This window comes from Histoplasma capsulatum, assembly GCF_000150115.1.
Source record: "Histoplasma capsulatum G186AR genomic scaffold supercont2.5, whole genome shotgun sequence".
In the NCBI taxonomy this organism is placed as follows: domain Eukaryota; kingdom Fungi; phylum Ascomycota; class Eurotiomycetes; order Onygenales; family Ajellomycetaceae; genus Histoplasma; species Histoplasma capsulatum.
The window spans coordinates 1,424,496-1,546,391 of NW_025544805.1; the positions used below are offsets into that span (position 1 = coordinate 1,424,496).

The following is a 121,896-nucleotide window of genomic DNA, read 5'->3' on the forward strand; positions in this document are numbered from 1 at the left end:
ATGAGGACAGAAGAATACGGATAGAAAAAGCGAAAGGACCAAAGAAACAAAATGTAGCCAGTATTTTGCCCTCGGATGGCTCTTCCGTGTTGAAAGGGATGAACGACACTCGAATCAATCAAGTAGTTACGCTCGCTATTGGCATGCTCGGCCAATTGTTCTCCGCTTGGTACTCTTCGAGACATTCTGCCCAGAGATATCAGTGCGGCGATAACGGAATGAAAATGTAAGAGAAAAGAAAATATTCTGCAATTTTTGAATTCGTCATGACTCGTGATTTTTGTACTGATCGGGGGGGATGTATTATAGCTCTCTTCAAATCATGCAATAGCTGTACGATATAGATCCGGTTTGGTTCCTACCAGGCATTCCGGTCCCAGTTAGGATCTAGGACGCGCGAAATTCGGTTAGCGGGATCCAGGAAATGAGTAGAACAATTTCTTTCCCTACCTTGCACAAAGCTGGCAAGCACCTTACTCCCTGTTTGCAGTAAGGGGTGCCCTACGACTATTTGCAAAAACCGCTGTAAACCCTCGCGTCGATGCTCAATTACATCATCGCTGAATCGGTTGGTGAATACTTTCCCGGGAAGAGGTGGAATTGTTACGCGCGCGCTCTCGCGCTCCAGTATATCTCGAAAATATTCGAAATCTGAATAGCGGCGGCGCACGACGGAGTGTTTAAGTTTGAAAGCGGGGATGTTGGTGCGGCACACGATTTCATAGGAGGTATACATGTTGCGCGATGTGCCGTGAGTTTGAGGATTTCTTACCTGTTATAAATAAGAACAGCGGAGGTCAGTCTGGAGCTTCATAGAGATAAGTGTTTGGGTAGGTGAATAAAACCGGCAACCACGCAGGACACAAGGTGCGGGTAGTGTGTCGGTGGAAATGAGGGGTAACAAAAACAGTTGCAACGCAGTTGTGAAAGCCACAGGAGGGGTGTCTTGGAGATATGTACCTCAATTTCGAGGAAGTTTTCTGGAGGCCCATATATCTCCTCAAAGGTTTGCTGGCGCGCATCTGGTATAGCTTGCATCTTCGTATGGCTTCGGTTTCAAAACCAAAAGATCTCCCAGGAGCGATACCAGGGTGGTCTTGGTTGGCTATCTTGGATAGAGCGAGTTCTTGGATCGTTAGTAGAATATTGGATTGGTATTCACTAAAGGGATTTGTCCAGGTTATAGGCGAGTAACCATACGTGGATCAAGTGAGCAGCTTGTCGATATTTTCGTGGATTTCATGGATTGCAACGCGAGGATCGAGTCAACCACAAGAGCTTCCGCTGATTCAGCGTGTGGCTAAGTTGCTTGGCATACCTTCCTCGGCAAACTGCACCTACCCGACACTCCTATGATGTTTTTTTTTAGATCGATAATGTACAGCGTAGTAAGCCTACGGCCTGGGACAGCAGTGCAGTGTAGAATTTGCATATACAGCGTACGTTTTCTCTAGTTGGATCTTGGGGTCATTCAATTTCATGCTGCTCGGATATAATGCTATCACGGTGAGATAACTTGGTCAACTCCTGTCTAGCTGCCTTTATAGTTCACTAGATAGTCTACTAGTTGTGCATCATGCTGACTAAAACCTTATCCCCAGCTCCCCGCGGCACCCGGAGTCAAAAGTTCCTCTATCCTTTTATTCTCGAAGAAGGACTCTCGAAATATATCAGTTTAAGCTCAATTAAGCTTTTTCCCCCGCCATGAGTTCGTCAAGTCCACCCTCGCAACCAGGCTCCGGCAGCCAACCTGGCCCACGACAGACTTTGCAAGATGCTCCCCAATGGTTTATTGATGCCGTCGGTGATGACGATATGATGGGTTTTGCACCTCCGGAAGACTACTTTGATATTGAAAGGGGTGATGAAGAAGACTGGGAGGATTATGAAGAACCTGCTACTCTGGGTAAGTCTTTCTGAGATGCCGTCGAGCCAGATGCTCAAGCTTCTGTGGTGATGACCTGACCATGAAATAGATGCCCAAGCTGGCGGAGCAGGCGGGCAAGGGGCGCATGACGCAGAGGACAACAATTCCCCATGTAACGAGCTCCCTTTTCGTCCGAAGCAAAGGCTGCCGGTTTTCTGATAGTGATTTCCAGTGTCCGCGGCCGAATTGTTTCGCTTTCTTGGATCAGAGGGTCTACGTCGCATTCTACCCACGCAGAGAATATCAGGGTTACGATTTTACTTAGATGAAAACGGCAATGATGCATACAGAAGGCCTACATATCGTATGAGCGGATCACGTACTGGTGAACACCTGCTACCCAAAATACCAAGCGATGTCGGGCGGGAGCTAATGTATTCCGGGGATTATGGAAGTAATTTGCACTATGTGGATAAGGTAAAACGAAGGAAGGAAAGACTGTCTACAAGGTTGATGTGGAGGGAGTTAGCTTATGGCCCGCAGCTTCTTCCGCCTGCTATATCCCAGGTATGTATCCCCAGCAGCTCACTTTTCAGATCTTGGCTTGTCCTTGCTTCCAACGCTGACTAATTAATGAACAGAACCTTGTTCCCAGTTCGAAGGCCGATAAAATCATTCATTATAATTCTAGGTGTTACTCTGGATCTTTCTCCGACGACGGAAATTTCTTTTTTTCCTGCGCCCAGGATTTTAAAGTGCGAATGTACGATACATCAAATCCCCTCGAATGGAAGTGGTATAAGACAGTTGAATACCCATTTGGGCAATGGACTCTCACAGACGCAAGCTTGAGCCCGGACAACAGATATTTGGCATATAGCTCGATTCGAAGTATTGTGTGCCTGGCAGGAACAGACCCGTCTTCGGATTCGGAACCTACTCTGCTAGATTTTGCCCAGCGGTCCGGCTCGCCCACTAGTGGACCAGGATTTGGGGTATATATTCCCTAATTTATGTATGTAATTGTGTAAATAAACTGACGCTCTTTTTTTGTAGATATGGAGTATTCGCTTTAGTGGTGACGGTCGCGAGTTGATTGCTGGTACTTCCAATCAAAGCGTGGTTGTTTATGACATCGAAAGCCGGACGCCAATATTAAAACTGGAAAACCACGATGATGATGTCAACGCCGTTTGTTTTGGAGATAAGTCTTCACCACATATTCTTTACTCAGGGTCTGATGATACGACAATAAAGGTTTGGGACCGGAGATCAATGGGGGATGGCCGTGCTGCGGGTTGTTTCCTAGGCCACAGTGAAGGGATCAGTGAGTGGAAAAGATCATCCCACCCATACACTATAAAAAGTACCATGGCCACCTAGACTTACGTGTGTGAAATAAATATATAGCATATGTCGACAGTAAGGGAGACGGACGTTATGTATTAAGCAACGGAAAGGATCAAAGCATGAAGCTCTGGGACCTACGCAAGATGATGACGAGTGCGAAGCTAGATACAATCGACTTGAGCAGCTATTCTACGGGCTTTGATTACAGATATATGTCTATCTCGGATGCAGATTACACTCCCCATCCATACGATTGTTCTGTTGTCACCTTCCGTGGACATCGTGTATTGAAAACACTTATACGCTGTCATTTCTCTCCCGATATAAGTGCCAACTCCAGATATGTGTATTCAGGAAGTTCAGACGGCCGAGTTTTTATTTACAATCTCGACGCCACAGTTGCCCGTATTATCGATGTTGGGGAGGCTTCGTTCCATTCTCGGCAGCACGATTCTGACATGTACCATCCTGCGTATCGGATGGGGAGGAGCGAGATCGAATGGGGAACATGCGTAAGAGACGCAAGTTGGCACCCAAATGCCCCCATTATAGCAGGTAGGTTACTTTTTTTTCCCGTTCATATTCAAAACTCGAAGATTATTAGCGGGTCTGGAGTCCTTTGGAGGTTGCGAGTGCTCCATTGCAGGAGAAGAGCCTAGCTAATCATGTATGTTATCAATTAATTCAGCAACCTCGTGGAACGGCTGGGGCATGTCCACCGGCACCTGCAGTGTGCATGTCTGGAATGATGGTGCTGACGTCGACGAAGGCGAATGCCCAGTCGGACAAAGCTACAACAGCAAGCTGGAACCTTTGCAGCCTAGCAGCAACCGCTCTGCGGAAGAGGGCAGACGACTCACAGGCCATATCATAAGGAATGGAGGAATCGCATCATTTATCGCACTAGATGATGACGATCCTTTCGACATGAACCCGTGGTAGGCATGCTCGCCGATTCCAGCGTGGCTGGCTTGTCCGATGGCCCATCGAATGACACGAGCTGCGAAGGCCTTTTACGTAGGGCCGGATAGTTTCGTCGGTCAATGCCTCATTTATCTTTTTATAATCTATGTTCCTGTATTAGGTTTATACTTTCGTAAATATTTATGTCGTGACGAACATGTGCTTCTGCCAACCTTCTCGATATAGACTTTGCATACCCCCCACCAGACGATCGGTTTGGCATGGTAGGTATGCTTTTATCGACATGATGCCTATGACGATTTCACTATTCTATCCTCCATTTTCATTGAATATGGGTGGCATATTTCCAAGATATCTCCTTCTTTGTTCGGCCGTGGCTATGTATTGATCGCTTTATGTTTTGACATGCGATATTTTCTTGAACGAATAGCACATTGCCACCTCCTATTCCACGATATATGCCATTAGAGTGAAGCAAACTATTCCCAATACGTTAATACCATCTTCTGAACTCAACGATATATGGGCTTAATTAACCCCTCAATCATGTAAAAAAATAGGAAAAAGGAATTATTTGCAACGAATTAACAAACAAAACAACAACGTAGGAAACGAAGCCCAACGTAAATAACAACTGAATATTGTACACATGCAAAACGTAAAGGGGACTCGACAAAAGCAAAAGAAAAAAAGAGTGCGAAGAAATATCAACAAGAAAACTAGGGAACGCAAGGAGGGATCTATTAAAACCCAGCATCCTCCACCATTGCCTCCCATTGTGTTTTGCTTAAATATAAAAACAAAAATGGTCCTTTTTCGCTCACAAAAAAATGCTCTGTCCGGTCTCGCACCATTAATGACACATATCAATCGACCTTTAAAGGAGATGACGACACGGCTCTCCAGAATAAATAGAGGTAACCGCGATAGAAATGGAGTTGATCGGATATTTGCACGCAATAGATTTATATCCTTGTATCATTTTTACCCACTCGCATCAATCCCAGAATATTTGATTATCTGGGGCCCTCTTAGATTTCGTTCGCCCAATTGCTCACATCATGCACCTCCGACGAGAATATTGTTGACTGGAATGTGTACTACAGTGTGATCAGGATCATGTCTAGATAAATCGGAGGGCAATAGAAAAGAAGGAGGCTACTCACTCAGTTTGATGAAGTAACCTATAGCTCCCATGATCAAGAAACCGAAGCCAACTGCCTGGCTGATCTTGAGGAATTCACGCTTGTCGGCTGATTGATTGTGCGTGTCAGTAATTGGATATGACGCGAATGCATTTATTTTGTGAACAAGAACAAAGTAGAAAGAAAAAGGGAGGGATTGGAGCGGCAGTACACACGCTTTGTACATCGGTTCATGAAGAGCATGCCATCTTTGACGAAATCCTTAGGGATATCGGCGAGTTCCTGGAAGGTGTCTGACATTGTGGGAGGAAATGGTGCGGGAGGAACGGGAAAATGATGGTTACGGGTAGGAAAGTAGATATATCGACTTTTACTGCTGGTAGGAATCGGGATAAAAGGTTGTTCGCGAGGTGCAACGCTTCAACGGTTCTCCCAACCTTCCTGGTCACAATCTGGCTGAGGTGGCCTTCCAAATGTCCGAATCGGACCTAGCATCGGCGACTAGTTATTCCGATTTATCCTTGGTGTGATCTATGGCTTACTCAGCACACCTAACTCGAGCTCCCCAACTTGGAACGGCGACTTCAGCATCTTCAACGTCTCTTCCAAACACACGCGCCTTGTCCCTATCCAAATCTGGTCACATCGTCATATTGTTTTATATCTCACTATTATTGTCCCCCATTTCCAAATTGATAGACTTACATTTACATCCCAGGGCTATCTGTCCCTGGCGGCACGGCTGGAGTTTCACTTGGTTGCGCATTTTGGGCTTCGAATCCCATCTCTCCCACCTTTGGCCTTTTACCACTTGATTGACTCGTCCTAGCTGCCTTTACTCCCTTTTCCCTATTTCCTGTACTTTGCAAAAAAAAGAGAAATCGATTGGCGGTGTCAACTGTTGTCTAGCTAGATTACTTTAGGCCCAGCCAGGTTAACTGCTTCTTTTCAGGGCGAGGGATCCCCGAGACATTGTCCTGTACCAGACATCTTTTGCCTTCAAAACACACTCTCAAAAGACTTCCATATCACCTGCACTTGCCATCGAAGGCAGTCAGGTAACTTATCTCATTCGTGAGGGACCAAATCCAATCCCGCTTTGGCGAATAAAAACTGTGTTCTCTTTTCGACAGCTCTGTACGGTCGGGATTTGTACGTATCTTCTTCCTGCCACTCTCTCTCTCCCTCTGTGCGTGTGTCTGTCTGTCTGTCCGTCCTCTCTTTTTGAATATCCTGGCTTTGCGGCTTTCTTTTTCTTCTCTTTCGCCTTATGTCGCTTTCTAGACCTAGAAGCGATTTTCAGCGATACGTCTCGATTGCTAAGATATCACATCACACTACGCAATCTACATCTGATGAATTTTTTTTCCCTATTCATGTTTCTCTGTTACTAATACGAATTGTCCGACCGGCAGACATGTACTCTCCTTAAAGCTCATCGAGCCAGAAGCTTGTGCATAACGAAAATCAAGATCAATCATTTACGTCACTATTCAGGTTCCCCATCCAGGAGATTCACGACATGGCTAATACTGAGGATGATAATTTTGACATTGACATTTACGGGGATGGCGGGGGTTACAACGGAAATGAACAGGAAGGTGATTTCAAAGGCGAAGAAACAGATATCATTCTGGATGCCTCTGAGCAACCACAAAATGGTGAGGTAAATAATGAAGGGGCGAGCGAGAGATACAGTAATGGTAATGGCCATGCCGAGAATGGAAATCACAAGATATTTAAAACTGGGGAGTCAACTGCAGCAACACCCCAGCCGTCAAATCCGCCTCAACCTCAGGCTCAGCCTCAAGCGCCACCGCAGCAAGGAGTGAAGCGAAAAGAAAGTCACGACAATCAAGCTGCGGATCCCTCTGCGACCACTGCACTATTCGTTTCAGATCTTTACTGGTGGACAACAGACGATGATATTAGAGGCTGGGTCAACCAAGCAGGGGTTGAGGATGAGCTTAAAGACGTCACGTTCAGCGAGCACAAAGTGAATGGTAAAAGTAAAGGGTATGCCCAAAATCACCATCAAATTTTGAGTCTTAGATGGCTTTGATAGCTAACTATTTATCCCCACATCTAGACAAGCTTTTGTTGAATTCAGGTCATCCCAAGCTGCAACTGCGACTAAACACAAAATCGAATCTTTCAACACTCAACAAAGTTCAAGAAAATACACTGTCACATATACACATCCTAACACTAATCCGTTCCGTACACTACCAAAGGATAATCCTATGCGCGGTAAAGATGATCGACAAGCACGTTCAGGATCGTCTGGTAATTTCAGTTCTCCAACCCAAAGCTCCAATTTTGGCATGAATAGTAGCAGTGGTTATCGGGGTGGTCGTGGCGGCGGTTACAATCGCAGCGGTATGTCTGGAGGTTTTAACGCCAATCGTAACTTCTCGCAACCAATGGGAGCTGGTAACTTTCAAGGCGTTGCCATGGGCGGCGGCTTCCAAAGCGCGCCAGTTGGAGGTATGCAATCTTACGGCGGATTTAATAACCGCGGCGGAATTATGGGTAATATGCGCGGTGGGCCTGGTGGTATGCGAGGGGGTCGCGGCGGTATGGGTGGCCCCGCTACGAATCCCATGATGCCCGTTGGCGGTGTTCCTAACGTGGGTGGAATGGGTGCGATTGGCATGGGCGGCATGCAGATGGGAGGAATGCCCAATCAGATGGGCGGAATGATGGGTGGTATGGCAGGAAACATGGGAATGCAAGGTATGGCATCACATTTTTGAGGGCAACTTGTTTCCATATCGGGCGTAAATGATTAGATACTGACATAGTGCAAGGCGGTTTCCAAAACCAAAATGCTCACTTCAATCCTGCATTCTTTGGGCAGCCTCATGGAGGCAATGACGGTGCTTGGAACCCGCATGGCGTAAAACGGACGCGCCAGGAGTGAAACTCAGAGTGACCTCTCCTTTCTCTTTCACTCGGGTTTTTCTCAGCAGGTGGTTTCTTTTGTCTTTGCCTCGGATAGCAAATTTCATTCTACTGGAGTCTTCTACTTCTCGTCTCTGAACCAGCCAAAATTGTTCTCCCTTCAAATCTGCTTTTGTCTCTTTCAATTCGCCATTTCCACTCGGTTGGCTTCCTACTGTTTCTATTCTAGGTTGTATTAAGGAAAATCCAGATGACCTTGTTCTTTTGCCTTTTTTTCTTTTCACGTCACGATTAATGCTCTATTTTGCTTTGGTCCACAGATGGTCTTTGTATATTGACCAGGTTCATTTGAAGTGTCCATGTCCCATTTCTCCATTCTTCCACGTGTTTTCTATCTTTTATATTTTTTTACCTTGCCCTAACTACGACGGCCCTTTTTATGCTTGCTGTAACTCTAAGTCGTCCATCTCTATACGTGGTATGGCTGCACTCTATTTTATCTCAGCAAAATTTATTCGATTGCGATGTGAAAATGTATTCAAGCTTGTGGTAGGCTTGTCTGTTTCTATGTTTTTTTTTTTTTTTGATTACTTTTTCTTGGGTTCTTTCTGTGTCTTTGGCGTTTCGTAGCTGGCAAATATTCTTCAAGGTAGGATTGGGGACCTTTAGCCTTAATTATATTTTGGGATGTTTTTATTTTATTTTATTTTATTTTTGAAGTCCTTTGTGCATATTCTTGATTAGACTCCGCGATACCATTTTCTGCTTTTATTCTACTTGCTTTTTTGTCTTGGAATATTGATTACCACTGTATAAATACCAATGGGAATGGATCATCCCCACCAGCCCTCGCCGTTTTGCAGTTAGTTGATGGCAGTATTGTGATATCTCATTGTTCCGCATAGAGAAATTGCCATCTTGAGGAGACCTTGGTTAAACACTACCCTCCGCCTGGGAGGGATATTGTAATTGAGTCAGGATACAATTTAACCGTTTAGCTATGACCCTCACCCCCTGTTACTGGAGCGACAAAACAACTTACACTTTATCTGGGAAGGTCTACGATTTCTGATTCTTTCCTCTTTCATCGATTGCAATCCGTAAGGCAAAATCCACTACAACTAGATCTGCTCACTTCTCGCAAAACGGTACCATGTGTAAGACTTTACAATTCACTTTGCTGCAAATCTGATATCTGATATATATGAAGTGGAACGGAAGAAATGGGTGTTGCGACTCGTGCAATGCCTCCAGGGCTGTATTGACCCTGGGCGCCATACAAGCGAATTACAATATGGTGTAAGGATCGTGGATAGTGTCATATCCCCCTTCCCGCCAGACCTGCCCTCCGGCCTCGTTGAAATTTCCCCAGGCCCTAGCTTCGCAGTCAATCCACACATGCTCATCCCATGGATCTGTTTCAATACCGGGAATCACTGCATGCTGCTCCAATATTGAATACCTCGGGTAAGGGGCCCTGCCCTGGCAGAAAAAAAGAGTGTGGTGAAGTTTTTGCTCTTCTAGCATGTAGGTATAATCGAGTTTCGAAATCAAAGGAAATTAAGAACCGCTGAATTTATGCAAAGCAATTTTCCAGCTTTCATTGTCGTTTCAGAAAAACCTGTCTCCAATTCTTGGGAATCGGCTCATTTGGATGTTTCGTTTCCATATGCCTCTTCAGGTTTTCTCCTCGACCGGTCTCGTAATCTCCCTTGGGACATTGATAGGTTTTTGCTAGCTCCGGAAATGATTCCGGGTGGATAGCTCCCAGGTGTCTCTTGAGGTCCCTTTCGCGAGAGAATTGCTTGGTGCAATTCCGGACCTTACATGGCCAACTTTTTATATGATACTTCTCATGTTTCCTTCAACCAGAGAGAGGAAAGCAAAAACTCGTAGCTATTAGCGAAATGCTTCTTGGAAAAGGCAGAGAGGGAAAAGGGTAGGAAGGAATGTGTACCTCAAGTGACATGGAAGTTCAAACACTTTCCCACAACCCGAGCAGGAAAGTTTCACAGAGTGATTTTTTCCTAATGAGTGGGCCGGATTTTGTCCGGATGTTGAAAGGTCGTGCTCTTGTACGGGAGAAGCTGTCTGCGCTTTATCTGCCGTACTAAGCAAGAAATCCTCAATTATGGAACCTGCCAAAGGAGAAGAGGAATGATCTAACGACGATCCTGAAAGGGAGTAGGAGTCGTCTTGTGTTATATCTTGCAGCCCGTTTGATATCTGAGAGTTGTAATAAACTCCTGTTTCAGCCTCGGGTGACGGGGTGAGTATTAGTAGCTGAGGGTCGATCGTGATTTCCTCTGTGAAATCGTCCTTTGGGTCAGGATCGAATTGGAATATTGTAGGATTTCCTTGGAGGTATTCTATCGTTTTTGGAGCTTTTGCTCGCGAAACTAAGGAATGGAAGGGGTAGATAATAGTAAAAAGAGAATGTACGACCAAGCCAGTTGCAAGCAACACAGAACTGCTTTGAGCAGTAACAGAATGGTATAATGCACTATTGAAGAAAAAGAAGAAGAAGAGAAGAAGAAGAAGAAGAAGAAGAAGAAGGAAAACTGGTTTCTTCAAGAGGAAGTAGAGTGAATAAAGGCCTTTTATACTGTTTCCACTCAGCCTCGCAAACTGGCCTAGCAAGGCGAACTGAGGCCTCCAACGACTCCTGCGAGGCCTGGTGAGCTGTGCCACCTAGCAATGATCGCTGCCTGCCGAGATCCAAGAAGAACGCCCAATCGGGGTTAACTGTATTCCCTGTAAGTGCATTGTTCATGCAAAGGTGAAAACACCCCAGTTAGCGAATTGGGCTTGGAGGCCTCATAAGCACGTCAATCAAGAATTCCGTGAACGGTTTTTATCCCAACAGAGCCAGGACCCGGCGCCCAGCATCAAGAGTTCAGGAGAAGGGAAAGGTCTTGACATCACAGAAATGCTCCACGTTTGTCAGAGCTTCCTCTCCAATCGATTGTTTTGTTCATGGAGACTGGCGGGTCTCTCGCTGTTTGCGCTTTCTCGCTCCGTAGCCCATAGCTTGGGGATTTGGAGGTGTCAGAAGTGATATATCATATCTCAGATTCTACTGATTACATTAGCAAGGATCTTCTATTGTGACAATATCGGAAAATGGATGGATGTTCCGATGGATATCAGCACTGCCCCTATCATATGTTCAAGCATCTTCTTTCTTATAAATACTGCCTGATTATCATGTAAATACTGGAGTTAGAATGAGCAATTCAATTATTCTTTTGATATTCAGTATTTGGGTCAATATTCGGACTTTATCTAGTTCCGACAGGAGGCAAAGCTCAAAAGTCAACGGGCCCCAGAAAGATAATGAAACTTACAATTTCTGGACCAACTACATCCGAACTCGGTGCTGCCAGGAAAAGAGCGAGCAGACGAATGTGTGCATTGCGGCTCTTTCCAGGGAAGATGATTGCGAGCATTTCATGATTCTATGAGTCGTGACTGGTCTTGTTCAAACCCCGCTCCTTATTTTATAACTTACCGAAACCTTATTGGAGTTAGCTTGAGAGTTTATTTTTCCACATGAGAAGAGTTCGTCTTCCTAGACAAACACTTCTCTGCAGAAGTGCGATCAGTTTTCTCATCCACACTTGAATCTATCAGAGTGCCAATGGGTAAAATTGCTCCTGTTTCACTCTCGTATATCACGTCCTTGAGAAGTTCCAATTTTCTTTTCAACCACCCTTTTTTTGAAGCGAGCGGGATGGATACTATTGCGATTGGCACGTATCATCTGATTGGTGCTAAATGGCGATTTTACGACCTATTCCTTTGATAAAGAAAGAGAGGCTTCCTCTTGTGTCCTCGAACAAGGATAACGATCTCTAAAAGTTTGAGTCGCGGAGCGGATTGAGTTTAAGTTGGGAGCTAAGATGCTTGCTATTGTCCTTAGCTATGACAATATGCTCGCATATGCCCAACAAAGAAACTTATATAGCCCCGTATAATAACGTGCAAACTTTATCATGCCATCCAACATAAGAGGGCTTTAAAACATGGCATGGCTAAAATCCCAGGATAATATTTATTGCTGCCATGGGCCCAGTTTCAATTTTCATTTCTCTTCAGAACCCCACTCTCATTTACACGGCCAACTCATTGCAAAATGGCCCCTGACGCCGGCACTCGTGGGGTGATTGAAACCCTCCCCGGATCCTTACCCATGTCTGTTGTGCCGGATGATGTGAACCCTGAGTTCGTCGCGGTTTCGTGCATCTCAGGTCTGCATTCGCTCACCGATGCTGACTTCATAGGTGATGCGCTGTGGAAGGACCTATACGCTCTAACAGGACTTCCAAGAACATTTTCGACCGCGAAAGCAATAGAAACAGCTTGGAACGACGTTTCCAGCATCCGTAAACCTTTTGACTTCACGTTCACTCCAGGGACAGCGGAGGTTGTGCGGAAAACTCCCAAATTATCCTGGGTGGAAGGTAGATTTACGTTCAGCACAAAAAGTTGCCCAGCGTCTTTCTGTTCCGGAATGGTCTCGCTCGTACCCGACGGAGGAGACACATGGAAAATATGGATATTGAGGACCATTCTCGAGCGGCTTGAAGGGCATCCTGATGTCGATGTACCAAATCCACAGACACCGATCATCAACTGGGAAGCCAACGAGTTTGACTGTCTGGTTGTGGGTGCTGGCCAGTGTGGATTATCCACTGCGGGACGGTTGCAGTCATTGGGGGTTAACTACCTTCTGATTGATAAAAACGATAACATCGGGGACAACTGGCTTTTGAGATACGACTCAATGAAGTTACACACTGTCAGAGCGTATGGTTAGCAATAAGGCTTGAACACAGTGCAAAGGTTGACAGTTAACTTACGATATTGTAGCGCACCTCCCATTTGAGCGGACGTTTCCTGGCGACTCCTATCCAGAGCTCCTGTCCAAGTACGATCTTGCCAAGTGCTATAAATTATGGGCCGACAAGCTCGGCATTGTGAGTCCAAGGTCATTCCTTTAATCTTCGCCAAATTCATCAATTAGGCTAACTAAGTTGGGAAAATGATAGAATGTCTGGCTCTCGTCACAGCTAGTGTCTGGTTCCTGGGACAAAGATCAAAAGAAATGGAATCTGGTGCTACGTCGTAGGGACGGAGAAACACGCATTTTGGTCCGCCATCTCGTCCTAGCGACGGGAGCCGGGGGTCAAACTCCAGTTGTCCCTACTTTTCCTGGAAGGGTATGATTATATCAACACCTTCCTTTTCCTTGAATTCTTGACACACCAATCAGGGTAATGATCCATCTTCTGAAAATTTAGCTAGGAAAATTTTAGAGGCTTGGTCCTCCATTCCGTTGACTACAAATCTGCATCTCAATGGAAGGGCAAATCAGCAGTGGTATGTCTCCCCGAGTTTCACGTGCTTTGAGTGGGCCGATGCTGATCTACTCTAGGTTGTGGGGTCTGCAAACACAGGTGGGATGCTACCCAGGTTAAAAATTCGAAGCAATTATCTAACCCTGCCTCTATAGCTCATGATGTATGTGACGACATGGTCGAAGCCGGTCTCTCCTCCGTCACAATGGTACAGAGGGGGCAGACATGTTAGTTATTATTTTCTTTGTTCTCTGAGAGGAGAGCCTCGTATCTAGGAAATCCCTGCTGATATATTTTCGTTCGCATTATTAGTCATCCTGCCTTTTGAATACTACCAGCAAGGTAAGAGTGTTCGGCTCATCCACCGGTCATGCAATTTCAAATACCGTGTGTATTAATTGAGTGCAACGTGTTGCATATAGGAGCCATGAGTAAGTTAACGGATGCAGTACATGAGATGTTGATGTCAAACAGTCCTAACAAACAACAAGCGAGATACAACGATACCTTTCCCACGAACCTAGCCGACAGGATTGAATATACGACTCCGCTTTCAATAGTCAACAAAATGGTCACGTCCCGTTTTAATGACATGATGAGTCAAGATACCGAACGACTCGACGCTCTAGAGCGTGTGGGGTTCAGAGTGAAAAGATGCGGCAATCCGTTATCTACATTATACGAGGAGGGCGGCCGGTAATATATTCATAGCCTTCAATATTTATACCGTTCAAACCGAACGTGCTCCTTCGTGAGGTTTGCTATTTTACGTGTTGGCTGACGACGAAAAAAGGCATTATATTGATGTAGGCACATCTGCGAAGGTTGCCCAGGGTTTGGTACGTTCCATTTCCCGTATATACCCAGCCATTCATTATTCACTTCTCCACCGAAATGTGGAGCGCAAATCCCTCCTGCGACCTAACTTCTACTGACGAGTTCAGATTAAAGTGAAGTCAGATGCCGTGATAACCGGATACAGTAAAGATGGCCTCATATTTAATGATGGCTCCGAACTTAAAGCCGATATCATCCTCCTGGCGACAGGTTTTGAAATGTCCTTTGGTCCCACCATTGCTAGAATCCTGGGTGCTGACGTCGCGGCGCAGCTTGAGGAGTTTTGGGGGCTTGACGAAGAAGGTGAAGTTCGAGGGGCGTGGAAACCACTTGGCCGTAAGTTGTGATATTGCGACTCACTACATATCCCTTTCGAGCTAAATTTGATTAACAGAACTCTTAGATCCAGGATTATGGTATATGGGTGGTCCCTTCGGACATAGTCGTTTCTTCTCTCGATTCGTGTCCTTGCAAATCAAAGCGGAGCTGGCTGGAACGCCGCTGGTCGTTTACCGCCGCACACCAAATAATGAGGGTAGTGTCAAAGAAAACAGTACTGTTAAAAATTAATCGTACTAGTATGTTTAGGCCACTCCATGTTTTGTTGTGCATCCTAGTTAGTTGTCCTTCGTTTTTCGGAGGTCAGATAAGAAAGATAAGAAAGATAAGAAAGATAAGACAGAAAGCGTGCAGACAGCTTCAGATTGACGAACAGGAGATCGCTTCGTAGAGTTATATTTTTATTTCTGCTTTTGGATTGCACATGAGATATGTAGATTATATCAAGAAAGCGATGAAGCAGCGTTTGACGCGTCTAATCGCGTAATCTGCGCTTAACACCTGCTAGACACCTGTCATACAAGGCATCTCAATGCACTGCATGGTTTCAAAAATTTGACTCTTAATGATTTACAGTCAAGCTCGAAATTGGCTTCCATATCTGGGTTGCAAACCCTAATTCAGTAAAGTGCCTAGTCATATACAGATAGACCCATGTTACGGCTTGAACAGGTAAATGTATTTGATATAGAGACTACTGACTGCGCTTTTCTAAACAACATCACTACAGCACATCAACAAACAACAGCTACATGTACTATCGGACCAGCAGAGTAGCGGACATTCTTTTATTGATAGCCCGTCATGGCGGAAAGGAATTCATTCGATCGTGCGGAGAAGGTTGGCTGGCTCATGGCGAGCCTTCTTAATCTTTACCTCACATACTACTCGCGAGATTCTTTCCCCTTTGAGTGGTTGCAGAAGACAGAGGACCTCGAGGTGTGTTGTAAGGAAACTTCCAGCGAGAAGGTGGCTTTTCCAATATCTCCAGAGCTCCTAAAGGCCATCAACAAGTGCGAGAGAGTTACTGCGCCGGGGAAAGGCCAACAGGGCCTCCCTGGTAATTGGGGTTTTGCTGGCTTCATGAAGACCGCTGCCCACCAGGTTGTAGACGAAATTCCCTTTAAGGCTACGGAGTAAGATGATATTCTCTTGATGCTCCTCTATTTATTTTTGCTTTTTTTATCTGATATTTTATCAGTTTTTCTGGCCCACTCTTCGACGAGCTAGGCGTCGGCATAATAATCGATTCCTACATCCGCATTAAGGGTGTTCAGATCTTCCAGCTTCGGCATAATCACTGGAGCTGCATAGTTCGAGATCACTCAAGGGCATTTGATGCAACACAGCAAGGAAATTCCAGAGATTATCTCCTGAGAAGTGAACTGCTGGCAGTCACTTCAATCTTCTTCCGTCAGATGAATGAGATGGTTTGGCTTCCTGAGGAGGACCGGTACATGGCTAAGCCAATATACAAGGAAGGACTTTTGACAGCATGTTCATCTTTGCACTTCCTCCCCATTATTTGTATCCATGGATCAGTGCCAATGCTGACAATGCCCGTCAAGGCCACTGTTGTGACATTCATCTATGGGAAAGTACGCATAGTCCAAGCAACCTGCAATCCATCAGAAACATACCCAACACTCAGCTTGACGCTGAGGGCTATATGCAGCCTAGGCAAGGACAACTACAACAAGAAGGTAGCCTTCAATGTTCTGAAATGGATTTTCTGTCCTTCGGAGCCGGCCAAGGAGCTCGCAATGAGAGGAAAGAGCCGATCTAGTTACAGGCAGGCGTGAAATGTGTGAGGTAATATTTTCCTGGGCTTTGCTGGTACAAGGCTGGGGTGTATACCCAGAGATGGTTCGCGTATTTGGCTTTTTTTCTTTTTAGATATCCAGGATATGAGTGTTACTGCTACGGATTTGTATTTCGACGGAGCGTATGTATTACAGCAGTAACCATATATCGTAGTAGCTTAGTACCTAGGTGGGGAATAAATTGAAGACTGTTGAAGCATGGAGTGAGCTTTGCAGAGCACTCTGGAGTTATATTAGCAGTGATACGAACACTGATACATTGCTGTATCCCAGCTCTTTTCATAGGACAAGAGGATGAACGTATTCTATTCAAAACAACATGTCTCGATTGATACACCAGCACTTCGAAAGTGGCCTTCCGCACTCTCTATTCTCGCGCCGACGACATCAACACATTGTTGAAGGAAAACACCAAAACCCTGTCTAGGATCCTCGTCATATAATGACCGGTTCTTCCTGATGTAAGCCTTCAATTCAGCAAAGAATTCCTCTGCTGGGCTCAGATCAGGTGAATACAGTTGCAAATATAGTAGTTTCACACCAGCATCGAAGCATATCTGTTTTATCCTGGTTGAGTGATGGAATGATGTGTTATGCATCACTAGGACAGATTTGCGTTCTGGCCACCGCCCACAGTGCTGGAGCAGCTGGCCCAATGAAATCTTCGAAGAAAGCAGCATCAGTTGAACCAGTAAAGGCATGAGAAAGGAGGATGCCATCTTGGGTATAGGCAGGAAGTATCTGATAATATTGGCCTTGGTGTCACGTCCAGTGGAGACCAACCACTCCGTCTAAATCATATCCGTTTATCACACCCAGATTCATCGACATAGACCAGATGATATGAACTAAATTCGGACAGTCTATGCAGGTAGTCTGGTACCAAGCTCCGGGTTCTGCTCTTTTTTGCTCTCTGTTGAGCTTTCATTTTGGTCCAACCCGCGCAACAAAGGGCCCGTTTGACGCTGGCTGTCGATGTTAGTATATCAAATTCGTCCTGAAGAAAGACGACCATCTCATCAACGTATAGGCCGGGTTTCTCGGTGAGGTGGTCACAAAGGGCGTCAAGCATCGGAGGCGTAATACTTCTGGGCCGGCTTAGCACGGATTGGAGGCGGACTAACACTGCCAAACAACCGTAGGTTTTGCGGATATGCGTGATAGTACGCTCGCTACATCCAGCAGCCTTGGCCATCTGTGATGTAGTTGATGATTTATTAAGAATCATATGGCAAATAAATTCGCGCTTCCATGGCTGAAGATTCATTTTGCTGCTGCTCAAGGGTGCTGTGGAGTGGCTTACAATATAACTCGGTAACGTTTGGGTTACGTGCCGTACCATCCAACCTTAAATGATCACACTTTACCCAATTTTGGATTGGCCCCGCACTAATGGTTTTGGCACCCAGGGTTCGATTGTTATGGAAGCCGATTTCGAGCGCGACTGTGGGCATGTAACCCGGACTTGTGCTGTACCTTTCAGGGTTCTTTCGAGGCTGAAAGTTCCTGTGGCTTGCTCACTGCCGGCTGAGATATCGGAGCCAGACGCCCTGCAATAGTTTATTCTGACAAGAAGCGCAAGGCTCTGACAGACCCAAACCCGGGAGAGTGGTGGGCCCCGTTTGGAAGATCAACTGTCATTTGTAGGGTGATTTCTTTTTCTTTTTTATTTTCTTTTCTTTTTTTTTTTTTTTTTCATGTGAGCTGCCAATCAATCGTCATCCCATGTTGGCTGCGCTGGATCGCTACGAGGATGATGTCGGAAGTAATGCCCTCTGCGACCCTTATGGTTTATACTCTCTGTTTCTACACTTGTTCGCTGTAAATTTTCTTACATGGAAAGAACTTGAATACAATAGTCGATCTATAAGAGCTATCAGACTGGAGCGAAGAGGGAAAAAATACCGTCTTCTGGAGAAAGGCACCCGCCCTGGATGTAATGTACGCTGTGTATGGAGTAGAGAGAAAAAAAAAACAAAAACAAAAACAAGCTCACCTGAGACAACAGATCTGTTCCCGCACACCAGCTTACTGCTATCCCATCGCGTGGGCGCAAGGGAAAAAATTAAACTCCCTGAAAAGTCAGTGCAGCGAACTGTCCCACTTCGCTCCAGCAGCGAAACCAAGCTCGAGGATACGATGCTGGCAGGAAGGTCCGCGTCTCTGTCCGGCCTGTTGCAAAACAGGGGTTCAGCTGTGAGGAACCGGAATGATGATGAACGACCACGTAGTCGACAAGGATGCTGCTGTGACCTGCAGCTCGGAGGATATCTGGCGTATTTGTATCGTATTGAATACTGCTCCTGCCTATGCTGTTACTATACCACAGGAAATCAGAGTGTTATGACCCCGCCGAGTGTGCCTATCTCAAGCACCCGCATGATGTGTCACCTCAGGGTGATTTCCTGGACTTTTGGCGAGCGCTTATTCGTTTGGCGCCCATTGCATCGGCAGGCAAATAAATCGCTGCCCGATGTGAGAGTGTTCAGATACCCTTTCTCCAAGCCTGATCTGTTGTTGCTTCTTACCACCCACCCACTCGAGGGGAAGACTGCTGTTTATTCTACAGCTAGCCACGAAATAGCGAGGGGGTCGGTCAGTCAGTGATTGTCATAACAGCCTGAATTCCAAGAAAGTCAGTGTAGTTGTATACACTTGACCACCCTCCTCAATCAATCTGTTTGCAGCGCAGCGCCTCGCCCCTTTACTACTATCTGCTTCACCGCCTCTGATGTGGTCCATGCCCTGGCTTATGTGCTCTGTATGTTGAGACAAGGAAAGTAGTAGCTAGTCGCTAATGGATCGAATGTCATTTACTCCGTACATTCGAGATGAACCCTTAGCGCATTATTTCCTGATAAACATATTGAATAGTAGCCCGGCCTCATTTTTAAGACAGAGAAGTAAGAGAAGTGTGTTCAAGATACCAAGGGACAAGTAGCAAATGAAGTTGATGTGTGCAAGGTGCGGAGTAGGAGTTTTTTTCTGATGGTACATCCCAAAGATTTGCCTGACATCGCCGATGTAGGAGTGATGTTTTTGGTGGTGCATGGCCCCGCCACTTTTGTCAGTAAAATTAAGCTGTCAGTCTAAGCAGCAATACGGTTTCAAAAATTTTGATTCACGCTAATAATTTAATTTGAAATATTATTACTAGTGTGAGGATCTCGTGCTTGGAGCTGTGGGCAATGTTTAGTGAGCTAGTGATCAAGCTGACCCACAAGAGCGACGGCGATGTGGCATACGGGGGGACCCCTGCAAAGCACAATAGCATTTTCTATTAGGCCGGCCACTAGGGCAAAAGAGCTCAATCACCACCAGTGCTATGGTGGTATAGAGGGTACAAATCATCCAATCCAATCCCTCCAACATTTTCTTGTTCACCTTACTCATTGCATCCTAAGTAAGGCCGCCCCTGCACAAAATGTAGATCCCTGCAGTGAGCTTGTGGGCGCCCCGCGTTCCCCCCCAGCAGCGATGAGAAGTGAAAAGAGAAATGGGGCTTTTATATTCTAATATTCTAGCGGGTGAGTATAAGAGGTGAATGCAACAACAACAACACATGGATAAAATGGTATCGAAGATATCGAGATTGTGACAGGATTGCCAAACTAGGGAATGGAAAAATACATTTTCTAAGGGGCTCTTTGAGAACCAATAAGCCCCCTCAAACTTACGATGAGAGGGACTTCAGTGGTATGCGTATTGTATTAGGGTTACTTATGGTTATGTAGCAGGACAATCTCGAGGGGTGGAAAGTTAATATGGTATTCTGCTGTTACATTCCACTGCAAGTGTCAAACCCAGAGACATTGTCAGTGATCTGCCACAGCTTCTCTGAGACTCAAAGGGTCCCTAAAATACCTCTATGGCTTTACTTGTGCATGATCTTGTCCCATTTTAGGAATCATATTGCGAAGAGGGATTTCACTGTACATATATTTTTGGACGTGGTTATCTCAATATCAATATATAATAATCGACAGGCGAATAAGTAGAGGAATACTCATAGTGGTAGAAGGCTGTGGATAATTGTATTGCTATTTGAGTAAAGCGGAGGTTCTGACAATAGACTCGTTAAATATCTCGTTGATGTTGAAGTCCCGTTCTCCCGATACAATGGTACAGAAATGAAGGAATGTGTTTTGTGATAGAGTGTTTAAAGAAAAAGAAAAAGAAAAAGAAAAGAATGTGGGGCAGGGGTCATCACAGCCTTCTTGAAGGGTTGGAATCTGGTTGAAAAAAAAAGGGAGGGGGGGATGATAGGATAATAAAAGGGAAAGCTGGGAAGAAGGGAGACGAAAGGGTGCGATGCGGGGACAATAGAATGGGAGCGGTCAGGGGAACAAGGAGCACTACCTAGTCATGGGTTGGCAAGGATGACACAAGTAGTAAATATGTCATCGCTTCTTGGGGTTGGAAAAAGAAAGGGGAAGCGAACCGAAATAAAAGCAGAAGGGATTCAACAAAAAGGGGTTTGGGAACCACAACGCAGAACTTTTGAAAGGTTGTGTCCTTGGCTTCATGATTGTCCTCCCCAAAACCCGACACTAACGACACAACAACACATCTAGACCACTAACGAAATAATGGCCCTCAGCCCTATGCGTTCCCGTTGCTGGCCAACGCCAAGTTCAAGCCGTGATCCCACCAACCAGAAATCAGAATTGCCCCTCCGCCACATACCAGATGGGGATAGCCAAATTTGGAGTGAGTTCACCGACATGGAAACAAATAACCCCTTTCACCCACCCCCCACCTATCCCTCAGACAGGGCAGCCAATATGTATTCAGGTATCGTTGTGAGAATGGTCTTGTCGCTTCGTCAGATCAATGAGGTGTTGTTGAAGCTTGGTGACGAATCAATAGTAGTAGAACTAACTATCAAAGAATACATGCTGATAACGCCCGGCAGGTTGGTCTCCGGGTTTCCCAACCGGTGCACTCCCGATGGATAGAGACTCCTTGGTGAGGATAGAGAGCTCCGTGATCATATCCCCGAGCGGCTTTTGATCAAGGAACTGTTGCAGTGGACTATATGGCTCCGGGTTTGCCTTCAAATGGAGCTTCAAAGCCGCCTCTGTAAGCGCAACTTTCGCAGGTTGTCTGATACATATAAATATGTTAGTTGCAAAGGGTCTCATTCAAGTTATTATTGACACAGATATTAGAGTATTTCCGGGAGTTGGCTCCTGACATGGATCTTTATGCAGGTCTTCATGCAAAATAAACGAACCACGGGCTGATAGGACAAAAAGAGGGATGATATATGTTGGCGATAAGAAGAGCGTGTCAGAACTTACTCCTCGAGTTTAGGGGCATCCCCCGACTTTTCTTGACCGTTGCTCAACGCTACCATAGTTGAATGATCTGAAACTAAAAATAAATATATGTATAAATAAAAAAATTAATACTTTGAAGGGTGGGGCGGTGTGTAGACATCAAAAATTCAATCAGGAATGTGCGCTGCTGCTACTCACTAGGTATGATAGATTGGTTTGAGAGTATAAGAGTATTGAAGCGAATCCCAAAATTTCTAAGTATTTGATATATCTGATAACCGGCATGGGAAGAAGAAAACAATATACTAGGTATAATACCCAAGAAGAAAGAAAAGAAAAAAAAATCTCAGTTGCAGGAGAAAATATGCCCTCTTTTTATAACCATAGCCTCCCACACTTGGTGCCTGAGGATTCGTACGGAAATGAACCGTCTTGTATGGATTGTACAGACTGTGGTTAGCTGATGGCCGGAGGCAGAGCAGACCCCTTGCAGGGCCTGCCGTAGTTGCCCAGTTATCTTCAGTCCTTCAATACTCCCGACAACTGACCGCTTCCCATATGGACTCCCGAGCGTTACCACGACACAGTAATATGCAGAATTCCTTGCGCTTCATTCGTCAGGAAACCCAAAACTCTTCGGCTGGCGAAACGCATGTCTCTGCTGATGGAAATGACGGTGCCTCCAGGTTGTTGAGTCTTGAAGAGGAGGTCGGAGCTGGAAATGGAAACGAGCCAAAGGAAAATGATCCACAAATCGGCGGTATATACATGACGGAGCTTTTAGAGCAGACTCGAAGGAAGCCTTAAAATAGTCCTGCAAAGGGAGGGGGGAGGATGAGGAATTAGTGAACATGTTCTCGAAGCAATTACAAGGACCATACATCATAAATAACGTGGATCTGGTGAAATTCCCAGTATGTGCAGCTCTACACTATACTAAGGGAAAGAGTGTCCTCCCCCTCCCCCTCCTCCAATCCACACCAATCCTTAGGCTAGGTTAGGAAGCCAACTGGCTTCATTAATACGGTTTGCTCGTCATTAAAAATTACCCTTCCGGGTAAAAGCGGAAGCGTTCTTGGAATTTCCATTTGGCAATTGCACTGCGTCAATGCTCTTGAAAAGTCCAAACATGACGCGGGGAGAGCGCAAAACGGAAAGCAAAGCGGCCGGAATCTTAGGCTCGATGCGCCACGATGGAACGTCATATGCACCATTGTAAACAGTGTTAAGAAGCAACCCCGCCCCGGTATTTTGGATCAATCGTTTCAGGATCTTCGTGTGGTGACCCTCCTCAGAATGGCATTAGCGTTCCGGCTCCCTGCAGGCAATGGCTTCCGCAGACTCCCAGACTGGTAGTTAAATTATTTGGTTTCTCTCTGACAAAAGGGGAAAAAAGAGAGGAGGTTAACCCATTGGTCGCCTCGGGATATTTCAAAAGTAAACCATGTAAAAATATGGTTTCTTCTGGGCTCTGGTTTGAATGAGAGATAAATGAGTGCCCCGTAGCTGCTTGAGAAGTCCACACGTTTTGGTAAAAAACGTCGACTCCGAAAGGTTATGCAAGGCAGCATCAGTATCAACAACTCGTCCTCGCAGATTTTTTTTTCTTTTTTTTTTTTTGTTCTTTTCCGGCCAGTGTAGACCACTTCTCACACGCTTGTTGTATTTCCTTGAAGCGCCTCCAGCTTTGAGAACGGAAACATAAAAAATACGCCTTGGTTGATCACCACGCGTAAAGTCCTGCGGAATAGTTAGCAGAACTCACCGGAAGACAAAAAATTCATTTTTTTTTTTTTTGTTATGGAAAATCATCGTCTTCCTGCTTTCAATGTTACCGCACCATGCAATGCATGTTTCGAGCGGCTGGCGCTTACTCACTGGCTGTTCGAACAAAAAGAAAAAGAAGAAAAATTTTTCCCCCTTCATGAGGAGATTAACCGACCATCTATCGTCTGCATTGAGTGCTGTGACACGCGAGTTGCTCTTCTTTTCGGCCACAATTGGTTGGCTACTTGCTACGTCACCACTGCAAAAAGAAAAAAAAACTTTCATTTTTTCTTCCTTTTCGCTTATGGACGCACCATGGTTGACTTGTGGGTATTATTATTGGAAGAAGGCGAGATGGGCGGATATTGCATGCATGAAGATCTCCGTGCCTGGAAATAAATCTTGTAAGGCGCATGAACGAAAAGTGGAATGAAAGAACCTATGGGATCTCAATCACCATCATGTAGTGATGAAAGGACGCTATCTGAAGGCCTTGGGAGAGAAAAGATTCGAAAACGAATCTACGCAGCGTTAGATGGAGAACAATACAGGGTATACATCCGGCCCATAGTTAAATATTCAATATTTCAATAGGATCAACCCATGACGCTAACCTTGATAGGCATTACTATGGCTACCCTAGGCACGTGCCACTCAACCTGTTATTGTGCTGCTCTCGTTTAGCCAGGTAATAACAACACAACAACGTTATCCTCCTACAATTTTTCTGACCGAAAATTCGAACCCTGTTCGGCTTTTTTGAACACTCAGTTCAAGTATATGCCCCATAAGGACCAGGTCATTTCACCTCGACAAGTGTGGTCAGTTGAACTGGTGGAGCTGGATTGGCGTTGGAAAGACACTGCGTAAGATGGATAATTTTGACAAGACCTTTGTAGAGAATGGAATTACAGAAAACCTTACAAGCAAGACTGTTTATGTGTATAATCCGATGAGTTGCGATTTCGCCATGAACCATCACACGGTAAAACACAAGGAAAGAACAGCAACCCAGAATCACATTGGCAGGGCGCACACTTGCATCCCTAGCTGCCATACTAAGGGCGCTCAAGGCCCGACTGCATATCATCGAATAGTTTTTCCACGGCTTCTTTGTCGGGTGTCGCGCCTATTTCCAGGTCCGCCTGGGCCCAAACCCGGTGGCTGTCTTGGTTTGCAAATTATCTCAGAGTTGGATTATCGGCGTTTTTATTATCTGGAATTTATATCGCTTTTATCGCTTTCCATCCTTCTCGTAGGTCTCTCCATGGTCAAGACGGCCGCCGATGCTGGTGTCATTATTGCCGCTTTGCGTAGGGGCCGCTCGGGTGCCGGCAATGCCCTCTCCTGTCGCAATCTTGGTCACCCGGGAAGGGGCGGCAAACACCCAGTTCCGGATCCGTTTAAGGGAGTTAGCTACTTGAGGGCTCATACTGTCGGACGGCAATGATTTAATAGGTTTGATATTCTCTGCTGGTGTACTGTGAGGCAATCACGACGGTTCTTAGCACGCGAAGTATATCGGGAGCACCGTCTCACTTACCAAGAATGGGGTTTCATAGGTGGATGGATGATGAATGGACAACCAGGACTGACGTCTGGAGAGCACCCCTTCAATGTACCTCACAGCGCAACCCCTCACGATGGTCAAAGTGCATTCACTGCATGCCCTCACTTCCCACCTATCATCCCGACTGCTCCATTGACACTTCAAGGCCTGGCCAGCCCAACCAATCGCATCTTACGCCTTGCCACCAAAAACAGGCATTCACCATTCAGATAGTATCCTGGCAGCACCAAACATGAGAGATCTCGATCCCAGTAAAACGGGAATGAACCAAGAGTTAACGAGCCTCTACATCAGCAGCTTAGAGATCACATTTGTCCGCTCATCCAACCAACTATCTTGATCCCAAAGAGATATAATCTTCGCATCAACTGCTGAATGGCCACTCTTCCTCCCATGCCTTCTCTTCATTTTTGTTTCGGGCGAATTCTCGTATGATGAATTCCTTGGCCTGACATAGAGCATCCTTGGCCTCCTCATACTGCTCTGGCCTCACAATGCCTTGCTCCGGAAACAAATCTCCAAGGCTGTCCTTGATGCACTGCATTGCTTGCATACCAAGTAATGATCCATTCATATCTCTTTTAATCTCTGCTTTTTCTTCATCAGAAAAGTAGAACGGGTACGGACAATCTTTGCGTTCTGAGGTCACAACGCCAGGAGGGTCAGCCCATGTGCCCTCTAATTCAACAATCCGAGCAAGGTAGATCGCTTCGCCATCGATCAGTAAATTTCGAGCAAGGAGTAGGAGGTCAAAGTTAGGACTTTCTCTGTATTCTAGCACGCGGTGTAGCCGTGGGTTTCTTTTATAGACAAATGTTCTGTATAATGAAGATAAGGCTTGCTTGTTATATAGAGCTTTGGCTTCCTTTTGAGCTTCAATGTTCAGCTTGAGTAAATCCTCGGGCAACTTAGGCCTTTCGAGACCATGAAGTTGGGGGCCGTCGTAATCCAGAAGGTGAGGCTGGCGTGCATGATGAAATAACGGAGCTAACTCAGTGGATTGCCAGTCAATGATTCCGACGATTTCTGTAGGGGATTTAGGGTCCACAAAGATGTTTTCGCCGTGAAGATCATCGTGCCAGAGACATGATGATGTTATAGATCGGTCAACTGGACAGAGATATTTGATCATGGTGAGATAGAGCTCTAGAGCTTTGAGTTTCCTTGCCCTTGTGGGCCGGTACGTCCCTGGACCATACAACGCAATTGGTGATTTGGGTAAATTCGGGAGCGCTTTCACACAGGTGATCTCTTGACGGCCTATTGCTGTAAGGTACTCTACCACTGTCGACCCTATGTTCTCTTAGTCTGAGGGTGTCACAACTCATAATGGAGGGACTTACATGGTCCACGGTCAAATTGAACAGTACTCCTCCCATGATCAACTCTCTCCCTGCCCGTGGATGGCCCAATGGCAAATCTCTCATCCAATAGTGTGACCCCTCCTTTTTCGTAAGACATATTTTGATGCCTAATTCCATCAAGGTCTTGCGTAAAGTACAGGCCACCAAAGTGATCAAATGAAATAGACATCCACTCTTCTTGGTACCGAGCAATAGTTTTTACTACTTCAAGGCGGTCTCCGATTTCCATGCGAGGCCAGACTGAATCTAGCGGCACGCCGGGAACCTTCTCCATAATGATATATTCCGCGCCTACAGAATTTGGCCTCGAGTTCCATGAATATACTTGGGGAACAGGAGTTTTGCATACGCTGCGCACCTATCAACAATAAATCAACAGGGACTCAATAGTTGGTGTGAAGCATAGGTACATACAAATTCCATTGTCGCTACTTCACTGGCAGTAGTAAGGTGAGGAAGGCCAGCATTAGGATTAGGAATCTTTGCCACGGCTTGCATGCCATTGTCCAGAGTAAGTAGGAAAGCTTTATTGTACATGCCATCAAGGTACTTCTCGATGTTGAGGCAAGATTTGGCACCAACAGCCGCCGCCCCAACATGGGCTAACTCTTTAACGTCAAAGTGGATGTATCGCTGCGCCATTTCATGAGCTTCATTTTGAATGAATCGGTCACGCGTATAACGAAAAAACTCATGGTCCGGACTCAGTGCTGTATCAGATTAACACCGCTGAACTGCATGTTTTCAGTAGTAGCAAACTCACACGATAAGGGGGAGTAGCAGGCCAGCGAGCGACCCGCAGACATAGTGCGGAATGTAGTCTGGCAGACTCGGAAACGAGGTACATAGTGTCGACTGATAATGTGAAAAGTTTCAAGGATTTCTTTGACCATCAGTGACAGATTCTGGCATCAAGATCGATTTTTGCTCTGATCGCAATGTTAGGTGGCTCGGCTATCTGAAGTAAGGTGGACTGTAACTGATAAATGTTCAAAATTTACAAGATGGGAAGCAGGAGAAAACATATGCTGGCGGTGTTGATGGAAGGGAAAATTATTGACCCATGCTGTATATATTGATTCCGTTAGGCCACTGGGAGCTCTCTCACACCAGCGCCATGCAGGTAGTAGAGGGCAACAGATTCTTTGTGTATCACGTGTTTGATCAGATGCAGGAAAACGGCGACAGAAAAGATTTACCGCCCTCTCTAAATTTTCATTTCTTTTCTGAGCCGAACAGAGGGATGAAACATCCCCTTCCAAGATAATCAACGCGAGATCTGGCTGTGACTCTGGGAGCAATTTGCTAGTGCCTGCACTGACAATATAGCTATCTGCGCATTTTAGAAATTGCAGACGGGTGTAGATCCAGTAACTAGACGACGTTAAAGGCACTTGCGTCAAGCTGGAAACAATGTCGAGCTGAACCGTGTACTCGATCTTGACAGAACGGTTTTCAAACTCGTCAGTGATAGATGGATAAACCCGAAAAGATGATAGCTCACTGTTGGCCAGACTAGTACTGTCCTGTGATAGTGTATTTTTTGTGTCAAGAGCCTCCACTTATCCCATGCAAAGCAAACGCAGCGCTAGCAATTTCATTCCTCCGATCCAGGAGTGGTTGGCGCCATAATGTGGCGCTTGCCTTGACAGCTGGCACAGTAGCCTGACCATTGGACGAATAAAAAAGGGATGATGGAAAGGCGCAGATCATGCTCGGCCCTTCGAGGGAGGGGAATGTTCGCATAGGTATCGAGGCGGGCCTTCTGAGGGATTTAATTAAGGTACTGTGCGTTGAATGCGATGTGAATGAAATAAATGCGTGGCTACATAGCTACAAGTGTCATGTATCGTACATCAGGTTGGAGCGGTTGGGCCCTCGCGGCTTGAAATAGAGGGGACAAGTTGTACAGGAGAAAAAAAGAAAGAGAAGCAACAAGAAAGAAAACACCAATAACTATAGGATAAACCACCCAATTCCCAAAAGAACGCCCCAACAACCCTTCCCATAAATAATACAAAAGATTGCATCTAGAATGAGTATTTAAACCCCATCCGGCCCCGTTGCTTTCAAGCGAAAATGATAACACAAAAATACAGAACAAAAATACACACTTTATCCAAGTAGGACGAAAAAAAGGGAAGATTCCCCAAAGGTAAAAAAAAGCATAAAAGATCAGGATCCACGGGCTATGGTTCCCTTGAAAATCTAGCCTCTCAGCACAGTAAACCATTACTTACTGGAGGATTCTTTATATGTCTATTATAAACCCTAAGCGCCTTGGAGAAATGCAAACACACTAAGTGGGGATTTGGATGGCGGTGAAAAATGATTAAAGAGGAGGTATTGACATGCTGCCCGTTTGGATGAGGTATTATCGAAGCAGTTTTGCGAGAGAAAGACTGCAGATCTGACGACGAGTGGGTGGGTATTGAATTGGAGAGTATTCATGCTGTGGCACCAAAGAGCCGCAGGAGCACTTCATACCTAAGGTTTGGGTGAGAATGTTAGCAGAAAATGAAACAGATGGGCTTGGGACTTGGAAGAACAAAAAGAGCAAACTGCAATGCAGCGAAAGTGGGTGGTTGCCCAAAACTCACATTCCAAACATGATAGCAGCGCTCGGTACAACTCGTAGTAGGTGAGGCGTTAAACCCCCATACAGGCCTGCAATGCCCTCCTCTTTGAAGATCAGCCGGAAGCACTGGACCAACCCGGTATACTTCATCTGCGCCTTGCCCCCCGAAACTGATACCGTGGGAGCCAACCGCAGCCTGGTGCGTACAACTTCGTGAGGATACGTGGCGGCAGCAGCGAAGAACTTAGCGAAACCCGCGGCAAACAGTTTCCCTACCCAGACCTCAACATCATCGACCAAACTCGGTACATGCGTCGGATCAGCAAGCAAGCGCGCCTCCCTTGCAGCGAGTATCCTTTTCATCTGCTCATACATCACCCACTGGACCGTGCTCTCGGTGACTCCGAGATACGATGCGGAAAGTCCACGATAGAGCCCTCGAATTCCTTCGTGGCGCACAGTCTGTTTGATGCAGTCCCAGCTGTTTTTGTACTGGCGCCCTCTGCCAGGTACGTTGGAAGCATTGGCCTTGTCGAGTTGCAGCCGCGTCTTAACTAGCCAGATTGGATTTGTGGCTGTTCCTGTCGCAATACCAGCCATCGCCGCGGCTGTCAAGTGAATACCCACCGGCGAAGTGGCCGGGTCATACTCGAAATACTCGTTTAATAGACGTTTGCCATTTCCGTAGGCATAGAAGCTGATCGCCCTCGCTGGGACTACGCCTACTAAGTTGGGTCCTAGGCCTTTGAACAAGCCTCGCCATCCCTCATGGACATGAATCGACCTAAGCATTTGAAGAGTTTCCGTGAAATGTAGTAGAGCGCTCCGGGGGAGGGTTAGGATGGATGTTGATTGAGGTAGGGGGTGTGCGTGGCGTAGCGCACGGAGTTGGGCTTGGTAGAAGTCTGATTGAAGACGCGTTCTTAGGACATCGAGTGGACTGGTAACAGTAGCCGCAGTCATCCCGCCGATCCTATTTAGGGTTGGGTTAACAACTTCCATTTTCGATATTGACATTAAAATAATCTGAGTATTTACTAAAACGGAGTCTGATATTCACATACCCTCCGGCCACGAAGTGAGCCCAAGATCTCGCATCCGGCTTTTCCGTTGGTCGAGGAGAAACTCCCACATCATCAGTTTCCCCCTGCTGTATCATTATAGACTGTCGCGAACCTTGCTTCTCATTTTCAATGCGAGCGCGCCTCGTAGGATCCTGGGAATGTGAGGAGTACATGGTGAGGGGAGGTTCGGAATTATCGCTCACAAATCAAATGATTTGCATCGAGGACACCGTGAAGAAAACAGAAAAGGACACAAGAAATAAAAAAGAAATTAGAAATACGAAAACTCCTGCGTTATCATGGTAGGGAGAATGTTCTCTCAATATCAGTGAAATGCTTCCATTGATCATCGTTATCGACCTGAGTTTTTTTATTACACTCGTTCTCTATTGGGCCGCTCTATTGGTTACGCCGCCCCGATCAGGTTCCTTGCACGTGACTATTCCAGTTATGTTGTAAATTTCCTATCACGGACTAGTGTACCGCACATACCGTTATGTTGCACTCTATATCGGAATTTCATTATTCCGAGAAGCTCAAGTGAGAAATAAGATCCTTGTCATCTGGTGTCAGATTCCGATGGGAGACAGCGGGGAAGTGTGGAAAACCCGGTTGCTATACAACGTATCTTGTGGAATTATCATCTAAACATGTTGGCCTGTAGGGTTTCATGACTCGAGGCTATAGGAGATCCACTTTACTTGTTTGTGGATTGGATGAACGTGAGTGAAGTCACCCCTGAATGCTACTAGTATCAGTCGCGAATGAACGGAATCGCAAAATCCAGATACCAAAGTTGGCCACGGCACATCATGGTAAGATAACGAAATGCCCCTCCCTGCCGAAGAAGTGAAATCTGAGGAAGTACGAATAGCTCCATTGATTGACAAAAAAAAAAGAAAAATTAATTTCCTAATATGCCCGGCATCTATTGTTGCGCTGATTGATATCGTCGTATATCGTATGTAGAGCCCGCGCTCCTCCACGCCGCCCAGTGCAATGCGCTATTTCACTGTGACATGTAGTAGGAAAAGTAGTCATAAAAGGGCAAAAAACAGGATCCCAAACCCATACAACACGGATAATTGATTTTTGTTTTTTTTTTAGATAGTCGTCTCGTATGCAACAGGTGTAATTGTCTCTGGCATATTCCCCTCAGTGCTTACTGTTCTTGCCTCCCGGGGTCCGATTGGTTGTCTCTTTAGATGGATGTGGATACCCTCCTCCTTGGCCTTCCGTCTTTTGACAGCGTTCTCCTTGACTCGCCGGAGGAACTCTTCTCTGGATCGGGAGTGGGAAACATGCTCGATGCGGACGTTGACGCGCTTCTCCATATATCTGTTTCCGACGCGCTTGTAGATGATGACGCCAACGGCGGACTTTGTCACGTTGTAGACAACACCGGTCTTGCCGTGGTAGACCTTGAATGGCATACTATAAGATGTACCACCAAATGTATCAGCGCCGAGAGTTTTATGAGTAGACAAAGGGCCTCTTCATAACAGCGATCGACTACGCAGCAATCGGCCACGATTCGAGGTTTAGGACGTAATTGGTACTGACCCCTGTTGAACTGCTCCGTTGACTTTGATATCCACGATGTCACCAACCCTATACCTGGAGTCAGATCCAAATCTCTCAAATCTAAACCCGACAAGAGTATATCATTCCATACCGGTAAACTCTCATATAAGTGGAAAGAGGGATAACGCCGTGCTTCTTGTAGTCGCGGGAGAAGGCATACTACAAAATATCAAATTCTCATGTCAGAAACGCATCGATTGCGAATGGAGCAATGGAAAAGAACACAACATACCCGAGTGCCAGATCTCAGACCGTGAGAGTGACCCATCTTGACGGATATGAGGTAGTCAGATGGCGATGGCGATTGTCGATGTCGAGATTGCTTCCTACTGACCGACTGAAGTGAAGCTTGTCGTCGTTGGGGGGGTGGTTGGTTTTTTCGCTTAGCCGGACCGTGTGCGGGTTCAACCCTAATTCTGACCAAAACAAGTAATCGCCCACGCAATGTCTAAGCGAGCTCCATTCAGCATCAAATATTCAAGCATCATTCTTTTGCTCCTCTCGTTTTCAACTCGACAACGACAACGACAATCCCCTCTCTACTAACCTCGACAAACCGGATCGTGCAGCCGTATCGTCAATCATGGCTCCGTGAGTTTTGGAATACTTAACTCGTGCGGGATAAAATGGGCGATTCTCTAATTGTTAAAATGTTTTTAGGCGCTCCTACTCCAAGACCTACAAGGTCCCTCGTCGTCGTATGTACTGGCTAACTATCCTTGAAGATATATCAGTATACTGACTATTGTGTTTTCTTTCTGTGTAGCATACGAGTCGGCACGTCTGTTAGTATCCTCAGGCCACTGAGCAGTAGCTTGTCTCTGCTTATGTCGTTGTGTCAGATATCCTAACATGATTCCCTCGCTAGTGACTCCGAATTGGAAATTATTGGCAAATATGGCCTCCGCAACAAGCGCGAAGTCTGGCGTGTTCAGCTTACCTTGTCCAAGATTCGACGTGCTGCTCGGTATGGAGAACCTCACTCAGACACTTCAGCAAAGATTATTATATCGCATTAGGAACCACTGCTAATACGGGTTTGCCTGGTATATAGTGAGCTCCTCACTCTTGACGAGAAAGATCCTAAGCGCCTGTTCGAGGGTAACGCCTTGATTCGCCGTCTTGTCCGTGTTGGTGTGCTCGACGAGTCCCGCATGAAGCTCGATTACGTCTTGGCTCTCAAGGTCGAGGATTTCTTGGAGCGCCGTCTCCAGACCCAGGTGTACCAGCTCGGTTTGGCAAAGTCTATCCATCACGCTCGTGTCCTCATCAAGCAGCGCCACATCCGGTATGTGTAGAATCATGGAGTCTACTCCATTCAACCCCATCCATGGTATTGTGGTTCGCGCTCTGACCGACGCTTTTTAACGTTTTACAGTGTTGGAAAGCAAATTGTCAATGTCCCTTCTTTTGTCGTCCGTCTCGACTCTCAGAAGCACATTGATTTTGCTCTTACCTCGCCGTTCGGTGGCGGACGCCATGGCCGTGTCCGCAGAAAGAAGAACAAGGCTGGTGAGAAGGGAGATGAAGAAGAGGAGGAAGAGGACGAGGAGTAGATGTGTGCGCGAAGTTGATTATGAAAGGGAGGAGCTTTTTGCTATCTGGCATACCCTGATGTATGATCTTAGACGAGTTGCAAAATTATTTGACGGCAATACAAAAAAGCTAGCCTTTCAACCATTTAACGTGAAATATGAATTCAATGACTCCTGATTTAATAAATTTAGCAGTTGCTCTGCTCAAATTAACAGCCCATAACGCCATTCAAACTTTGTGAGAATAACCACCCAAAAATAAAATAAATTCTGCTTCACACTTATCCCTCAACTCCCACTAAATCTTTCAAGCCCTTCTCCGCGCCTCTATACCACCTTCCCATTTCTTCCAGCCCATCACTCTCACCTTCCTGCTTCTTTCTCTGAGCTTCCTTAGCCTGTGCCACACTCTCAATCTTCTTCTTTTCCAGTCTCGCCAATTCTCTCTCCATCGCGTCAGCTTCCCTTGTACTCCGTGGCAGTGACGAGTTGACCGAGGCCAGTTGACGGTCTAGGGCAGCTAATTCCACTTCCCGCTCCGCAATGAGTTCAAGAGTGGCTGGTAACGATAGTGTCTGAGAAGAAGACAGAGCAGAGCCAGACTGGTACGCGTGTGGGCCATGGGATGCCGCTTCGCGTAGCGTAGATATCGTGGTTTCGAGGGCTTCTATTGAGGCGGGGAGATCTGATAACTGTGTCATCTGGAGCTGGACTTTCTTATATCCTAAAATCGGGAGAAAGGAGGCGTCAATAAAAGAGCTTTACGAAACAATCAATGCTGACGAAGGAAAGTGTTGCTTTACGCGTAGCCAGCGCCCTCCCCATTTTCTCCATCTCCTCAATCATTAGTCTAACTTCTTCCTTCCGCCGTTGTAGCTCTTCCTTCACTTTCGCCAACTCCGCCTCGAGCTCAATATTTTCATGATGGCCAACAACGAGAGGCGGGTCACCGACAATAGAGCGCAGAAATTTTTCCTTCGTGACTTGCTCGATGTATGAGAAGCGGAGTTTCGAGAAAAGTTCCTAAATTCCACGGTATATAATATACTCAGTCAGATTGTGGGGTTACTTTGGCTTCAATTGCACATGCCAAAATGCCGAGTGGGGGTACCCACGCACCTTGTAATGGGTTAGATCCTCTTCTAATGACGAGGGCGTGGGATTGTAAAACGCATCTGTTGATACGTCCGAACGCCGATTGGATGGCGACTGTGTTGAACTGGCTGTGTCTGTTGTAGTAGAGATGGGTTCGCTGATTTTGACAATTGAGAGGTGAGTGTCGGGCGCTATTTGCTTGAGCGCGGCCAGCGCTTCCGAGGGAGAGGCGGAAGCCATGCTATCTCGAGTCGTTTCCGAAAACAAATAAGTAATATATAGAGCGAAGCGATTTTTACCTCATCAATGCCGTGAAGGATCAGGCAATGGGAGGTTCCTGCGGGCGAAAGTAACAACTCGCAATCAAATTATTCCGCGGCAGCTCCCGTTATCAGCAAGTGCCCCTCGACTCGGAGGCATTTAAACATAGATGTTTGTCCTGTTTGCATCCGCCCGTCGGCATGAACCAACTCCGCATACATGACTGAAGGCAAGGCTCTGTCTGACTCGATTTCTCCCTACATCCCTCATGGGACGGCACAGGCGATATATATCTTCGCACTCGAGCTTCTTCTCTCATACATGGCGTGCCCGTTGACATAATGTCTAAATCGAAGGAGGCGGGCTCCGTGAAAGCCCCGGACCTCAACGATGACGAATATGTGGCCCAACTCCTTGCGAAGGATGCGCGTGATAGTTCCCTACGATATTCTGCTATAGGAATGAGTGCTTTTGCCCCACTAAAAAGGTATGTGTGTTTTTTGTTTTAAACTACTTTATACAGATCTGTGTCATTGTCTGACTGGCGTGGAATGTCCGTTGACTCTAGGCCGTCCGCGCGAGTCCCAAAACCAAATACTCGATTTTTGAAGAATATACTTCGAGAAACGGACATCCATAATGCGAGTCTTAAAAAAAAGGAGGAGGAAGAGGCCCGTGGGAGAATGAGGGCATTGCGACATGAGAATGGGCGTTCGTCTGGCTCGAAGCAGGAGCGCGATCTGCATAACGTGAATGCGGCGAAGCGACGAAGGGTTGAAGCTACCTTAGACCAAAAATATGAACGTGAAGATTGCTCTAAAAGACAAAATGGAAAAGATGAGGGGAATCGACATACTTCGCGTGACCGGGAGAGAGAACGAGGGAGGGAAAAGAGAAGCGATCAGAGAATGAGGGGAAGGCGATACGATGAGAACAGCGATGATGATGATAAGCCCGGGAGACGCACGTCGTCGAAATCGAGACACCATAAGAGGGAGGATAACCGGCCCCACCGAATTCCACCAGTAGCCGGCGGCATGCAGAACATGCTCATTCCCCAGAAAAGCACAGGGCAAGTGATAATTCTCGTGAACGTCGCTCTCACGGTAGAAGGCGCCGTCACTGTGAGTCAGGCTCTCCACCACGACCTCGACGTTACTCACTTGAACACTCCAATTCCCGAAAAGGGAGGCTCAAAGATCTAAATGAATCACATGATGAACATCCCCGAACCGGCACAGACTGTACAGCTACTCCATTGCGAGACAAACTACCTGCTGCAAATGGGGGAAAGTCTCCAACACATCGTCAAACTTCAACGCACCACGGCGGTCCCGACTCCGTATCTCCGTCGCGAAAGCTTGATACCATAGACCCATCAGATTCAGATCCAGGTTCAGATTCAGATCCTCTAGAAAGCCTCATTGGCCCACTTCCACCCCCTGCTGAAAACGAAGCTCCACCGCTCCGGTCTCGTGGTAGAGGTGCGTATAAGAACAAAAGCAACATCGATGCCCACTTCGCATCTGGTTACGACCCGCTCCTCGATGTCCAACCAGATGACGACGATGGGGATGGCTATGGTAACACGACCAACCCCAAAAATCACATCCGACGAAGGCCGGTGGCTGGCCTGGCGAGGGCAGAGGACGATGACTGGGACATGGCTCTTGAGGCGTTGCGGGATCGTGCTTTGTGGAGGCGGAAGGGTGCAGATCGGCTTCGTGAAGCTGGGTTTGATGAAGGGATTATTGAGAAATGGGCTAGTAATAGGGCGTTTGTGGGGTTGGATGGTGGTGCCAATGGCGTGGGGCACAGAGATATTGGCCGCGATAGGGATAGGGATGTGGAGGATGTGAGGTGGGTGAAACAGGGAGAAAAGAGGGAGTGGGATCGTGGGAAAGTTTTGACGGATGACGGGCGCGTTGATGTTAGGCCTGAGTGGTAGTTTTTGCAATTCTGCGAAACGACTATCGGGCGTTTTAACTGGTGGAAGAGCGGATTTGGCCATAGCCATAACTTTGGCATATTGTTGTTTTTTATTTCTTTTTGGATGTTGTCATCATATTGCTAGCTTTGTCCACCCTGTCTTCGTATATCATCCTCATTATTGCACTTGCAGCCGTGGTTACATGAATTGCTGATAGATGCTATTCGCATGAGTTATATACGGCACAGACTTACCTGGATACCTGGATATATCATCCCCAGGTTGTTTCGGTCGTACGAGATGTATGTCCGACCTTTAGTCTCCATGCATCTCGTTCGTTTGACTCAATAAACCACTCCACCCACCGTGTGTCCCCTTCCCCAGGGCTGGCGCACTTTTGTCCCGTCACCTCTACCATCCCTCATGGGCTCCCTCCATATCTTATCGCATGAATTCACTATAATAGACCACATAACTCACCTCTCACATAATCATCAATCATCCCAAATGGGGCGTCTTCTCCACTTTCTCCATTTTGACAACAAACCACCAAAGCTGTCCATGACATCAGTCCCTCGCAAGTAGATTAGGCCATCTGTCGTATGTGGCTGCAGCTGTTATTCTAACGTTGTGTAAAACAACTTCAGACGGACCAAACAAGAATAACAAACGAATGCCACCCTGATCAAGGCCATGTATATCATGTTTTATATTTCTGGCCGTTGCTATGCGCTCTTTAGGTGCCGCATTTCGTACATGTACGTAGTCGCAAGCACTATCGCTCACCCCCAAGCCCCATAGTACCATCTTTCCGCTTTTTACCCATATTAATGCACAGAGTGTAGCTGGACTCGGCTGGAGGGATGTATATGCAAAGAGCTGATTCTGGCAGTATAGCTAGAATGGGAGAGCGCACAAGGGATTGGAGATGAGTGTGACAAATGGGAGGGAAACGTTGATGATGGGTGCGCTCCTCCTCTGGATGTAAGAGATTGATGGATTAAGTTGGCTCAATCACGTTTGTATTATTAAAAGTTAATGTATTAGGCTATGTATGTATGTGGATATGGATGTGGATGGGTGCGTGTGCGGGTGTGTATATGCAGATAATTGTATATGCGGTACTATTTGTGCGTTTAACTTCTTGGTGTTCATTTTCGTGGATATCTCTCTAGAAATTGAGGGGATGGGATTGGGAGTGGGAAAAGACACAAAATACATGTAATATATTCTTTTTTCATTGTTGTATACGGGGTAGAAAGGTGAAACCGGGTAAAACTTGATAAGGAAAATATAATGGAAATTAAATTTTGGGACACAAACAGGAAATGCTGCTGGAAAGGGGGTTTAGTGGGAGGTACGCAGGATTGCGCAGGATTGCGCTGGGGTATAAAAAGTATTAAACATAACTTGGGGCGAAAGGGAACAGGAGAGAAAGGAAAGGCCAGGCAATGGAGCAGAAACAAAAATGTCAAGACATGGTGATTATAGAGAGAAAAAAAGCATAAAGACACCAACACACACCCTAGGGAACAGGAAAATCATCTAGTTCTTGAAGCGCATTCTATCCGTTCGGTGGCAGAGGCCAACGATTTTTTTTATCACCATCCTTATCCTGATAAATACCCGCGTACCCGAGATATATATTCTCTCCGTCTCCGGGAGTTTAATTTCGTGCGTTCCATCGGTCCCTCTTGTAAGGTCATTGCATTTTTCAGTCTGTTGCTTAGAGCAAGAGAGGGATATAAAAATAGACAGATTTCGAAAGGAGGGCGGGGAAATCATCGGATGTAACTTCGTAAACTGTTCCAAATACCCAACCAGTGCAATCTTCAATCGAATAGTGGACGTCTAGGTAGGTATGGACTCAAGGAATTTATCATTTACGATCCACCAGTTGGATACCATGTGTTCGAAAGTAAGGTTCAAACAACGGGGTGAGGGCGTAGAGTTCTTCCAACGTTTACGATAGTTGGAAAAAAAAATCTTAGGTGAGAGTTTAGAGATTCAATGTCCAAATTCGAGTTGTTCGCCCATTCATCGTGATTATTTAAGTCATGACTCATGAGGAAGGATTGACAATCCTTCCGTATGTCATCTCTCAAAATTTTAGCTAATATCCTCCTGTGATCCGTCTCCTGTCAGATGACCGCTGCGATAATTCATAGAGGATGTCATTAGATAACAACAATAAACGCCGGGTTTTCACGCTCTCGTCCTCCGTCGGTACCAGAAGCGTGCGGTGTCGGAATCCAACGGAATTTGTGCTTGTTCCATAGCTGTAAAGAGGCGCAATAACGATCCTAGAGGTTGAGGAGAGGCAAATTCTGGTGGCCTTGTACCTATTACCGTGCCTCCTTGGTTGCCAATAGTCTCAGCATCCGGGACAGTAACTCCTAGGGTTTCGTTCAGTGTATCAAGGTGTACTTCGCTCGCAAATTCCACCAGGCTCCCGAGTAATCTAACCCAATGTATTAATATCTCAGGATCTACCACCAAGTTGCTTGGAAGGCGGAATTGGATCGTTTTTTGTTTCGACTGTGCTGGCTGTGGAGGAGCAGGATACCCATTGGGCTGATTTGTGGCTGAGCTTGGCTCTTCCGTAGGATCTAGGAGCGAAGAGAAATCGTATTTGAAGTAAAAGTGGCTGTTCGGTTGACGAAATTCAGGAAGACTTGGGTTCATTGCATTAACGAGCGACCGCATATCGGGGCATGTGTTCAGGAGATGAGAAGCTAACATGTCAGAAGGACATGAATGGGGGAGATTTGGAGGGAGAAAGTGTGGGCTTTTAAGGGGCGTTAACCATCGCTTCTATCATCTTGTGTTAATCTATAAAGTATGAAAAATGGTCATCGATGAGGGAGGAAATTATGACTTACGGGGTTGTTTTGATGAGCAGGGAAGGTATGCAGGCGGAGCATTCTGTCCACTTCAGGCTCGTATACCAGTAAAATCATGGCAAGGTTGCGGATGGTGTGAAAAGGAAAACCCGCGTTGGGATTTGTGCCGTTTCCTATGTGTACATTGAGACTCGTACTAGGATTGTACTCAGTGTACATGATTCCGTACCGCACGATAGGGTTATAGTGCTCTGATCTTTGTGAGAATACCCGTTGGAAATCAGCTTCCCACCCTGGCCCGTGAATGAAGTATGTCGGGGAGATGATTTTAATGGATTGAGTTACGTCTGGGTATGTGTCAGCAAAAAACGTATTTCGACCATGAACGTCATGAAAACATGTCAACCGCGTCGTCTTCCCCTCCACGGAAGGAGTAAACAAAGCAAATGCGGAAAAACGGCACTGCTCACATTCGTCAAACCATTCTGGGTTATTGGGATATATTGTATGATCTGTAGTTAAGGTCCAGCATTGATGATCGCCGCTCTGGTCGGGTTCATCATCGGAATCAGAAATGACCCTAACAGGGGACCATTGTCCTTTGGGGCCCTGAGGTTGAACTCGATCAAGACGTGCTGCCAAAACGTGTGCCAAAGTGTCCCCGGGATACGTGCTAAAAGAGGTGGCCTTCATCGCAGTAAACAAATTGGCCTCCACCATGACCGATAGAGCCATATTGTCCCGATCTTTTCGTGCCATATTCTGAAGGATTAAGGTGAAAATTCGGCGAACAGTGTCAGGGTTCGACAAATAGTCATTATAAAGGAGCCAGAAATATATTTTATTGAAGGCAAGTTGCTTCTAAGTGAAAACCCATAGAACGTTGTTGATTATAAGCATTGACGTGTTTATCGTACCAATGCTTCCGGAGGGTGCGAGAACGGAATATGCAAGAAACTGATTTAGGTCGGGAGAAGAAAGGTATATGAATTGTGCATCGCGAGGCAGCGAGTTTTCAGGCAACTAGCTGTATTATTGTTTTATTTCGGACAGTGGGCTGATTCAAAACCCAAGGAGCCTAGATTTTTCGCACTGTTATTCAACGTTTTTTCATTCAGCTAAACTGCGGTCGCGATATCAACCAAACACCAAGCCTGGATACTGCCCACGATGCCGTTCGCAGAGAACAAAAGACTATGAAGATGGATAGTTTTTTTTTTCTTTCTTTTTCGCTTCCTTCCTTCTTTTCTTTTTCCTTCTTTATTTCCCCCTCGTTCAGAAATGGAGAAGGGAGGGGAAATCAAAAGGAAGAAGATATAGTGGAACAAGTGGGAGGAAACGGGTTTAGGAATATAGAACGAAAAAAAAAATAATAATAATAATAATAATACCAAAGAAAAGGGAGAGGGAGAGATCATCGCAAGTAAGCCCACCTTGTCGATGAAGATGCGCACGTACAGGCAGAGAGTATTCTTTCACACAGTGAGCTTCTGGAATACAAGACGGGATCTCGCAGGGTCTAGCCTTCCATCACGTTTGGTCGCTGAATTGCAGCCCGATGGCCATTGGGAAAACCGCTCTCGCTTCAAAGGAATTGATTGAAGTCAGGTCGGGTCGGGTAGGGATGTAGCATGGACAAGTCAGAGAAAAAACAGACCCAACCCTCAGCCAGGTCTCCGAAATGCGCGGCAAAGGGCAGATTTTGTGCTGGCAAATTGCTGTTGACGGGATTGATCGCGCGACCTTTGGAGAGGACGGAGTTCACCTTCTTTATTTTTCTGCTTTTTTGTTCCCTTATTTACTTTTTTCTTTTTCTTTTCTTTTTTTCTTACTTTTTCATTATTTTTCCTTCAAATTTCTTTTTTCTGCCCTTCGTAACACAAGGCTACCCAGCACTGAAAAACTGCAGCACGGAGCAGGGCTGTGGATGTGATTAATCGAATTGTGCGAGGATATAACAGCACTAATATACTGACAACTGACCTAAGGGAAGGGTTCCGAGTCTCATCTGCCAGATGCGGACCCAAGAGGAAATAGAGCGGGCCTGTAAAAGACAAGACAGAGGAGTTGCATCGAGAATAACGAACGCGGACGGAGAAGGGTGTGTATGATGTGGAAGAACTAAAAACTGGGACTCTGTTGGACATTGAGGATGTCAAGCCGTAACAAGTGATTCCCACGTCGGAAAAGCGGGGAGACGGTCTAGAACAGAAATGTTCAAGTTGATTTCTTCTGATTTGACTGGCCAGCGAAACCTCCTGCATATCATTCTTATTGCATGGAACTCGACCAGCCCAGTCAAGGGCCCCAAGGGAGCAGCGAGCCCTTGTAAGGCACGCACAGAGGTGCCGGGTTGCCAAGGGAGCCGTGGCAGGCTTTGGGGGCATTGGGGCCCTTGAGATCATGGCGTGGTGCTTTTGCTGTTCTTCTTTCCTTTTTTTTTTTTCCCTTGTACTTGTCTTGGGGAGCTTGCTTGGAAGCCACTAAGCAGTTTAGCTTCGTGTTGGATGAATCCGGACCACCCACATTGCGCTAATCTTCGTCTTTGCATAATATTATTATCGCCTTCCACGGCCCACAGGTGCCCAGGAGGCTTTTTGGCCTCCTAGGCAATGGCTAAACAAATGATAACAGACTGTTCAGATCTTCCTATGGAGAAAGAAAAGACCTTGACAGGTGCAGACGAGGACAATGACGAGAATCAATTCATACTCCTAGAGCCACTTTCATAGCGCAGACATCCACTGACTCACTTTCTCGCAAGACCCACAATCCTCCACTTACTCGTATTATGAGAGGCAATCATACATCCTCAAATATTTCACAGTAGTAAAGGCACAGGGAGTAATGGTTGCGGATTCAAAACGGTGCTTGAGCCTCGATTTGATCTGGCTGTGATCGGGTCCCTCGGTTTCGGATTGGTCAGCCTGAGCCTCAGCGGATGCGACAATGCCCCGTGCCGCCAAACCGCAATCCCGCATAACACCACCCAAACGTATCGAGCGTTGAAAAATTAAGAATTGGTTAATATAGCCCCGAATCCGCCCAGCTCGGCAGTGACACTACCTAAACTCCCCATCAGCGCTTCCGGATTCCCGACCAGGCGCAGCTAAAACAACCTTAACAACCCAAACTTCTCCCGTTCATGAGCCTGCAATAGGCTGAGACACCGCACAGTCCAACCACCTCTCCCAGCTACCTTCCGTGCGCTCCATCCGCCCAAAACCAAGCATAATAGCCAATCTCTCTAGTCGCCAATCTCTAATCCTGTTCACTTTATCGGCTATTATTTATAATGACAGACCAGTTTGCCTTTTTCTACCCTTCGCCGCTTGAGGGCTATGAAAACCTTCCCCCTCTTCCAGAGTATGTGTAGGACAGCAAAAGCATCTGGCAACCGCAGCATCACAGTTCGTTTTTCTGATGCTTCGATATTGGGCTAGGGAACGCAATGAAGATGGGAAGTCGTTCAGGAACCCGCAGCATGGGATCCTGAGCAAGGCATACGAGGAATTCCCAGACCCACTGGAGAAAGGCCATCGGGGTGGCTTCGATATTCACATCTACCACTACCAGGTTGGTCTGCTGCTGCTGCCTCTGCTGTTGCCTTTGCATGCTCGATGTTTGGATGTTACGTATTTTTCCACACGACGTCGTCCTTGACACAACGACATGCATCGAATTCAGTGCAAAATAACACATAAAACAGAACAACCCAGACCAGGTCAACTTTGCCAAAGCGCTTTGGCAACGGATACGTCATGAATGTAATCCACAAGCCTTTCCTCCAGCCATTGCGTTACCTATCTTTGTTCTCGATTTCCATCCCGAAGATGAAATAGACCTGAGAGGATAAATGCATGCCGGATGTGAACTGCAACGGTAGCATATGATATCTCCATTTCGAGAATCAATTCAATCAATCATCCCCACTTTCTTACTTTTATTGAACTTAACTGCGCAATACTCACGAACACATCCGCCGGCATAGTTCCCGAACTTCGCATCTATTCCTTCTTCGACCGGCCCATTGGACCTCATACAGTCGCGATGTTCGAAGTCAACCTTTTTACTCCAGCGCAATTTGGGGCTTTTGTCCCGTGGCTTATCATAAACCGTGGCCCGCTGAGCGCCCTGATCCATCCCAATACGGGGGATGAGCGGGAGGAGGAGCGAAACCATACACAACGAGCCACATGGATGGGCGAGCGTATACCCCTGGACCTGCGCGTGTTCAAGCTCATGCGAGAGAAGCAAGGGCCCTGAAGAAGACGAAGAAGAAGGAGGCATGGGCAACTTTTCGACAATTTTTTCCTTTCAGGACGAATGATGTAATGGTCAGGTTAGCTTGGCTTTCACGGTTATTGTTTGTTTATCCACCCAGTTCCGGGAAAAAATGGCGCCATCACTGTACCAGTTATTAAGCTCCTCAGTGAGGTGGTTGATCGTATTTTGTTTTCTTTGGGGGGCCATAAATTATGCAAACCTCTTTGTTTCATTATCATTGTCAGCTCATGTATGGGACATGCGGGTTCCCGAGATGATCTTCATGCAAAAAAAATATGGAAAAACGCCTCCACGGCTGTGAACACAAGACACAAATGTGCAGGTGGTAACACACTACGCAGCAGGTTTTGCTTGACATACGGATCATGGAGGGGCCCTAGATGAATATGGCACTACATCCATACATACATACATAAACTACGACAAGGTCCGTCGTTCTGCTGCTGTGTGATGGTACCCATTCTTTTTTTCTCATATGATCATACTCCCAGCTACATCCGGCAGCGGATGCTGGAAAACTCTCAGCTGAGAGATTTGGCAAGATCGTTTTTTTTTTTATTTTCGCTCGCGGTTTTTGTTACATGGCATAACATGGCATAGCATGGCACGGTAAGACATGGCATGGCGTTATCATATCTATTGAAACTTCGAATTCATCTCCAGCTCAACTGTGCGTTTGGATCAGCCGCCGGCTCCACCGGGTTGTTTTCTTTTATACATCTTGACTTGGTTACGTACGTACCTACCTACACATGTCTATGAATAACATAGGTGGTACATGTACCTGGACGTATTTTGCTTCTTTCTTAAGCGATGATATGATATGCATGGCCCTCCAACCTCTCTTGATATCCAGCTTTCCCCTCTCCCCGCTCTGTTGGAGTGCCACATGGACAAGGTATATGTACTGTACATTGCACATAATGGCTAACTTGCCTCAATATGACAACAGGTGTTAGCCGCTGATGCTTGTTTTCTGCCTTTCGCGGGTGGCTTTTGAACTTCATATCTCAGCTTCCGCGCGGCGCGCAACCCCGCTTCCCCAAACCCCGGGCTCTCCCTCGCTTTATTCCCCATATTAGTTTTTGCATATATGTATCTATCTAGTGTAGAACGGTTTCTGATACGGGGATGCACAAGATACGGTCCGCACATCATGCGCGTAGTTCATGCATGATATAATATATCCACCATTGCATAAGTGTATGCAGCTAGAGTACTCTGTATGTTAGCTGGACTATGCCTGGTGGTGACGATCTCTTGTTTCTGCTGCAGATTTACCGAATTGTGGAGGATAAAAAAAACAGGAGGGTCCTTAATAGTATATATCTGGTCTGCGTCTAGTATCAACTCAACAAGGAACATGATTTGACAGTTGGGTCTCCTCGATCACGACACGCACTACATCACAGCCATATGGCGGATTTCAGCCAACGTAGATATGTTGTCTTGTTGAGTTATGTATTTTTACTTAATTATTATTACTATTGCTATTACGTGGATGCATATAATTGCCGAGAAAATCGAAGCAATTAAATTATACTTTACATCCGGGATTTAATTCTATGGCGCCATGAGCTGGCGATAAGGTTTAGCCACCCATCATCCTTCTTCCAACTTCCAAAACTTCTGCTGCAAGCTTCACTGGGTGGTAGCTCAAAGCTGCTGACTCGACTTGACCCTTTCCAGTTTGGTCTGGGTTGCTTGTTCTTCCAAATTTTGAGTTGTTCAGGGGAGGCCATGGGATTGGCCAAGTCAAATGGGTGTGGTTTGTGTGGTGGTGAGTGACTGTTATTGTTGTTATTGTCATATGGAGAGAAATGAAAAATACAATGCCTGCTATGAAAATATCTATATGTTTTTTTCTTGGGAGACCTTATGTCTCTATGATATGCCATATAGATCGGTAGCTTGAGGGTGGCGGACTCGTTATTGATATCCCCCGGCTGCTATAGAGGCCCTTGAAAGTCCGATAGTTCTGATAGTTAGCAGCAAAACGGTTTTCCGTTCGGCGTTTTAGTCAACCAGTTGGTATTTGATCCCCAGCGCAGCGAGGTACAGGAGCAGTACATAAATGGTCACCATGGGAATGCTCTACAGGGTGTGGCATAGGACTTGCTTGGATGGGGTGAGGATGACCCTATCCCGTGCCATCGCCCGAGCAATGAGCAATGGCAAACCCGATATAATGTGGTACATTCCACTTCGCCCTCGTTACTAGGTATATTGGATACCTGAGATAACTCCCTCCATTATCGTTGCTGGCGTTCCTCTACATCTACAGTTGATATCAGCACAATACGAGTTCAAGTTAAGATACTTGATGTACAACTACAGAACCTGGCATTAAGGCGCTGCTATCTGTTGCACACGTCCTACATTTTTTTTCCCCAGAGTGGAGAGAGTGAGAGAGACGTCTTGGAACAGATCGCGAGATTACCATAGGTTGGAGAAGAAGAAAGGAAAACGATTGAGCAAAAGGTCCTCAAAGAATAACTTTCCCGCCGACTCAATAAGCTACCTGGAAAGGGTTGGCAAGATGTGGATCTCGCATCGAACTCTCTCGATGTTGGTGGCATCGCTCCTGATTCAGTGTCTCAGATTCGTCCTGTTGGTCGATGCGACTTGCCTAGCGCAATACGACGGTATCCCGGACTTCGTTCTTAAATATGGTTGGTCTTTTTCGGTTTTTTTTTATACCTTATTGCGCCGTTGATTTGTATGGGTCTTGCATTCAATAAATGAAAATGCCGCCAGAAAGAAAATGACAGTGGACATCCCATTCATTTCTTCTAACCAAAGTATCGTGCTAAACCTATCACCATGTAGGCCCCATTATCTACCTGCACAGCGAAGACCAATACATGCCCTCCGCTTTTGCGACGTTACTTGAAAACTCAAAGCCCACAGTCAACTATACACCTGTCGCTGATGTACCTTCGCCCCTGACGCTCGACAATCTTGATTCGCTGAATAGCCTGGGCGGCAAGGATGTCTTCCTTACCACGAACGAGGGTATCAGAGCACTTCCGGAGTGGTTCAGTGGCACCAGACCTGACAAGGCTGGAAAGACTGTAGACGCTGTCTCGTCCATCATCGTTGTGAGAGACCATGGCGATGGAAAGATGGTTGATGCTTTTTATTTTTATTATTACGGGTAAACTTTCAAGTTTTCATTTCCTCTTTCGTCGTCTAGACAGAAAGGCTTGTGGGAATTTGTCAATTGACGATAGCATTAGGTATAACCAAGGAAACACGGTCATCGGAATCCAATTCGGCAATCATGTCGGGGACTGGTAAGCAATTTTCTTTTTCTAGATGGCTGGACGAACCTCTTGTATTTTTTTTTTTTTTTTTTTTTTTGAACAGAATCGGGGGGAATGACGTGCCTGATACAAAATTGTGTTTCATAGGGAACACAACATGATTCGTTTCGAAAATGGCGAGCCACAGGCTGTCTGGTATAGCCAGCATGCGGGCGGTGAGGCATTCACCTATCAAGCTACGGAGAAGCAGGGTCTTCGTCCAGTCGGATATAGCGCGAATGGATCGCATGCTGTCTATGCAACTCCTGGGTAAGTTTCATTCCCTTACTCCTGCAGATTGAGGCCAAGATACGCCAAGCGATAGGACATCCAGGTTCCCTGAGACCCGGGAAATCTCTCTTCATATCTCTTTTTGTGTGTGCGCGTATGTATGCAAAGTCGGAGGGATTGTCTTTTGAGATAAACTGAATAAAATGAATTAAAAAAAAATAGAAAAAATAGAAAAAATAGAAAATAAATCTAACAAACCCTAGGACCCACGACCACACGATCCCAGGTTTCAACCTACCAGGCGGCCTCCTTGAAGACGAAACGGACAAAGGCGTCCTATGGGACCCGATCCTGAGCATGTATGCATACAGCTACAACAACGCCACGGAGAAGTTCAAACCGTACGATGCAAGCACGCCCACGAACTATCTGTACTTCGACGGAAGGTGGGGTGACGAACAACTTCCCGATGATGCGGAGGGGCAGATAGTCCTGTTTGGACAGCGTAAGTATGTGTCTGCGCCTGATGGGGTGAAGTTCAAAGGACTGGTGAGGGAGAAGGTTTGTCCTGGGAATGGGGAATGTATGATTTGGGACGGGTTGAGGGTGAAGAGGGGTATGGAGGTTGGAGGTGGCTGAGTCAGGGCGTTGATATCCCTAGATCGGATAACAAGTGATCAGTGGTTAATTCTGAGGAGAGTGTTTTGATTGTTCAAGTTGTTTCCCCTTCCTGTCATGATCAAATCTGACAGTACTGGTGGAAGATTGATGCGAGGCACTTCACTTATTTTTCGGGAATATATGAATAACATGTCTAGCAAATAGAAATACATAGAATACATATCCAATAAATGATAATGACGATGATGAGATATCTTGATATTAGAATCCAGCCACTGGTTGTAGGTGGTACGCTAGGTATATCAAAGCCCGCGTGAAAACTCACTATCCCCGCTCGCCCCTAGGGCGGCGGCGAGAGATGCTGGATGTTACTGTATATATAGATAGATGCGTCTTAGCTCTCTCATTCTCTCCTTTTTCCCTTCAAGTTCAGTGACTGAAGCCTTTCTTTCCCTTATCTCGTATAGTACATTCGCCCATCATCTTCTCGATGGCCGACGAGGGAGCGCGGGAAGCTGCTCTTGATGGAGGATCCCTTCATATTGCAGAGTCGTGTATATAATGTACAGCAACCACGCATGCTGGAATATTCGAGCATCGTTATTTGTTCCCACCCAGATATCACTCCCCGGCACTTTCAAGGCAGAGCGGACTCAATTGGCTTGTGAGCTTGTTTTCGCGGAACAAAAATGGGAAATCATCGACGGATGAAGGATAGTATTCTGTCCTTTATCCTTTTACTACACTTTTCCGCATTTCTTTTTTTTCTCTTTCATATTTTTTGGGGCATTTTCCTCTTCAGTTGATTGTTGCCAGACTTTCTCTGGGATATACCATTTAATGATAAATGATAATGAAGCTTCGTGGTTTCATGATACTTTTTTTGTATTTTGTCTTCATTTCCCCCTTTTCTCACCATCAAAGAGCAGTTTAACATCCTCCATTGCAACCTTTTTTGTATGCAGATCCACAATTACCTCTCCCATCTTTCATGACGAGAAATGGTGAGTGGATCGGCTCACCCCAGAAATCACAGCATGTTCTCCACCACATGGAAGATCTGAAACGTGTTTCAACTTTCGGCGGGAAACCCCTTCAGCGTGGCGGCAATGGTGAACCAGCTCAAAAGGGATCAAATACAACCAACACTTGAATCAACTATAAAGAGATCTCAATATTTGGTTGGGATTTACCGTTCTCCAAACGAATGCTTGGGAACACCAGATATGTATATGATGATAAATCTGCCACCGCTTGACTTGACCCTCCAAAGGATATGGAGATGGGTTTAGCGCCTTGATCTAACTCCTATACTCTGTTCCTTTGGCACAAAATTTAGAGTTTATTGCGCTTCAGTATTTGAGATTTTAGTTGTGAGTTCCTGGTAATGTGCAAAGAGTTTTGCACATGGCTGAACACTCCTACCACCTACTGATGATAATGTTACGTATAGAAGAAATACACGCGAATAGGAAAGATACTCTCATGATATTATTGATAATATAGCTGGAAGCCCATAATCATTATGCCGTGGAGTTTACTGACAAGCACCTTCATGATATCTACTCCACTCCCGCAGTGGACTCTAGAGAGTTTTGAGCCACTCTCACCTCATCGGAAAGTAGACATTCATCATACCTAGATTAACGAAGGAGGCACATTTCAGGTGTGTAGAACTCTTTTAAGGGTGATGCTTAAAGTTTAGATTTATGCAAGTAAAATGCACGTAAAAAACAAGAGGCACCACCGGACATTGCTAATGACCGCTTGCAAAAAGACAACCGTCTTTGGTGCTGGATGACTTGAATGTGGCTTTACAAAGGTTGAACATGATTTTGACGGCGGATAAAGATGACATATGCCTCAAGAAACGGGTTTTCTTTTGTATATGTATACTCTTTCGATCAAAAAACTACAGAGTGTACATTGAGTTTCAATTGTAACAGATTCTAAATTGAATGCCTTAGAGGAGCATTTATTCTGAAGAGAGCTTGAAGATATTCATAAGCCCTGCGATCAGCAGCTGGGTAAGTGCTCATACTCTAAATATGATGTCAGGCTGTGAAGGCACCCACCGCCTATCCATGGATACGCTCTTCCCACGTACCAGTTATGGGAATGTTTTTATCTCTCATCAATATCTCTATTGAACCGAAATACGTCATGTTTGAAGAAGTTGGTCCCAGCTTTTTAGCCACGAACCCTCATTCTCCATCTAGACCCAGCGATCACCCAGCTCAACATGAGGCTAGAGATTGGGGATATGGCCTGACAAGTACGATTAAACCAATACCTCAAGAGCATTCAGACATTCGGCTTGGAGCTGGGGTTTTTCAACCATTTGCTCGACTCTCGTTGCTTCTGGTTCAGGCGGTGATGAACCTGGTTCCAATTTTTGGTCCCATTTTTTTTTGGTGTTTTGCCCTTATCTTAAAAACCACCAGATTAACCAACGCACATTTGGTGATGGAAGGGTTAGTCAAGGGGGAAAGCGGTTTGACAAGTATGCAAATGTTATCACCGTCGGGCAGATGGTTGAAAATATATGCACCATGTCGTTGTCCAGACGGATGCCAGCCAGCATCGGTATCTGGCCGAAAACTGCTCCCCGCCCTCCAAAAAAACTCGTTTCAAAACAAACTAAACACGGAAGCTTGTTTGCTTGACAAGCATACAAAACAAAGATTTGATTTGATTTGCTTCCAACAGCGCATCTTGACAAGCTATCATATTCCTCGGATGGGGCGCTTAGATCCTTTTTCGATGAAATCCGGGGTGCTTCCAAATTCCACGGTCGAAGTCTTTAACCGGAGGGCCATATATCCAGCACAGTTTATCACTGTGCTGATTTGAGGCATCTCGAACCGTCGGGGCAGACAGTAAACGCTGCGTGTCTTGGCGAAATTATGTCCCAGCTTCACGTCTGTATCGAACGAAAACAGACCTGTATGGTGGAAATCCGTAATCATCGCCTTCCTGTGCACGCGCGCATTGCGTACCGTACCGTGTCAGACGTGCGGAGAAATAAATAGGAGATAAAACGGAGATTTTGTGGCTGTAACGTCAAGCGCGGATACATGTGTAAAGTATATTACGCGTATCGTATTTACTAGTTACCCCTGAATCCGCGCCGGATGGGTCCAGCTTTCGAACTTGGCTCCGCAAATGGTAAAGAAAGATCATGATGGCAGAGGAAACAGGAGAATAGGAGAAGAGAGCGAGGAAAAGAGAACAGAGAAAAGAAAAGAAGATCGTGTTACAATAATCAATGACTATAGTTTGTTTGAGAAGGTGGTGCAACAGCGGACAAAACACTCGCGGGCCAAGCTTCAATATAAAATATAACCAAAATTACATATTCATCAAAATAACAAAGGGGTAAAGTAAGTTAGCCGCGGTAATTTCATGACATTCGCCGTCTGCTCCATCGTCAACTTCAACTTCATCTTCATCCTCTCATTCATCATTCCCAACCTTTCTTTTCTCCGCGTTCTAATTCTCTTCTCTTATTCGTTTCTTCTAGCCTTTGCTGGGCTCACCAACCCTGGGAGTTAGGCTCGGTTGGCGCTCTCGCAGTTGTTAGTCCCTGTTGGTCTCCTGTGGCTTAAGGGGCTCTCCTGTTTCCTCCTCCACTCTTCACCCAAATCCAACTCGACCTGACAGGGACGCTATCCCTCTCCCACCATTTGTTCCTTTCATTATTCATTTCGCTCCGCTCTTTTGTTGTATCCTATTGCTCCGCCGTCTGCCTTGTTATCCGGTGGTCGACAAACCAACAATCGACGTAACGGATTTCTGGAGCTCTTCTTTTCAAGGCTGGTCTACTTTTACTGACAATCGCTTGCTGGGCTTGTGGATGTCGTCGCCTCCCACCTTTTGATTTATACCCCAAATACCATAGTACCATTGTCATCTTACTCCCTCGCCCAGTGGCTGATCTCGTTGGCCGAGCCTTTTTGCTTTATCTTGACGCGGACCTTTGTCTGCCTCGTTACGTTTCGACTGATCCCTTGCTCAGCAACTCGCACGCTTTCTACCATATCACGCATCGCATCGCATCCATCACTTCGCATCGAAGATCCTATCGCTTCTGAAGCGTTGTTGGCTATCGGATTTAGATTCCGTTTGCTGGTCGTCTCATACGCTCCTGCGGTGATTTTCATTATTCTACAATTCCCCTCCTCGAGTCTTGTGCTCCCCACATAACCCAACATCGGAGCAAGTGGAAACCATCACGAAGGTGACTGAGAAGCTGGTATTACAAGGGCTTTTATCGGGAAAAGTGGTTAGAATCGCCCGTGAGTAACTTTTCTCCCAGAAAATTCAACCTGCAACGCCTCATACAATGCACCACAATCATCGCCATTGGAGACATGTTGCTCACCTCACCTGCACGTACCATTGGGCCTAAGGGCCAACCAACCACAAACCAAAGCCCCTTTTTTTGCTTAAAAAATCAACTCTGACAACTCACTCGTCCGGCTTTTCTCTTCTCTTCTTTGTCATTTCTGCTCCTGTCAAAATTGGGGGGAGAAAAATTTTTCCGCAATTCTTTTTACCTGCTGTAAACTGACGTCCCAATGTTTTCCAGGTACGCTTTACATTGGCAAGGCCAGAATAAATCCAACATGTCCAGTCCGGCGCCTCCAACCCCTGGGCGCAGTTCACCTCCGGACGCTCTTCCAACTGCCACTGAGAATGGTTCGGCTAACGCCAACTCTCAAACCGTAAGACGAACATCTCTAGGTTTCCTTCGTCGTTCAAAGTCGACCGAACCTCTCAGCGGGGATCGCAAAGCTTCGGGAGGAAGGATGAGCAAAAGGATGCAAAAGGAAATGGCTAAAGAAGAACTGTTGCGACGACAGCGCGAAGCTGGTGCTGTCGCGAAATATGCCCCTCGTCTGCCAGATTTGCCCGCTCCTCCCCAGCTGAAAACCTTTGGCGGTGAAAATGCTCGACAGATGAACACGACTGCTATTCCAAACCGCGGTGGGAGTTACATTGATCCAAGCGCACCCGCGTCCCCATATTCCGGCGTAGCTGGCGGAAGAGGTAGCGAGGTTATCGACCCGTACGCGAGAACAGAGAGCATGACACATCGTGGCCGATACAGCTATGCGAGCAGCGCAGTCAGCACTATCAATAGCCCACGGAGGGTGAGAAGACGCAAAGACCCAACCCCATACAAGTAAGTTTCCATTTAACTCTCTCCCCCTCACTGTTACATAACCCAAGAAAATCGACATACTAAATCACTCCTCTTAATAGCATTCTTGTAATCGGTGCTCGAAAATCTGGAAAGACTTCCTTTCTCAATTTCTTGCGTACCTCCCTCCAGCTTCCCCCGAAGAAACGCCCTACACGAGCTCCAGATGAATTCGAGGAGCCCGTGCAAATGTCAGCAGCTAATAACAATTTCACATCACATTACCTGGAGACTGAAATTGACGGAGAGCGCGTGGGGCTTACGCTGTGGGATTCACAGGGACTGGAGTCAAATGTTGTTGATCTGCAGCTTCGTGGGATCACATCCTTTTTAGAGAGTAAATTCGAAGAAACCTTTAACGAAGAGATGAAAGTAATTCGCGCACCGGGCGTGCGTGACACTCACATTCACTGCGCATTCCTCATCCTCGACCCTGCGCGACTGGATGCCAACATTGCCGCTGCGCAGGAATCCGTGGATGATCCAGAGAAATCTTCGAGTGTTCGTCTCATTGGGGGCCTCGATGAAAACCTGGATATCCAAGTTATCCGTACGATGCAAGGGATGACTACCGTTGTCCCAATAATCAGCAAAGCAGATACCATCACCACTGGCCACATGGCTTTCCTCAAGAAGACGGTATGGGAAAGCCTGAAGAAGGCTGGCTTGGATCCGCTGGAAGTCTTGACGCTTGAGGACCAGGATGATACGTCCTCATCTGATGGGTTTGACAGATTCGATGAGCAGGACGAGGACGATTTGAACCAACAGGAAGACGACGACGCTCAGATTCAAACCCAAACCGAAACGGATGCTGAAGCTAAAAGACCAACAACTGGCCGCCGCACCCCGGACTCAGACACGGTCCCCCTATCCCCACCCAACCCTCAGTCGCCCACATCCCGCCAGAACAACGGCGGGATTCGAAAATCCTCAACTTCTGTCTCAAGCATCAACGCGAACCTCAATGCAAACGGGGAATATCCGTTCCTACCGTTATCAATTCTCTCTCCCGATCCCTACTCTCTGGAAGATAACAATGGTCCCATTGGCCGCAAGTTTCCCTGGGGTTTTGCTGACCCTTACAACCCTGAGCACTGCGATTTTGTCAAGCTGAAGGACACCGTGTTTGGAGAATGGCGCGGGGAACTCCGCGAGGCTAGTCGGGAAGTGTGGTACGAAAGATGGAGAACTAGTCGTCTTAACAATAACGGTAATGGACCAAGTGGATCCTCGAGTAAAAATGGAGTTCGTGGTGGTTCTGGAAGGAGCGGTCGTGCCACTCGATAATTTTCTTTCTCTTTTGTTCTTCGTTGACTTCAAGTTGAATACGTGTGTGTGTGTGTGTGGGTGTGTGTGGGTGTGTGGGTGGGTGCGATTTCATTTTATGTGACAGGCTGCTGACCCGCAGACAATTTCTTTCTTCTTTCCTTCTTGCAGGTCTTGAAAATTACTCCACCGTTGCTGCGTTGTCGCGCGAATTTGAATCGAGAGATTGAGAGGGAAGGGAAAAAAAGGTTGCTTTGACTGGAAGGCTGTCTCGATCAAAATAAAAATATAAAAAAAGGAGTTAAAAAAAAAAAATAAAAACCAAAGAAGATAAAGAAAGCAGAGAGATAGAGGCAATTGTGTACAGCCAGCATTCTGCTGTGCTGCCTTCCATTATCCAAAGGGCTAGCTAACTCTGTCTTCTCTCCTTTCTTCGAACAGCTTGTGTAAGATGATGGATATATTTTTTCTACTCGCTTGTTGTTCTCCTTTCCCTTCTGCTTCTTCCTTCATCTACTGTTTTTTCAATGCTCTAACACAACGTTATATCCCACAATCTTGCTTTCACTTGTCCTATTCATTTTGTTTCATTGGCTTCTTTTTCCATATATTGCTTCATCCCACCTCTTGTCCTATCTCCATTTTCCCCAGTGCTTTTCTCATCGAGGTGGCCCCTATTTTATTTAGTTCTTTTCACTTACCGCCGCCGATCAAGGCTTGTATGTTTTAAACATGAAATTCTACTTCAATCTTCCATGTTCCCTCTTTCTCCTTAATTATTCCCCCATCCCTCATTTCCTCCTCTTACTGAAACCTTTTCCAATTCCCTTTCTTTCTCCACGCCCAGCGCCTTTTTAATGGATCAAAACGTCCCTTTGTGATAGCCTGCCATTTATTTCCTTTTCACTATTTTCTTTTTGTGTTAGAATGCCAGCAGGCAATCTCGCTATTAAATTTAAATTAAATCATTATTTTGTTTTTGACAAGGACTTTTCAATCTGATTGTTATGTTCCATTTCATTCCCAGTCCACTGCTCCAGTGCAATAAAACTCTCAATTGGCGTAGCTTCGCTCGCACCATCTTTATCTCCCTGTTTTGTATTCACTTAATTCTATGAAATTTTGTCTTCTTCTACTTCCACAGACTAATTATTGAAAAAAAAACTCTATTCGTCCCTTTCCATCTGCTTTTTTTTTTTTTTTTAATTTACTTTCTTATTTACTGGACTTTCCATTCGCCAATTTGATAGTAAACTGAATGATAGTGTTGGTTTCGTCAAGTTCAAGCTTCTTTTTAAAAGAGGAAAAGAAACAACAATACATAGCTATTTCGATTTTTCGAGTCGGGAATCCTTGTACTACATAATGAGTTGCTCATGGTACTACCTCGTTTATAAACGTTTCATCGATATATACATAGGTAATGTTGCGACCAGGAGTCACACCTGATTTTTGTCTGAGGACTCTCGCCGCCAGAATAAATCCACAATCATCATCGGCGAATGTTATGTTGAACTACAGAAAAAACACCCCTGTCCACGAACTCCAAAAGCTGTTGATAACCTCCCATCTAACCTGAATTCAACAATCTACCAAAGCAAGGAGCCAGCGGCTACAGCTCCATGATATCATCAAGTGAATAATGGGGGTCGATTTTGCCATCCTCTGCTTGTTTCATCTTAATGGGGTAAATTGCGTCCATCTTGTTCCGCTCTTCCTGGTCCAGATACTGTAATCGGTCCTCAAGGGACGTGAATTCCCCGTAGTAAGTCTTGTCAATGAACGTCCAGTATATCTTATCAAACATGGAGCTAAACCGTGCTGCCAGACACACCCAGAACAGGCCGTTATCCAAAGACTCGCCCATGCGTGGCGACAGCCTCTGAGACTCGAGCAACGTGCCATCCGATATCATGTCTGATTCGGCCCCCCGTAAAGCATCAAGGAAAAGATGAAAACGCGGCTTATAGCGAGTTAAGAACTCCATGAGATCGGATTCCCAATCTTCTGGAGCCTGCAGGAGAAGCCACCATGGAGCCACGGAGCTAAATTCAGTGGGGGCCACGTAGGTATACTCCCAGTCTATAGCTGCCGCAATACGGAAATTTTTTAAGTCCACCAGCACGTTTGAGGGGCGGAAATCGTCACAGTAGAGCTGGAACGGTCCTTCATGGAATTGAATGCGCTGAACTACTTTGCTGAATAGGCAGCGGGCGACAAATTTTTTGCGACAGTCTGCTTCATCAGTGATCGCGTCGTTTCGCTGGGTAAGGAAGTGCAACATGTGCTGTGTGGCGAGAGACTTGAAGTAATCAGCGGCCGTTTCAAATATGGCGTCTGGGTGTGGCAAGACATGAGGAGGACTGTTGGCAGATGTTGATAGCTCATTCATATTAAATGTAAATGGCCTTCTAGAGACTGTAAATTCTCCATCTGGACCTTCCGTTAACGAGCCGATCTTGGGGAACTTGGCCTTGGACAGCTCAAGGATAAGCTTGGCCATCTCTTGGTAAGCTCTCCGTAGGCCTCGTTCGCTTATCTCTGGGTTCAGGACAGGTCGACCTTCCACCCTGGGAACTTTGAGAACGTTGGAGAGCGGGACTCCCTCGATATAGGTCAAGATGATGTACGGTCCCGTCCATGTCTTCCCAGAACCATGTACCTCGGGGACAGGAATCGTAGTGTGCCGCCGGAGATATTGGATAACTGCAACTTCATTGGCGACTTTCTCTGCACGGAAGATTGTTCGACCAAGAGAGCTGAACCGAACAATGACTTCAGGGATATCATCGTAGAACTGAACTCGGTAGCACACATTGAAGGCACCGGTTTCCCACTGACATGCCAGCTTAGCTCTGCGGCCGAGATGCTCGGAGGCGAGATTCATAGCAAGATTTTCAGGGGAGGTTGCAAGCAGCTGCTTCACCCATTTTGCGAAAACGCCGTCCAGCTGATCCTCGGCGATATGGTCAAACAGCATGGCGACTGCGTGGCGCCACAGGGCAGGTAGGCAAGAGTATTTTGACGTAAAGCACAACAGGAGAAAATAGGACACAACCAGAACACAGACAGTCTCCGAGATCCCGTGAAATGCAAGAGGCAAGAGAGTGGATGCTGATAAAGAGCGGAGGAGGTTGCACTGAAGCCCCTTAATACCAGTACAGACCAGGTTTTTTCCCAGTTCCATAAGATTTCACATCCAAGGACTACAACCCACAGTACAGGACCTGCGACTTGAAGTTAAGAACCCCTTGTTGTTTGTGATTATCGCTGAGTGGTACGGCCCTTTCATTTATCTTATGCTCATCTCTTTGTCCACCTGTTTCTTCTTGTCAGCTACTATGACTTCAGTCGAATCTGTTACACGGTCATATTGGGGTACTTTTCCAAACCCGGGCGCTTAAGACTTAAGTAACTCCTTAGATCGCGGCGGCCATCGGGGTGCTCCTCTCGTACAATTGAACTGACCAAGAAACTAAACTCCGCCGCTGTTTTGACAATACTGTTCTCGGTCAGCCTCTCAAGGGTCGAGATGCAGTGCCCAACTCAACGGCAGCTTATTCCGACCTGCTATTTGCCCATCCTCCACTCTGTTGAAAAAGCTACTATGCCTACATGCTACCTTGGGATTATGTGTGGCATGGGAGGGGAAAGTTAGGCTAACTTCGAATGGCCAATCTGTCAAAAGTTGTCTGCTTCCTAATGCCTTGCCTGCTATAAAAGCCTCTCCATCCCTTGGTTCAAGCTGATACTCTCCTGCATTCCCGACCTTACTCCCAGCTGTAAAGCAGCCAAATTCATGATACGCACACAAAGAGCTCCTTGGCGATTTGAAGCGGTCAACAGAACGAGATAGGATAGGTGGGACACCTGATTTCATTGGGTATGGAGCAATCCTAGACTAGGCTCACGGGGCCTCTAAAGATTATGATGAACAACACCGAGCTAAACGAGATGTACGGTGATAAAAGGTACAGACAGCTTTGCCACAAGGACCATGAAGCGGGGGAGTGGCATCCCGCATAGCTTGCTCAATAGGCGGCTGGGAGGTGTATGGAAACATAGTTCTTTGGCATCGTATCTGCTCTGCCGGCTTGCTAACATGGATACATACATACACCCATACACTTCAGCGTTGCAATACATGCATACATACGTTGTCTCTATCCACTATGTACAAGCCTGTTCCGGCTCTCCATTCCCCGAGTAGCCGGCCTGATTATTATTTATTTATAAGGAACGCACAAACCGCTCTGTTTATATTAAGCGAAGAGTTTCTTTGATCAGCCTGTTTCCTGTACAGCTATCTGAGCATCTAAAGTGGATGAATGCTTCATAGGGTGGGGGGATGAGATTGTTTCTTTCTTGGGTCTTTGAACAAATGTCTTGTTATGGCATTCAGCCGCTTAGGAGATGAAGAAGAATCCTAACTTACGAAACGGTTACATCTGCATCCCTCCTCCCAACATTTTCCGCCCCTTTGGGCGCATGTTCCGGTACACTGTAATGGGGTCAAAATCACCATTTAAGGTTTGTTATCGGTTAGCTTTTGCAAGGGCTTTTTAACTGATCCGCTCATGCGCCGGTGAATTAAATGTGGACGTAGATTGGGGACGATGGAAATAGGCCTGGGGGAATGGAGTTGTGAGACATGGGTAAAGAAGTATAAAAAGTTACAACATGTGTGCGGGGATTCAAGACATCCCGCGAGACATTGGGAGACATTGGCGTGGCAGCCACTGTGACCAGGAGGTTTACGAACATCACGCAGAGGGCCCAGGCAGGTTTCATGATTTGATTTGGACTGGTTTGAACGGTTAGGACTTTTGATCATTCAGATAATGATGAGGTAGAAGGACGAGGGAAAGGGAAAAATGGGAATGTGCTTGAGAGGCGGATGGCTCCTCGATGTTTAAGATATGCGAAGGCTGGCCTGGTGGTAATTTGCTTCTGAGATTGAAAATCGCCAAGTGGAAGAACGGAGGGGAGGGAATGGACTCACTGATAACAAGACGCAACTCGACGACTTGCTTCTTTGTACCAAGTCGAACTTTCTCGATGGTGGGCTCTAGACTGTTAAGTTGGTTGGCTGGAACACGTACCTTGCATAAACAGGTTGTGATCGGTCGGGCTTCAAAGCCAAAGATTCTTTGTATGCATGTATGCCAGTGCGTACTGTATATACGTAAGTGCTGAATGAAGTAGAGAGGTGTTGTCCGGAGAACCCTCTGCATTCCACCTCAAATGAGAAACTTAAACGTCTGTATGTCATCGCTCTACCTGGTGGCATTTCAAAAATCATTGTTTCATGAAACTCGACCCGAGGACCAATGTGCGGAGGGCTTCATGTTGGATGTGAAGGTATGACCTTCAGCCCCAACAAGACACATGCGAGATGCACTTCTTAAGGAGTGGCTGAATCTCTTCTTCCATCCCTTGTTGGGTCATTCAAGCCATTGCGGCCAATAGGCCTTGTATGTACATGTACATACATGGCTCACTTGTTGTGGGATGCGCCTCGGTTTTGGGTGTCGATCCTCTTTGAGAAGTGGATTTGGCTGTCCGAAATGAGTGGCTGATATAGTGATATGCAGAGATATGCGCCTGAAATGCATATGTATAGTTGGTCATGCCAGACCTGTTTAACGCCTGCATACCAATCGGGAGAAAATGGAATCAAGGCAACCAAAAGTGCTTGGGCGAAATTTAAAATTCGAGCGCGGGCTAAGCGCGACTAATAATAGCTCTAAAAATGTACTGTACACATAAAAATCGACTTTGATGCGATGTATAAATGATATCTTTCTCTCCAAGGGCTTGCACAAAAATCAGTCCGAGAATATTTTTGGACGAACTTGCCAACATCCTTTCATTAAATGTGACAATGGAATCCCCATAGAATTTAACTGGAACCTTTGTTAACGTGCTAGGCTGTTTGTCGCAGTCTAGAGCTGAGCGACGGATATTGGCTGATGGTAAATTCGGACTTTGAACACATATTACTTCCGATTGATTAACGCGAGCAAACACTGAAAGTTTGCACCGTTCGTTAAAGGTCATTTTGTTGACTGTGTTTCTTAGGGCCTCAGAGATCTTTCAAAAATAGGGCCCGTCGTAGACGTGGGAGCGTGTGCGATTGTGATACGGAGACAAAAATAGCAGTCTTTCACGGGGCTTAAAAATGAGGACGTGGAGGGAAAAGAAGAACACAAAAAAAAGTTGATTCGAATGAAGTCAAAGAATGAAATGCGAGTTAACACAGTTGGTAACGGTGGAATGATAACACAAAAAAAAAAGTTGAAGGGAGAAACAGTGTTGGCACTGCCTGCACATACTTACCAACACGCTTCTTTTCAACTCAGCATTCCCATGTATCCCGAACTGGTCCCATACTAAGCTGCAGCGGTAAATCTAGACACCAGGCGCGCGGAAATTGCATGCCCCATTTCTTCATGAGCTCTTTTAGCTCCTCCTCCCGCCCCGGCACCACATTGACAAATATCCGATCACCATGGGACGGAGGTTCTGAGTGTACCGCCCCCTCATCGTCCCCAACGCGGAAAAATGTACACTCTCCCGGACCCGCCTGTACGTATCCGTGGTCTCGGAATTCTTCAGCTAAACGCAGGCGCACCGATTCCGCAGCTGTGGCGCACCCGACACATCGAACAGGCGCACAGAGGTGTTTCTTACTTTCATCGCGGACTGACTGTTTTATTCGGTTGTGGATGGAGCGTGTGCGGGCAGGGGAGGTTAAGAAGAGTGTGCTGGGGCCTAGCAGAGTTGTAGCGAGTTTCCACTTCGTTTCACGTAGCTTGGTGATGGGGTCCTCGTCGCCCTTGCTATAAAACAGGTCATCGGTATGCCATCGCGGCATATCAAATTCTTCTGTTCCTCTAGAAGCCTTGATCGTGAGCCAGTAGTGGGAGAGGTTGTTTTTGAGGAGGAATTCGTTGGCGAAGCTGATAAACTGGGTGAGAGCGGGAAGGATGGAGCCATTTACGGTTTGTTCGGACCACGTGTAGAATGAGGGCGGAGGATTTTGGAGCGGTAGATTCAGTAGTGGTCCGCAGTACGTCCATGATGACGATAGTTTGAGGGTGATGCCAGCGGTGGGCGAGGTTTGTGAAGGAGAAATGTACGGCATCACCGTAAAAGCCGCGTGAGCCTCGACGTCCAGGTCTGCTTCGTTAGTGCGTGAATTTGTCATTATTCAGGACGGTTAGGTTGCTTTTGATATTTGCTCTCTTGGTTTGAGGAGTTGAATAAATTAGCTGGAGTAAAATAGTAAGTTTATTTATTCCCGACGAAGGCCACCAACAACAGGAAGACCGTAGAGGAGAGTTGGAAGAGGAGTTGGACAAATCGAGGCGCCGTTAGCACCATCGCTACTAGTAATCATGAGAAACAAGATAGCAGCCAGGGGCTTCTCCAAGGACTAGCATGTTTGGTGCTCGATCGCATCCATGTACCCTGTAATCCTGCCGCTACGTGGAGGTTATTTCAAGCATACGCTGCGTACAGAGTAGGAATTCTTGTGGCATGTTGGACGGGAATAGACTAAAATATTATGTAGCCAGACATCGGACATAGCTTGATTTGAGAAGCATAAAGTCGGTGAGCAGCCATGACATTTGTGTATTTGGACGTGGACATGCTTCGATACGATCTCGATAGTGGTGGTTCGGATAAGATTAAACCAACTTTAATCTGGTTCTAAGTTTGGGCACAGGAGAGAGTAATTTTTACCTTTTTGATTTCGAAGTATGGTGGCATGAAAGCAAAATGAACCGAACGACAAAGCTATATAACCTGACTAAATCGCAGATATAGGATAAATTCCCGGGGAGAAGGTCGTAGGTGGCCAGCGGTTTTTACAGACTGCCCAGTGAAATTTCAACACATTCAGATACATATATATAACGGAAATAACACAGAATAGATAGGGACTCAAACTGATTGATGAAATTACGAAAATATAAAAACCGTCATCCAGGGCCCAAGGAGTCATCAATAAGCAATCATCATAACCATAACCATAACAATGACAATAAACCAACGATATTGTTTCGAGACTACACAGTTCCGTTAGCAATATGAACTCTGGAGCTCTTGACCAACCCAATACAAAACTCCGCCCAGTCTTTGTGGACACCGTTGATAACCTCTCGGTCGATGGCATCCTCAACGGATTGCTTATAGCGTCTTTTGTACTCTGACTTGACATGTTCAAGGTGGTTAGGCTCCCAGTGCATGCGGACTAGTCGCGAAATCAGCAACTCGGCACGTTCGCGACCTGTGCCTGATTCTGAAATTGCTTGGTGGAGAAGGAGGGCATCCCGCATCGGGCGATTAAGCGCTCCGTTGAGAACATGTACAAGGGTTTCGCCCTATGGAAGAGGTATTGTTAGCGATGTTTTGTTGCCCATGAAAGATGAGCGGGGGGTTTGGCACTTACGACTAAATTTTGTGACTTGGTTATCATTTCTTTCGCGAAGTTTTTGTGGTAAGTATCTTCATAAACATGCAAAACCTCACGGAGATGCGTATCCCCCCTGACGATGATAATTTGTATCATCGCCGTCTCTCCCCCTTCTCGCGAAATTAGAGCGCGGTGGAGATCGCGCATGTCGTCGCGAACAAGGGTTTTGTCGAGAGGGGCTGAATTGGATTGCCGCCGCTCTTCGAGCGCTAACAGGATCGCAGCGCGAAACTTGTCTGCCCTGAGCTCAGCTTTCATGCACTTTTCAAGATCATCTCCGTACCGCTTGTCGCGGAAACACTTTTTAATCTCGCGAATTTCAGCATTAGTCCGGCCGATAAGAGACTCGATGAGAAGCTCCCGGCGCAACGAGTTTGATCGGTACCAGAAATTGGCCCAGTGTGCCTCAGATTCCCACCTACCTAATGCTGTCGCGTAGCAAACTTTGCCGAAATTTCCTGGGACTTGCACCTTGATTTGTTTAGCTATATTGATTCCCTTGCCGCCTACTTTAGCGATATTTTTATATTCAGTACGGAGGGCGAGTAGATCGTCCGAAGAAAGATACGGGAGAACATCTATCAAAGGTTTGGGGTCTACGTGGGAATGGCGTAGGGAGGCTTTCAATTCCTTCGCGTCGGGTTTCGGATCGTAGAAGGATACTTTCTTCTTGACGTTCGCAGGCGCAATTAGTTTTATGTCCGCACCCAGCATTGACGACTTGCTCTTTGTCTTGCTGCTGTCGTCGTCCTTCGTGGATTTACTTTTCCTGGATCTGCCTAACTCCGAGCCTGAGATTGCGCCACTATCTAACGGCTCCAGATCTGATAAGCCTTCATCCAAATACGAAGGAACGGATGTTGGCCATGGCATGGGCGAGATGCTCTGATATGTGCCTTTATAAGCCTCGAGAAGTGGGCTGGCAGGAGGTCGACTTGCATCCGGAAAGCTACCGGGTAGAGCCATATGACCATTGGAAGTGGAAATGGACAAGCCGTGCGGGCGTTCGGCCGATTTCTTCGGTTTAATTTCAACATATGTTGGATCAGGAACTTGGGAGTATGGTTTGACGAATTGGTTTTTAGAGCTCTGTGTGTATGGCTTGGTGGACTTTGAGACGTATTTGATATTGTGGTCAGGCTGCGCATATTGGAATTGGGCTGGCTGGGCATAATATTGGTGCGGGTCTGGAGCTTCCTCCGTCGAGTATTGGCGCTGATGACCAGAATCGGTTGGTATAGTTGCTGTAGGGAGTGGCCCGGCCCCACTCGATCGCGGTATTGGCATATTGGCATATTGTTGTGCGTTATATCCAGCGTGAGATGTTGACGGATACTGATTCGGAGGGATTGGGGCGTGTGGTACATGGGACGGATCGACCGTCGAATAAGTAGTGGCAGGAATTGGCATAGGGCGTTGCGCAGATGTGACAGGATTGTTGAACTCAGGTGGAGGCACAAACCCGGGGCGTTCGCATTCTGGAACTTCCGCCCAATCAACCGGGTTTTGATGTTTGCTCCCATACTGTCTCGCTCCAGGGTCATCTGGGTGATTTTGGCGAAGTTCAGAGGGTTGTGCATAGCGGTAAGTTTCAGGTTTCGCATAGCTTGGATGCTCTCTTGAATCGTAATCGCGGCGAGAGGGATGGTTGGGGGACTCTTCTCCACGAAGTTTAGCTAAGGCACGGCCATATTTGAGCGAACCCCCAGTTGAACCTGAATCAGGTTGTTTTGCAGAAGATGTATATTTTTCCCGCAGACGTTCGTAACTAGGAGCAGAGGGGGTATAAGGTCCATCTCCGTAGGCCAATGCATCGTCCTCCGAATCGGTGACGGAATCGTCCGAATACGACTCGTACTTTGAAGGGTTTGAACTCTGGGTTCTTGAGTGTTGCCGGTCACGATCTGAGTCGTAACGGTATTTGTAAGATTTTGGAGGTTCTGCTGTGCTGGTGCGTTTCCGTGGCCCTTCTTCTTCGTCTGACATATAGTAGCCAGGAGGCTGTGGCTGTGGATGTGGTTGATACTGCCGATTAGGCTTCTCAGAGCGTCGATATTTGTCATCTTCAGCATGGTAGCCATAATACTTTCTGCTGGACCGTGAGCTAGCATACAGGGTCTCCTCCTCCGAGTCAGGATGATAGTACTTTTTGGAGGATCGTCCAGTCTTTTCTCTCGGAGGTGACGGTGCCCGAGTCTCTCTACTGCGCGAGTGTTCCCGAATCCGTCCACTGGGGGACTTGGATCGGGTGCGAGGTCGCGAGTCGTGGACACGGAGAGAAGCCATTTCGGCAAGGCTGGATATAGGTATAGTAAGCCTAGAGCGTCTTAACGCGGACTAGGAGAAGATAGTGACAGCTTTGAATGGGAGGAGAATGGCAACAGAAGCTCAAGTACGTCTCAACTGACGGTTCATCACACAAAGATGAAGACGCGACAACAAGCAATGGGCTGAAGATGAATCAACGGCGCAAAGCCTTGGGGTTAGATTGTGTGCCTTTTGCCGAATTGAGCGAATGCGCCTGGGGGAACGGGGAACCTGGAAACTTTAAAGTTGAGCCGCATGACTAATCACGCTCCCAGCCTTTTCTCGACAGTCTAACCACAAACAGACTAGTGTTATGGGGCCAAAATTTAAGCTTCAATGTTGTTTGTTTTTCAGCCGCGAGCTTCCACATAAATTGGATCCCCAGATTTAAAAAGGTTTGGGGTATACTATGAATGCCCTGTTGGTCTGAAATAGTGACCTTCCTTAGGAATAACTTTCAGTAGACGATCGGTACGCTTGGGTTCAATTCATCGCGCGAACTAACCCTATAGTGATTGACTCTGAGGTTTTGAGATGCCAGGAACGGAACTTTCTTGATATCTCCTTGGGTCGAATCAGGGCGTTGAACGTTTTAGGGGCTAGGACAACCTGACTTTGTTCCTTTGTCCATTTACCTCAACGCTCAATTGGGCGTTGTCCATGTCACCGTTTTCTTTCATATTGCCACGGAACATATCGTGCTCGAGAAGTACCCAGAATAGGAGGCTGACCGGGGCCCTGATATAGAACAAAAATTCAAATGTCGTTCCGAAGTTGGAAGGCTGTAATTACTGGAGTATATATGCGGTGACCTACGCAGCCAACGTACGCGGGAGGGGAGAGTTGTAAAAAACTGGGAAGACTTGGGCTGTATATATGATGGTTTTTTTCTGATACAATACCTGGAAAGAGGAAGACACTTAAAATGCTTCCTCTGTAGCGTGTCTGTAGGGAAAATTTCTGAGAGTTTGGATTGGTGTCCACGATGAAACTATGCAGATAGGTGCTGAAAAGTTCAGCTCGGCACTAAACAATCCTCCTACTTGTGTGAGGGCGCTTGTAAATGCCTTGGTATGGATGTGTTATGGGCCAACCTTCTCATCAAACACATGCAGAGAGTTGAGGTTGAATGTTCCTAGATGCAAGGAGGATGCTTCAAGATATATATGCATATATGCTACGGCGAGTTTTTAAGGAATATGAATGTGTAAGAATAATGCAGGGCAAAATTGGGAATCAACATACGATAATGGAATGGATACAAGTAGTCTCTAAAATTTGAGGAACCCAAGTAAGAGGAGAAAATGAAGAAAGAAAAGGACATCAGCCTTATTCGAATTTTCAATGCCACACACAAAAGTAAGCAGAAACCAGGGGGTATCATTAAGTTGAAAACCAGAATACTGAAATCCCAGCCCACTAGAACGCCAACGAAGAAAGCTCACTTCAACACCTTCAAGCTTCTTAGAGATATTGTTTGTTTGCTGCAACATTAAAAACAATACGTTTTGAATACTGAAAGGGGGAAGGACAACTGTGAAACAGACGGGAATTGGGAATTTTTGTTTTTTGCAGTGGCAACCTGATTTTCCACATTACAACGAAATGGAATCAATCAATCCCCTTCAGGCAAATCTTCAAAGATTGTAACCCCCATTTCTCGTAATTTGCGTTTATCATCAGTTTTGAGAGGAACTCTTTCGAAGTTTTCAGGAAGTGGTTGGCCGGTTCTAAATGAAAAAGAGTGTTCATAGATTAGCATTGGAGAATGTAGTTCGAGCCGCTGGCTTATTAAAAAAACAAGATAGTAGAGCATACTTGTAGAAATCGACAGCCATCTGTCTCGCTTTATCTTTCAGATTCACCTGATCTCGAATGCTCAACTGCGGGTTCTCCAGGCTGTCATCAACTTGTTTGATTTTCGCCCACTTAGGTCCGTGTCTGACAATCAAGAGCTTAAGCTGATTACACTCATCTACGGACCATGGGATCCTACCACCACCAGGCTTCCGCACCCGTCGGCTAATTTCAGGAGCAGTGCTGGCTGGAGTTTTACTCTCCACGGCGTTCATAAGCTCTAGTGATCTAGACGCTACGCGACTACCTTGTCGGCCTCCAAGGCTTTGTGGTTGTCTTGGGGGCGTGGCCAATGGGCGGGGTTGTGTCCTAGGAGATGATGTTCCAATTCGTCGTCGCTTCCGATGAACCTGCAGTGCCGCAATGGATTTCCGGTTTTTCTCAACTAGGGTACTTCGGGTGTCTGTTTCGAAGCTTTCCTCGTCAGATGGCTGGATAGTTTCCTTCTCCTGCCCTTCGTTTTGCTCTACTTCGGAGGCCTGTCGTTTCCGGGAACGGCCATTCAAGCGGCTTCTGCCAGATGATGATTGGCTGGAACCAACCGGGGATAATCTGTGAGCATCAGCTTGTCGATCAATAAAAGCCACCGGCGGTGTCTTGAAACTTGGTCTTTGCCGTTGAGGAAAAATTGCAAGTCGTTGCCGTTCAGCTATCTTGACGATTTCGGATGGTGATGGGTGGGGCGATACATTCTTCAGTGGTTGTCGTGTTCGCTGTCCCGGGCTAACGTCTTGATTCAATTTCTGAACGCTAGCGTTTTGAGATTCGTTAGGCCTTCTGGGGAATGCTCCGCTATCGCTGACCTGTGGAGTCGAATCACGAGCCGTTGCAACGATTTCTGTTTGTGGACTTTCCGAAGGTTGATCAACCCCTACACTACTGGGAACCTGAGCAGAGCCAGCCACAGAAGAACCAATCCGGGCCTGAAGATTCACCAAGTGAGATATAACGGCCTTAGACTTGAAAATCCTATTAAAATTAAATTCCAGTGAGCGCTCTGGAGCTTCCAGTTGCGATGATAATCAGAGGGGGAGGTTGTAATGATAATGTGATAGATAGAGGTTTTGCTGCATAAAATACACAAGACTTACTCTTTTCCAACAGAGAACATTGACTTCCTGGTAATCGCGGATCCCGTACCTTGCGGTTTCTGAACATCGGCCTTTTCGGCGCCTACCTTGTCGGCGGCCGAAGGGGCCGGATTTGTCGATTCGTGAATGGACGAGATACCTTGTTGATCGAGGCTTGACCTGCGATCAGCTTCGATTTGTAATGTCTCAACAGCTTCGTCAAGAGATGCTTGGCTTCCCAATTGCTCATCAATTTCATTTGCCCTCATGCGGATCCACTTGCATGCTTGGGCAACGAACTCCGACCAAGGAAACAAAGATTCCAGTTTGTCACAGTGAGCGAACGTGCTGGTCTCATCCTCGTCAAAACACTTTCGAATCGACTCCATCCGCTCAAGAACTTCATCGTGGAACTCCTCGGGGATGCTGCCCCACTCATCCTGTAGGCCATTAATTTCCCAGCCTAGTAACCTTTCAAACTTGTCACCATTTTTCACGAACGAGGTGAAAACAGTTTCCAGTACTACATCCGGAGCAAATTCAACACCGGGAGCTTTCCCCCCTGATCGGAGTTCCGCAATGACACGTTGGGTGCGGATTTCTAGACCCAATTGAAATGTTTCTGCTAGGAGACCGCTTCGCCCTGGTTTTGTAATTTGATCATCTCCTGGAGGGGAGAAGGAACTCAGGAAGGATTTCGGAAATGATTCGTCAAGGTATGAAAGGTGATAGTCCGAGAAAGGACCAATGTTCTCACGCAAAGGGATAAGATCGAATGCAAACTGGGCAAGGTTGGCTTTCTGAATGAATTCATCCGGATGCCATGGAATGTGTTTCAGGGATGGAAATATGTTTACTATAGCCTGGACGATGATGAAATGCTGGCCGCCAAAGTACTTCTGCTGGGTTTCAAAGGTCTCCCGTATACGTCTGATCCTTGTTCTAAAGGTAGCGTTTTTAAGACTCCTAAGAATAGTGGTAAGGGAAAAGGCCTGTGGAGTTAGTATTCGCAGAGCGTTCTTTGCAGAAGTATATAGGTCGGGCAATGCCTCGATCATGATACTGGGATCCAATTCTCGTGATTCATGCTCAGAATCAGTAGCGAGAAGGGTTGTCCCAGTAACATTGAAATGGTCAACAGGTGATTCAGGAACAGATCGTTCGCTGCGCCTCGAGGTTTGCCTCGTAAGGTTTGTATTAAAGCTGCCAGTAGCATTCGCAGGAGGACTTTCAAAAACAGGTGACAACTCTAGCGGTGGAAAATTGTAAGTTACATCTTATTCCGTTCAAAAATAGACAGATACTCTTATTCCCAAGCCTTCCAGGTAAGGCCACGACGGCAACATGTTCAAGACCAATCTCATTCACTGGTCAATCTTGGAAAACGCCATAGTCTGAACGAGCTGCTAAGAGGTTTAACGAGAATGTAAGGGACAAAACCAACCATTGTTGCCAGACTTCGACCGTAACTTTCCACCTCGATTGCTCCTAGTTGGAGTATAGGACGGTTCGTTCTCAAAATTACCCGCGCTCACCGAAGTGGCAACAGATTTCGAGGGAGAAGCAGGCGCATCATCTCTACTGCGACTCCGTGTTTGTCGAGTGGAGCGACGCAAGTTTGGTGGTGGTTGTTTGGGTTCGCTTTTTCGCTGGGCGCGATCTGATCTTGCTCGCGCAGTGGCTGGCATCTTCCACGAGCCAGCAACGGCGTAATTCCAATGACTGAGGCTATCAAAGCAATGAGTACTAATGCCAAAGAGGATGAGATGATATTCTTGTGTTGATGGCGAGTTTTCGAGACGCGTTCTGTTCTCACGGAATAACCCTAAGCTAACCCCAACGGGTAACCCTAAGCAACCCTAACCCTAACCCTAGAATTGGGGAACAGCCCTGCGACCATCGATGTACGGTGACAACAAGACGAGGATGTGCCTCGAGTGTCCGGGCTGGGTTGCTGTCCTAAATTTGTTAGTATATTATCAAATGACTACGGCTAAATTGTATCACAATTGAAGGCATTGCGAATATTTTTATAAGCTTAGCATACGGTATACCTAGCTGAAGCCTGATTGAGGCACTAAATAGAACACCCCATCTAAAATACACACATTTTCTACTCTATCCATATCACAGATATTAGGAACAATACACCTTTGAATGATCTGTGGTTTGCTCGCATATTAACTCGCTTCAATCGTAATTCTTAATCCTAACTATAACTACCACCTCTAACCCGTGTATACTATTCCTGCTCTAGTTAATTTAATTAGGGTGCATTAGTAATATCCACCAACGTTTGAAGCTTCAACGTCAACGTTCCTTCGATCCGCGCCCCAGACTGCTCTTATCAACAGGGCGTTTTTGTTTTGAAGCCTTACTGATAGCATATATGACATTCTTTTCCACCGCTGTTTTTGTTCTGTTTATTATTGTTGATGAGATTGCGTTTGTTCCTTTTCGGAGCCGTTCCTCCTTAAAAAATACATCCTTCTGCAACACGAGTTCTGAACCTCGACGCCTATAATATCTCGCCTTCTAATTCTCGATTCAACGATTGTCGGTTGCCATTGTCGCCCGAGTGGATTCGGCACCTCTCTCGCTGCTGTTTAATAATTTAGTGCCTAGGGCCCCATTTCATCCTCTGTATATACAAATTACCATGAGGATCACATTATTCCCCTCTCCTTTCCTCCTCCTTGCCTTCACAGGCATCACGTCCACATTGGCCGATCCATTACCGGACTCCAAACTGCTTCCTAATTCGAAACCGCTGGCTATCAATGATGTCGGCATCCGCGATTCCTCACTTTCGCTCCATCCTCCGGATAAAAGATCGCCGAAAGCTAGACCACTTGCTGATGTACCATTTGATGGGAAGGACGGGAAACCACATGCAGGACCTTGGGTTGAGACGAGTGCAGGCCGGGATCGTAAAAAGGCGAAAGAATCCTTGGATGAGGAGGTGTTGAAACCCGATTCGACTGATCCCACATCAGAACATTTTGGACCAGATGGAAAACCAATCCCCACTTCAAACGATGGGGTGATGGATGATCCGCACCGGGAAACGCCAAAGGAGGGAACAACGGGAACAGGGGGCGGAGTCTCGGAGAAAAACAAGGCATCTAGCCCTGGGGCTGCAAAGATGCCAGATCCGCCCAAGGACGTCCCCCCATTACCGCACAGCGAGCAGCAGAAGATTGGACATGACGAGCCTGAAATGGAGGCAGAAGGCGATGTTTCGGACAATACAATGCTAGGGGTAAGGAGTGAGAAGTCTGAGCGATCAATACATATGCTAATTTTGTTCCCCTCGTCGTGAATAGAAACCACAAGATCTCCCGGAGTCACCACATAGTGTCCCCCCGCCCGCTCATCCTGGCAGTCCTAATGATGATCCTCTTGACTTTGGCTATCGGGGTTCTCCATTAGACCAAACTCATGGCAAAGGTTCGGAAAGGTCTAAGGATGCTATGCAGCCAGTTCATTCGTTCTTCCTTTCCCTCACCATGATCCTTGTTTCAGAAGTGGGAGATAAAACATTCCTTGTAGCGGCTCTTATGGCTATGCGCCATCCACGCATGATTGTCTTTTCGGCAGCTTTCACCGCTCTCATCGCAATGACAGTACTATCCGCTATACTTGGCCATGCTGTCCCTACCCTCATTTCGAAATCATTCACCAACATTTTGGCTGCGACTCTTTTTCTCGTTTTTGGTTTGAAGATGGCCGTCGAAGCGAAGAAGATGGCACCTGATGAAGGTGTGGGTGAGGAGATGAAAGAGGTCGAGATGGAGCTGGAAGAGAAGGAACATCAGCAACGACGACTGGCCCGACGGCGATCTATTAGCCCCTATGCACTCGAAGCTGGTCGTGGCCCGCGTAAAAGCCGTTCCTCGAACCACCGCCTCCCATCACCTGAAAGCAATTCCTCATTGTCATCTCGAGGCAGTTCTCCGTCCCGTGGTACCTCTCTATCAAACATGGTGGTTGGTGTAAACAATTTGTGCTCGCTTCTACTGAGCCCCGCATGGGTCCAGACGTTTGTCATGACCTTTCTCGGAGAATGGGGTGATCGAAGCCAGTTTGCTACTATTGCCATGGCTGCCGGCCAGGATTACTGGTGGGTTATGTGTGGTGCAGTTACGGGTCATGGAATCTGTACAACAGCAGCAGTAATTGGGGGGCGGGCAATCGCTGGAAAAGTTAGCATGCGGGTTGGTAAGTATCATATCACATCTGTTAAAACACAACCATGCCGCTTGTAAAGACTAATAATGGTGCTCGTTTTGTTTAACAGTTACTTTTGGTGGCGCTGTAGCGTTTTTGATTTTCGGCATTATATATTTCTTCGAAGCTCTCCGCTAATTTTATATCGACCGTCGCGCATGCCTCATGTTATCGAGCCCACGGCAGATACAATTTATATTCTTCATTGTTTCTATTAAAAACGCCCTTTACACCTCGAAACTTGAAACGACCATACGGCATAAAATGAACGCGGTTGCATCTGCTATATCTTGGCGTCCTGGGATTACAGTTGCGCATTCCCCTTAATACAATTTTTTCTTTCCCCTTTTGTGGCACGCTTCTAATACTTCAGGTATTTTGTTTTGACCTTAATTTTTTCTTCCTTGTATTATTTCCGCGGTGATGCACCGCTAACTTGGACTTTCTTGGCTGTCTATATTTACTTTCTTCTTTCTTTCTTGCTTCCTTTGGGCTCGTGAAAAAGAATCCCTTTATAGATTTCTTGCTTCCATATCCCTCCAACGGAGAATAAGCAAGTTATCATCTGACATCTAGATGGGATTCTGCTATTTTGACGGTAATCAACTCACATGCTGGCGTGGCCTATTTTTCTTCCTTGCCTTCTTGCAAGAGTATATTATTTAACCCATTTTAATATATCTATTTATTTTTCTTTTTTGGTCTTTGCTTGCAAGTATTTTCTCCCTTGTTTGAAAAAAGATGCTCCATGGCAGCCCGTTTCTTTCTCTATTTCTTCTGCTATGAAAATATCCTATGTCTTGTAATATATATTCATGCCATATCAAATGGCTGGTATCTATGACAAAAGTCATCATCATCAATTGCCTAGTGCGCGGTGTTGTTGCAGGACAAAATTATTTTTGTCTCTATGGTATTCTTTCACTCCTCTTATAATGTTTGCCAAGTTATCCTCATTGGTTGAGGTTTGTTCCCCTTTGTGTTCCCAAAGCAACCAGAGGTTCTTGGTTTTCAAAGCAACCCAAGTGAGTATAGAAACCACCCAATTTCTTGCGGGTTGTTCACTGTGCATTTCCCTTGAATACTCTCACTTGCACACAAGAGCATTTCCTGCCCGAGAGCGTGATTAAATCCTTCCATCCAAGCACCATTTCAATCATGACACTCCTAGTTTCATTTCTAAAATCATACTCGGCACTCATCAACACAGTCTCTCTGTTGTTGTGTTGTTTTGTTTACACCTGCTTCAAGCTGCATGCCTGGTTTATGACCTACGACGTGTCTCAACCTTCTACTTCGGCCAATGCACGTCGTATATCATTTTTACCCACAGTCAATCAACGGAAATCGCGTACAAAACACAAGTTGAAAAGGAGAAGCTCATCCAGTTACAATCGACTCCAACGAAGGAAAAGAAGAGCCTTGCGCTGGTGCCTTGAGAACAGAGACAAAAGAAATCCAAAAGGAAGAGGAGACACGATGCCAAAACCTTCTTTCTTCAAGCGCCGCCGGCAATCAACCCCAAACCCAGCCAAGATAGATGAAGACAAAATCCTGGACACCGAAATCACCCAAGTAACCCGAGACCGCAAGCGTGAGACAGCAATCACTTTCAACGTGTTCTATGGGAAACCGGATCTGTCCCGCAAGCTCCTTAAGCACGTCGCTTTCACTGACAATGCTGCCATACACACGGAATTTTTCGAACAGTGTGGCAGACCCGTGTTGGTGCAGGCTGGGAAAAAGAAAGGTAAAGGCAAAGGCAAAGGGAAGGGGAAGGGCAAGGGAAAGGGAAAATCCGAAATGAATCATGCTTCTCATCCAAGCCAAAGTGTGGAAAGCGGGTTGCCGCAGTTTCAGGAGTTAGCATATTTGGCTGCGGGTTTCAATGAGGAGATTTTGAAGTTGTGTGATGGGGGTTGTGCTGGATGTGGCAGCAGTAGTGGCGAAGGAACCGATGGTTATGGAGGCAAAGGGAAAGGAAAGGCACGTGAGGTGGGTGCTATGGTGTATCGTCCACTTTGTTGTTCGTTGGATGGTTATGAGATGTTAAAGGATGGGGTTTGGATGCGTAGGCTTATGATGGCTATTGCGCGTTTGGTAGAGGAATTTGAGACGTATGAGATGGCTAAGAAGGCTATTGGTATTGTGGAGAAAACTGAAGGCATGAGTGATGAGGAGATGCATCCATTTGTGAATATGCTGGCGGTGCCTGTCTGCGAACCGGATGGGGAGTGTCAGAACATCGTGGAGAAGGCTATCGACTCATTTGTGCAGGGAATTCTGAAAGGTTTGGAAAATGGTCAAAGGAGATATAGTGCTAAGTTCCTATCAACCAAAAGCGCAGCGATTGACTACAGTGTCTGGGAGGATGACATGGATCGGAGTGACGGCGATGCCAAGGACAACGACGATGGTACTGACGATGATACAGAGAACGAGCAAGCCTCCCCGAAGAAACGCGATAGAGCTTCTCTTTCACGTCATATGAGTCTGGAGAACATGCAACCAGTTCGTCTTGTCGTGTTTTGCGGCATTCCCATCGTCGATCCCAAAGAAGCACCCAGTCACGGCCGCCTGAACATGTTCCTTTTCACCTCCAACTGGCCTACAGAGATGGTTACTGGTTACAGAGATCCAGACCAGCACGAGTACGAGTGCTACCAACGCATCGCAGCATTTCATGAACAAGCCATGCTGGACGCAGCGGATCTCCGCTGTGCCATCTGCCCTGGAACCGCAACGAAGGCAACTTCCCTCTTCCACTCCCCTATTTCATTCAAACGAGACCGCAATACCTCCAGCTCCAGTCTTCAGATTCTCCGCGACATCGTCATGAAGCTGGCCAAATATGTAGGTGGTAACTGGAAGTACCCTGACACTACCGCCGCGCTGGGACTGGATGGGTTCCCTAATATCACCGACTTCGTCGTGCCCATCTGCCAGAGAGACTCCGTGTGCGAGAAGACTGCACTAGTCACAGCGCAGGCGTTTTTGCATATGTATTTGCCAGAGGGTGTTATTCCTCTGTACCCGGACCTGTATCCCACGACAGACTTTGCACGTGTTTGGAAGAAAGAGAAATTTGGGAGAAACCCCAAGCTTATGTCGAAAATGCTCGGGACTGGGCTGATGAGCGATGCGATTCATGAAAACCATGAATTCCAAGAACAGGGGAATGCTGCTAAGGTAGCTGTTAACATCCCTAATGCGAAAATCTCTCAGAAGCTGCCTTTAAAAGGCAACAGGCAAAAAACAGGTCTTCGACGGCTAGACAGTCGAAGACTTCCGCTTGGCTGTTGAGAATGGAGCGACCTGGGATCAGCTCAAGGAGCTCTGCTTCGAAAAGCTTAGGATCGTGATCGATTTCCGGCCTCCTGTGACGCCAATGATGCTGGCCACGTCTCCTACTTCGCCTGTCGCTGCTAGTACACCATCTGGGAGCTTCCAGGGAGGAGTGTTGGAGCGTGGAGAATTGACTTCTAACTTCGGATCTAGTTTTGGCTACCCGAGCTCTGCTACGACTTCATGGTCATCCGCGGGCCTGGTTACTCGAGGGGACGATGGGTATTTTACAGTGAAGAAAGCATGATGTGTGCGCATGTGTGTCTGTGTCCGTGTATATGTATGTGTGTATGTAGGTTGCTTTGTTCATTCTTTTCATTTCTTCTTTGTTCTTTTGTTTGATATTGTTCATTGTAAATTGTAAGATGTAATAGTACATGTATGTGTTACAGAATCCCCCTTTCCAAGTATCAAATAAGTACAGATATAGGAATACATACACAAAAAGGACAGTAAAAAAAAATTAAAAAAAATAAAAATCAGAGAAAGAATAGAAATGAAAGACCTCTCTGCTTCCGGGCGGTGCTGCCTCTACCCCCAACACAGCCCATTCGCTTCCAGATTCACCCTTGAATAACATCTGGGATATCCATCACATACTCCCTACGGTCAATATCAAGATCACTCTCACTGAAAGCAGCACCTCGACCTCGCCTACTTCCATTCCCATCTACATTCGCATTCGCATTCGCATTCGCAATTCCATTCCCAAATCCCTCTGCGCCACCTCCCCCGCCTCGACGACCAAAAAAACGAAAGCGAGGCTCCTCACCCCGCTCAACCTCATACATATGAACATCGATATGGTCAAAGCGCACGGTCTTGTTCTTCTTCGCCTTCTTTTCCTTCTTCCTCCTCTTCTTATTCCTTTCCTGAGAATTCTCGCGTTCGGAGTGTACGGAGCTTGATGACCTCCCACTCTTGCTAGAAGCTTTACTTCCCGGCCCGCCACTCTCATCCACGTAGCCATCCCATCTCTCAGGCTCAGGTTCTGCTTCCCGATCACCAAGCGCGGAATGGATAGTATATATGTCACCCGCAACGACCGGCGGGTTTGTTGGCGACATCTGTTTGGAGGGTGGTAGAAGCGGGCTGGTATCATTTCGGGCCGAGGAGTCGCTGAGCGTTAGGATTACGTTTCGCGATGTGTTGGCCCGGGTGTCTGATTGGGAGGTATACTGGCGGTATAATTCCTCTTGTCGCAGGTCGCTGTCGTCTGCAGCTACTTTAAGAATTGACCTTCTTTGCGACGGGCGGAGGGTGGAGTGGGGTTTTGCGCGGGTTGGGGAGGAATGGACAGGAGAGGGAGATGGGGATATGGGAGTGCTGGGGTGGATTATGGTTGGGATTGGAAGGTCTGTGTTTCTTGTCGGGGTTCTACAGGGGGAATCGGAGGGTTTTCGTTTTACTGAAGCTGGGAGTTTGCATATATTGTTATTGTTGCTGTTTCTGCTTATTCTGGTGCGAAGATTGATTGCTTGGCTGGCAGTGGCCTCGGAAGTGATGGATGGTAAAGTGGCTGCAGATTTGGTTGCTCCATAACGGGTAGCGAATGCAGATGCAAAGTATTTAGATGGCCATGACGACTTATGGCCATCTGGGTTGGGGAAATTTTGCGAGTCCGTTTGTTGGCTACCATGTTGCGGACTGTCCCTCTCTATCATTTCAGCCTGAGGTGGAGAATTTCCATTTGCCTGTGGGGGTGTTTTCCGTTGAAGGATATTTGGAAGATAGAAGCCAGCCATTTCACTTGCATCGGGAGGCATACGCGATAGTGTATTATTCAACCTTGTATAATTTGAGAAACCATAAGTTTGATGGCGTGATATATATGTAGATATATGTGTGCTGGAGGGGGGAATCTGTGGTATATGTATGTTATGCGCAAGGGAGAGTGATCGGGAATGGGAACTGAATTTCCTGAGTAGCTATATGCCTGGATATAGGTGCAGTGAATGACTATAAATCCTCGTCCCAGTTGGGTGGCCCACTTGAGGAACAGATGGCTGTAGTTTGCATTGCATCGCAGCGAGCATGAACATATAACGGAGGTGTATTATATATAGGCATATTTGGAATGTCAGCAGCATAATCAGAAGGATTAAGGTAAAATGATATACATATAGTAATATCAGACAACAGTTCATGACTAACAAGGAAGTAATCATGCATCCTGAGCCCATAGTCATTTTCCCCTGAGAGAGTCATGTTGGTGTTGATCTCGAGGTCACTCGCGGCCGACCGTGATGCGAGGACACTGGACCCATCGAGCAAGACTTAAGAAGTATATATCTCTTAGAGGCATCGCTAAGCCCTCCTGTGGCTCATATCTAGGATATCACTGGAGCAAACACACTCGTGATTTCCGCATTGTCGGCGTATATGGCTTGGGTATCCTTATCAGGTGGTGAATATTGAAAGGAAATGTATTGTGAACAAAGACGCAGGGCACCATGGCTTTTGAGAAGTCAGGGGGAAAAAAAATACTTCAAAGAAACAAGCAGAAAACGCACATCTAAGGAATTCTGCTAATTCATAGAGGTCATGTCAGTATGCAGCATAACATGGTGGGGTTGAAGTATATAATAGTGGGCCAGGCCCGTCTTCGTTCGCCTTATGGAGTTGACAATCCCTTATCAAGATAACGGGAGAAAGTTTTCAAGAAAGCTATCCAAGAAGGTGGATTTTTTTTTTTTTTTTTCTAAAAAAAAAAATAAAAGGGATGCGTGACTTGCGCAGAAGGACGATATATTTGTGATGTTCGATCATCCCGACACAAGCGAATGAATATCGAGCAATTCGACCAGGGCCAACTCTAGCAGATGCATGATGACCGCATCAGTTTCAACATCTCCATCAGATGACAAGGGCGACACTTGCATTCCCCGGTCTGCGCCAGCGACAGTGATAGTCCCTGCTTGTCGCCAGTCATCGGATCACGCTGTAGCAACAAAATGAATATTTTGTCCACCAAGATGTGGATGGCAAATCAGCGCATGGCGGTGAGAACAGCCCCTCTCCTCCTTGTAAGAGATCCCACTGTGTGCATCGCTATGCATAACTGGGTACACCAAACGACGGAGATGTCCCTCCTCCGCGGCTGCAACGGCGCGAGTAGGCTTGTCCTGCCAAGGCGTCAGCGCAACCTCCGCCAGCCATTTAGGTGCCTCATCTGCAGGGCCCAAGAGCAGCCATGACGCCATTCTCTCGAGTTGCCTTGCACGCGGACAGCATGCGCGAAAACTTGGAGCTTGGGTGCAGCGGTGGATCGTCGCTGGCAAGCACAGATTCCGCTCGATGCTGATTGATAACCTGGGCCTTCGGCAAGTTGACATCATTCAACAAACATGGGAGCAATGGCAGCAATGGCAAGACGCGAATTGAAAGATTTATACTACCTGCTTCCGGTAGATTGGCCGTTCCGCTAGGACAGGGCAATGGGTGCCATGGGGGAAAGCTGGTGAGGGGCCATGGACGAGGACATTTCGACTGTGGCTGGGGTACTGAGTGGATACCTGAAACAGTGTGAACGATTGCTGCATGGGGAGGTACACGCCAAGTCTCTAGCGCATGTCGCTAATGTCCTGTCAAAGCTCCCGCAGCTCTCCCATTCAACCTGCAACATCCAAACTTCAACGTGGACTTTGGCTTTTTGCTTGGGTTGGGGCGAATTCCTCTACGCCATGACCTTATATGAGCCCGCCCGCACCTTTTCCACTACCTGTCCTTTTCTCTCCCTCTTCTATATTTCCTTCGGATAATCCAGTTTTTTTAATTCGCCTGTTCCTTGTTGCATTTGTGGGGTGGGTATATAAGGTTTTCATCAAACTCCTACCAGTCTGGCTAAATTGGCTTCTTTATTTAGTCTTTCACGCTTCTTCCCTCAATGAACATCTTGTTTGTGAGATAAATAAATAGATCTTGTGAATGTCCTCTCTTCTCTTCTCTTCTCATCCAGGGTTCATTAAAGGGTGAATTTCCTCAAACCCCCTCCGGTCCGCCTTTCTTGCCTACCTCCTTCCACGCATCGTTTCACGCAGGCGTTGAGAAAGGCACATTGCGGCTCCGAGACGCGAGGCTTAACAAACCGAATTCGCTAGATCCCTCATGTCGGCAGATCCAACTACATTTCCCCGTTCTTCCACAGCACCGTCCAGTGATAATGACAACGTTGATGCAAGTCCGGGGAGTAATAAGAGCAACGGCTCCAACTCCCCCGTGCTGAATAGAGTGAAATGGAAAAAAATATTACGAATGCAGAGCAGTGATGAGGATAGGTCGGATGGATCAAATGACTATCAACCAGAGCGGGAGAAGTGGTCTTTCGGTGTTTTAAATGATAAGGAGACTGATGAAGTGCCTGGTAAGCTTTTAGATCCCTGTCGAGTGCGGAAAGTGGCTTCCACGTAGGTTTTCAGATAACTATGCTGAACTCCAATTTTTAATATACAGGAACTGTCATTCTCCTCTCCTCCAACCGAAATGAGCCGCTTGGACTTCGACAACAACCTGCAAGAACATCAGCATCGTCTTTTCCGTCTCCCTACCCGCCGTCTCGGGCATCCTCGCGTTCACATGTTCCCCAAATGAAACGGACGGCTGACGGCTCCATCGTCTTGGATCCTCAGCCAGATGATTCGCTGAACGATCCACTTAATTGGCCTTCTTGGCGTCGGGATCTTTCCCTTCTATCCTTGGGCTTTTACTCCATGCTTGGAGGAGGAATGACGCCCATTCTAGCAGCTGCATACAACGATGTTTCGGAAACTTTTGGTATCACATCACACCAGGTTGCTCTGACCACTGGCCTATACATGTTGGGACTTGGCCTTGGCTCAGTGGTGATGTCTCCCACAGCAATTCTTTATGGAAAACGCCCAATTTATCTTCTGGGCTCTGCTCTGTTCATTGTTTCAGCTGTTTGGTGCGCTGTTTCTCCCAATTTTGTGAGCTTGCTTCTCGCTCGAATCTTCCAGGGCGTTGCGGTCAGTCCTGTTGAATGCCTTCCCTCTGCTACTATCGCAGAAATTTTCTTTTTGCATGAGCGCGCGTATCGAGTCGGAATTTACACTCTCCTCTTATTGGGCGGCAAAAACTTGGTCCCGTTGGTTAGTGCGGCGATCACACAGAGTTTAGGCTGGCGTTGGGTATTCTGGTGAGTCCTCCTTTCTCCTTCTACATAGTGAAACGACACCTAGCTTACTTTACAGGATTGTGGCCATTACGACTGGATTTGGGCTTATTTTGGTGTTTTTATTTGTCCCGGAGAGCTTCTGGGACCGGACCCCGCATCGTCGTCAAAAACGCCCTGTCGCTCGCCGGAGCCTTTCTGATCTCCTTACGTCGGGACGTCGAGGTTTAGCCACTAACACTGTCACTCCTGCTGTAGAAAAGGACCAAAATGCAATGCTCTCTCCGGAAGCATTGTCAAAGCGCAAAGATGCTCATGTCGGCTTTGCGGAAGTTCCCCTTGGCGATAAAGGGGAAGATGAGCTTAACGAGAAATCTAGTCGCAATTCCTGCGAGCAAACATCAAAAGAAAGTGGAAACAGAAGAGAGGGTTCTTATTCGCAACTTACCGTGCCGGCTGCTCCTGATGACCAAACTAGTGCGCAGAATGAACCAAAACCACAGGAGAAAACCTCTGATATTGAAGCCGCTCGTCCTACCGCTCGTCCTATACCTCGTCGGGATACCTCAACCACCTCAGCCGCATCATATGCTTCGTCCCTTCCTCCAATCCATCCTTACACTAGAAATCTCCAGACCAGTCCTCCTCTGGGATTTTCCCACTCTCTTCAACTGTTCCACGGCCGGCTTTCACAAGATAAGTGGCTGCGTGTCTTGGTCCGTCCATTTATCCTTTTCGCCTACCCTGCCGTCTTGTGGTCGGCCATGGTCTACGCCCTATCCGTTGGGTGGTTGATCGTCCTATCGGAAGCCGTGGCAGAAATCTTTCGGGATAGGGAAACTTATAATTTTTCCGCTCTGGGCACTGGTCTCATATATATATCGCCCTTCGTCGGCGGTATCGTTGGCACGGTGGTGGCAGGCAAATTTTCTGACGTAGTGGTGCGGTTCATGACACGTCGAAATGGCGGCATTTATGAACCTGAATTTCGGCTTGTTATGGCAGTGCCAATTACATTGACCACCGCCATGGGCCTGATGGGATTTGGGTGGAGCGCTCAGGAAAGGGATCGGTGGATCGTACCAACTGTCTTCTTTGGCATTCTCTCCTTTGGATGCTCTGTGGGAAGCACGACAGCCATTACCTTTTGCGTCGATAGCTACCGTCAGTATGCAGGCGAGGCTCTGGTTACACTGAATTTCAGCAAAAGTAAGTTACCGACCAAATTTTTTATCTCGAGTACGCCATTCCATTGGCAACCAACGTAGCCCCATTGCTAACCATTATTCCAATGATAGATGTATTGCATGGTTTCGTATTTTCATTGTTCTTTGTTCAATGGCTCAAATCAGATGGGGCACGGGATGTCTTCGTCTGTTTGGGTGGGATTCATATTGCTTGCATGCTCTCCTCTATTCCGTTGTATATTTACGGGAAAAGGGCTCGTATGTGGACTGTCCGCAGGCGGTTGATGGAGAAATTTTAAACAGGTGTTTTTTGGAGGTTACCATACACCTACCCGCATACTGTGTAGGTCAGGATTAAATCCTGACCTTTTTCTTTTCGGAACATTGTGAGAAAGTGGGTGATACAATTAATGTCTCAGCCTACATTCCACAAAATTTCTCTTTTTTTATGATCAAGACATGATGTTCAACATGTTTTCAAGTTCCTATCTACATTGCAGATAGGTATATGCGCTATGTTTATTTATTTTATTTATTTTTCTTTCCATTTTCTGTCTTACCCTCGACGATTGATTAGATTATGATGCGCTTCTACATGTTCCTTCTCTTATTTGTCTTTTGTTATGGATACATGGTGCATTGCTTTCGGTTGAAGGCTTTTTACTGGGTGGCTGTTTTGTACGTGCATTGCAATCTTGGATCAAAATAGAAGGGGGAAGCAAAAATACGGATGCGGGGAGCGGGGGTTGTGCCGTCCGCCTAGTGTATGGCTGCTAAGGAACATATACATGCATACGTAGTCCGTTCCAGTCTCTTTTTTCCACTCGCGATTTTAAATTGTGAATGCAAATTTTGAGTAGCTAGCTACACACAGATTTTTTAAAAGATTCTTCTGTGAATATTGCTACCAATATAGAGTTATTTAATTTTTTTTTCTTTTCTTTTTGTACTTTTCTTTACGAGAGAAATAACGGGATAGAGTAAAATGACGGGGCCTGCTAGGATTCTATCTACCCGGATCATATACGTCATAAAACCTAGTAATGATGAGCACCCGACTAGAATTAAATATTCCTCTCCCCCCATGATGAACCTTTGTTAGTGCTGGGCGGAGCGGAGCGGGAAAGCGCCAACAGCGCCAAGCCTTAATTAATTTCCGCCCGCTCCGGGAACCGTTTTGGGGGAATATATTCAATACACTGACTTCAACGATCAACTATTCGAGAAAATGTGCAATGAAATTAAAATTATTTTATTTTTCTTCTCATGTTTTGTCGAAAGGACTAAAGATTCTCCGAACAGACACACCAAAAAAAATTCAAAATTCAAAAAAATAAGGAAAAGCTAGTAATAATAGAATCTCATTAACACAACTTCTAGCTAGACACTGATACCAATGCTGTTAACTTGATTACGCTAGCTGGGAATTTCCATTAACCACGAATTCATGCTGGAATTTTAAGGAAAAGTGTTAAAAATGAACAATAAAAATAGAAATAGACAGGACATTACTTGTATTGATAGCAAGGCGTCTTAGGGAAAGCCACGAACGCACACCGAAAACGGAAAACAGAAAACGTCTTTACGAAAGGGAAGGAAAATTAAAATAACCCAATTCTACCTCGAATGGTTGGGATTATATCAAATCTCAAGTCAATACCTTTCAATCAACCAATTCCGCCTCTGCTCCTTGTCCATCGCGTTCAGCATTTTCTGTTCTCCTCGTCGAACGCATACGTACCGCCTGACAAAATCTGGGCCCAAAAGAGTTTGTAGTTCAACATTAGATTCAAGAGCTTTGAGGCTTTCTTCTAGCGATGAGGGAATGCGGGTTGTGATTGAGAGAGCTGCCCGCTGGGACAGAGAGAGCGCCGCGGTGTTAACTAGATTTTCGAGAATGAGAGTCAGCTAATGCTGTTCCATATATGCCTGATGGCAATTGCAACCAAGAAAGCAGGGCAGGCGATGGAATTCAATTGCAGAAAACAAGAGGGAAATATGATACCATTACACCCCTTGATTGTCAACGGCATCCTATTTTTAATGCCGAGATATCCTGAGCCAATAATTGCAGCGACTGCTAAATACGGATTGGCCAATCCATCCATGGGTTTGAACTCCCAGTGGCCCGAAGACACTTCGCGAATGGGCGTTTCGCGATTCTGGTACCCCCAAGCTACCCATACTCCGCCTGACCAGATTCCTTCCGCAATTCGTTCATAACTGGCATCTTGTGGCAATGTAAAAGGTGAAACCGATGGTAAATTTTGGAGTAGCCCTGCTAGGAAGTTGTCTTTGAAGGTAGTTGGTGTAATCGAGAGGTGGGTGTGAGATGCAGTGCCTGCAGCGTTAGGGATTGGGCGAGGGTGAAGCGTGGCTCGCACCCCATATTGCGCAGCAACGTCAGTGATAGTTTGTCGGGCCTGGATGAGAGTATCACAGGCAGCAAGTGGTGTAGACGGTGGTAAAATAAACTCAAATTGACTGGGGCCAGATTCAGCATGGAACTGCTGGAGGTGGATGTCTATATCTGCTAGTTTATCGACAATCTTTTCAATCATTGGCAAGGCCTGAACATTTTCCGTGGTGATGTTTGACCACGAGTGATTAGTGAACCAAGGGGAGTAAGAGGTAGAACTACCCTCCTTAGAAATCTTCATGAAGACTACTTCTATCTCGAACCCCACAAGCGTTTTAATTCCATACTCACTTTGGCATTTGTTAACAGTATTTTGAAGAATAGTTCGAGGACACCCTTCAAGTTCACCGCCGTCTTGATTTTTCCAGAATGTCATAACCGTTGCACTGCGTGAGGAGAGTCCAATATTCCGACATAAAGTAGTGACATCTGGTGTTAGAATGAACTCGCCGGTGGACAAAGGTTCAGGGGATGCGAGATGGTCGTTCTGCAACATGATCATAACAGCCAAACAGATTCCCACTTTGTGTTTTGAACTGACAATTTTCTTAAATTGCCGGATTGGAAACATTCGAACACGCACAGTGGCAGTATAGTCAACCCATTGCATCCATATAAAGTCCACAGACTTCTTATGAAGGAACTTTTTAAGTATATCTTCTGGTGTGGGTGTGGTCGCTGTTTGAAATACTGCCGGACTCAAGTCTCGAGTTTGAAGATATTTGAGACCGAAATCGGGACTATCCGGCGATTGCTTGAGGTTGTAGAGCCGGTTGGAGTTGAAAAATAATATATCCCGAACAGCTTCCATGGCCTGGCCATATGTGTAATCCCCATGGTAGACATATTCCGTAAAAATCTAGTGGAGTAGCTAGTTAACGGAAAATGACCAAGCTGTTAACGAAATTGATACCCGGATCGGCCTTTGCTTACCGTGTATAAAGCTTGCCGAAACTGCTTATTCGCAAGCCAGAATGTTTCTGGATGATAATGCCCATCCGTGCTCCAAAGGAGCTTGGTGCTGGGGACCAACTCCAGACTTTGTCGGAGGATGGAGAGTTGAGCATCTCGGCTGGTCATGGGGAAGACCTCACCAACATCTAGATACGCGTTCGCATATATGCTAGCCAAGTACCCTGCTTCTCGAGTGTATGGATATGACGAATGTAGCAACACAAAATCAACATTGGGATACTCTTCAATCAAATTCTGAAGGTGGGCTGGGTTTGACCGTAGCAAATTTATATCGGAATCTCCCAAGCCTGTGTGGAATTGGATTGGTTTTCTCGACTCCTTTGACTGCTGGGATATATGCTCAAGAACAGATATGACGAGATAATCATTCAATGGCTTGTTCTGGATTCTGGATTCCCCAGTTTCCACAAAGTGTCGAAAGTAAGTTTCGAAGCTAGCAAATAGTGCTTCTGCGGAGCCTTTCCGGATCTTGAGGCCGGTTCTGTAGCAGACAACAGATTTAAAACCAACAACGGCAGGATCATCCAACGCGTTTTTTATCGCCGCGCTAAAGCTATCTCGGAACGCATTCCAGAAATCTTTGGCGCTCTTTAGCTCTGCCGAGAGCAGGGATTTTCGGGAAATGTTCCGGGTCTCCAGCAGTTTTTCAATTATATTGGCGGCGACGGCCTCAATGCGGACGATCCTTTTCGAGGCTGCATTGGTGAATTGGTCGTGCCATGAGTATAACTCCATGTCTCCTTCAGGCAAGCCATCATCTATCAACAACATATGAGTCCCCGTGAGGCATTTCTTGACCAGACCGTCATAATCGTTCTCGATTTCCTTTTCTCTTGCGGACTTGATGGCGCTTAATTCGGGCGCACATCCGAATAGTTCTGCTAGCTGGTTGACAGCTCTGATTAGCGCAAGAGAATTGGCAGCGTGACTCCCTAAAGATTCGCCCTGGGCTTCTGAGGTAATAGTTTCAAAAGGGTACCTGTCGTAATTGGAGGCGCTGTCTGCTTTGAGGATATTGTGAGCATGATTGTCGATGATAGGATGGTCAAAGATGAGGTGTCGCAAAGCCGCTTCGTCTGCCATTTGCATGGAAGAATAGGAGTGATTAAACGAGCGTACGATTGCCAGTTTCCTGAGTCAAAATAGAATTAAATATAGAGGTGGCCTTTGAACCGTACCGGTGAGGCTTCTAGGAGATCTAGGAGATCCAGGGAATGCGCAGGAGGTCTTGGGAGTTGTAGGAGTATAGGAGTATGGAGAGGTCTTACGCTGTATAAAACCGTCCCAAACGTGAGGGGCCGATGACGGGCGTCGTTGATATTTCTTCATGCGGACTGGTATACGAAATGCGACTACCATCTCTGGCGGGGAGTAAGCACCGGTGGAGCAGGGATCGCCTGGCCCGAGCAGTCTCGGACCGGAAGGCACAAGCGCCGGTGTGACTTCAGAGTCCCCATTTCTTTCATCGCTTGAACCTCGCATACAGTGTTTGCTAGCTGCGGAACAGAGACGGAGAAGTCCGGATTGATGGTAGAGAGAAACACATCGGAGTTCCTCTGTCTCTGTTGTCGAGGTTGAATCAAAGACATTCTGAAACTAGATGCCTGTCTTGGATGCTTTTTTAGTACCCTGACTAGCAGAGATAGAGTCAACTCACTAAATTATTGCCAGGATACGTTAGAAAATTCGCATTTCTTGTGTCTCCATCAGGCAAGGATCTGATCAGGTTGTTGTCAGATATCGAAGCGCCCAGGGTAAAAAAGGACTACTTATCGGAGGAAATTAACGTTGGAGACAACTTTCCAAAGTAAATCGGAGAAGTTTCAGTCAGACTGCTGAAATAACTGGTGGCGCTGGGCCTCCATCCCAGATTCCTCGTATACAATCCTACAAACAGTGTGTTGAATGGAAAACTATTCAAAAACAGCAAATTTCTCCCCAAGCGAGACCTATCCCGTCAGATCGGCTTTGCTACTAGCTACAACTCTCCATAGAAAGGCTTCAGCTCGTTGATGTCCCTTAACGAAAATTTGATGAGACAGAACTACAAAGGACGCGTCTATTCTTGGATAACTCCTTCATTGTCGCGTTTCCAGATATCAAGCTTAGGATCATACTTCGTATCTGAGATCTTGGTTGCAATGACGTATAACTGTCTTTTAATACTGAATTGACTGTTTTTTTTATCAAGAAGCACCGGTTGCAGTGAAACATTCTCCCCCCCCAATATAAACATAAAAATAAAAAATAAAAGAAAAGGAAAGAAAAAAAATGAAGAAAAAATTCTATTTCAGAAGAAACCTCTTCGCATCGAAATGCCACCTCTAACCACCAAGGTGTAATGGCACTGCCACGGCGCCAGCTAAGCCCTATCAGTTCTCCATGAACAACAAAGGCCTCCAAAAGTCCGCGATGTTGTTGTTGTTGTTGTTGTTGTTCGTTGAGCCCCATTCAACCTGGTTTCATCCAATTGGCCAGGCCGATTAAGGTTCTCCCCGCTCGAAAGCCTCCCGTGGACCAACTAACTCTAATACAAATAACGTGACGGTTACTAAATACTAGTACGCGAAGGATAGCTGTGAAGTTTGGCATACTAACTGCCACTGCGATTGTATAGAGTAGAAATGGGGAAACCCCTCACGAATCCGCGAAGGACCCGCTCGTGAAAATCTGATGCAGTGGGCGTCTGCGAATTCGATGCCTGCGTTTGAAAGATACGGGTACGTGCGGGCTGTTGGGCATACCTGTATTTACATGAGGAACGTGTTTTCCTTTGATAAATTCGCTTCTCTGAAAGACCAAGGGAAAAAAAGGGGCGCGGGGGAAGAGAGGGGGGGAAGGGGCGCAAAAATATGCTTTGACTGCTTGAACGCCCACTATCTATTGCTAGGGGTGTGATGCGTCAACTGTCCCTAGCTGGCTTGAAGAGGACTAGAGATAATGACAGTAGAACCCGGATTGACACATGTACGAAAAGAGCCCCGCCCCGCCAGCGGCCCGATTTAACTATATTCAAATCATCGCATATTATCATCAGCTGTGGAAGCGGTATCTGGCAACTCTATTACACGTTTTCACTCAGACCATTCAGAAAGCAAACCCTTTGTAATAGCTACAGTGTATATTGTGTGTGGTTTTGCTTTCCTTCAATGCTAGTACTGGCCCTCCACGGTAAAAGTGCCGGTTTTGGTGATCAAATATTCCGCAACAGCAACGTCCTTGCCGCTCTCCTTGCCATACCCAGATTCTTTGATGCCACCGAATGGAGATTCCGCAGCAGATGAGTTACCTATATTTTACCCTGTGGTTAGCAAGAACAGAAGCTCTAAAAAGGAAATTTTTTAAAAAAAAAAAAATAAAATAAATAAATAAATAAAATAAAAAAGAAGCACTCGCAAAACATACCAGTATTCAACCCGATCATGCCCGCCTCCAGATTCTCCAACATCCTCCACAAACGATCTACATTCTTCGTAAACGCATAGCTCGCCAAGCCCATACTCGTGTCATTTGCCCATTTCACCGCCTCCTCTTCCGTCTCAAACCTATACAGAGCCGCGATCGGCGCAAACGTCTCCTCACGCGAGATCAACATATCCGCCTTCATATCCGTAATGATGGTAGGCTCAAAGAAATAGCCGCCGCCACAGTCCCTTTTCCGACCGCCGCCCAAAATTACTTTCCCACCCAGTTTAGCCGCGTCCTCGACCTGGCTAGAAGCCTTATCGAGACTGCGTGGGGTGGTTACTGGGCCCATGGTGGTGTCTGGATTGGCCCCATGGCCCACGACAAGGGCGCTGGTTCGTTCCTTGAGCATCTGGCTGAACTTCTCGTACACGCCGCTCTGGACGTAGATGCGGTTGGCGGTGACGCAGGCCTGGCCGGCATGGCGCCATTTGAGAGCCATGAGCTGGTCCAGGGCTTGCTCGAGGTTTGCATCGTCGAAGACGATGAAGGGGCAGTTCCCGCCCAGTTCCAGGGTGACTTTTTTCAGGCCCGGGGCGCAGTGGGCGGCAATTAGTTTTCCAACGCGCGTGGAGCCGGTGAACGTCACTTTCTTGACGAGGGGGTGCTTGCAGAGCGCTTCGCTGAGGGCGGGGGTGTTATCCAGGTCGGTAGTCAAGACGTTGAGGACGCCAGGTGGAAAGCCGGCCTTTTGGGCGAGATGGGCTATAACGAGAGTTGTAATTGGTGTTTCGGGGCTGGGCTTGATGATCATTGTGCAGCCGGCGGCGAAGGCGGCAGCGGCCTTTCGCAATGCCATGGCGATGGGAAAGTTCCATGGGATCAATGCCGCCGCGACACCAATGGGCTGCTTGATGGTAAATACACGTCTGTTGGCTGCTGAGGGGATGGCAATTCCACCCTGGATTCTCTCTGCCTCGCCTGCAAACCACCATGTGAAGCCTAGGGCGTAGTCGATTTCGCTGTACGCCTCCGCAATTGGCTTTCCAGTCTCGTGGGTGAGGATTTTGGCTAGATCCGACCGTGCGTCGCGGATCAGACCGTCCCATTTCATCAGCAGCTGAGCTCTGATGCGGGGGTTTACTTTTTTGAACTTTTCGAAAGCGGCATGGGAGGATTCGACGGCCTTCGGGACATCGATGGCGGAATTATTGGGGCAGCTGGCCCATGGTAGCGAGGTGCCTGGGTCTGCAGTGTGACAGTAGTATGCCAGTAATTAGCCAAAAATTTTCAAGTCTCTTCCCTTGTCACTAGATGAAAGGTAAGCCTTACCGGAGACTTCAAATCTGCTGCCATCGGTTGCTGTAACCCATTCGTTGTTGATGAAGGAGTCGAAGTGCAGCAGAGTTGGGTCATCCAGCTATGCATGCAAGCCACCAGCGAGCCGTCAGCAACGACTTCAAGTTCTTAATGGTTCTAGCTCTTCCTCATCCACAAAACCGGAAGCGCCTCGATCATAGAATCCACATACCTGAAAGGGAAGCTGATACTGTTTCGCCATGGTGGAATCGTAGATTGATTAATTACTACAGCTGTCTCTGTTTCACCGCAGTAGATGGGAAACAAAAAATAGAAAAAAGAAAAGAAACCACTCCGTACTAGTACTAAACGATGAGATAGATGGCATTTATCCGAGCATTGCCAGTCCAGCCCAGCTCTGCGTCCCTTTCGACTTCTGTGCCACGCCCACACAGAACAAACAAGCCGGTTTTGGCGGCTCTGCGAGCGTGTGATAGGCGACAAACCCCGCCGGCAGTGGGCTCGGCATTGGGCTCGGCATTGCGGCAGCGCTTGCCGAGATCGGCTTGCTCCCCGCGTTGTCCCGGCTCCGGCAAGGAGCAAGAACGAAAGGAAATGATATGCCGAGGTCTGGTTTCTCGGTTTCAAGTTCCTTCCGCTGCGAGTAACTTACCGGTCAACAATTGGACCGTTCCAGTGCTTTATATCCCGCCATCTTGGTAGCTTCTAGCGCGTTTTTGCCTTCTACGTGTCCATGATGGGTATATACTCTAATAACCTAGGCCACCCTCTTCTATTCGTTGGTTTGGGTAAGGCTTATTAAGATTGGCTTTACTGGGGATTTGCAGCATTCAATGAACGGCAAGGAACATTGGATGATATGGGGAGGAGGGGAAGGCCCAATTAGCTGGATCCAAGGGGGATCATGAGTGTATACCTGGGGGGAAGTTTATATTAACTTCTCCAAACAGTGGGAGAAACCTGGCGCAAATGGGTTCAAACTTCAGGACCAGTTTCGGGTGATTAAAGAAGAAGTCATGCAGAGGTGTGTAGAGAGATGATATGATCGCTTCGTTAGAAATATTAACTCCTGCAGAATCGAGCATAAGGAGAGATATGAAATCGCTAATGTTAAGGCTGAAAAGGAACAGACAAAGGAAGAAAAGAAAAGAAAAACACCGAAACCTGGTTATATGCAATTCCAACAAAAACAGTCCCCTACCCAAGCAAGACAAAGGAAAAGATAAATCAGCCATCCATCTCGCAACACGACCCATAGTCCACTCCCATTCGCTTCTCATCATTCTCTGCCGCAGGAACCGCGACGAGACGTCTCTCGGGCCCAGATAGGATGACTCGTCTCCATGACGGTATCTTCGTGCTAATCAAAGCCCAGACGAAATCCCCTACTTCAACAATCACGACGGAGATGAGAAACAGCAGTACCAATGCATAAATGGAGAACAGAGCTGCCCAAAAGGGCCTCTCAGCTGTCCAGATGATGAGCTCATCGATGATGTCCATGGCATTGAGCGTGGTGAATAGGCTTTTATCGGAGTTTGTTGCCGTAGTTGCTGCTGCTGCTGCTGCGGGTTGTGATGCTGAAAAGGGAATGGTAAGGAGTGATGATATGATTGATGTTTCTTGTGGTGGGTATATGATCTCGAGAGAAGCACTAATTGGGGCGTGTGTAAGGCGCTCCTCTGCGAATTCTGCGGGGTTCAGTGTTGTTCGGGAGTTGGGTGCGGTGCTTTGTTTGTGTCCAACCTGGTTCCCCAGGTACATGAGAACAGCAGTTGGCAGTGGTTTGTCATGGGTATCCGACAGCGGGTCAGGCAGTGGCGACGATCGCGAGTCTGAAAGCCCAATATCGACCAGTTGTTGTATGGATTGGATCAGGTCGTCAGCAGCGGGCCACTTTTCATTCAGCCAGCTTATTATTTCCTGTAGCTCCTGATAGGATATATGGTTGAGGCTAAGGTCTCTGAGCAGCTTAAGTTGGCGCGTACTAAGGTTCTGCCCAGAGGAATTTCTCCTGGGTTGTCTTTCACCAGTCGAAGAATATACCGTAGTTTGATATGGTAAAGTGGATGAGGAGGATTTGTCCAGGTCAGTATCTGCCCCTGAGAGAGCAATTTTTGATAGAAGGGCGGGGGCGCAAAGGGCGTGCACAAGAAACATAGACTGAAGAAGGGCAATTGGCTTCATCATATAGCTGCACGTCGTTGATGCCAGTGTCCTTCGTGCTCCGTGCGATTGCTTTATTTTTTGTTTCGTTCCTGCAGGACCGACGTCGCTGGATCGATTATAACAGGAGTCGACGGGAGATATCTCAAACCAAGTCAAATGCACCCAGCTGGATATGCAGTTCCTGCTTTTGCAACCCAACTCCAAGGCCCTTGTTACCCTCTTTTTCCCCTGTTTGTTGGACCTTTGCCTCTTAGCTTGTTATTCTGGTTTTCTTTGTTTTTTACCCCTCGGCTCTAAACTTCTGCAGGTTGATGTCAGCCCACACTTGATGGGAACCCAGCAAACTTTGGTATATTGAGATGTGAACAACAAATAGCACTTGAGCCAGTTTATGCAGGGGACAGAATGAAAAGCGACAAAAAGCTGAGAGACACATCCAACAGGCACAGATGGGAAAACTTTGTTACTTAAACATGTTCAAACAAAAAGTAAGTTGAATAGACCTGCACTCTATGCATCTTGATGAGCGTTGTGCAGCACAACATTTCTCAGCAGGGAAAAGATGAAAGAGGAGGTAGACTCACCCATGTCTTGGGGGTGGGTGGTTATATTTATATCGAAATATACTGCGTACGCGGCAGATCCTCCTGGATTTGCGGCCGCGCTAAGTGCTCCTGCCGACAGGAATCGGTTGTCTAGGCTAGGCAGGTATCATACCGGATGTAGAATTATAGTCATACTCGAGCATCCGAATTCTAGATCTGCAGGGTGACATTCATGGTGCCCAACAGACAGAGCAGTCACTCAACCATCGCCCCCAGCCATGGGTCACGATCCAGGGGCCATAAGAGAACTTCCACTTGGTAAAACGAGACCAGGCTTTCCCCCTGACCTCCTACAAGTATTGTTTGTTTACTGTTTACCCCTGGCCCTAACCATAGAAAAGGGAGAGGATTGTCTTTTGATTCTTTTGTCTTCCCGTTCTTCGTCTTGAATGAAGGCAATTCTCTTTCGATCTTCATCCGAATATTTAGTTACATTCCATCGAATTCTTGATCGAGTTGGGCTTACGTAATGGATCCTCACCATGTGCCCCGACGAAGCATATCTGATGGTCAGCTCCGGCGAAGCTAAGAATTTGTCTTATTTTAATTTGCAGCGTGAGGCAACAGGTTCTCCGACTGGTTCTCATTGGCTGCTGTGCTAGCCTGGCAGCATATCATTGTTGGGACTCGTCGGTTGCGCAAACTCGCCTGGTCGATCAATGGCTGGAGACTCCAGGCCTTGAATCCACGACGCAGGCGGCCGTAAGTTGTTACAGAGTGATACATTCAAAAAGAATTACCTGACAGACCAGGCCACCTTTGCCCCTTCATTTCTGGTAATAGTTTCCTGCCGCAAGGGACCCTTCCCACAACTACGATGCGCTCGCCGGACAAACTGCCGTACCACAACGGCTGAATGAGCTGGTCTTTGTGGGGGAAACATACGTACCCCCCTGTGCTTCCCTGAGCTTAGCGCACCGAAAGTATTGGACAATCACATCATTCATCACCACGCCTTACCGTCAGCAGTTTGAACGACACTGCGCAAGGCTTCCCAGTTCGGTAATTCTGTTTTATTCTGAGTGTCAGCTCCGTATCGAATGGCTCCTCTATTTGATCATCAGCCGGACACGTAGCCGCATTGGGTAAATAACGATTCCAAGGCTTCGTCGCAGGAACTGTTTTGTCTCTGTGTGTGAGTGAATTCGATTGTCATTGCGCCTCTCGCACAATTGGTTCTGTGGGAAGAAGAAGTCAAAAGGGAAAAAAAAAGCCAGGAAGCAAGAGCAGCAGAAAAGTCTAGACCGCGAACGATCTGACCAAATGTGTAACAGTGCAATGTTGTATCACCATGAGAAACCCCGGAGACATAAACCATGCATGCTGCCTATCCGGTGACCAAAGCCCATGGAGAAAAGTGACTCTTTATTTATTTTCCTTCGCCTGCAATAGAGCGTAAAACCCCTGGATCCTGAAAATAAGCTTTGTCGCTGTAACTCGATCATGACTTGGCGGAAGATCAAGCTTTTTTTAGGTATTATTAGGCACCCTTTCCAAGTATGTATCTATTAACTATTAAAAAAAGCTATACCATTCAAGTAAAATATCAGGGATTGACATCAACTGCCCATACCAGACATTAAGAGATGGGGACGAAAATAAGAAGAAGAAGAAGAGAGCGGTATTCAAATCTGAATAGCGACAAACACGAGCGAGTAAGGGTCTATAAGATTTTGATGGTATAAATAATAGTACTGTATATTCCAAAAATATGCAGAAACAAGCCTTTGAGGTCATATATGTATATACAAATTATATCAAGCGAATTTAATAGATATGGCCTTAATATCTACGAGAATGGAAGAGAAGGAAAGGCGTTCTCCTCCCCGCCCTTCTCAACATATTAACCTACCAGAAGTATATTTTCTAAGGCCGTATATCCAAGGCAGTATCGATATTTATCCATGAATGAAGGAGACTCCTCTCTGATGGAGGGGAGCGAATTCTCGGGTCATGGGAATAGAGAGTTTTTTCTCTTAAAAAATAAAAGAAAAGCAAAAACTAAACAAATAACCAACGAACTCATATCGCATCTTTCGCCATCATCACCTCTGTTAGCGGCATCGCTCTAGGCCCTATATAATCCCTCCGCCTAAACAGCCACCACGCCCCAACGAAAATCGTCAATCCCCACGTGATTAGCAAAGTGTAGTTCATATCCTGCGCTGTGACAGGCAGGGCAAACGGGAACGAGAATATCACAATGAACGCCATCATATACAGACACGCTGCGGCGTTGACGAGGTACCCAACCCAGCCATGCATGAAGAAATAACCCGGCCGGAACGCGGATCGCCCGCTCAGGATGTGCGGCAGGATCGCGGCAGTGTATGATAGTGACGAAAGCTGCACGAAGGAGCCGACGAGCGCACTGAATGCCGTCGACGAGCCGACATAGATGCAGCCCATGACCGTCACGATGCAACCGCAGATAAACGTGGCGTTGAAGGGGTTGTGGAATGCGGTGCTGACGCGTGACAGCCAGCCGCTGAATGGGGTTGCGTTGTCGCGGGATAGGGTCCAGAGGGTGCGGCCGGCGGTGATGTAGCAGCCGATGCAAGTTATGAAGGTGGGCAGGAAGACGACGATGAGGAGGCCTAGGGCGCCGCCGTGGGAGTTAGTTGCTTGTCGGTAGATCTCGGCGAGTGGGAAGGTGGATTTGTTGTCGAGAACGGCGGGGAGGTCGTGGATGGAGTAGAGGAGCGCTACCATGTACGTTATGGCGGTGACGAAGCCTACGGCCATTTGAGCAAGGACGGCTTTAGGGATGTTGCGACTTGGTCTGGTGGGTTGGAGGTGCGTTTGATTAGTATGCAAGCATGAAATGGCGGTTATGGATAGAGTGAGTTACCCAGAGGTTTTATAATTCTGGCTTGAGTTGGAAATACGTACCTGGGGATTTCCTCTGCAACATGGCTGGTGATGTCAGGGTTGCCGACGGAGTACGCACCGTTAAGCATACCGGCAACAAAGACGAAGCCGTTGCTGGAATAGCCTGTTTGATTCTCCCAGTCCCTCCAGACAAAGTCGTTCGACGCATATCCGCGCCCAGTCACATGGGGCATGATGGCGCAAACCAGAATGGTAACGAAGACACCGGCGATGATAAGGAACATGCCCGCATTACTGATGGCCGGTAGTGCTTTATTGGCGAACAACACAATGCAGCAGCAGAGCCAAGAGCAGAAAATATAACTGACAAATATATGCCATGCCTGTGGTTCTAACTCCGGATTGAAAAGCATGTACATTGAGACGGTCTGGTTGGCGAGAATTGAGGCCATGGAGGCAGCACCAAATACCCATGCGAAGAAATTCCAATAGCCAGCTAGCCAACCTACCGGACGACCATATCGTCCTGCTGTTAAACTAGCCCAGTGATACACTAGGATCCGACGTCCAGTTAGTTGTGTGCGAATGATTCATTATTTTGGTATTCTGTCATCAAGGGGTAGCTTACCTCCAGCCGCTGAGGGCATTGCGGAAGCCAATTCAGCAATGGAGGCTGCAACTAACCAGTAACATATCGCGACGGCAATGCTAGAATAAGATCCCCCGTTAGAAACGGTCAAAAAAACACATTGTCAACCGCTGGATATTGGGTCGCTTAAACTCACAATTCGTAAATAACTCCAGGTGGTCCCCCATTGTAAATAGCGACGTTCTATTATGAGGGAGAAAAAAAATGTCAGAAATTATACTCCTTTCAGAATTATCTAATGCATCTCCTCCCTCTGAAGGCTTTTTTATTTTGCAAAAATGAGACGAAACCAAAGTACAAGACTGCCTCCCATTGCGGTCCATGAGTTTCCCGTCGTGATCCCAATGGCACAAATGCTTATTAGGCTGAAGTTGCGCTCCAGCTCCTGTTTATGCCCGGAGGCGTTAACGGCTTCGCCGGACAATGACTGCTTCGCCTCTCCATATTCAATTGACGGAACTCGACCTTGACTTTGGCCATCCGACGGGTTAGCATCCATTTTGACGGAATCCCCCTTCAACATCGTTCTTGCGGCCGGTTAGAAATATGCTGGTCCGAACTTGGGGTGAATATAAAGTCGGTCCTTGGGAAAGGAGAATCAAGAAAGCAATTTTGGGCATAATAAACGAGGAAAAATGAATCTCTTTTTTTTAATCGAAAAATAGTTAATTAAATTAAATTAAATTAACCGCAGCAGAACAGTCCAAAAATGATAAAGTGATGGTACAAAAAACTGAAGCTAGACAAGAATGTAAAGCTCTGATCTGCAAGCAGGGCTCCCAAAGCCCAGGAGAGCTGGGAACCTTTGTTTCCCCGCCGTTGTGCAACCAATTGTCATCGTCATCCGTCGTCCCCCAAACGAAAGAACGCCAGAGACTTCTGGAACGACCAGTGGTGGAAAAAGATAAAGAGGCAAACAACGGCGGGGCATTCGCAATGTCAGAAGAGGGTCAGAAAACGAGCCAGCAAGAGAGGATAACGCTCTCCAAATTCACAGCATCCCGATTGCCTCCGTTTCGGCGCAGCGGGCATGGGATGGTGGGGCTGATCATGCAACAGACTCCACATACATAGGGCCCAGGATGATAACAAAATGTGTTGATGCTGCCTGGCATTATTGGCCAGCTGGATCCCTACTCGTCGATGGCCACTACATTCCTGCGTCGCTGTGACCGTTGAGGGCGTGGGAAAAATCGAGATCTCGGTGCGAACGTTTGTTTTTTTCTGCGCTTAGCGACATCGGCCGTCGAACAACAACCGGAGTGTTCGACAGAAAAGATCGCTGTAGCCGAAGGGAAACTCTGTGGTTATGGTTCGCGTGCTTCGGATTCGATGCATCTCCCTCAAAATAACGTTCTCACTCTTGTCGGTTAGTTAGGTCTTAGCCTCATCATAGGGGACGTTAGTGGTGGAAAGGGCATCGAGATATGGCAAATTCCGTGAAACTAATTAATTTTTCTTCTGGCTTGATTGAACCTCGCCTCATAGAGTGGGAAATATATATGCGTTGACGCACAGAACTCCAGGATAACCATGGTAGGCTTATGGCCGGATTTCTGCTACCATTTGAGACTATTTATCATTCTTTAATTTTGCGGAGAAGAATGCAACCCTGGTTTACAGCTAATTGGAGCAAGTTGGATCAAGTCAGGGTCGAATTCTCTCTTAGCTGTGCCTCAAGGATATACTTGACTGAATAAATCCTCCAGCGCCTCCGTCCACACTATCCTGCCGAAATCCTGCGAATTTTGTGGAGGCAAAAAATGGTGGAGACTGCCCATTCTTTTGGCCCATGAAAAAAACTTGAGTCTAGGAATACAACCTCGTTGCCGATTTTGGAGCCCAGGTTGGTGAAGACTTGGACTCTTTGGATCTTATCGCCACGATACAGATCTGTACTTTGCTAGTGGGTCCTTAGAAGAATGGTGAGGCACCAAGTCATTTCCCCAAGCCTGGAGGCCAGAGAGATGTTGTCTCGATATAAGTTGGGAAACCCTGCTCAAGTCTAGCGTGGATTCCCAGGGCTGGCTTCTCCACTATCCAGCCACCAGCACTCGCTGTAGCCAATCCAGTGGACGAGGGAGGAAACAAGATGCACACTCATAGACACTCAGACACCACGTTTTTCCAGGGGTGAAGGATGTGGATCTGCAACGGCCTCAACCTTTCAGTGCTCCGATGCGCGATACTACTCGATCCATCTTCCTCTTCACCTGCCTACCTGGACAAAAGCCGACCAGTCTCCCACATATGGCCTGATCATCTTCTTGTGGTTTTTTACTTTTTTGCTTCTTTGGTATTGTAGGACGCACCCCTCAGCCATGTGGATTGCAACCATTCTCATTTCCCCATTCTTCCGGTTTATTTCTTTGTTCAATTCTCATCCATTATATATTTTGTATGTAATGGAGATGCATACACTATATCTATAAAAGATTAGCGCCCTCATCCCCCACCTCCAGGTATCTTGGGTTTCATCATTCTCATTGCTACGACTGAGGTTTTGTTCTCCCATGATGGGTCCTCTCATACCTTTCCAGAGAAAAAAAGCGCCCGACGAGTAGCGACAAACGGTGGGTTGAGTTGTCCACTCAGAGCCCTCATTCTTCCCGCGTTTTCCTATCAGATCGGCCACTGACTGATTCTAACGTCTCGCATTTCCCCGTCTGGTGCTTGAGCTGGGTCCCATCTTCCTTGATATACCTAGGATCAACGTGAAATTAACTCCGACACGAAGGCTGTGTTGGTCAATAATTGCCAAACATCTTCGTTTGATCTCCAGTCATGGAAATATCGATCATGGTTGGAGAAGCCATGTGGCGACGTCTTTTGGGAACTATCCAGATAACCCTGCTTCTCATTTTCTTTATTTTCTTCGTTATTCAGCTGCACTTGCGGAGAGGGACGAGATCCACAAATATCCTGAAAAAGCCAATTTTCTCTGGACGAAAATAGTATGAAACATCGATATTTAATCAAGGACTTTGCAAGGAACTAAACTAAACAGAAACGTTCAAATCAACCTACAACACCGGGTAACATCTAGGGTTTTTCTTAACCCCTAGATCTTCGCTGTGACCCTCTCTGGTTTTTGTCTTTTTAGCCCTTTGCACCTTCGCAACTTTCCCACAAAGACGGAACATGGTGGCTAAGATTTTGATTGTCTTTTTCAAAAAAGAAAGATTAACTTCTTTTCGTCATTCGTTATTGTTCGAGTTCTAGCTGCTAGATACGGATCGTGTTTATGCGGCCTACACTATCTATACTTTTTTTGAATATTATATCATGTGCTGTATATGTGCATTATCTCGCTCTCTTCTCGATATTCCTCGTATCTATCCACTGGAACATCTTCGGACAAATATAAGCTTGATTGCACTCTTACACGGGAGAAACTAGTCCCTCTAGGAAAATATATCAGCCTTTGTAAGGAGTTGAAAATCTAAAGATCTAGCAATAATCAGCGAAGATGTCATTGTCGGACCCTAAATTTGTCCAGCATTTCAAGACCGAAACATGGACACTATATGGTGTGGGTATTTTCTCTATAATACTTAGGGGGTAAGTATTATTTTTTCGGGGTGCACAACGTTTACCGCATGTTGAGGATATACAGTGCTCCCGATGTTAATTTTGTGATAGCGTTGCTCGCGTAAAGCGACTTGGATTTAGAGACTTACAGTTAGACGATTAGTTCATGCTTACCGTTACTATCTGGTTTACTCTTCTCTCCATTGCGGTAAACCAGGTCATCGCTGGCGGAGGTTCTAATCTCTTAACCGACGAAGAAATACTAGCTCTCACGCCGAAAACGAAATCAGAACGTGTCAGTGGTAGCAAATGGGTCTACGTCTCCGAGTACATGATGGTCCTCACCATATGGACTTTAAAATGTTGCATGTTAACAATATATGGGCGTATCACGTAAGGGAACTCGTTCTTCTCCACCATTATACGAGCTGTTGAGGGGTCCTGGACATGATCTTTTAATTCCTGGTTTTTCTAACGCCATATAGGAATGGATTGAGCCGCCAAAAACTAGTCAACTATTGTGCCATATACACAGGAATGTCGTTCGTTGGAAGTGAACTTTCACCTTTTCTTATCTGTTGTCCTATTACGGATCATTGGGCAGTACCTACACCAAACTGTGCGTGTTTGATATTGGCCTCCCCCTACTTGTCTGACCGTCAATACTAATTTATTTACTTACCAATGCTCGTCATATCAATATTACGAAATTATCAACGGCTGTTTAGGCATCACTGGTGATATATTTATGCTTCTTGTTGGCATCCTGCTTCTGATGTTGGTTCGCCTAGTTACCTCTAAAACAGAAATGCATTCTCCTGTTTATCTTCAGCCTCGGTATATTCGTTATTGTGGCGGCCCTCCTCACCAAAATATACTGTCTTGTTCCCTTGTTAATTTCCTATGTTTATCTGAATTGGCACTTCTGGGAGGCAACAGTTGTAGTGCTTGTGACAAATCTGCTGCTGACCTGGTCTCTGTTATGGGACATTTTCCCCTCACTCAGGAACTGGTCTAGTGGAGGATTGGGTCCAGCAAATTGCATCGGAGCCGCGCTCTCTATGCCTCGACGCCCGTCATGGACAGGGCTCAAATCTGTAGATTACAAACTACAATCCTTCACCTGGTTGGGATCAGCAACCGACAGGGGAAAGCCAACCTTGGATGGTAAAAGGCACAGCAGCCCCACCACCATCAGCAGCGATGACGACGGTTCGGTGCGTTCTTTGCATATCAGACAGGATGTCACCATAACAGTTCAATCGGAAGATTATCAAGCCGAAGAGTATAAGGAGAAGAGAGAGCGCGATCTCCCTCATAACGACATCCCGTCCTTACAGGCGACTACCCCGCCGCCTCGGACACCGGCACCAGTGTCTTCTTCCCTTTTCTGTGACGAATGGGACACACCGCATACAATATCCGCTGATAGGCGTGTTCACCCAGACGGAAAGAATTAAGCCAGAGAAATGTTTTTGTTTCTATGATGCAATGTGAACTTTTTGTAACGAGGGCTGGGAGTCTTTGGCGTCTTGCTCCTAACTGTACTAGAAACCCATTTGAGTCCGTGTGATGTTGTATATATGGACAATCGATAGTTCCTTTGGAGAACTGGGTGGATGTGGATCGCATATAGTTCTTATTGGGGGTAGCTTTCGATCAGCTTAGTTACTCATCCCCTACTTCCTCGTCCACCAGGTTCAGGATATGTAGTCTAAAAGTTATGTCATAGAGTTCGTCGACCTCTCAAACCCCTTTGGTTGAGAATTAGTAGCTGGCCCTATATCATCTGAACCAGAATATAATGCGCTACTGGATGATGAAAACGGTTGCATTGCTGCTCCTCGCCAGAACGTATATTCATGATTGGAATACCGTAAGAACACCGGACAACTTTTTTTAATGATTGAAAACAATTCATTCGGAAGATTAAATCCCATGACATATCTCATAGTACGGGGGTTTTGAAAGGGTATCCTCATTGACACTACGATGAGTGAGTTTTGAAGAGATTGGTTTAGGGACTTTCAGCAGTGGATCTCAAGATGTGCTCGAGTACGGAAAAATCACCGCCCAGGCACATGCGATATCATTGCCTTGAGCTTGCTTTCTTGTGCCAGGTTCACCGTCCTCAACCACGCAGATACGTGGTTTGGTAGACGGTTATACATCAAATAGCTGCTAGGTGGAAAGCAAAGAGGTTTAGAACGAAATGTAGAAGAGTACGGAGTAGAGAAGTGTATGGCACGGACAGCAATCGCGAAATTTCAGAAGCTCACAGCGTTGGGCATGTTACTCTGATCTCTGCTCCGCTCAGTTCAGACGCAAAAGGAGTAAGTGCCTTCAAAGCCACAGACCAGAAGTGCTCTCCACATCAGCCGGCTTCGCGTCTTCCTTGGGCGAAGTCTTTACAAATAAAAAATCCGATAGCAGACTGCAAGAAAAGTAACACCTGAGAGCCTTCTTGGGTGTGTTTGTGTAGTTTGTTAGAGGTAGCCTCTAACACTAACTTACTGCATTGGTATGTTGATGCAAAACATATTTGATGGTAGAAGGTGAAGGTTGACATACTTTGAGATGTAACAAAAGATTGAAGGGAGTCAAGTCACCACTCCAGGTGTTCAGAACTCACAGTCGGGGGAGAGGCTCTTTTAACGTTCAGGATATTCCAAGTCTCCCATAAGCACTAATCATACCCGACTTTACCAACTTCTGGAGACCGTTTCTAACTGTTGGTTCTTGCGCCCAACAATTGTTCCCAGAGGACTCGAATCTTTGCAACGTATTCTTTCTCCTCTCGCTAGCTCGAGTAAACGGTTATCCTGACTGACAATCTCGCTGGATTCCACGGTTGAGATTGTTGATGCGACTCAGCCAAATTGTAGATGTCCACAAATTCGAACAAATGTGCATTTTCTTTTCGAGCACATGCCAACCCATGCCACTTGACTAAAGGTTGCTTCGAAGGGTCTAGAATCGAAATCGATCGTTCCTCGCAGTAACCGAAATTTGCATGATGGACAGGCCATCGAGGAGCAGGGACCCACCACGCTGGGTAACTTTAAGGTGGCTTGACTCATGCAAATAGCGCTCTTTGCGGGGTCCGATCATTGCCGAGGGAAGGGGGAAAAGTTCAGGGCCGCTGGAATAACGGCTATTATTCCAGGTATTGAAGGATATTTTAAATGTAATTATCAATTGATACGTTCGTGATCGTTGAAAAAGTGGAAGTAACAGTAATAAGTGTCTTTGAGAACAACTGCTATACATTATTGGCTGGTCTGTATGCGCGAGACAATGTCAGCCAGCCAAGGCTTAGTGTCGCTATTTTGGAATTCCCGAGATATGGCTTTGGCTCAGATCAGTGACCAATGGTATTACGGTGCCTGGATTATTTGCGCCAGAGGATCGAACCTCCACTCAGCCTCAAAAAGAAAGTTGGTGGAGGGGTTCAGGTCGGCGTTCCTTAAAGGGGTTTCGCCGTGTTGCGGGAGTCCGTGACTCGGGGAACAACGTGTCAAAATCGAACATTGACGAGGACCATCCAGATTCGAGTCTAGTGCAGAAATCCCGGAATCCTGGAATTTGACAAATTCCCCGAAAGAACAACAGATTGTCCTTGGGTTGGGATCGGCGTACTGGATTTCCAGTAAACCAGCAGGTCGATCAGATCTTTAAATCAACCTCCTCCAAAGTCCAACTGTCCACCACGTTTGCTTTGGCTTCTCTGTTCCCTTCTGTGAGGAGCGGACTTTGGAGGAATCATCACGATTCCCCCAACCGGATGGAGGGTAGCAATGCGCCTGGCCGTCGATGCCCCGCAGTGAAAGAATGGCTCACGCTATTTCTGTGAGCCGACAAATGATAACCCAGACTGAGACTTTGCTGCTTGGCGGGGGATAAAATCAGTTGGCGGGCTGTTGCTGGCGTTTACATGCCCAAGGAATGGATGGAAAACTATCAATCAGTCAGCGCCATTTGGCAAGGAAGGTAAAGTTGTGGCATGCAGCGTCGGTTTTCCTTCGTGCACGCCAGCCTCCGCGAGACAAACTTACCCAGTCCATTCCTGTCTGTCATTCTTGTTGACAGGGCATTGTCAACAGTGTTCAGGCAGCCAAGACGTTGGGTTTAAAAATGGATTTCATTTCTTCCAGCGTATTCATCCAATCCACTTCTGAGGTGAGAGGCAGATGGGAAGTTTTTTATGCGGATTTTTGAGATCATTACGCACCGCGAAGAGCCACTAATATTTTAGAGGCACAGTGAATATACAGCCATACAACATAACTCTTTCCTTAGCTGTTCCTCGTAATCCGGATCTGGCATTGTCGTGATTGAGAGCATCTTGAATATTCTGATGCTTTATCACTTCATCTTACAATACTTATGAGTATCTTTGAATGTCTGCTGCACCTGTACTAAAGACGGTTCAGGTCCTGGAGATCCATTGCTCATACACACTGCGATATGATATGCCATTCAGAGCCGACATCACTTCGAGAGTTAGTTACCTACATAGCCTGCCATAGCAGCAATATATCATCCCATGTGGTGTGATTTTTGCTTCGAGCGGCTAGCACCACTCACTGCACTGAAAATGTCTCGGATACTGGCCCCATAAATTCTACATCTGTTAGGAATGCACAAATATTAAAATACAGATCTTGATAAAAAAGAACAGATCATACAGGTATTTGTCATACGGCTCTGTATACACACTATTCCTATAAAATATTAGTGGCCCTTGGCCGCTTATTATCAGACCCCAACTCTTCGCTTTGATGAAGGATATATGATACATCTGAAGGCAATTCCCACATCTTTCTGACGCGAGGACCTTTCGCCGGGGCCGAATGGAGCCAAAAATCTTCGCCGAACTGCCTACTTACTATTCTACGCCACTTGGGCTGCCGGATCGAAAATGGCGCTGAGCCGTTAGGGTTATTTTTGCAAAGCCCGCTATACCCGGTCACCTCGACATCAATACAGCTAGGGCCTGATATGATTCTAGTAGGTATACAGATGTATTCTTGTGGGTGGCCAAGCTACGCCTTGGTCACAACTAGTCAAGTCTCTTTTTCGGCATGGAACACCGCTAAACCTTCCCGTCAAAATCGGATTGATGCCTGTGACTTACCACGACAACATCGTATCCAGACCGCCACCCATCCTTAACATTAGCAGCCGAGGAAATTCACATGGGTCATATTCGTTCGGTGTGACTTCGTGGGTCCCAACCGCCTGGTCTAATATGACCGGAAACTTATCCCTCGACGTTTATGGGGGCGGTATCCATTTCCTTGAGCCTCATCAACTTTGCAACTTTGGTTCGCCCTTATGATGTCGAGCGAACAGCGCGCTGCTGAGTGTTTCTGCCGATTTGCTGGACCACTTCATTCGAGCCTTGGAGCCGAAAAAAGTGGATATTTCCAATTTGAAGTGTGCTGTGTCAATATGTCCTCCAGAGGGTTGATATCTGGAGGGGTATCAACTCATGGACTATGCTTGCCTTCCAAATAGTGCATTCCACTTCATAAGAGACATCCCATTGATGTCCCATCTATTGTTGCTTGACCAATGGACTAAATATTCTGATCCATGGCCATCCCTTGTCATGTCAATGGGCTCCGCGCTGAAAACGGGCTCTCCGAAAGAATGCTTGCAACTCCCATTTTAATGGAACCCAGGCAGGGGGTTGAAATCTTCATTCGTGCTGAACTGCTTACCAATATCCATTCCTGCGTTCTCCGTGGGGTGTGGCCGGGCAGTCGGAACTTCTCCTATCTGACGAACGATGTCACTCCAAACGCCACTGGAGGTTATCGAGGTTCTCCTTCGAGAGGCTTTCTGCCTAGTGACCCAACTTATAAGTCAACATGATAGCCCAGCATTCCTGTGATTGTTTCCTTCCTTTTGCTCATTCCTTTCGCAACCTGGCTGTGCGTTGCTGTCACCCATAGCAAACGTTTTGTTTGCGTCCTTTCTTTAACTGTTTTTCTGCGGCCACACTCATTTACGAAGGCCTTGCTGTCTAATGCTCCATTCTTTCAATTGATAATACATTAATAAACGCCAGCTGTTTGACAAAATAAAATGGCTCTCAAAAGCCTTCTGACGGCCACAATGGCCGCGTCCTCTCTTTTAGTCTCCTCCACTCTCGCTTCGGACTTGGACTCTACGACAAACCTAGCAGTCTACTATGTATGTTCTGGTTACAGAATATGGCGTTTCATCGGTGCTAACATTTACTGTAGGGTCAAGGTCCCTACCAACAGCGCTTAGCGGATTTCTGTCAACAGACTTCGATGGACATCATCCCGATAGCATTCGTCCATATCTTCCCAGAGCAAGGCAAAGGTGGTTACCCAGGAACTAATTTCGGGAATCAATGTTCATCAGAGATGTATAAGAATGAGGATGGTGTCGAAACAGAACTTCTCAAGGACTGCCACCAGATTGCAGAGGACATTCCTCTTTGTCAGGCCGCCGGAAAAAAGATACTGCTTTCATTGGGTGGTGGTGCCACCTCCAACTATAAACTTACCACCGACCAAGCCGCGCTTGATTTTGCCGATTTCCTTTGGGGAGCCTTTGGGCCCAAGACGGTCGCTTGGGGTAATAAGCCTCGCCCCTTTGGCGATGTTGTTGTTGACGGATTTGATTTCGACATAGAATATAATGGTGACTTTGGTGAGACGGCCTTCCTGCCACGGTAAGAAAGATTATAGCTAACTAGATAGGCTATTCTACAATGGTTGATCGGTTAAGGCATCGCTTCACGGAGGACTTGCAGAGGAAATATTATATTTCTGCTGCTCCGCAATGTCCCCCTGATGATAAACAGCTGGCAGTTCCAATAACGAAGTCGTACTTTGATTTCATTTTTATCCAGTTTTACAATACCTACTATTGTTCCGCGAGAAGTTGGGTCTCTAATCCTGAAACATCCGAGTTCTCCTTCGATGATTGGGTTGAAGTCATTAAGCACAGCGCCAACCCTTCCGCGAGACTCTATATTGGCTTGCCAGGTAGCGTAGATGCTACCGTTGATGACATGTATTATCTCACGCCGTCAGAGGTGAAGCCTCTTGCAGAAGAATTCATGACCAAATACCCGAACAATTTTGGAGGTATTATGATCTGGGAGGCAACTTACTCTGAAAACAATCAAATTAACGGCCTCAGCTACGCGGATCATATGAAGAGGATTTTATACGAGGTCTCTCCTCCTCCAACATCATCGACGACCTCTACCAATCCGTCGTACCCTACTGACACCGACACTGCATACCCTACCGGCACTGACACTGCGTACCCCACCGGCACCGACACTGTATACCCTACCGGCACCGACACTGCATACCCTACCGGCACCGACACTGCGTACCCCACCGGCACCGACACTGTATACCCTACCGGCACCGACACTGCATACCCTACCGGCACCGACACTGCGTACCCTACCGGCACCGACACTGTATACCCTACTGGAACCGACACTGCGTACCCTACTGGAACGGACACTGTCTATCCCACTGGCACTGACACTGTATACCCTACTGGAACGGACACTGTCTATCCCACTGGCACTGACACTGTATACCCTACTGGCACCGACACTGTATACCCTACCGGCACCGACACTGCGTACCCTACCGGCACCGACACTGTATACCCTACTGGAACCGACACTGCATACCCTACTGGAACGGACACTGTCTATCCCACTGGCACTGACACTGTATACCCTACTGGCACTGACACTGTATACCCTACTGGCACTGACACTGTCTATCCCACCGGCACTGACACTGCATACCCTACTGGCACCGAGATTGTGTATCCTACTGATTCGGAGACTTCCTACCCTACTGCCAATCCCACTGATGACTACCCCACTGGGTATCCTACTGGCACTTACCCTGTCAGTCCTGGAACTGTTTATCCCACTGCCTACCCAACTGATACTGAGACTGTCTATCCAACTGGCACCGAATCCTCCTACCCTACTGAAACTATGTATCCCACTGGCAGTGAGACTGTTCATCCTACTAATTCGGAGACTAACTACCCTACTGCCAATCCCACTGATGATTACCCCACTGGGTATCCTACTGGCACTTACCCTGTCGGCTCCGGAACTGTTAACCCTATTAGCACCGAGACAGCCTATCCCACTGCCCGCCCAACTGATGCCTACCCAACTGGTACAGAGACTCTCTGCCCAACTGACACCGAATCTTCCTACCCTACTGAAACTGCGTATCCTACTGGCAGTGAAACTGCTTCCTCGACTGCCTACCCTAGTGATCACTACCCGACTGCCTACCCAACCGATGTCTACCCTACTAACACGGAGTCCGCCCACCCTACGAGCACTGGGATTATATATCCTACTCCCACAACAATTACTACAGTGATAACTACATCGTACACGACAGTTTGCCCGACGGGATATACCACGATCACAACGACATATACTACAACATACTGCGCAGGAATAGGGTGTGGTACAAGTTCACACAGTGTTGAGCCAACTGCACCACCGGCAGTTAACCCAAGCTATCCCGTCGAAACCCCTCCGGCTAGCTGGAAGCCTTCAACGTTCTCAACCGGACCGATCCCAGCCCCTAGTTATCCAAGCACACCTGAATCAGGAGCCTACCCAACAAGCCCGATACCACCAATGTACACTGGCAGTTCCCCGGCAACATCTTTCAGCGGAAAGTGGCTCGTGACGTTGACAGTTGTTGGTTGCGCTCTTTTCATCATGTAATTTATTTTCTTTCATCCTTTTTCGACCGCTGTTTACCTGTCAAAGGTTTTTGACTTTTGCAACATGCATTTGAAAGTGACTTCTATATTTATATATATACTTTATTTTGGATATGATCATGATATTTGTAATATTTCCTACTGGACTCTGATGACAAAAATTATATCGAACCTTACTATTTGCGTTGATGTAGTGTGCTTCTCAAGCGCCTGGCTATTATTATATTCCCTTTAGGTTCGCTATCGTATTCCTCCGGTATACAATGTATGTATCTGCTTCTCCAGGTCTACTAGAGGCTTTCCCCCTATTTCATTTAGCCTCTATATTGTCCAGAGAACAAAAATAAAGTGTTACTAGAAGATAGCATCAACCAAGTCATGAAGTCTGGGGAGGTGGCTTAGAAGTTAAATTTTACAATAGATGTATCCGAAAGAATTAGGATAATAATATGATAGAAGAATAAGCAGACAAGCGGAGGACGGTATGAGCGGAGCTGAGAGGATGACTGAAGTCTATAAAGTGAACCAACTGGTAGTCTTTTTCCCTGTTTGCTTTCTATCGCCGTTTACTTATCCGTCCTTGGCCAACACCCCCTCCACTCACTCTCTTAATCAACCTCCACCCGTCAAATCTCTATTAAAAATATCAATTGAAGCCAAATAGACTACTAATTTGAGTAATGTATACTTTGATCTTGAAGATTATTTACAATCTCAGCAGCAGGTATATCACTTCTTTGCATCCCGGCATCCCGTACATACTCTCTTTACTCTATTGATTGCAATTCTTACTAAGTTACACTGATGGAGGCGGAAGGTTAGGTTATTTTAAGTATAAGTATCTGGCGGGGGCTTAAACAGGTGTGGTCACGTGGCATTCTAGCCAACACACGGAGTATTTCTCAATATTGTTTCAAGAGTCTGTCAAAATCTTCCAGAGCTGATCCTTCTTATTGTTTAATTCTTGAATAAGTTCAACATTCTTATCTACATCATATAACCCCTCTTTCAATAGAAATCATCTATGTTCAACCAGGTTCGATTCTAGGGAATATAAATGTCAATTCATGTGTGGTTTCCACACTGTGCTGCAACTGGTGGGGGTTGGGTGGCCACGGCCGCTGTGGGCCAGGCTACACCACCACACACACGGGCTCAACCGGGTTACAGTTGAACGTGGTTTATTCAAACATGAACGTGGTTTCAACTGTACGCCCGGGCTCAACCATTTAGCAAATGGTTACGTTGGCTTATAGATAACCTAGTGGTCATAGTGTTATTTTATCACACATAAGCTTTATAGCATTATCGCTCAATCAATTCTTAATCTCTTTGAATACATAAGTAGAATCGCTATCTTGTATGAAGATCAAGCTTAGTTCATTTATAGAGAATAACATATTCTCAAGCAGAGTCAAATAGAGTTGAAAGTATATTTGCTCTTTTTAGTTTGAAGTAGTGTTGTTTTTTTCGCGGGTTGGGTTGAAAAAGTGGTTGGGGTTGCCCGATTAAACGGGTTCCCGGGTTCACTTAACTAAACCTGTGAAACCCGACCCGGGTTTTTAGGGACGCTTAGGCGCGCCTATAGTGGGTAACGTGCCTAAATTACTTAACTAAGTTTAGTTAAGCTTGGGCACGGCCCCCCTAAGCGCGAGCGTGTTATTTTCGGGGGTGGGGTCGGGTTCCGGGGGTCAGCTTGACACGGTGCTCATCGGATTACATAATTACTATCTAGTCTTTAGTTAAATATTTAACTTTTATACTTCGAAATCAATTGATATTACAGCTTGACTATCTTTGTTATTAATCTCAATCTTCTCTGAATTCCTTATTTATTATATTCACTTTTAGTAATAATATCTCTTAATGTATGAACAGTAATATTAAATTTAAGCTCTTGAAAAATATCAACATACAAAGCAAAGGGATTTTACTGAATATCTGAGAGGATCTTGAAATGCTCGAAGTGGGCTTTAGTGGTGGAATCACCACTGATCAACAACTGGTAGATTGTACTCCTATTCCTACACACGAATTTTTTTCATGCTTCAACGGGCTAATTGAGTTTAGATTTAGAGCTTAATTATCCACGATGTGATTATCCATAGAAGAGAACGGGTTCCATGGAACGCGAGATTGAAAAACACAACGGACTTCTACCGAGGTAATATGTAGGAAAGCTGGGGAATATGTTAGACAAGCAAACAGGACCGTAACAGGAAAAATATCCAGCATCCCCGATTGTATGCGGCCTCGGAAGGCGTACCAGTATAGGGTGGTTCGATTTATGCTTTACGTGCGTTATTGAGAGCTTTGTTCGACGATGCAGCACCACAGACAGATATCGGAGTCACTTTATCCGGATGGGGAGAGCCTAATGGCTTATGAAGAGGAGCGAGAAGATAAAAATTCAAAAGCCATTATCTGTTTCTAGCCTAGTTAGAAGTTATGACAAATATGGTAGGAATAATAGCCTCTGAAGAGGAGAGTTTGGGGAATTTCTGATAAAAGTTCCAATAGACGTAAGCATAATATCGTCCCAACGGATTGGCGAGCTGTCTGTTCTAAGCTCTGGTAGGTATTTGACACCCGAAGATATGTTATGTACACACGGCTCACATGTGACTCGATATGTTCGGAAGCTGTAAAATCTTGATGGATTGAATTACCCCTCAATCTGCTCTGTAAGAATGTCATCACCGAGGGGGTTTAACCCAGGCTTCTGGTTTCACTGGTTTCAGTCATTGAGGCTGGAGAACACTTTCGTAACGGACTCAATCAGATACTGCGAGTCACCATGGAAACTTTTGGTGCCATTGACATTCCTTTCCGCTAAATGAGGATACTCCCATAACGATGTAGATCCAGAACCCCTATGACGGTTGCCATTGGGTGATACAAACGCTAACGAAAATGATGCACGCTGTTTCACCTCCCAGCCAGATTTTACACGGTTCAATTGCCACGCGGAATATGCAACGGAAATACATCGGAAGGTAAAATGCGAGAAAAAGCGAGTGGGTATGCCGCCAGCAGGTCACCTTTACATCGTACTATTTATCAACCGTCATGGTGCGGGAAAAGTGGACGTTGGAATAAGCTTCGCCAGGTGCAAACGCTAGGCCAAATATAGTTTAAGGATCTGCCCCTGTCCCTTAAGACTGTACCTGCACTTTGACCCCTTTAAACTTCCAATCTCGTTCTATTTTCCCTCATTGGCCTATCAGCAAGCTTCGAAATTAGTTATTATTCATTCGGGTCGATAATACCAATTGTATCTATCCATTATCTGGCCCTGACCCAAACCTTCATGGACCAATTGTAGATCAAACCGCTTATGATAGGAATCGGCCTATAGAGTTACAATGGAAGTAATTCTAAATTTGATACTGATACTTTTTTTTCTTTTTGATACAGGGAGAGAGTGAGATTATTCTAACAGTCGTCCATAATCATGCAAAACCCGCCGCGAAACATGGCAAGGCTCAAAAAGGAGGATAAAATACGGCAAAAGGGAGGGTCAAAATAACAATCAACAAGTTGTATAATTGAGTCGCCGCATTTCCGTGACATTATAGAACCTCTCTTTCAAGACAAGACACGGGACCAACTGAGCTTTTCTTATAACAACGATTGAAGGAGGGTATGTGGTGCCACAAGGTACGAGGGAGAATAACTGCCGGGCCTGTTCCAGATTATGCAGCATGCCAACGAGTGATAGTTTCGCTGGCGACTGTATTTCATCTTTCAATGTATGCCGAATTCAGCTAGCAGACCGGGTTTCGGTGCTGGGAAATGGGGGGTTCTAGTTGGTGTTGGAGTAGGCCGATCGGTGGTCGCAGGGATGAGGGTATGTAGCGGGATGTGTTGTGTTGTCATTCTGGTGCTAGTAGACAGATCGGTGGTCGCAGGGATGAGGGTATGTAGCGGGATGTGTTTTGTTGTGCTAGTAGGCCGATCGGTGGTCGCAGGGAAGAGAGTATGTAGAGGGATGCGAGTAGTAGTAGTAGAAGTAGTAATAGTAGTATTTGGGCAATTTAGGCAGCCCCACGGAGATCTGAATTGGGGAAGAGCGACCACTCCGGACGCAAGAGCAATGATTGCGAGGATTTTCATTCTGATGGTGGAAAGTGTTGTTATTTCCGTCTGTATATCCGGAGAGTGGTAAGGTAGTTATGATAGAAGATGGCAGTTAGAAATACTGATGAAGGAATGATGGAGGAACGTCAAGAGAATGGAGATGACTCGGTGGATGATGGTATTTAAAGATAAGAAAAGAGCGAATGGAGGCGAGGTTCGAGGCCTATCTAGCGAACACAAACAAAGTATACGATAGAATCCTACCCAGCAACGGACGGATGAGCAATAATGGTTCCGGCCCCGAAGATTCATCTACCAAGGGATATCATAGGATTGCACCAATGGTGGAAACCACAAAACGCAGGAAACGATTCCAATTTTCAGCCAGAAAACCTCGGCATGGCTGCAGTGCTGGCTCTATGACGATTCGTCATTAAAACTTCGTACTACTCATCATTCCTCACCAATTCTAGAGGAAGGGGTAGGGGAAATGGGTGAACGGATATGTTTCAGGCACTTACCCTATTCCCTAATGATGGAAGGACAAGGATCACATCTGATTTCAATAACACATACATAGTAAACACAAACGTGCACAGCACGATGAGTGACGTCGCTGCTACGAATGCTCGTTAGCAAACGAAGGCTGTGAAGGATTGGTGGTGACCGGGAGCCTCAAGCGTCCCAAGTGAGACAACCCAAAAATCGCCATGAGCAAACCCCTGAAGTTGCGGGCGCCAAAATTCCCCACAGACACCGACAGCGCATTCAAAGATGATCAGAAGGTGAGAGGGTGTGTAGCAGCAGACTGCACTGCATTGTGGTTGGGAAGGCGTCTCAAAGGTTCTCAGGTTCCTGAGCGAGGAAGATGTACCAGTCAAACATTCCAAGGTTGGGCTCCCGCGTATCTTTGGTCCTGCTACAATACAAACGGGGCTTTTGCAAACGACATCCTGACAAATCGGATATCGGATGACAGAATTCGCACATAGCAGACGTTTTGCCAACCTGAATAGTTCACATTGGTGTTTTGAAGGATAGATGGCTCCAAGTGTTTTATCAACGTGCTCTCCTAACACTAACAAGCTAATAAGGCATTAACTGAATCCAATTCCCTCCAGAACACGGCAGCACAGGGATTTGTGGATCCATGTTGTGCAGACTTGAATAATGTCATGTTTGGGGCATGGTGCTGCGGAAAATGGCCATTCCAGCACAAGGGCTATTTTTACCAATGTTGGGCTACATTCAGCCGACGGTAAAGAATCATTTATTCTTCTGTTGAGTACTCCGTAGGCAGAATGGAGATTAGAAACATACCTTGTTGTGTATAGGGTGGCAGCGTGAACGGTGCTGACTTACCGAGTTGCCCTCTTCAATGTTATGAGATCTGATAGACTAGTCACCCACAAATCATCATGCAAATGACGTAGAATCAATTCCTTCATCCATAGTCACATTGCTAGTATTTATCAGACAGTCGGCATATACCGCTATGCCGTTGTCTCCAACTTATTTGGAGTGAGATTGTGGAGGCGATGAACCAACTCAAGGTCCACATTGCATCACTCATTGGGTTTAAAAACTTGCTGTGAATGAGTCGTACAGAAGATTTGTTGAAATAAAGGTTTTGAAGGTATGCTGTGAAATTAGTCTCAGGATGTAGCGACCTGGTATTGATAAGGTGGTTGTTGATCTGTTGAGGAGGAGAGGGTATGTTGGAAGGTTGCTTCACCCTGGAGAGTAAAGTTATTCCTAATCTAATTAGTTCACCACTCCACACCCATTCTTTTGAAAATAAGCTGTGGGAAATTTTTAAATTCATATCTCAACCATAACCTATTGTGATAAATTTATAAAGGGTAATATAAAATCCACTACTAAACTCCGTACATCGCATAGATTTATCAAAGAGAATAATTCCTAGTTGTTATTTTCCAGTTTCTATGAAAAAAGTACACCTTTTTATAATATTTGAATAATTTCTTTAATATCTATTATTCTTTGATATAGTTTAGATTAAAAGCTAATTACATAGTATTCTAATATATATATGACTTTCATTGAATAATACTAATTATTTATGTTGATGATAATGCTGTAATATGAATACATCTCACAATTTATATACTGTAATTTATATGAGAAAACTCTTGTAATACAGGCTTATGTTAAATTTTAAATCATTTATTTTCAAATATATCTATCTATATTAATAAATTACAAATTATTTAGTATCTTAATAGAGTTGATGTTTGGATATCAATAGCTGACCATCCTTGATTTTGTATGGAAAAAAGTGGGTGTTGAGTGGAAGTGGGCGCTGAGTGGTGAACCACATTATCATCTGAGTATCAGGCCATTGACGTTTTTCTTTTCGCCCAGCCCACCTCTTAGAATATCTTTGAATTACCAAAATTCAGCCTATGTCTCAGTCCCAATGCCTTCTCAGCACTGGTCTGGCCGGGTCCCAGGGGCCAGCCACCACATTTTTGTACTTCTGTAAACTGATTAGCCACCAACTACAACCTCCCATAACCAGTGCTGTCGAAAAACTACCAATAAATATGCCCAATATCGCAGACATATACCCACCGCGCAGCGTAATGCCTACCGCTGCACTAGCAATAATCACCAGGGAAACCGTAAGCAACACGTGACCCCGCCAGGAAATCGCGCGCAGATGGCGACGAAAAACAGGAAATAGGCCAAAGACTTCAATAGAGAACAGCGTTAGGCTAAATACGTGGGTGGTGGATTTCAGACGCGAGGCGAGCACCGTGGACGCCATGACGGCGGCGTTCGTGGACAAGGAGGCAGGAAATTTAGCAGCGGTGGCTCCGCTCTCGCCACTCCCTCCCGTACCACTCCCACCGCTGTTGCTACTATAGTCGAAAAAGAAGATGTTTATTACCATGAGCCAACAGCTCATAGCCCAGATTGAGTCACTGGTTGTTGACTTTGTGAGGGATTTGAGGATCGGACTGAGGCCGAGAAGAGCGCAGAAGATTAGGAGGGCGGATTTGGCAGTTTCAAGGCGTTGGCGGTTGCGAGGGGAAAGAGTGGAGCCGTTGCTGGGATTAATTGGCGTAAATGGCGACATCGGGGAATTTGGGGATTGGGGCGAATTTCCAGAATGAAAGGAACAAGCTGAAGCGCTATGTGAGTGCGCACTAAGAGTGCTGAGTCCCGTGCTGTGGCGTCGCAGCTGCTGGCAATCGAGATTGGATGTAGAGAGTCGCAAGTCATTGCTAGGGATCTGGTTCTCCTTCTGGTTCCTGTCGTCATTGGTGGCTTTGACAGAGCCCGTGGAGGAGCCAGAGATAGACGCTGTGTCACCTCCCACTACGTCTCCAATTGATGATAAACGAGCTTCCTCTTCTTGCTCCTTCCCAACCCAGAAATCCCATAGTCCCCAGCCTAGAATTGTACAGATACTCCCCCATCCCACCACTGACACCGGGCTAATACGCTCTTGGAAAATGCCGCTGAAACAACAAACGAATAGGACGACGGAACAAACATGTTGTACAATGACCGTTGAATCCGCTACCAAAGGCCAAAAGTCATAGGGACGGAGACGAGGATTGCGCTGGAGATGGTCAAGGAATGTCTCTGTATCTGTATAATTATCCGGATCTAGAACACAAGGGCAGAATGTGATGGAAATATTAGCTTCGGACGAATGACCGTGTCCAATTGGATCGGTAAGGAAACGTACACGATTGCTTAACCCATAACAGCTTCTTCCATGCACCCTTTGGCCTCCTCCGCCTCGACCCAAATCTTCTCCTAACTTCCTTTGCCCTCCGCGGCTCCGCCCCCGGTACCGCCGGAGGAGGCCTTAACGCCGCAACTGCCGCGGGAAGACGTAAATGTGCCGCATGGTTGTTAGTGACAACAGAACGGAACCGTGGGGGGGAGTGTGCGTAGTAAGCATCTTCTGGCGCGAGACGGTTTGGATCGGTGAGAACGCGTCTCGGCGGGGGAGGTTTTAGACCTGTGCGGTTTGGATGTGTTTCGACAGGAACTGGCGGAGGAATTGGGGCCGGCGGATGTGCAGGAGGCGATGTTGAAATTGTTCCTGTTCCTGTTACCCCTCCTGACGGTAATCGAGGTGAAGAGGTTGATATTCCTTCTGTCACGGGTGGAGAAGGGGGAGGAGAGGGAGATGCGGGTGGAGGTGGGGCTTGGGTAGCCATGTGAGGGACGTCGTAATCATTGTAGAAACATGGCACATTAGCGCATCTAATGCGAGATGGTCTTGAGCTTTCCTTCGAGAAAAGCGTTGGGTTGTTCTACTGTCATCGTCTTATTGCGCTGAGCCTCGAAGAGGCGGATAATTGATTAGTCATGAATGAGTAATCGAGCTCCAAGGAACCAAAATAAGAAATTTGAGATTGAATCGTCCAACCAATGCAATTCATTATATCCAATGGTAGTCCATGAATCTACGGAAATAGGCATTTACATGCATATCGTCTATGAGAATGCTTCTTGTTCTCCAAGGAAAAAATAAAGACAGAACCTCAGGACAATGCAGAACACCAAAAATATGTGTGTAAGGGACATTGCGCGATCCAACCACATAACAATAAAGTGTTCTAGCAAAGCGGCATAGCATTGGAGTAGTTTGGTCTCCAAGGGGGGGGATAGTATAGGAGGATACCAGAAGCTGTTGAGTCGCAAGACCCAGGGCAGATATTGTTGAGAAAGAAGTAACGTAGAGGCATCAAGTGTAAGGGGAAGCATAGTAGTAGTAATCAAATCATTGTGAGGAGAGATTTGTGGCTGCCGATTTTATGTCTCTCCAAACCGCCGTTCTTCATTCGTAGCACACCTACGCAGATTCTCCCGGCAACCAGCGTAGTCAGAAGCAACTGCGTCTTCCAGGCTTTTCCTGCGCCCCCAGGTTTCGGGCTTCCTCTTAAGGAATGCGCCAACAGCACCAAGGTACCCTTCATGCCGCAAGAAATATGCCTGTTTCTCTCCACTTGACCAAAATCTAATGGCATAGGAGAGCGTGTTCATCGTCTGGCGGTGGCCCCGGATAAAGGATCCGCCAAAGTAAATATGTTTTATCTTGTGCTTTTCGGATTGGAGGTACGCGATTTGGCCGATGTTGTTACTAAATGCGGGGTCAAAAAAAATGCTTTGTTGAAGGGGACAACAAACGAAGAAAAGGAGGTGCTGCATAATACATACCTGATAGCGTACAACAAGCTTCGACTCATATCCTCATGGCTGAACTGGGAAGGGTCTGTATCCGAGTCACTTTCAGTTTGTAAAGTAACCCCTCCAGCCGCAGCATGCCGCTCGGCCAGTCTCTTCATCTTGAAGACCTTCCCAAAAGTGCTAGCAATAGTGGTAGCCTTCAATCCAATCTTTCCGTAATCGGTGCCGTAGATATCTCCAACGAGCAAGTCAACACCACTATTGTCGCCTTTATCTGCCATGGCCAGCATGTCATCAAAAGTCTGCGATCCAGTTAGCAGGGACATTATGCCCCAAAACGTGCCACCTCCCAGAGAAGTTCCTCCCACACGCTGGAACTGTCTTGGTCCAGAAACTTTGACCATTGACACCCCAGAGCCAATATTTACAAGCAAATACGGATAGACATCCGGTCGAGGTTCCACAAACTCCGTTGGAAGGGCCTCGCTGTACGTGAATACCTCGTTCGGGATCTGAGTTATGAACCAATCCAGCCCTATCAATATACGCTTGTTAGATTATCATCCCATGTCGTAAATACATCGTGAATGGAAGGGGGAAAAGGCAAAAAACAGCACGTACCAATAATCAGACATTCCATTTCATCCTCACGAAGCACATTAATCCCCAAAGCTTCCTTCATGCGGTCGTAATACTTGAAAGCGCCACCGCCGGTGGCCATGACGCAGAGCTCGCCGGGGGAAGTGACATAGTTTCTTTCATGGCGTTCTTTCAACTCCTTTATGAACTCAATACATAGATCGATCCGATCGGTCTCGAAATTCATAAAATTCAAGCGTCCTCCGTTATCCGGCGACCCGATTTCCTTGGAGAAATAAACTAGTTTTGCTAGGGAACCTCCGATCTGGAAAGAGTGTTAGCTCTGGTACCATGAAGACCTAGAGAGGGGCTTGTATTATATTCGTGTAGGATATTTTGACTTGATTGTCCTTTTAAAGCTGGCGCAATTATTGGCGGATTGGGGAGAGGGGAGGGGTTGTTGAGGTTGGGTTGGGGAAAAACGCATACATCGACGGCAACATGGCTCACAACGGCAGTGTGGTGAGGCAGACGGATATCTTTGCGTTCATAGTGAACACCATCCATTGGCGTGCCATTAGGAGGAGATGGCGATTCTTCCTCATCTTCGACGATGAAAGCACCCTTAACATTGATCTTTACAGAACCCGGATTTGTAATCGCCTGCTTGATACGTCCAGCGAAGCCGCGATCTTCGGAATGTGACTTGCGATGCCCGAGCCGAGCTGTGCTTGACTCAGTGTGAGATCTTCTGGCACGACGCATGGCGGCGCGAAATCAGGTGTGAGAGTACGAGGTAGCATTTGATTGTCATTATACGAAAGAGTTCCGGCAAACCCGTAGGAGTTTTGTGTATTGAAGGTATTTGTGTTGGTTAAAAAATCGGCTGGTCGCCGTGCCCACGCTTACGGCGTATATCTCCTTCTGGCCGGGTGTTCGGGGTTGATGGAGGACAGCGCCGAGGATGACGTCGAAGAACTAGGGAAATCGGCCGGGAGATTGGGAGAGTAATTGCGTCGCGTGATATTTGAAGAATATCTGAGGAGAATACTTGTAGATTTCTGATGTTGTGGCGGACGTAAAGCTTGCGAAAACAGAATTTTCCAGCCCTCTCCTGAAAATTAGTAGCAAAACACCGCAAAAGTAGCCAAAATATCCACATATCTCTAAAATCATTCAAATATCATTCAAATGTGTTTTTCTTACCTTTATCATCAAATCTGTCGATATGCCCTCTCAACTCAGAGATTTTATCACCAATGAGATTGTACATCTTTTAAACAGCAGCTATACCCTTGCTCAAATCACACAGATCATTGATTATTATTTGGTCACTGTATACTGAACTCAATGAAATATTTGCTGCTTTGAAACTGTGAGAAATCTTCATTCAATATAAAACATTAAATTAAGGATTACAGTAGATATTCTATCCCAAAAGTAACCACGAGCTCTCTTCGGCGCTAAACATTCATGGTCATAACATCACAAGGGGGCTCACTCCCAGCTTCTAAGTTTACTGTCTGCATGATCGAAGATTCCACTCAAAAGACCCGCAACACCACAATCCAACCTCTTTAAAAATGCGGCAATATACTTCGTTATCCTATTTTCTACCTCGTCTTGTCGTGCAGCCTACAACTGTAAAACAATAGAGGTCGGGATAGCACCTATCATTTGCTTGACCTCAACTTCGGCCATGGCGGAGCAACAGCCTCTGTACAATATCGGTCCCTTTCGATCAAGCAACAAAAACACGGATACCCAGTTGAATGTGTATGTTTCCGACAAACATTTCAAGATCGACCTCTTTACTGCGAACTTCGAAAGCTCTCCTGTCCTACTTGCAGAATATCTTCAGCATGTTCAACGTCTAGATCCAGAATATATCCCTGACAACACAGAGGAAGATGAAGAGTTTGAAGATCCTCTTTATCAAATGCATGACTGGGTCTTGCAACCTTTTGTGCCAATTTTCCGCAAACTTGCACCTCTGGACCAGAGTCAAAAATACACCCTCGCGGACTGCCTGTTTGCGGAAGAATTCCACTACACTGTTCAAGCGGTGGAAGAGAGTTTGGTCCCTGTTTACCTTGGCAACTCGAAAGCCAAGGAGCACCACCTCATCGGAGCTCGTTTGCCGTCTTCTATCCATATGGACTATTCGATGTTTCCCATCTACCATCCTAGCACAATTCAGATTCCGATCGATTCGAGGTCATTGCCGGCGGTACCTCATAAAGTGTTTATCCATGGAAGACCAAATCCTAGCTTCTTCAAGATAGTCTATAGAGGTGATGTGGGAATCACTCTGAAGGAGCTTCTCACATACTCAAAGATTCATACAGCTACATTTGATGCTACAGTTCGCACATCGCGACTTGAAGGCTTAGTTGAGGACGACAATGGACGTGTTATGGGACTGCTTTTATCATATATTGATTGTCAAGGTGCTACACTACAGTGCGTTGATAGACGCGATCCCAGGTTTTCTGAACTTCGGGAAAAATGGCTTGACCAAGTCACTGTCACACTGAAGCACCTTCATTCTCAGGGTATTATCTGGGGAGATGCAAAAGCTGCTAACATTCTAATTGATGTCAATGAGGATGCATATTTGATTGATTTTGGAGGAGGTTATACTCAAGGCTGGGTTGGGAAGGAAAATGCCAACTCGATCGATGGAGATCTTCAGGGACTTGAAAGGATCAAGTGGTATCTTTTTAAATAAGTTCTGCAGGAACTTCCTTTTCCAGATTCATGTGTTTACTGTTGCTTGTTGCTTATCCCCTAGTAGAAGTTTGAAAGTTATTGGAAAACCAGACGTCCTCTAAGACAACTCCTCCTTCAGCTAAGCATTCAAAAAGTGCCCTGTCCCTAAAATCCTCAACTGGCGGCTTGTTGTATTCTGGATAGTCGATAATGGAGACATGATTATCCGTAAAACAATCCGACTTTGTTGATGCCGACACACGACTTATCGTGACAAGAATTTGCTAAAACTAGCCCCCGAGTAGTGCTTCGATGCAGAAGAGCGGACGGGACTAAAAATATATTCATATTATCTTTTTTCACTGCGACACAGGCGAGATGGGCGACGGACGAACCTCTGGGATACCAGAGAAGTGAGAAGGGACATCCCATGCCACTGCGTCTAGAGAGATCATTGATTACCCGTCACAAGGCCTTGTCAAACCCAGAATGAAGTTTTTGTGAATGGGTTTACTCGATGAGTGCTCTCTTAGGGCTAGTCTACCCATGTGTCAAAAATAAATCCAGCTGGTCGCTCACATGGGTGACATCCTCACAAGAGGAAACCTCTTGTGAGGGTACTTGTCATGGAAACTTCTTTCTAATTAAATATTCCCCCGTAGCCGATCGCCATACTAGTGAACAGTTATGCCAGACGTCATCTCTTCTGTCATCTATATC

The 121,896-nt window shown here is 46.4% G+C and overlaps 48 protein-coding genes across 48 annotated transcripts in view; 20 read left to right on the plus strand and 28 right to left on the minus strand.

Moving 5' to 3' along the window:
- Nucleotides 1–1,038, minus strand: part of HCBG_04431 (sorting nexin-3) — a gene marked incomplete at both ends in the record, with an annotated part of 1,228 nt that extends 190 nt beyond the window's left edge. Inside the window, 3 exons of the mRNA XM_045431480.1 lie at nucleotides 1–387; nucleotides 451–772; nucleotides 961–1,038. The exon at nucleotides 1–387 is cut by the window's left edge and continues 190 nt beyond it. Coding sequence (XP_045288033.1) covers nucleotides 359–387; nucleotides 451–772; nucleotides 961–1,038 — 429 coding nt within the window. The remainder of the gene's footprint in view (nucleotides 388–450; nucleotides 773–960) is intronic.
- A 666-nt stretch (nucleotides 1,039–1,704) lies between these two features.
- Nucleotides 1,705–4,331, plus strand: HCBG_04432 (WD domain-containing protein; the record flags this gene model as incomplete). Its single annotated transcript, XM_045431481.1, has 7 exons — nucleotides 1,705–1,906; nucleotides 1,977–2,039; nucleotides 2,100–2,434; nucleotides 2,509–2,862; nucleotides 2,924–3,194; nucleotides 3,278–3,772; nucleotides 3,906–4,331. 7 exons carry the CDS (start codon nucleotides 1,705–1,707, stop codon nucleotides 4,157–4,159), a joined length of 1,974 nt encoding a protein of 657 aa, XP_045288034.1.
- An 869-nt stretch (nucleotides 4,332–5,200) lies between these two features.
- Nucleotides 5,201–5,586, minus strand: HCBG_04433 (translocon subunit SSS1; the record flags this gene model as incomplete). Its single annotated transcript, XM_045431482.1, has 3 exons — nucleotides 5,201–5,229; nucleotides 5,308–5,394; nucleotides 5,502–5,586. 3 exons carry the CDS (start codon nucleotides 5,584–5,586, stop codon nucleotides 5,201–5,203), a joined length of 201 nt encoding a protein of 66 aa, XP_045288035.1.
- Nucleotides 5,587–6,808: 1,222 nt separating this feature from the next.
- HCBG_04434 (RRM domain-containing protein) lies at nucleotides 6,809–8,889 on the plus strand (the record flags this gene model as incomplete). Its single annotated transcript, XM_045431483.1, has 3 exons — nucleotides 6,809–7,302; nucleotides 7,376–8,022; nucleotides 8,097–8,889. 3 exons carry the CDS (start codon nucleotides 6,809–6,811, stop codon nucleotides 8,207–8,209), a joined length of 1,254 nt encoding a protein of 417 aa, XP_045288036.1.
- A 901-nt stretch (nucleotides 8,890–9,790) lies between these two features.
- On the minus strand, nucleotides 9,791–11,112 carry HCBG_04435 (uncharacterized protein; the record flags this gene model as incomplete). The annotated part of the gene is made up of 4 exons (XM_045431484.1): nucleotides 9,791–10,052; nucleotides 10,148–10,589; nucleotides 10,753–10,935; nucleotides 11,040–11,112. 4 exons carry the CDS (start codon nucleotides 11,110–11,112, stop codon nucleotides 9,791–9,793), a joined length of 960 nt encoding a protein of 319 aa, XP_045288037.1.
- A 1,213-nt stretch (nucleotides 11,113–12,325) lies between these two features.
- Nucleotides 12,326–14,957, plus strand: HCBG_04436 (flavin-containing monooxygenase; the record flags this gene model as incomplete). The annotated part of the gene is made up of 10 exons (XM_045431485.1): nucleotides 12,326–13,004; nucleotides 13,063–13,169; nucleotides 13,242–13,412; nucleotides 13,498–13,572; nucleotides 13,628–13,649; nucleotides 13,863–13,892; nucleotides 13,973–14,246; nucleotides 14,361–14,389; nucleotides 14,502–14,723; nucleotides 14,791–14,957. 10 exons carry the CDS (start codon nucleotides 12,326–12,328, stop codon nucleotides 14,955–14,957), a joined length of 1,776 nt encoding a protein of 591 aa, XP_045288038.1.
- Nucleotides 14,958–15,530: 573 nt separating this feature from the next.
- HCBG_04437 (uncharacterized protein) lies at nucleotides 15,531–16,528 on the plus strand (the record flags this gene model as incomplete). The annotated part of the gene is made up of 2 exons (XM_045431486.1): nucleotides 15,531–15,862; nucleotides 15,928–16,528. The coding sequence occupies 2 exons, from the start codon at nucleotides 15,531–15,533 to the stop codon at nucleotides 16,526–16,528; spliced, it is 933 nt and encodes a 310-aa protein (XP_045288039.1).
- A 326-nt stretch (nucleotides 16,529–16,854) lies between these two features.
- On the minus strand, nucleotides 16,855–18,003 carry HCBG_04438 (uncharacterized protein; the record flags this gene model as incomplete). Its single annotated transcript, XM_045431487.1, has 3 exons — nucleotides 16,855–17,116; nucleotides 17,365–17,744; nucleotides 17,917–18,003. The coding sequence occupies 3 exons, from the start codon at nucleotides 18,001–18,003 to the stop codon at nucleotides 16,855–16,857; spliced, it is 729 nt and encodes a 242-aa protein (XP_045288040.1).
- Nucleotides 18,004–18,274: 271 nt separating this feature from the next.
- Nucleotides 18,275–19,833, plus strand: HCBG_04439 (uncharacterized protein; the record flags this gene model as incomplete). Its single annotated transcript, XM_045431488.1, has 4 exons — nucleotides 18,275–18,490; nucleotides 18,632–19,144; nucleotides 19,427–19,452; nucleotides 19,707–19,833. The coding sequence occupies 4 exons, from the start codon at nucleotides 18,275–18,277 to the stop codon at nucleotides 19,831–19,833; spliced, it is 882 nt and encodes a 293-aa protein (XP_045288041.1).
- A 2,362-nt stretch (nucleotides 19,834–22,195) lies between these two features.
- HCBG_04440 (uncharacterized protein) lies at nucleotides 22,196–23,187 on the plus strand (the record flags this gene model as incomplete). The annotated part of the gene is made up of 4 exons (XM_045431489.1): nucleotides 22,196–22,245; nucleotides 22,281–22,591; nucleotides 22,654–22,745; nucleotides 22,828–23,187. The coding sequence occupies 4 exons, from the start codon at nucleotides 22,196–22,198 to the stop codon at nucleotides 23,185–23,187; spliced, it is 813 nt and encodes a 270-aa protein (XP_045288042.1).
- Nucleotides 23,188–24,832: 1,645 nt separating this feature from the next.
- HCBG_04441 (uncharacterized protein) lies at nucleotides 24,833–25,158 on the minus strand (the record flags this gene model as incomplete). The annotated part of the gene is made up of 2 exons (XM_045431490.1): nucleotides 24,833–25,079; nucleotides 25,142–25,158. 2 exons carry the CDS (start codon nucleotides 25,156–25,158, stop codon nucleotides 24,833–24,835), a joined length of 264 nt encoding a protein of 87 aa, XP_045288043.1.
- Nucleotides 25,159–25,532: 374 nt separating this feature from the next.
- Nucleotides 25,533–27,338, minus strand: HCBG_04442 (phosphotransferase enzyme family protein; the record flags this gene model as incomplete). The annotated part of the gene is made up of 4 exons (XM_045431491.1): nucleotides 25,533–26,461; nucleotides 26,512–26,890; nucleotides 26,947–27,242; nucleotides 27,296–27,338. 4 exons carry the CDS (start codon nucleotides 27,336–27,338, stop codon nucleotides 25,533–25,535), a joined length of 1,647 nt encoding a protein of 548 aa, XP_045288044.1.
- A 1,130-nt stretch (nucleotides 27,339–28,468) lies between these two features.
- Nucleotides 28,469–30,526, minus strand: HCBG_04443 (mitochondrial carrier protein; the record flags this gene model as incomplete). The annotated part of the gene is made up of 3 exons (XM_045431492.1): nucleotides 28,469–29,019; nucleotides 29,133–30,083; nucleotides 30,175–30,526. The coding sequence occupies 3 exons, from the start codon at nucleotides 30,345–30,347 to the stop codon at nucleotides 28,980–28,982; spliced, it is 1,164 nt and encodes a 387-aa protein (XP_045288045.1).
- Nucleotides 30,527–30,882: 356 nt separating this feature from the next.
- On the minus strand, nucleotides 30,883–32,086 carry HCBG_04444 (ribosomal protein Srp1; the record flags this gene model as incomplete). Its single annotated transcript, XM_045431493.1, has 4 exons — nucleotides 30,883–31,608; nucleotides 31,738–31,785; nucleotides 31,850–31,917; nucleotides 31,991–32,086. The coding sequence occupies 4 exons, from the start codon at nucleotides 32,024–32,026 to the stop codon at nucleotides 31,278–31,280; spliced, it is 483 nt and encodes a 160-aa protein (XP_045288046.1).
- A 186-nt stretch (nucleotides 32,087–32,272) lies between these two features.
- On the plus strand, nucleotides 32,273–33,975 carry HCBG_04445 (40S ribosomal protein S9; the record flags this gene model as incomplete). The annotated part of the gene is made up of 6 exons (XM_045431494.1): nucleotides 32,273–32,349; nucleotides 32,419–32,456; nucleotides 32,525–32,543; nucleotides 32,627–32,725; nucleotides 32,813–33,046; nucleotides 33,137–33,975. The coding sequence occupies 6 exons, from the start codon at nucleotides 32,342–32,344 to the stop codon at nucleotides 33,312–33,314; spliced, it is 576 nt and encodes a 191-aa protein (XP_045288047.1).
- HCBG_04446 (uncharacterized protein) lies at nucleotides 33,430–34,628 on the minus strand (the record flags this gene model as incomplete). Its single annotated transcript, XM_045431495.1, has 3 exons — nucleotides 33,430–34,017; nucleotides 34,097–34,316; nucleotides 34,413–34,628. The coding sequence occupies 3 exons, from the start codon at nucleotides 34,626–34,628 to the stop codon at nucleotides 33,575–33,577; spliced, it is 879 nt and encodes a 292-aa protein (XP_045288048.1).
- A 362-nt stretch (nucleotides 34,629–34,990) lies between these two features.
- Nucleotides 34,991–36,597, plus strand: HCBG_04447 (uncharacterized protein; the record flags this gene model as incomplete). The annotated part of the gene is made up of 3 exons (XM_045431496.1): nucleotides 34,991–35,136; nucleotides 35,218–35,777; nucleotides 35,837–36,597. The coding sequence occupies 3 exons, from the start codon at nucleotides 34,991–34,993 to the stop codon at nucleotides 36,595–36,597; spliced, it is 1,467 nt and encodes a 488-aa protein (XP_045288049.1).
- A 2,187-nt stretch (nucleotides 36,598–38,784) lies between these two features.
- HCBG_04448 (uncharacterized protein) lies at nucleotides 38,785–41,001 on the minus strand (the record flags this gene model as incomplete). The annotated part of the gene is made up of 4 exons (XM_045431497.1): nucleotides 38,785–39,393; nucleotides 39,462–39,769; nucleotides 39,893–40,500; nucleotides 40,881–41,001. 3 exons carry the CDS (start codon nucleotides 40,179–40,181, stop codon nucleotides 38,785–38,787), a joined length of 1,206 nt encoding a protein of 401 aa, XP_045288050.1.
- A 1,673-nt stretch (nucleotides 41,002–42,674) lies between these two features.
- HCBG_04449 (uncharacterized protein) lies at nucleotides 42,675–44,182 on the plus strand (the record flags this gene model as incomplete). The annotated part of the gene is made up of 2 exons (XM_045431498.1): nucleotides 42,675–42,998; nucleotides 43,132–44,182. 2 exons carry the CDS (start codon nucleotides 42,846–42,848, stop codon nucleotides 43,276–43,278), a joined length of 300 nt encoding a protein of 99 aa, XP_045288051.1.
- Nucleotides 44,183–44,636: 454 nt separating this feature from the next.
- On the minus strand, nucleotides 44,637–45,451 carry HCBG_04450 (uncharacterized protein; the record flags this gene model as incomplete). Its single annotated transcript, XM_045431499.1, has 3 exons — nucleotides 44,637–44,773; nucleotides 44,901–44,920; nucleotides 45,258–45,451. The coding sequence occupies 3 exons, from the start codon at nucleotides 45,449–45,451 to the stop codon at nucleotides 44,637–44,639; spliced, it is 351 nt and encodes a 116-aa protein (XP_045288052.1).
- Nucleotides 45,452–46,248: 797 nt separating this feature from the next.
- On the plus strand, nucleotides 46,249–47,884 carry HCBG_04451 (uncharacterized protein; the record flags this gene model as incomplete). Its single annotated transcript, XM_045431500.1, has 5 exons — nucleotides 46,249–46,381; nucleotides 46,539–46,866; nucleotides 46,949–47,005; nucleotides 47,123–47,284; nucleotides 47,509–47,884. The coding sequence occupies 5 exons, from the start codon at nucleotides 46,249–46,251 to the stop codon at nucleotides 47,882–47,884; spliced, it is 1,056 nt and encodes a 351-aa protein (XP_045288053.1).
- Nucleotides 47,885–49,391: 1,507 nt separating this feature from the next.
- On the plus strand, nucleotides 49,392–50,532 carry HCBG_04452 (uncharacterized protein; the record flags this gene model as incomplete). Its single annotated transcript, XM_045431501.1, has 4 exons — nucleotides 49,392–49,487; nucleotides 49,834–49,893; nucleotides 49,925–50,239; nucleotides 50,311–50,532. 4 exons carry the CDS (start codon nucleotides 49,392–49,394, stop codon nucleotides 50,530–50,532), a joined length of 693 nt encoding a protein of 230 aa, XP_045288054.1.
- A 1,248-nt stretch (nucleotides 50,533–51,780) lies between these two features.
- On the minus strand, nucleotides 51,781–52,080 carry HCBG_04453 (uncharacterized protein; the record flags this gene model as incomplete). Its single annotated transcript, XM_045431502.1, has 1 exon — nucleotides 51,781–52,080. The coding sequence occupies one exon, from the start codon at nucleotides 52,078–52,080 to the stop codon at nucleotides 51,781–51,783; it is 300 nt and encodes a 99-aa protein (XP_045288056.1).
- HCBG_04454 (uncharacterized protein) lies at nucleotides 51,975–54,362 on the plus strand (the record flags this gene model as incomplete). The annotated part of the gene is made up of 3 exons (XM_045431503.1): nucleotides 51,975–52,164; nucleotides 52,458–53,054; nucleotides 53,135–54,362. 2 exons carry the CDS (start codon nucleotides 52,495–52,497, stop codon nucleotides 54,360–54,362), a joined length of 1,788 nt encoding a protein of 595 aa, XP_045288055.1.
- Nucleotides 54,363–55,953: 1,591 nt separating this feature from the next.
- Nucleotides 55,954–57,321, minus strand: HCBG_04455 (phosphotransferase enzyme family protein; the record flags this gene model as incomplete). The annotated part of the gene is made up of 1 exon (XM_045431504.1): nucleotides 55,954–57,321. One exon carries the CDS (start codon nucleotides 57,319–57,321, stop codon nucleotides 55,954–55,956), a length of 1,368 nt encoding a protein of 455 aa, XP_045288057.1.
- Nucleotides 57,322–57,633: 312 nt separating this feature from the next.
- On the minus strand, nucleotides 57,634–58,221 carry HCBG_04456 (uncharacterized protein; the record flags this gene model as incomplete). Its single annotated transcript, XM_045431505.1, has 3 exons — nucleotides 57,634–57,660; nucleotides 57,810–57,829; nucleotides 57,957–58,221. The coding sequence occupies 3 exons, from the start codon at nucleotides 58,219–58,221 to the stop codon at nucleotides 57,634–57,636; spliced, it is 312 nt and encodes a 103-aa protein (XP_045288058.1).
- A 551-nt stretch (nucleotides 58,222–58,772) lies between these two features.
- On the minus strand, nucleotides 58,773–59,996 carry HCBG_04457 (uncharacterized protein; the record flags this gene model as incomplete). The annotated part of the gene is made up of 4 exons (XM_045431506.1): nucleotides 58,773–58,842; nucleotides 59,104–59,145; nucleotides 59,444–59,516; nucleotides 59,834–59,996. The coding sequence occupies 4 exons, from the start codon at nucleotides 59,994–59,996 to the stop codon at nucleotides 58,773–58,775; spliced, it is 348 nt and encodes a 115-aa protein (XP_045288059.1).
- Nucleotides 59,997–60,699: 703 nt separating this feature from the next.
- Nucleotides 60,700–61,551, minus strand: HCBG_04458 (uncharacterized protein; the record flags this gene model as incomplete). The annotated part of the gene is made up of 1 exon (XM_045431507.1): nucleotides 60,700–61,551. The coding sequence occupies one exon, from the start codon at nucleotides 61,549–61,551 to the stop codon at nucleotides 60,700–60,702; it is 852 nt and encodes a 283-aa protein (XP_045288060.1).
- A 514-nt stretch (nucleotides 61,552–62,065) lies between these two features.
- On the minus strand, nucleotides 62,066–65,109 carry HCBG_04459 (annexin; the record flags this gene model as incomplete). Its single annotated transcript, XM_045431508.1, has 2 exons — nucleotides 62,066–62,731; nucleotides 62,800–65,109. 2 exons carry the CDS (start codon nucleotides 65,107–65,109, stop codon nucleotides 62,417–62,419), a joined length of 2,625 nt encoding a protein of 874 aa, XP_045288061.1.
- Nucleotides 65,110–66,348: 1,239 nt separating this feature from the next.
- On the minus strand, nucleotides 66,349–69,745 carry HCBG_04460 (uncharacterized protein; the record flags this gene model as incomplete). Its single annotated transcript, XM_045431509.1, has 4 exons — nucleotides 66,349–66,860; nucleotides 66,949–67,956; nucleotides 68,079–69,306; nucleotides 69,502–69,745. The coding sequence occupies 4 exons, from the start codon at nucleotides 69,743–69,745 to the stop codon at nucleotides 66,746–66,748; spliced, it is 2,595 nt and encodes an 864-aa protein (XP_045288062.1).
- A 971-nt stretch (nucleotides 69,746–70,716) lies between these two features.
- On the plus strand, nucleotides 70,717–72,425 carry HCBG_04461 (uncharacterized protein; the record flags this gene model as incomplete). Its single annotated transcript, XM_045431510.1, has 3 exons — nucleotides 70,717–71,319; nucleotides 71,384–72,278; nucleotides 72,358–72,425. 3 exons carry the CDS (start codon nucleotides 70,717–70,719, stop codon nucleotides 72,423–72,425), a joined length of 1,566 nt encoding a protein of 521 aa, XP_045288063.1.
- A 1,341-nt stretch (nucleotides 72,426–73,766) lies between these two features.
- HCBG_04462 (uncharacterized protein) lies at nucleotides 73,767–75,590 on the plus strand (the record flags this gene model as incomplete). The annotated part of the gene is made up of 1 exon (XM_045431511.1): nucleotides 73,767–75,590. One exon carries the CDS (start codon nucleotides 73,767–73,769, stop codon nucleotides 75,588–75,590), a length of 1,824 nt encoding a protein of 607 aa, XP_045288064.1.
- Nucleotides 75,591–76,195: 605 nt separating this feature from the next.
- Nucleotides 76,196–77,398, minus strand: HCBG_04463 (uncharacterized protein; the record flags this gene model as incomplete). Its single annotated transcript, XM_045431512.1, has 1 exon — nucleotides 76,196–77,398. One exon carries the CDS (start codon nucleotides 77,396–77,398, stop codon nucleotides 76,196–76,198), a length of 1,203 nt encoding a protein of 400 aa, XP_045288065.1.
- Nucleotides 77,399–78,397: 999 nt separating this feature from the next.
- On the minus strand, nucleotides 78,398–78,967 carry HCBG_04464 (uncharacterized protein; the record flags this gene model as incomplete). The annotated part of the gene is made up of 2 exons (XM_045431513.1): nucleotides 78,398–78,546; nucleotides 78,673–78,967. The coding sequence occupies 2 exons, from the start codon at nucleotides 78,965–78,967 to the stop codon at nucleotides 78,398–78,400; spliced, it is 444 nt and encodes a 147-aa protein (XP_045288066.1).
- Nucleotides 78,968–79,739: 772 nt separating this feature from the next.
- On the plus strand, nucleotides 79,740–82,484 carry HCBG_04465 (uncharacterized protein; the record flags this gene model as incomplete). Its single annotated transcript, XM_045431514.1, has 4 exons — nucleotides 79,740–79,995; nucleotides 80,085–80,787; nucleotides 80,843–81,972; nucleotides 82,062–82,484. 4 exons carry the CDS (start codon nucleotides 79,740–79,742, stop codon nucleotides 82,247–82,249), a joined length of 2,277 nt encoding a protein of 758 aa, XP_045288067.1.
- Nucleotides 82,485–83,603: 1,119 nt separating this feature from the next.
- HCBG_04466 (uncharacterized protein) lies at nucleotides 83,604–86,427 on the minus strand (the record flags this gene model as incomplete). Its single annotated transcript, XM_045431515.1, has 3 exons — nucleotides 83,604–83,833; nucleotides 83,962–85,228; nucleotides 85,303–86,427. 3 exons carry the CDS (start codon nucleotides 86,425–86,427, stop codon nucleotides 83,604–83,606), a joined length of 2,622 nt encoding a protein of 873 aa, XP_045288068.1.
- Nucleotides 86,428–88,187: 1,760 nt separating this feature from the next.
- Nucleotides 88,188–90,487, minus strand: HCBG_04467 (succinate-semialdehyde dehydrogenase; the record flags this gene model as incomplete). The annotated part of the gene is made up of 4 exons (XM_045431516.1): nucleotides 88,188–88,633; nucleotides 88,750–89,997; nucleotides 90,082–90,169; nucleotides 90,281–90,487. 4 exons carry the CDS (start codon nucleotides 90,308–90,310, stop codon nucleotides 88,497–88,499), a joined length of 1,503 nt encoding a protein of 500 aa, XP_045288069.1.
- An 809-nt stretch (nucleotides 90,488–91,296) lies between these two features.
- On the minus strand, nucleotides 91,297–92,229 carry HCBG_04468 (uncharacterized protein; the record flags this gene model as incomplete). The annotated part of the gene is made up of 1 exon (XM_045431517.1): nucleotides 91,297–92,229. One exon carries the CDS (start codon nucleotides 92,227–92,229, stop codon nucleotides 91,297–91,299), a length of 933 nt encoding a protein of 310 aa, XP_045288070.1.
- An 832-nt stretch (nucleotides 92,230–93,061) lies between these two features.
- HCBG_04469 (uncharacterized protein) lies at nucleotides 93,062–94,482 on the plus strand (the record flags this gene model as incomplete). Its single annotated transcript, XM_045431518.1, has 5 exons — nucleotides 93,062–93,144; nucleotides 93,398–93,545; nucleotides 93,627–93,845; nucleotides 94,236–94,340; nucleotides 94,369–94,482. The coding sequence occupies 5 exons, from the start codon at nucleotides 93,062–93,064 to the stop codon at nucleotides 94,480–94,482; spliced, it is 669 nt and encodes a 222-aa protein (XP_045288071.1).
- A 124-nt stretch (nucleotides 94,483–94,606) lies between these two features.
- On the minus strand, nucleotides 94,607–96,911 carry HCBG_04470 (choline transporter; the record flags this gene model as incomplete). Its single annotated transcript, XM_045431519.1, has 5 exons — nucleotides 94,607–95,625; nucleotides 95,736–96,228; nucleotides 96,304–96,383; nucleotides 96,461–96,507; nucleotides 96,623–96,911. 5 exons carry the CDS (start codon nucleotides 96,821–96,823, stop codon nucleotides 94,866–94,868), a joined length of 1,581 nt encoding a protein of 526 aa, XP_045288072.1.
- Nucleotides 96,912–99,033: 2,122 nt separating this feature from the next.
- Nucleotides 99,034–99,467, minus strand: HCBG_04471 (uncharacterized protein; the record flags this gene model as incomplete). Its single annotated transcript, XM_045431520.1, has 2 exons — nucleotides 99,034–99,265; nucleotides 99,352–99,467. The coding sequence occupies 2 exons, from the start codon at nucleotides 99,465–99,467 to the stop codon at nucleotides 99,034–99,036; spliced, it is 348 nt and encodes a 115-aa protein (XP_045288073.1).
- Nucleotides 99,468–99,793: 326 nt separating this feature from the next.
- Nucleotides 99,794–101,601, plus strand: HCBG_04472 (uncharacterized protein; the record flags this gene model as incomplete). Its single annotated transcript, XM_045431521.1, has 4 exons — nucleotides 99,794–99,856; nucleotides 100,073–100,248; nucleotides 100,341–100,401; nucleotides 100,662–101,601. 4 exons carry the CDS (start codon nucleotides 99,794–99,796, stop codon nucleotides 101,313–101,315), a joined length of 954 nt encoding a protein of 317 aa, XP_045288074.1.
- Nucleotides 101,602–103,152: 1,551 nt separating this feature from the next.
- Nucleotides 103,153–104,189, plus strand: HCBG_04473 (uncharacterized protein; the record flags this gene model as incomplete). The annotated part of the gene is made up of 4 exons (XM_045431522.1): nucleotides 103,153–103,310; nucleotides 103,468–103,704; nucleotides 103,959–104,034; nucleotides 104,130–104,189. The coding sequence occupies 4 exons, from the start codon at nucleotides 103,153–103,155 to the stop codon at nucleotides 104,187–104,189; spliced, it is 531 nt and encodes a 176-aa protein (XP_045288075.1).
- Nucleotides 104,190–105,948: 1,759 nt separating this feature from the next.
- On the plus strand, nucleotides 105,949–108,631 carry HCBG_04474 (endochitinase; the record flags this gene model as incomplete). The annotated part of the gene is made up of 3 exons (XM_045431523.1): nucleotides 105,949–106,056; nucleotides 106,110–106,545; nucleotides 106,596–108,631. 3 exons carry the CDS (start codon nucleotides 105,949–105,951, stop codon nucleotides 108,629–108,631), a joined length of 2,580 nt encoding a protein of 859 aa, XP_045288076.1.
- A 3,746-nt stretch (nucleotides 108,632–112,377) lies between these two features.
- Nucleotides 112,378–112,746, minus strand: HCBG_04475 (uncharacterized protein; the record flags this gene model as incomplete). Its single annotated transcript, XM_045431524.1, has 1 exon — nucleotides 112,378–112,746. The coding sequence occupies one exon, from the start codon at nucleotides 112,744–112,746 to the stop codon at nucleotides 112,378–112,380; it is 369 nt and encodes a 122-aa protein (XP_045288077.1).
- A 2,129-nt stretch (nucleotides 112,747–114,875) lies between these two features.
- HCBG_04476 (phosphatidylinositol:UDP-GlcNAc transferase PIG-C) lies at nucleotides 114,876–116,912 on the minus strand (the record flags this gene model as incomplete). Its single annotated transcript, XM_045431525.1, has 3 exons — nucleotides 114,876–116,349; nucleotides 116,432–116,453; nucleotides 116,508–116,912. The coding sequence occupies 3 exons, from the start codon at nucleotides 116,910–116,912 to the stop codon at nucleotides 115,142–115,144; spliced, it is 1,635 nt and encodes a 544-aa protein (XP_045288078.1).
- Nucleotides 116,913–117,106: 194 nt separating this feature from the next.
- HCBG_04477 (pantothenate kinase) lies at nucleotides 117,107–119,902 on the minus strand (the record flags this gene model as incomplete). The annotated part of the gene is made up of 5 exons (XM_045431526.1): nucleotides 117,107–117,838; nucleotides 117,916–118,420; nucleotides 118,507–118,789; nucleotides 118,954–119,575; nucleotides 119,671–119,902. The coding sequence occupies 4 exons, from the start codon at nucleotides 119,227–119,229 to the stop codon at nucleotides 117,511–117,513; spliced, it is 1,392 nt and encodes a 463-aa protein (XP_045288079.1).
- Nucleotides 119,903–120,163: 261 nt separating this feature from the next.
- On the plus strand, nucleotides 120,164–121,195 carry HCBG_04478 (uncharacterized protein; the record flags this gene model as incomplete). Its single annotated transcript, XM_045431527.1, has 1 exon — nucleotides 120,164–121,195. One exon carries the CDS (start codon nucleotides 120,164–120,166, stop codon nucleotides 121,193–121,195), a length of 1,032 nt encoding a protein of 343 aa, XP_045288080.1.
- Between the last annotated feature and the right edge of the window lie 701 nt (nucleotides 121,196–121,896).